Source organism: Akebia trifoliata, chromosome 15 (assembly GCF_017979445.1).
Source record: "Akebia trifoliata isolate Shusen 1 chromosome 15, ASM1797944v1, whole genome shotgun sequence".
NCBI classification, from domain to species: domain Eukaryota; kingdom Viridiplantae; phylum Streptophyta; class Magnoliopsida; order Ranunculales; family Lardizabalaceae; genus Akebia; species Akebia trifoliata.
In genome coordinates, this window is record NC_141389.1 from 21,822,879 (window position 1) to 21,967,057 (window position 144,179).

Here is a 144,179-nt window from a genome sequence, read left to right on the forward strand (position 1 = left end):
AAGATGATGATTTCTATGTTTCTAGGGTCATATTTTCCTAGCGTAGCGTGGTTTCTAAGGTTTTGTCAGTTCGAGATACCTCATCCGGATTTCTGAAACATATCTAGTAATAAAATAAAGCATTGGCATAAACGTCCATCATTGGGAACCGTTGCAATCGGGTTGACAAGTTGATAATCAGGCGAGTGCAAAAATGGGGTGTCTAGAGATGCCCCTCTTTGACAGAGGGTTGAAGTAAACTAGATAGCAAATCTATTTTGGTAGATAGTGCGATATCCGAATGCCAAAGCTACTGATAGTTCATTTTGCAACCTGATTTAGCAATTCGTCAGGGTGTTCGGATCCTTGAGCTTAAAACTCTCCCCGAATTAAAAAATGTCAGGTCCTTGAGCGCGAGCTCTCACTGGTAGTGTCAAATCCTTGAATTTTAGAAAATTCTCTTTGACTGATGTAACAACTGTGCAAGTGTGTGCACTTAAAATCTGAGATAAAGTTCAAAGAGTTTAAGTTGGAATTGAGTAAAATCTGAGCATAAAATGAATATAAATTGAGCATAATTTGAGCATAAACTAAGCATCGACTGAGCATAATTTCGAGAACACCCTTGGCGGTAACTGAGCAAAATCCAAGTTAACCCTTGGCGGTAATTGAGCAAAATCCAAGATAACCCTTGTTGGCAACTAAGCAAAATCTGAGATAACCCTCGGCGGCAACTGGCTGAGCATAATCCGAGCAAACCCTCGGTGGCGTCTGACTGAGCATAATCCGAGCAAACCCTCGGTGACAACTAGTTGAGTATAATCCAAGCAAACCTTCGGCGGCAACTGGATGAGCAAAATCCAAGATAATCCTTGGCGGCAACTGAGCAAAATCTGAGATAACCCTAGGCGGTAACTGGCTGAGCATAATTCGAGCAAACCCACGGCGGCATCTGGCTGAGCATAATCCGAACAAACCCTCGGCGGCATCTGGCTGAGCATAATTCGAGCAAACCCTCGGTGGCAACTGGCTGAGCAAAATCCAAGATAACCCTTGGCGGCAACTAAGCAAAATCTGAGATAACCCTTGGCAGCAACTGGCTGAGCATAATCCGAGCAAATCCTCGGCGGTAACTGGCTGAGTAAAATCCAAGATAACCCTTGGCGGCAACTGACTGAGCAAAATCTAAGATAACCCTTGGCGGCAACTGAGCAAAATCCTAGATAACCCTCGGCGACAACTGGCTGAACATAATCCAGGCAAACCCTCGGTGACAACTGGCTGAGCAAAATCCAAGATAACCCTTGGCGGCAACTGAGTAAAATCCGAGATAACCCTCGGCAACAACTGGCTGAGCATAATCCGAGCAAACCCTCTACGGCAACTGGCTAAGTAAAATCCAAGATAACCCTTAGCGGCAACTGAGCAAAATCCGAGATAACCCTTGGTGGCAACTGGCTGAGCATAATCCGAGCAAACCCTTGGTGGCATCTGGCTGAGCATAATCTGAGAAAACCTTCGGTGGCAACTGGCTGAGCAAAATCCAAGATAACCCTTGGCGGCAACTGAGCAAAATCCAAGTTAACCCTTGGCGGCATCTGAGCAAAATGAATAAATCTAGGAGAGAGTGGATGAATTTTAGAAAAAATGAATAAATTTTGGAAAGAGAAAGTAAGGAAAAGAAAGATTGAATCTGGAAATGAACAGATCTGGGAAATAATGATGAATCTGGAAAAAAATGATTGAATCTAGGAATGAATAAATCTGAAAAATAATTAGTAAATTTGGAAAGAATCATGGAAATAATGAATGAATTTGAGAATAAATCTGGGAAATAAATTCGGGAAAGAATGAATGAATTTGGAAAAATTCTGAGTAGAATAAAACTTAAAGGTTGAGAAAATCTCTGGGAAAAGATCTGAGTTATCAACAAGTTTTACTATACTTTTATCCCCAAACAAAAAAAATTGAATAAACACTAATGGAAAGAAAGAAAAACCTTGAAAATTTCTACTCAAAACATATTAGGCATCTCATTCTCTTTAGGCACATGTTCTAAAACGATCTTTAAATAAGAATTTCTTTCTTTTTGATAAACCTGGTTTGACAATATCTAGATTTATTGAGATGGTTAATTTTTATTAGGTTGAGATTGCTCAACAGATAATTTGAACATATGAAACATAACAAGAACTTCTACGACTGAGATAAAAAAGAGTACCCTTATTTAAAGATGACAAAGAATAGACGAATATGCTTGACTCAAGTGACCTAATCCTTTGAAATTCTAAGACTCTTAAGAGCATCATATGTGCAACTTTGAATAGATGAACATTATTTGAAAAACTAAAAATTTGATAAATATTGAAAGTTTGGATTTTTCTTTCAAAGTTTGAATTAATCTGTCTTTCTCCCTTTCAGATCATTTAATCAGATGAACATTCCTTGAAAATCAAAGATGATTTCGATGTCTTCTGAGTTTTTCTCAACTTTGATTTTGATATTGTCCTTCGTCTGATCTTTCTACTGCGGCATGAGCCTTTAAGAAAGTTTCTCAGATTCTCCTCTCGGATTTTTCTTTGATGGTGCCTTAACTTTTGTCAGAATTGCCCTTCTGGGTTTTCAATTTAGCAGGTTAAGAATTTTATTTTTATTTTTTATATGATCTTCTTTTTGCTTATACCGTCCTTTCGGATTTTCAATCTAATGAGCTTTGATTTTTTTTTTTTGCCTTGACTTTTGCCTAGGTTGCCCTTACGGGTTTTCAACTTAGCAGGCTTTTACTTTTCTTCATTAAGAAATCCTTATTAGCGATAGCACGAACTTCCCTTGACCATTTTACATAATACCCAAGAGGACTTTTTAGGTGGGCTTAGGTGGTTTTAGAAAGAAAGGATATATGGTTCAAAATCCCAAAAAAATGCCCCTAGTCTAATGTATTCTCCATTTCTAAGTATATTTTTTCTTTCATTTTTTTTAAATGCCTCTAATTTGGCATTCTTGATTTTCTTTCTTCTATACTTTGGATGAAAGATCTTTCTTTGAAAAATACTTCATTCTTTATTCATTTTTTTTGTTGAATCGGGCCTGAAGTAACTTCTCAGGTTGCCTACGTACCCCAATTTAGTTTGGGATCAGGTCTAAACGTAGTTCGAAATACCCTCCCTTAGGTTGGTTGGTGTGGTTTAGAAAAAAAAATGGTTATCTTTTCATATTGGATAGAGGGACTAGCGAAGGAAAAAAAAAAAAAAAAATATATATATATATATATATATATATATATATATATATATATATATATATATATATATATATATATATATATATATATATATATATATACATTTTTTTTCTTTTTTGAAAAAGGGTGAGATTGGGAAAAGTGCATCGATCAAAGAAAGGCCTCCTTAAATGGGGTATCACATAATTTGATTGAGGTTAGTTAATGCTTTGCCTTGTACGGTCTCTTTGATGATAACTGATCTGCCCTAGTTGAGCTCAAACTTCTGAACAAGTGATTTTATTTTTAACATTGAGTACTTGAGCTGGTCTTCTCTTATAGTGTTGATTCTGGCTCTTAGAGATAGTATTTTTTCTAAAGGAAAAATTTTGCCCCTTACTTGATATCCCCTTTTTGGCATCCATTATATAATGTTCATTTCCTTGACACCCGGGATGGTAAATTCTGAACGCTGTGATCTTGAAGTGTTTAATAAAATTTGATGGATTACTTTGAGTATTTGAACTCATTGGTGACATTTGATTCTTCTGAGTGTAATTCATGCTCCAAATTTTCTATCTCTTGACCATGACTCCCTCGAGATGCGATATGTCTTCGAATTGTCAGAATAACCTCCGATTCTAGAGATATATGTTGTCCCTATTAGACCAAATATTCATTGTTGAAAAATATTAATGTTTACATTAGACGTATCCTCATAGGATCATGCGAAAACATCTCTGAACTCCTTAAGTAAGTCCATTATTTTTTCATGTTCCTCTAGGGATTGGACAGTTTTGATTCGCACTTTTCAAGAATTATCCTTAGATTCAATTTTTAATCAAATTCATTTTCAAAATTTGAAGACTTGTTGCACACATGATAATTGAAAGAATCTTTTTATTTCATTGGAATGGAAGGATTCCATTATTAACCTAAAACAATTACTCTTGTAAAAAAAAATATTCTTTGAAACTTGACACTACTTGAAAATTAACGAGATAAGAAATAATGAAAAAACTAGGACAACTAAATGGTATTTTATCCAGTAGATTCAACATTTCACTTAAAAGTTATTTTTCCTGCGTCGATGAGGTCTTGAATAGCACGGCGGAGAGATATACATTTGTCGGTGTAATGACTTGTAACTTGGTGAAACTCACAGAACTGGTGACTTTCATCATTACTTTAAGAAGCATTGGGTACGGATTTAGGCTGTAATAATCCTTTCTTTGTTAACATCCTCAAGGCGATACTCAAAGTCATCCTGAGATTATCAAACTTTGTTCTAGGCATGGATTGTTTAATAACATTAACTGTCGATTGTGTTAGATTTGAGTTAGCGACCTTCGGACTAAAATGCTTTATAAACTCCTCCATGATTTCTTCCCAAGTATGAAGTCGAGACTGTATCAATAATATAAACCATTCAAGAGCGGGTCCTTTGAGAGTGGTGCAAAATAATTGTGCCATTTGTTCACTTCCTAAACCTCGAAGATGTATGTCCCCAACATACGAGCATATGTGAGTTCTTGGACAAGAAGTTCCGTCGTATTTAGGCATGCTTAGTAATTCATATTTTTTTGAAGTATTGATTCTAGTCTTGAATCCTCTATATGTCTGTCTTCGTTATCTTGGCATATCTCTATTGGGTGGCATTGGCAAGCATGATTCATCTGGTTCACAAAATCTTGCATGATTTGACGTAGATTAACTGTGTTGAAGATTGATAATCCTTCGGAAACAAATTAGAGATCACGATCAATAAAGGCAAATGATTTGATCAAATAATAGAGATTATGCTTAGACGACCAGTTAGGTGACTTGAGAGAATGATCGGGGTAAAGATGTATTAAAAGAATAGACACAAAATAGGATGATGTAGAATGTCTTAGAGTAATTTCGACCAAATAAAATATTTCCTTCTTTGTTGAATCCAGACGCATCCTTTATCATTACCAGGTTTACCAAAATAAGAAATTAATAAAATGATTTACAATCCGATTGGCAAAGTGATGTGACCAATTTAATTCATTTGATTAGAAGCAAGCATAATAAAATAATAGGAACCTGTTGATTTGAAACTACGCGTCCAATCAAGTTGTTAGTTCTATTTAGACCAATCTAACCGAATGGACTAAATTAAACTTTTCTTTACTTGTAATCAATTGATCCATTTGATCATGTAAAAGTTGATCAAAAAACTTATTCCAAATAGGTCAATCGATTAGGTACGAACTAACTAGATCCATAGGTATTTTAGTACGTTTTCAAGGTCCATGTAAAATATCAATTACTATTCTTTTTATTTTCCTTTATAAAAATTTTTTTCTTTCGAAAAATCTTGTTTTATGGAAAATATTTTTTTCTTGGAAAATATTTTTTCTAGAGAACACTTTTTTTGGAAAACACTTTTTTTTAAAACATTCTTTTTTGGAAAATATTTCCTTTGTAACTATTTTCCTTCTTTGAAATTTGATTTCCATTTTGATTTAATGGCCTGGTCCATCATGATTGCTGGATCGAGATGGACTGGGTCATTATTGAATTTTGTAAGAAATGGATTCGTTATTGGGTTAGTACACCCATTTTAATTTCTAAAAATAAAATTTTTGATCATTGAGGACAATCATACACTCTAATCTCATCATCCACATCATTCACATCAATCACACAGTCTCATAAGGTTTCATTCAATAAACAACTCGGGAACACCCACGATAAGTTCGAGTTGTGACCTATAGGGAAGGTTTCTAGACTCTAAGCTTACTACGTGCAATGCATTTTTATCTAGCCACCCTTGCCCAAATACACCTATATACCTCTCGATACGTGGTGATTTGGTTTGATATACCGTATAGTGATAATTTAAAATCTCAACTCACTTCTCTGAAGCCAAAAACAGCCAGTTTGATCCCCAGTTGAGAGGTGACGCACAATACTGAGCAAGGGCCCACTTAAATACCTCTCGTCTAGAATAGACGTAATTTATCCCCCTCGTACAGTAAACATGTGACTGTGTGGCTCACAATAGGTCAAAGGTTCAGGTCGCTCAAGCCTGAGTGCATCAATATACCTCTCAGAATCACCTGATCAGACGGTATTGATGCCCCAGTTTGATATACCCTAAGGGACATGATTGGAGTTGTGGTTTTCATGAATGACGTCGCATCTCCGAAGAGACCGGGCTACGCACTAGTGCCACGTTGGCAATATGGGACGTGTAAGTGTGCAAAACAGTAAACGTGCATGTGGTGTGTGAAAAATAGGGTGGGATGTGCCCAAGGCCTTTTCAAACAAATGAGCCTATGAGCCAGATCAAATCATCACAACATAGGTACCACATGAATCAAAACATTTAAAATTCATAACATAGATCAAAGTAAGCACATCATAAATATATATCAACTAAGATTATGGCAAATCAATCAATGAATATGGCATAGAATAGTTGATCAATTCCAATCATTGCTATAGGCACAATTTTTAGAATTTTATGATCCGATCAAAGGTTGCTTTGGGTGACCCAAAACAATTCGAGATTTTAACGAGATTGAGTTAATGATAGCATGATAGTTGTTGAGATAAGGAGTGGTGAATCCCTTTTTTCTCTTAAAAAAAAAAAATTGGTACTCAACCAACTTCTCAATGAGCACACTAAGATTTCAAATTTTAAGCCAATGTGATCGATAATTCAATATCACGGCCTTCTAAATTTCAGGGAACAAGTTTTGATCCAAAATGATATTAAAAAATAATGAGCTTAGATCCAAGTTCTTGAAAATTTATAGCTATTAACTTTCAACCAAAGTCCTAATATTTTATATTGAAAGAGAAAAAAAAAATTCTTTCAAAATTCATCGAATCGGTGACATTGGATCATGCCATGTGAGAGCTTAACGACCCATAGCAAAAGTTTAATCTTACTAAGTGAGTTAGATTATACCGTTGTGGTGAAAAATCCTTAGTAAGGAATGTGATTTCCAAAATTTGGGGTGGAACCTGCAGTATTGTGAAGGATTAAATACTAATTAAAAATCATATTTGAAGGATTTTAATCTTAAAAAAAATCGGAAAAGCAAGTCCCATCCAAAGTTTGTTTGTTGTAACAAACTCTAAAACGCAAAATTATGTTGCTGCCACAAAAAAAACATTAGGGTATATTTGATTGCACTTGGAAAATAAGGTGGAAAATCAATTCCATGGAAATGACATTTTTCAAGTGTTTGATTGCACATGGAAATGGAATTCATTTTCCACCCCATTCAAAAGTCCACTAAATCATGGATTTCACTTTCCCCCCACCCATATGGGTGGGAAAATGAAATCCACCCATGTTTTTCCATCATCAATTATTCCCTACCACCACCACTACCACCACCACCATTACACTAACCTTGCCGCCGTCGCGTCATCGCCGTCGTCACCATCGTCGTCGGCTCCGTCTCCGACCACCTTCTCTCTCTCTCTTCTTATTTTTCTTCTTCTCCATTCCTCACCTCCTCCGCCACCACCTCCACCACCACCACAGTTCTCCCCCCATTTTCCTCACTTACCTTCATCGTCGCCGCGCCACCGTCGTCGTCACCACCACCCCCGCCACCGTCGTCTTCATCGCCACCGTCGTCGTCGTCGTCGTCGTCGCGGCCACCAGCCTCCACCATCGTCGTCGTAGCAGCCACTGCCACCGCCGCCGTCGTCGCCGCGCCACCGTCGCCCTCGTCGTCGCCACATCCTCCTTCTCCTCTTCTTATTTTTTCTCCATATTTTTTTCATGATTTTATCCAAGTGAAATCAAACAATGGAATTTGATTTTGATTTTCCAACCCTACTTATTTTCCACAACTAATTTTCCATGGATTTCAAATTCCATGGAAAGTGACTTTCCATGCAATCAAACATACCCTTAGTTTTTTGTTGTTTTTTTGTTTTTTTAGTCTTGCTGCCAGGACATTCAACAAAACACTCAAAACTCATTTTTTTTTTATTATATATACTGCCAGCACACATAACATTCAAACACCACAATCACAACTTTTTTTTTATGTATTTTTTATATTATTATGTTGTTGCCAGCAACATCTCCCTTTTTCTAAAATTTTATGTTAGGCTTCACAAACCCGGCGACCAATGCGCGAGGAAGCGCCTGAAGCCACTCTTCCCTACCAATGCGTTGAGGAAATTATTAAAGATCAACCGTGATCTTTTGGAAACTAATGCAGATTTTTCTAGGCGTCAATTTGTCTTTCAAATCAGACTCAGATCCATGTGATTCCACTAAGTGATGGACCAGATTTAAATGATCAGTGGATCCTCCATTTTTAAAATGTCTGTAACAACTATTAAAGATCATTGCTGTCCATTCTTGTTCCAAGTAAAGTGGCATGATGTTTCATGCTATCAAATCTTCCAAGTTTGACAAAACGAAACCATATCAAATTAAAGAGAAAAGAGAAGAGATACCGTATATCAGCAAATATACTTTCTTGGGTTAGGCTTTTCTCCACCGTTTAGATCCTTCAATATGGAAATCTGCGAATTCTTTCAGATCTATGAATCAATCTCCATCTGTATCGATCTCTTCCAACATCTTCTTCAGCTCCTCTGGAGATGTTTTGGATCAGAGAAACCTAAGAACATTGGAGAGTTAGATTTGAGAAGATCTTTCCATCTCCATTGGTTTTGTATTCCTGAATCCTTACCAATGGTATCTTGTTTTGCAAAGGCAACAATGGTTCCCTCGTCACAAGATTTGATTTCTCCCCCCAATTCTTCAACGTGGACTTGTTCTTCTCTGAGAGAGAGAGAGAGAGAGAGGGGGAGATCTTTATCTCTTTTTTTTTTTTTTTTTTTTTTTTTTTTTTTTTTGTTTTCTTCTTTTCTCTATGGAGAAGAAGATAGAAAAATAATAAATCCCGTTTTTGCTAATGGCACACCAGTTCGGTGTGCTGTTTTTTTTTGCGATTTTTTTTTTTCTTGGAATCCCCTCTTCATCACAAACAACTTTAAAAAAACAATTTTCCTTGTTTCTTAGCACATCACTTACAAATAATTTATCTTCTCAACTCGCCACTCATGCATACTACGTGTTAAAAAAATTTCATCCAACTTTTTTATTATTATTATTATTTTTTAAATAGGTAAAATCCATGACTCTCATCCCAATCACCATGATTCCATCCTCAATTTATATGTCAATTTAAATCTTTCATTATTTAGGGTCATCCCAAAATGACCCTAGATTGAATCATAAAAAGGGATACTCCAAAATGACATACCCAAAATCAATCCAAATAATGCCAAGAAAGGATAATACGACCCAAAAATATAAAATAAACCAAATAATGAAAATGGTTCAACAAACATTTTTTCCACACTATTATCCTTGCATTATTTAAGGTCATTCCGAATGATCATAGATTGAACCATGAAAATGTGCCAAAAACAAAGTATTCGAAATCCAAACAAATGATCCATAATTAACCCAAAAAAGAATGATTAAAAAAAATAAAACAAACAAATAAATAAATAATTAAAAATAAAATAAAAAGGTCCTACTGGCAATGCATCCCACACTTGGGACTTTTCAAGTCTGATCCTCAATGGTCTCTAGTGAGGTCGCCACTGAAAGTACCCTCGATCTGCGGGGTGCGCGGATCCACTTTTGACCTTTGAGGTTTGGGAGTCGTCACCTAGTTATTACGGTCTAAGAACCGAATATTGACTCTAAAAGCCAAAAGAAACTATTCTACGAAAAATAAGAAACTAAGTCCGAGGATCACGTTACAGAGTTGGAAGGTGTTAGGCACCAACCCCGCTCGGCAAACGCCAGTCTCTACTAATTCTCAAATATAACTACATTGCTAGAAAAACCTAATGAATAAAAAAGAAAAATACTTACCTTAGATCTGATAGAATAACTTCTTGTATAGTATTTCTTGCTTCGTTCTATCACCGGATCTAATTTCTGATCTTCAAGTTGAGATATCTCCTTCTTAAATCTGAATTCTTCATATTTATTTATGGGTTTCTGGGTGTTTTTGAAAGGCTTTTAGGTGTTTTTTTGAGCTAAAATTGATGTATGGGTGTTAGGTAAGGAGTTAGGATTTCAAAATTAGGGTTTATGGGAGGTTAGGAAAGCTTTTTGACTTACTTTTTCTAGGGTTTTTTATTTGATACGAAAATAGGGTATGGAGGCTCCTATTTATAAAGGTTTTAAGAAGAATTAGGGTTTGCTTAGGGTTTCTTTTAGGGTTTTAATTAGGATTTTGACTTTATTCTTATGAGATTGACTTAATTAGTTTAGATTAATGTTTTGACTTTAGTATTATGAGATTGACTTGATTAGTTTAGATTAGGGTTTTGACTTTAGTCTTATGAGATTGACTTTAATACTTTGACTTTAGTCTTTCTTGGTTGACTTTTAATATCTTCACTTTAGTCTTATTTGATTGACTTAAAAACTGACTTTAGTCTTACTTGATTGACTTTAATTTTTGGAGAACCCCCTTTTATTATATCTTTAATTCTTTGGGCCCCCAGATGGAGGGGTCCTTGAATAAATATTCTCGCAACCATCAACAATTTTGCCTAAAGGCCTGATTGATCGATTTTTTGGTTCAAAATTTTAAATTAATTTTATTAATGTTTCACTTTACATTATTTAATGGTTTATTTATTAATTTCAAAATTTTTAATTATTAAAATTGTAAAATTATCATTTTGCCCTTGGGAAGGATTTTTTGCGTTTTAAGTCATTTTTCAATGTTCTATGATGTTTTGGAATTGGTTTTTCATAAGGAGTTCAATGGGAATGTTGGTTTTTGTCATTTATGAAGTTTTTTGTATGAAATGGTCATGAACTTTATGAGGGGCATTTTTGTAATTTTATCGAATTTTGTGAAAATTGGCAAAATGATTTATTTGGTTTCGATTTGTTATTTTATGTGTTTGAATGAGTTTTCCTAATCGTAACGAAGGCTCTAGGATTATTTTAAAATTAGGGGTATTTTGGTAATTTAGTGATTTTTATCGTAAAACTTCTTTTTGTCTGCAAGATGATGATTTCTATGTTTCTAGGGTCATATTTTCCTAGCGTAGCGTGGTTTCTAAGGTTTTGTCAGTTCGAGATACCTCATCCGGATTTCTGAAATATATCTGGTAACAAAATAAAGCATTGGAATAAACGTCCATCATTGGGAACTGTTGCGATCGGGTTGACGAGTTGATTAATCTGGCGAGTGCAAAAATGGGGTGTCTACACTTGAACAAGGAAAACTCTCTGTGGTAGAGTATTTCCTTCGCATAAAGACAATGTGGAGGGAGTTGTCCTTATTGGATCTAGAGAATAAAATATTAAATGCCAATATAAGGAGACTTTTGATCAACGACCTATGATTAGAATATATGGTGAAGTCTTCTGTGGATGAATTAAAAGATTTGCTCATTAGCCACGAGATGGTGCTCGTCGAAATTGGTACCTTAAAGATTGAAAACAAAGAAGAAGCCATGTTCTCCAAAGATTCAAAGGAAAAGTGACGAGGCGAATTCAAATTGAAATGCAGTAAAGGTGATTCGAAAAACGGAAGAGTTACCAATGTCAACAGAAATAACGACAAAAAGACACATGAAAAGCATATTAAAAAGTAGGGATTGCTGTGAGACTTAACGAGAAGAGAAAGGCTAGAATGTCCTCGAGAGGGGAATCAAATTCTACAAAAGGTCAGGATGGAAGGGCTGCAAGAACCTAAGTGTAAACACCCCTTTTTTGCACTCGCCTGATTAATCAACTCGTCAACCCGATCGCAACGGTTTCCAATTATGGATGTTTATTCCAATGCTTTATTTTGTTACCAGATATGTTTCAAAAATTTGGATGAGGTATCTCGAACTAACAAAACCTTAGAAACCACGCTACGCTAGGAAAATATGACCCTAGAAACATAGAAATCATCATCTTGCAGACAAAAAGAAGTTTTACGATAAAAATCACTAAAAATGATCAAATTATCAAAATACCTCTAATATCAAAACATCCCTAGAGCCTACGTTACAATTAGGAAAATTCATTCAAACACATAAAATAACAAATCGAAATCAAATAAATCATTTCGCTAATTTTCACAGAATTTGACAAAATTATGAAAATGCCCCTCATAAAGTTTACGACCATTTCATATAAAATGTTTTATAAATGACAAAAACCAACATTCTCATTGAATCTCTTACGAAAAACTGATTCCAAAACATCTTGGAACATTGAAAAATAATTTAAAACGTAAAAAATCCTCTCCGAAGGTAAAACGGTAATTTAACAATTTTAATAATTAAAATTTTTGAAATTAATAAATAAATCATTGAATAATGTAAAGTAAAATATTAATAAAATTAATTTAAAATTTTGAATCAAAAAATCGATCAAACAGGCTTTTAGGCAAAATTGTTGATGGTTGTCAGGATATTTATTGAAGGACCCTTCCATTTGAAGGCCCAAAGAATTAAAGATATAATAAAATGAGGTTCTCTAAAAATTAAAATCAATCAAGTAAGACTAAAGTCAATCAAGTAAGGCTAAAGTCAAGATATTAAAAGCCAACCAAGAAGACTAAAGTCAAAGTATTAAAGTCAATCTTATAAGATTAAAGTCAAAACCCTAAATCAAAACCCTAATCTAAACTAATCAAGTCAATCTCATAAGACTAAAGTCAAAACCTTAAATCAAAACCCTAATCTAAACTAATCAAGTCAATCTCATAATACTAAAGTCAAAACCCTAAATTAAAATCCTAAAGATTAAGTCAATCTCATAAGACCAAAGTCAAAACCCTAATTAAAACCCTAAAAGAAACCCTAATCAAACCCTAATTCTTCTAAAAAACTTTATAAAAAAGAGCCTCCATACCCTATTTTGGTATCAAAGAAAAAACCCTAGAAAAAGTAGGTCAAGAAGCCTCCACAATCTCCCCAAAACCCTAATTTTGAAACCCCAACTCCTTACCTAACACCCATACTTCGATTTTAGCCTGAAAAATACCTAGAAGCCTTTCAAAAATACCCCAAAATCCATAAAAAATTTGAAGAATTCAGATCCAAGAAGGAGATATCTTACCTTAGAGATCAGAAATCAGATCCGGAGACAAAGCGAAGCAAGGAGTACGGTACAAGGAGTAGTTTCATCAGATCTGAGGGAATAGATCCTTTGCGTATCGAAGGTAAAATTTATGTTATTTTTTATCTAAGTTTTGTCATTAGCAATGTAGTTTTATTTGGGATAAGTAGAGACCAGTATTGGTCGGGCGGGGTTGGTGCCTAACACCTTTCAACCCCGTAATGTGATCCCCGGATTTAATTTTTCTGTAGTAGATTAGTTTTTTTTTATCCGTTTAGAGTCAGTATTCGATTCTTAGACCTTAATAACTAGGTGGCGACTCCCAAACCTCAAGGGTCAAAAGTGGATCCGTGCACCCCACGGATCGAGGGCGCTTTCAGTGACGACTCCACTGGGGACCTTCGAGGATCAGACTTGAAAAATCCCAAGTATGGGAACATTGCCAATGACCTAGTTTTCTTTGTTTAGTTTATTTTATTTATTTTTTAGTTAGTTTCCTTTTATTGTTTGTTTATTATTATTATTATTCTTGTTGGTACGTCATTAATTGTTTGACTCTACTTGGAGCACTTTGATTTAACATATCAGTCTCTATGGTTTAATTAAGGGCCATTCGGGATGATCCTAAATAATGCGATATTTCAATATGGATGATTTTATTGAGGACGGGATGTTGATAGTTCACCCCTAAATCTGATCGATTTTTTCTTATTACTTTGAGTGGAAGATTAAGTGATCAACCAAAAAAAAAATCCTTTGATTTGTTTCGGGCTTTTAGCGAAAATCTGATTGTGGGTTTTGAATCTAAATCTTGCCATGTTTCGATCGAAGAAGGGGGATTTTGTAATCGATGATAGAGATTGAAAACCGTGGGTTCCATTGAGTTTTTTGCGACAGTTTTGGGCTGCAACAGAACGGTAATGGCAGATGAAGGTTAAGAGATCACTAAAAAAAGAAAATCATTTTGGTTTGTTTCGGGTTCTTAACGAAAATCTGATTGTGGCTTTTGAATCTAAACCTTACCGTGTTTCTGAAAGAATCCTCGATCCGCGGGGTGCGCGGATCCGCTTTTGACCCTTGAGGTTTGGGAGTCGCCACCTAGTTATTATGGTCTAGGAACCAAACTGACTCTAACATAGATAAAAAGAACTAATCTACCATAAAAAATCTGAATTCGGGGATCATGTTACGGGGTTGGAAGGTGTTAGGCACCAACCCCGCCCGGCCAAAGCCGGTCTCTACTAACTTCCCAAATATATCACATTGCTAAAAATCTAGATAAAAATAAAAATAAAAAATTTCATACCTTTCCGATAGCAAGGATTTTGCTCCCTCAGATCTGACAAAAAGAGCTCCTTGTACTGTACTCCCTTACGTCGTTCTGTCTCCGGATTTGACTTCGGATCTCCTAGATCAAGGTATCTCCTTATTTTTTAATCTGAACTCTTCAAGTTTGTTGCGGATTTAGGGGTGTTTTTGGAGGAATTTTAGGGGTTTTCTAGACTAAAATTGAAGGGGGGATGTTAGGTAAGGAGTTGGGGCTCCAAAAACTAGGGTTTATGGGATGCTATGGGGGCTTCTAGACCTACTTCTCTTAGGATTTATGATTTGATATGAAAATAGGATGTGAGCACCTCTATTTATAGATGTTTTTAGGGGTTGATTTGGATAGAGTTAGTGTTTAATTAGAGATCTTTTAATTAGAGTTGTGTTTTAGTTTGACTTGTTTTAGGTAGAATTATTTTTAAGTTAGAACTCCATTAGATAGAGTTATTATTTAATTAGAGTTCTATTATGACTTTTGGTCTTATTTGATTGACTTTTAATGTTTTGACTTCAGTCTTAATTGATTGACTTTTAATATCTTGACTTCAGTCTTGCTTAATTGACTTTAATTTTGACTTCAGTCTCACTTGATTGACTTTAATACCTTGACTTCAGTCTTGCTTGATTTACTTTTAATTTTTGGAGAACCCCCCTCTAAAATATATTTAATTCTTTGGACCCCCAAATGGAGGGGTCCTTAAAGAAATATCCCACGAATCCTCAACAATTTTACCCAAAAGTTCGATTGATCGATTTTTTAGGTTCAGATTTTTAAATTAATTTCATTAATGTTTCACTTTAATTATTTAATGTTTTATTTATTAATTTTGAATTTTTTAATTATGAAAATTGTGAAATTACCGTTTTGCCCCTTGAGAGGACTTTTCACGTTTCAAATCAGTTTTTAATGTTCTAGGATGTTTTAGAATCGATTTTTTATAAGGGATTCAATGAAAATATTAGTTTGTGTCATTTATGAAGTTTTTTTGTGTGAAATGATTGTGAACTTTATGAGGGGCATTTTCGTAATTTTGTCAAATTCTGTTAAAATTGGTGAAATGATTTATTTGGTTCCGATTTGTTATTTTATGTGTTCGAAAGGGTTTTCCTAAGCGTAACGTAGGCTTTAGGGTCTTTTTGATGTTAGGTGTATTTTGGTAATTTGGTCATTTTTTGTGATTTTTATCGTAAAGCTTCTTTTTGGGTCTGCAAGATGATGATTTCTATGTTTCTGGAGTCGTATTTTCCTAGCGTAGCGTGGTTTCTAAGGTTTTGTCAGTTCGAGATACCTCATCCGGATTTCTGAAACATATCTAGTAACAAAATAAAGCAATAGAATACACATCCATCATTGGGAGTCATTGCGATTGGGTTGACGAGTTGATTAATAAGGCGGATGCAAAAATGGGGTGTCTACAGTTTCGATCGAAGAAGGGGGATCTTGTAGTCGATGTTAGAGATTGAACGAAAATCGTGGGTTCCATTGTGTTTTCTACATCGGTTTTGAGTTTTAAAAATCATTAATGGCAGCGGTTTTTCTTTAATCCGAGTTTGAAATCACAGGAGATCGGTGATAAACGAGGAGTTTTAAATCGATCAAACTGACCTCAATCGATCGGATTGAGAGTCTAGATCAGTTTTTGTAAAAAAAAAAAAAGCGTGAACATGGCTGAAAACAGATGGAGAAGATGGTGTGAGGGTTAAATAAAATCTTCATTTTACTAAGAACACACCCCCTTTTATTGAACACGATGGATAGTTGCTATTAGCACCTTACCAAATTGCCTCTTGTTTTATTTTTATTTTTTTGGTTTTTTTTTTCTACTATTTTTGCTTGTTGTCCTTTTAATAGTTTTTTTTTTAAAATGTGTTCTTTTAAGTTTGTTTATAAAAATATAAAATAAAAAAAAAAAATCGATTTATTTTCTAAAATGTCTCATTTTTTTTTAATTCTTTTTCTCTCTCTCAATTTGTTTAAAGATCATCATAACTTATTATCCCAACGACTGTCACTTCATTCTTAATCCAATATCCTCAGAAATATCAATTTGGTTAGGGTCACCCCAAAATGACCCTTGATTGGACTATAAAAATTACAACAATTGTGCTTATTGCAATGATTGGATCTAGTTGATTATCATATGCCAGATTCATTGATTAATTTGCCATGATTGATGTATGAAGGCGATGTGCAATTTTAAATAGGACTATATGAATATGTTTCTGATCGATTTATGCCTGTACCTGTATGGTTTAATACGTTTGCTTGTACGGTTTAATTAAACTCATGGACCTATGTGTTTGAAAAAGGCCCCGGGCACACCCCACCCTATTTTGCACACACCACATGCACGTTTACTGTTTTGCACACTTACACGTCCCATATAGCCAATGTGGCACTAGTGCGTGGCCCGGTCTCTTCGGAGATGCGACGTCATTCATGAAAATCACGACTCCAGTCACGTACCTAGGGGTATATCAAACCAGGACATCAATGTCGTCTGATCAGGTGATTCTGAGAGGTATATTGATGCACTCAGGCTGGAGCGACTTGAGCCTTTGACTTATTGTGAGCCACACAGTCACATGTCCCGATTGCCAACATAGTACTAGTACGTGGTCGATCCCCTCGTGGGATGCCAAACCATTTTGAAAGGTACAACTCTTGACTCGTACCTGTAGGTATAAAAGATAATCCAAGTATATCAATTACACTTTTTGGTCAAAATCGGCGCCTAAGCGAGATCCTGCCCCGCTCTACCCTACTGTACGAGGGGGATAGACTACGTCTATTCTAGACAAGAGGTATTTAAGTGGGCCCTTGCTCAACATTGTGTGCCACCTCTCAACTAGGGATCAAACTGGTTGTTTTTGACTTCAGAAAAGTGAGTTGAAGTTTTAGATTATCACCTATACGGTAAATCAAACCAAGTCACCACGTATCGAGAGGTATATAGGTGTGCTTGGGAAAGGGTGGCTAGATAAAAATGCATTGCATGTAGTAAGCTAAGAGTCTAGAAATCTTCCCTGTAGGTCACGACTCGAACTTATCATGGGTGTTCCCGGGTTGTTCATTGAATGGAATCTTATGAGACTTTGTGATTGATGTAAATGATGTGGAAGATGAGATCAAAATGTATGGCTGCCCTCAAGGATTAAAGTTTTTCTTTTAACTAATTAAAATGGGTGGACCGACCCAATAAAGAACCCATTCTTTTATAATAATGACCCAGTCCATCCCGATCCAACAATCATGATGGAACGGGCCATTTAAATCCAAATGGAAATCAAATTTTCAAAGAAAAAATAGTTTATAGAAAGAAAATATTTTCTAGAGAAGAATTTTTTCCAAAAGAAGTGTTCTTTAGAAAAAATGTTTTCCAAGAAAAAATATTTTCCAAAAAAATGTTTTTCGTAAGAACAAGATTTTTCGAAAGGAAAATATTTTCTAAAAGAAAATAAAGAGAAAATTGATATTTTACATGGACCTTGGAAGAGTACTAAAATACCCTTGTGTGTCAAACCAGGATGCTAGTCGCAGGTGATAACCCAATCGATTAGTTAGTCAAAACAACCGTCGTAGGGATGCACCCTATAGAGAAGATCAATTTTGGGAGATTCATGTTGAGGAGTGCTCTCTACTTCCACGAGTTTGAGATAGACTGGAACCTCTTACGTGCTATGGCTAAGCGATGGAACTCCTATCTTCATATATTCCATATGGGGTATATGCACTTGTGCCCCACTTACGAGGATTATTGTGGCATCATGGGGATATCCACTTCAGGACCTCTAGTCAGGTCCTCATTGAAGACTGGATATTCTGGTGACTTCGCCACAGGACTAAACATTTCCAAGGAAGAAGCCAAGGCCTTAGTCCATAACGGGAGATTGGACTTAGTACCTTTACTGGGCCCGTATCGCTCCCGCAGTCACCCTATCAATGTAAAACCCGAAGCTTGGCGAGCCACTAGAGATTATCGATTGTACCTAAGAATCCTATCCCAATACATACTGACCTCTAATAGTGATGGCCAAACTATCCCTAAGTCTTTCATAGATATAGTCTCTCAACTCTCAAAGAAAGCCAATCCAGTACCTCTCATCCTAGCTGAAACTTTCTCAAGTTTAGATGCCATAAAAAATGGTGAGCAGGAAAACTTCAAAGGAAGCCTCTACTTACTCTATATGTGGCTTTGTGATCGTCTCAGAATCGTAGATGTTCCTTCAAACCTCGAATATGGGCCAGATCACTTTTTCAAGAGAAATCTGTTAGTGTGTCACAACTCAGTCAAGGCTTGGAGCAAATGGTTAGACTCTTGCCTTGCCTGTCATATCGATTTTAAGTATCCTTGGTGGATGACTGATCCCCCTGTTCTAGGGACCAAAGGATCCTACTATGTCCCTCTGATCGGTTTAGAAGAAACATCTTTTTACCATCCTAATTTGATCCCAGAACAGTATGACGTACCCATAGAGTTATTTTTACCTCAGCACAAAGCTTTCTTTCCCCCCGAGCCTTTGACTGAAAAGTTAGTACACCTCATTGAGAAAGCTTGGAACAAGCGCACCTTAGGGTATCCAGACGGACCAGCAAAATTCAAAGAGCCAGTTGTTAGAGCCAAGAGGGTCAAGCCTGACAGCAATCCTGATAACCATCAAGACAAAGCCAAGCGTCCATGTAAAAATAGTTCAAGTCAAATTTGTTGAAAGATGTTTTTAATGAGAACATTTCTTTGTCAATCATTTTCAATAAAGCTATTTTTTTCTTTCAAATAAATATTTATTTCTTCTTTGAATGTTCATTGGGTGAATGGATTGGTGCACAAACCTCAATAAAATGATTCCTTAAAATGTTATCAAGAGGGTAATACCGAAATTGACTAAATTTACCTTTGATGGGGTCATATAGGATTATCATTGCGTCCAAACTCAAGCGTCCACCTCCTAGTTAGAGTCGTACGTCCAGTCGGTCAGAACGAGTTACAGTACCAAGTCAACAAGCAAAGATGGCTTCAGAATCTGAACTCACAAAGATCCGTAAGATCTTGGCAGCCTTTGCCAATGATATCAACAGTATAAAAAGCAAAGTAGAAGTGTTAGAACAGACCTCGGAATCAATGGGCAATCCCCTAGATGACCGAAAAGGAAAGAAGGCAGGAGAGAGACGTCCACGTGAAGTCTTCGAACTCGACGGAGACAAAGAGTATGTTGATGAAAATCTAGTGTTAGCTAATAGAATGTCTCAATTAGAGTCGGCTATGAAGAGTATAAAAGGTATCGATGAAATTATAGCAGGCATTGAAGCTCTAAATCACATCCGTATAATTCATTTGCCTGAGAAGTTTGTGATGCCAGAAATGGACAAGTTTAGTGGTATAGGGTGTGCAAAAACACATCTTAAGATGTATGTTACTAACATGCGCACCATGGGGCTCAACGATGAATATATGACGTTATTGTTTCAGAGAACTTTGTTAGGATCAACACTACGTTGGTTGATGTCTCAAGATCCAGTTACTGTAGGTACATGGGAGAACATGTCAAAGGCTTTCTGGCATCAGTATAAGTACAGTACCGAGATTGAGACCTCAAGAAGGAATTTGAAAGCAACTAAACAGAAAAATGGGGAGACATTCACTGATTTCATTGGTCGCTGGAGGGCCAAGGATGCCCAAATGTGGGATAGACCTTCAGAGAATGAACAAGTAGCGATTATCTTAAAGAACCTCTCATAAGGATATGCTCAACACCTAGTGGCCCAATATCTCCCTACTTTTGAGTCTTTGTTACAAGCCGAAAGCCAACTCGAGGACGTTTTTGCCTCTGGGGTTCTCTCTAACCCCTCGGATAACAAGCCTAAGAAATCCTATGTTTCTAAACCTAGCACTAACCATGTCTACAAAGCCAACACGTCAGCTATCCCAGCTCAACCCTCAGTCTGAACTAATAACCAGGCTCACCCAAGTCAACCTCGAATTCCACGTCAATTTACCAATCTAGGGATGAGTCTCACTATAGCTTTTCACAAATTGGTGAAAAATGACTTCTTACCCCTATCCAACCCCGACCTTTACCTAATCCGTTGCCAGCTGGACACAATTCTAACTTGTCCTGCGAGTTCCATTAAAACCCTGGCCATCACACGGATCGATGTATCACCTTGCGCCATGCCATTCAAAACCTTATTGACAACAAAAAAGTCACAATCCCTAGCGTACCAAATGTCACCACTAATCCACTACTTACCTATCAACCTTCACCAACCTTGAACATGGTTTCTCACACACCATTGCCATTTGACCCTGTCTCTCTTATCCATCTGATCCAAGTCAAACCGCCTAGTTACCCCCTTACTGGGATAGTCTTCACTGATGAGGTTTTCACCACAAACTATGAACCATTTGATTTAACCTCGGATGATACATATCGTTTATCCTCGTCTCGTTATAATAGTCCCGTATTCAGTAGTTACCTGTTGGCTCAGATGAACCCAAAAAGCCCAGTATCTTTGACAAATGAAGCCCCATACTTGTTAACTGAAGAAGATGAGCCTTACCCCTCTCTTGTGATGAAGTTAGACATATAACTCGATGAGGAAGAGTTTTTAAGTCACAAGAACTCTGTGTTGATAGTCCGGCAGCCCTGACAAGAAAAGAAATAGAAGATCCTATCAAATAAAATATCAAAGAAGATAACTCCGTGATCAAGCAATTGAAGAAATCAGGAGCTAATATCTCGGTTTGGGGTTTACTTATGGCTTCCACTGCCCATAGGGAAGCTATTCTCAAAGCATTAAGTACATCCCAAGTCTCCCATGATACTTCTCCAGATCAGCTGGCCAACATAGTAGGGACGACTTACGTGGAGAATATCTATCCTTCTCAGACTCAGATCACCCAAAAGAAGGAGCAAGCCACACTAAGCCATTACACATCACAGTTCACTATAACGGGATGAGGGTACCTCTGGTATTGATCGATAATGGGAGTGCATTGAATGTTTGCCCTTTGAAGACCGTCACTTGCCTTGGGTTTAAAACTGAAGATCTCAAGCCCACTAATCAAGGGGTTAGGGCCTATGATAACACCAAAAGGGATATATTGGGAATTTTGCACCTTCGATTGTCCACAGGCATAACTGAATTTCCTGTGAAATTTCAAGTTATCGACATCCAGTCTTCTTTCAATTTACTGTTAGGGAAGCCATGGTTACACTAGATCAAAGCTATCCCTTCCACGTTGCACTAGAAGGTCAAGTTTATTAAGGATGGGCTAGTGATTACTCTCCATGGAGATGCTGAAATTATAGGGATTATAAACAGTACTGAAACTAGGGATGAGCCATTGCTTGAGATTCAGCTAGAACAACAGGGAGTAGAGCTCAGTGGGTTCGAGTTTGAAAAGATATGCTCAGTCAAATGGGATCAAGCCATAAAAGAATATTTTTCAATGGAAAATACTTCTAACTGCTACATGGCCAATATATTCAAGAAAATGAGATTTTTTCCTCGTATGGGCTTAGGTCGCAAGCAGTAAGGTATTAAAGAGGCACCAGTGATTAAAGAAGTCATCGGCACATTCGGGCTAGGATATAAGCCTACTAAGGAAAATTGGGCCCAATACTGGAAGACAAAACGGGACAAGGCAATTGCAAAAAGGCAAAAACGCACTACGGATCTCATTAAAATAAAGCCTTATCGTAAGACCCTTAATGGCTATTTCGTGAAGGAAGGAGAAGATTTTCGTTATTGTGGGTTCCTAGAGCCATTCATTGACCACATCACAGGTACTCGTCTGCCGGGGTTTGAGATCTTCTTTGGTATGGATTGGCCTAAAAAGAAAGCAAGCACAGAAGCTGAAGAGCAGAAAATTGAAGACTGGCAGCTCAATCTAGACTCCCTCAACATTGACCAGTTATTCATTGAAGATCATAGTATCCTAGTTTGTCAATTGAGAAGGGGATCCCAAATCCTCAGTCTGCAATCAAACCCGTTGTAGGGTGTCTCTCTAACTATCATGTAATTAGTCTTGTGTTGCATGTCAAGATTGGGTCTGGCAGTCCCCTTAGTCCTGTTCAGTCTGACATGTCAGATGAATCATTTGTTTCTGCTAAGTCAAGTAAGTCCATTATTTTTACTAAGTCAAGTGAGTCTGTCAAGTCTGCAATGAGTCCTGTTACCCCATCTCTTTTGAATGAAATGAAAGAAATTTTTTATTACCCTGAGCACAATAATAATTTAACTAATAATCTGACTTCAGAGGGAGAATCTTCTGATGAAGAACCTCCCCCTGAAATAATCAAATTACTTGAACAAGAAAATGAATGTCGGGCTCAACCTCTAATGGAGGAAGTAGAGGTTATCAACCTTGGAACAAAATAAAGTCCTCAAGAGATTTGGATTGGGATCACATTATCCCCCGATGAACGCAAAGGGATAGTAGACTTGCTCAGAAAGTTCAAAGACATGTTCGCGTGGTCTTATAAGGATATGCCGGGAATATGCACAGACATTATTCAACATCGTATTCCGTTATATCTGAATGCTCGACCCATTAAACAGAAATTTCGACGTATGAAGCCGGAATGGACTATAAAAATTAAAGAAGAAGTTACGAAACAGATTAACGCTAGATATTTAGAAGTAGTAGAATACCCTGAGTGGATTACCAACGTCGTCCCAGTGCCTAAAAAAGATGGAAAAGTCAGAATGTGTGTGGACTTTAGAGATCTAAATAAGGCAAGCCCAAAAGACAGTTTTCCTTTACCACACATAGATGTTCTAGTAGATAGTACAGCAGGTCACGCTTTATTATCTTTCATGGATGACTTTTCGGGGTACAATTAGATAAAAATGGATCCTCGAGATATGCAAAAAACGTTGTTCATCATATAGTGGGGAACTTTTTGCTACAAGGTTATGCCTTTTGGTTTGAAGAACACTGGAACCACCTATCAAAGAGCAGCCACGACTCTACTTCATGACATGATACACAAGGAAATCGAAGTCTATGTAGATGATATGATAGTCAAATCCAAAAAATGACTGGGGTATGTTGCAGCGTTAGAAAATTTTCTCACAAGGATTCAAAAGTACAAACTTCGCCTCAACCCGCAGAAATGTGTATTTGGATAACTTCTGAAAAATTATTGGGATTTGTGGTCAGTCAAAAAGGGATTGAAGTAGACCCTGTGAAGATTAAAACTATCCAAGAGATGCCACCGCTAGAAACTGAAAAGCAAATTCGAGGTTTTTTAGACAGAATCCAGTATATCAACAGATTCATTGCTCAACTAAGCAACGTCTGCGAACATATTTTCAAGCTTTTCAAGAAGAATGAACCAACAGTTTGGAATGAGCAATGTCAAAAAGCCTTTGACCAAGTCAAGGAATATCTCTTGAACCCGCCTATTTTGGTTCCACCTATACTGGGTGAACCACTTCTTCTTTATTTGTAGATCACAGAAGAAGCTATGAGATGCATGCTTGCACAGTATGACAAAGATACTCGCAAAGAAAGGGTTATCTACTACATCAATAAGAAGATGTTAGAGTATGAACCAAAGTATTCAACCCTTGGTTCTTCCTGAATAATAGACTATTACGAGGTTGGATCAGTAATGGTCGGAATTGGTGTTACTAATAAATTAGAATTCATCCTTGGTTCTTCCTGAATAATAGTCTCATCAAATGGTGGATCAGTTTTCTTAGCCAAATTTGTATAATTGATTAGCCCATTAGGAATTTGAAACATTGGTTGGCTCTCATGGGTTATCTCATTTGAAAATTGACCATTTTCTCTTTCTTCTAAGGGCACAGTAAGCTGACCTAGTTGGACTTCCATCGTTGCTTCGATTGAAATTATAACCTCATTGGTTTGAATTTGAACTTCAATTGAGACAGGGTTATCAATTATTCATGAACAATCATCAAAATCTTCAAAAGAGTAGAACTGGTTACTAAGGTTATTTTGAAAGAATTGTGGATTTTCTGGGATTGAGATATCCTCATTTTCAAATTTATCAAATTTTCCTTCTTCTAAGGATAACGCTAGATGACTCAATTGAGTTCCTATGTTGACTAAGGCTTGACCCATATCCCATTGTTGTTGATGATTTAACAACTGTTGTTGATGATTTAACAACATTTGTTGATGGAGCTGTTGTTGTTGGATTAACTGTTGTTGTTAAATTAAGAAGACAGACACCATAAATTCTAATGACGACGATTGAGGAGAAGACAAACATGAGTGAGTGGATGTTGGCTCAGGCTCTATAGCTTTGTAATCGGAGAAATGTTGAGAATCATAGGATTGTTGGAAAATTATGGTTGGATTCATCATCGAGGTGTTATGCAAATTAAAATCCTCATTGTTACCAAAATAACTACCCTGAGTGAACTCGTTCTGACACGGTATGGAATTTTGGAGAAACAAATTATCTACGTGGTATGGTTGGTCGAACGAACTAGGTGTCGACATTCAATACGAGTTTTGAGAATGATGCATATTGGCATGTATAGCATGAAGCATGGGCAAACTCGGATAATGCTCGAGAGAATGACCATAATTATCACATAAGCCGCACGGGATCCAAGATCCTCTCCTAAACTCCATGATGATGTAAATCTGCTCGAGGTTCTATATCTACTATAACACACACTATGGACTTGCACACAAGAGAGGGAGGAATTCACACGTGATCACTGGGTTCCAAAGACTAGACAGCTCCTAACTGGTTCAAAAGATTAATCAAAGCCTCCAACCCAAATCTCTGAAATCGGAACAGCCAGTTTAATCTCCAGAGGAGAGGTGGCGTACAATGCTAAGCAAGGGCACTCTTACATCACCTCTCGTCTAGAATAGACGTGTGTCTATCCCCCGAATTCACATAGAATTACAGGACAAGATTGCGCTTAGGCAATGTTCACGATCAAGAAGTGCAATTGGTGCAACTTTTGATTAGCTTTGCTTAATGAGCTCGATGGAACCTAGAGTCTAGTCTAATTAATTTTAATTAATTAATTGGCTGTGAATTTGATTTTCCTAGAAGGACAAGATATCGGTAATGAAATCTGATTCTTATCTTATGGTGCCATCCTCGTAAGTGTGCCCTTATTACTAGGTGCAATCCAAGATGTACAGATTAGTCACTCAAAATCAATACAGAAACTCACTAGCGAGAGATGCGTGAGTGTTTCGAAAATTTACCTCCCGTTCTAGACGGGGGATGATCGAGTTGAGTCGACTCGGGCTACCAACACCAAATTTGATGTACGAACCCGAGGGGCTGAGATAGTTTCATCCCACTATCGTCCGTCTCTAATTCTATTACAATCCGAGCCCTCTCGGATGAAATTAAAATTTAATACAAATTCAAGTTCCTAATACAAGCTGGTTTCTAAGAAAAATAAAATGCAAAGAACATTCAAGGTTGCTGATCTTCTTGGTGAGAGAACCAATTCAGTGGATAAAATTTTCACGTGTCGCCTTCCGTCAATTTTTGTCAACTTCCGTCGAGTCTTTCACCTGAAAATAACAAAAATTATTCAAATCAGAATGCTAAGAAAAAAAATAATATGACCATTACAATGTCCATGATGTCAAAAACTTGTTCAACAAAAATCAGCAAAAAATATTATCACGTCACCGCGGAGCACCTAGGGTCAACCGTAGTACGGTGAAATTTCGATGAAAATTGATTTTTCAAATTGGAAATGGTTTCTGATATCCTGAGGATTGTAATAAAAAAACTTAAAATTTTTTTCTGTTCGTTTGGCTTCTGTTTCAAGCAAACCAAGTTTCGGTTCTGTTTCGGGAACTATTTCGGATATTTTTTGAATTGGAAAATGAATCAACTCACTGTCCCCGGCAGCGGCGCCATTTTGATCGATTGTAAAACTTGCTGTGTAAAATAGAGATTAAGAGATGTAAAACAAGACTTTGGGTAAGTCGAATTCGTTCCACAGGGACAGTTTGGATTCAAAATCTCATTCGGATAAAAACCAAAACAGAGTTTAAAACAGATTCTTTAAAAACAAAACATATTTGTTACAAATTAGAAAATGAAAATTAGCAATAGAAAAGAGAAATTGAAACTAGTGAGAAAGGGCTTAGAGTCAACAATAAATTTCTACGAATCTACCTCGAGATTCGTGAAATAAGAGAAGGGCCCATTTAGCTAGTCTTCCCGACAAGACTGGCCTTGTCATGATGTACTTGAGTGGATCAGCTCGCGCAGTGAGTCGAATTGTGTGCGATAACATGTAATGCCGAAGTTTCTTTATGGCAAAGATGAGCGCTAAACATGTCTTCTCGATGGGTAAATTGTTTACTTCTACTCCAACAAGAGTTCGACTCAAGTAGTAAAGTGCACCTTCTTTTCCTTCGGCATTTTCTTGAGCCAACAATGCTCCTAGTGACATTTCTTGTGCACTAATATAGAGAATTAGTAGCCTTTCAGGAATTGGTGCAGAAAGAACAGGAAGCTTGAGAAGATACTCCTTGATGCTTTTCAGAGCATTCTCACAAGCTTCATCCCATTCAAATGATATATCTTTCTTCATCAATCGACTGAAAGAATGACAATGCCCAGCTAAGTTTGAGATGAATCTACGAATGTAGGCAAGTCGACCTTGTAAACTTTTGAGTTCATGAATATTCTTTGGTGCTGGCATTTTTTGAATGGCTTTAATTTTATTTCGATCGATTTCAATACTGCGATGCCGAACCACGAATCCCAAAAATTTTTCCGAGATAACTCTAAAAGCATATTTTAATGGATTCATCTTGAGCTGATACCGCCGTAATCTGTCGAAGGTATCACGTAGATGTTGTAAGTGATCTTCCCTTTTCTTGGACTTTACTACGAGATTGTCAACGTAACATTCGACTTTATCATGTAGCATGTCATCAAAGATCTTTTGCATAGCTCGCTGGTAAGTAGCACCAGCATTTTCTAGTCCAAAAGGCATAATTTTGTAACAATATATACATTTTGGGGTACGAAAGACTGTAAGCTCTTCGTCTTTTGGTGACATTCGAATTTGATTGTAACTAGAAGATCCATCCATGAAGGACAAGGCTTCATGTCCTATAGTCGCATCAACCATAATTTCTATGATTAGGAGTGGAAAATCATCTTTTGGACATGCATTATTCAAGTCGCGAAAATCAACACATACTCGAATTTGTCCATTCTTCTTTCTTATCGAAACTATATTGAAAATCCAGGTTGGATATTTTACTTCTCGGATGAAGCTAGCTTCTATCAGCTTGTTGACCTCTGTCTCAATCTGTGGTATCAACTCTAGTCGAAAACGACGTTGTGGCTGTTTTATTGGGCGAACTCCGTGTTTAACTACGAGTTGATGAACAGCGATCTTCGGATCAAGTCCTGGCATTTCTTTGTAAGTCCAAGCAAATACATCTTTATACTCTTGTAGCAACTTGAGGTACTCGGATTCTTCATGCTGGTTTAGAAGAGTGCTGACGAAAGTGGGTCGCGGCTCTTCAATTGTCCCAAGATTTATTTCTTTTAAGTCGTCCACAATAGCTTGTCCGCCTTCTTCAAAGACCGGTGGAGCATCTTCGAGTTCTTCATCTGACGACGTGGAATCTTCTACAGGGAATTCCTCAATGGTAATATGATTTACCGAAATGACATTTTCAGAATTGTCTATTTCAACAGTTGAAGCTCTGTTGTTGCTCGTTTGGTTTGTGAGGATGATGGTGCGTCGCTTCACCACCAATGCATTTGATATCGAGACCTCTAAAGTCGTTTGTCGTTTCATGCAAGATGGAATAGTGCTATGCAAACCACTACTATTTTTATGTTCCACATGTTTATTCATTTGCTTAGGCCGACATCGCGATTCTCTTCGTATTTTTACTCCAACATTCTGACCAAGTCTAGATATAGCAGACGCACGAGGTTTATGAATTTGTACATCATGATGATCATCTAAATCACCCAATCGGTCAAATACCGACGTGATCGAGATGTGGTCACCAATTCAATCAAAGACCGATGTTCGTGGAATTGGTATTTCTTCTACAGACTCATCGATGACCTCTACTGTAGTATGTTGTGAAGAAGTCATCTTCAACTTAGAAATTTTGATTGGAGCCTCTGTCGTATAACCTAGCCCTGCTCGTGTGAATGAAACTTTTTCTTCAGCTCAAACGAGTTTGACTTGTGTTGCAGTTAAACTATGAATTTGATCAGTCTGGGGTAGTTCACCCAATCGCACAGGTTCACCTTTTCCATAACCGGCAATCTTGAATAACTTGAAAGTTTTAAGACCGAACCAACTTTTGGACTCTACTTTTGCGAGGTTGTCTTCATGGTTCTTCGCGATTGTCGTAGTTGGGACAACGTTTTCCACGGATGTCCTTACTATGTAAGATTTTTGGAGAGGTGTAATCGGAAAGGTTAACTCTTCTTTCAACTTCTCCAATTCAATTTTAGAGATAAAAGGCTTGGTCTTTGAAGAAATCTCTTCGAAAGGTGATTGTCCTGGCTTCCGTCTCGATTGCGGCACGTAACGAAGCATTGGGGTTGGCAACACAATTGTGGATGACGCGTCCACCATTGATTGACCCACCTTGATCTTTCGAGTTTCTGATTCTTACTTCTTATTTCGTTCTTTCTGAAGCGGAAGATCAGGAGAAATCTCCTCGGCATCATTCATAGTATGCTTTCCTTTGTCGGGTTTTTGCTTACTAGAATGAGGAAACGAAACTAGAAGTGCTTTTTGAATGACGTCCCCTCCAAAATAAAATTTTGCATCTGCAAAATACGTTTCTGCCTTGTCAAACGGTTGATCTTCAGCTATCACACGTTTCTGCACACCATCTTGGTAATATTTGAAGCATTGATGTAACGTGGATGGTACTACTCCAGTTTCATGTAGCCATGGTCGACTAAGAAGTAAGTGATATAAAGTTTTACAATCAATTATGTGGAAGAGCGCTGTTGACTCCAAATCTGTAATAGAGAGCTTGACTCTTATCATACCAATCGCTCTTTGACCTCCTAAGTTGAAGCCCTGAATCATCAACTTACTGCGAGTAAGTTGATCCGATGAGATGCCAACTTGTTTCATAGTACGAATTGGCATGATGTTGACCGTAGAACCGCAATCCAGGAGGATTCTTTGAATTTTAATTTCCCTCACATAACCTGTAACATAAAGAGGCCTATTGTGAGGTCGAGACCCCAATTGGAGATCCTCGTCAGTGAAGGTGATTGTGGCCATACACATACTATCTTGTTGTGGATCTATGTCAGGTTGAACTTCCTGTTTTAAATTAGTTGAGCTTTGCTTTGAAGTAAGCTGAACTTTTTGAAATTCATTGGACAAATCCACGTCGACTTGCGAATCTTTTATTTTTGAGGTGCTATTGTCTTTCTCAATTCGTTGATCTCCCTCACTAAAAGTAGTAAGATGTTCTTTGGCCCTATCACCGACATCATCTTCTAGCATTTCTGCTTCCACTTGATGACATGAGGCCGTGTAGACTTCCTTTAAGAGTTTTTTGGGTAAGAATTCTAGAAATGTGACCGGTAGACGAGGAGGTTGCTGAAGGATGTCTTCGGGGTCTGCGGGCGGAACTCGAAAAGCCTTCTTCTTTGTTGTCATCTTTCATTTTTTTAACCCTGTACTTGGTTTTGACTTTCTTCTATTTCTTTTTGGCTTTAAAATAAAAGGACTTGGCACATATGTAGGGCGTCTTTTTCGACGAGTGACAACTGTCCACCCTTCGTCATCAACTGAAGTAGACTGTGAGATATTCGACTTTGAATTTGAAGTCAGATGAGATTGTGATCCTTGTTGAAGTGAAGTGGGAAAGGTGATGATTTTTCTTTGATGTGGCTTTGCCCCCAGCATAGGATGGGCCTTTTTAACATCAAAATGTACGGATATGAGTTGTGATGGTTTAGGTAAAACTTTGGTGATCTGAGGAGATGAAATCTGCATAGCATACTGACTTGTCAAGAATATTGGATCAAAAGATCCAAAAGTGACAGAGGTCATATTGGAAGTAGCAACATTTTCGACACAGTCAAGTTCAATTTTCCCTTGACGTGCCAAATCCATAATCCTCTCTTTGAAGACGAAGCATTTTTCAATCGGGTGACTAATCACCCTGTGATAGTGATAATATTTCAGATCATTGTCGCGACCTGCTTCCTCGGGTCGTTTGAACACTAGAAGTTCAATGAGCTTTAATTTCAGCAACTCTTCGAACATGCCTAAGACATCAGCATCAGGAAAAGGGTACTCTTTTGCCTCAAGCTCTTTGAGAGTTTTCCAAGCTTTTCCTTTTTCTTGTGTTGAATCAGTTTTTGGCTGATCTTCTCTTCTCTTACCTGTGATCTTGACAGGTTTGATGGTGGTGGTAGATAAGACTTCTTTAGTTTTGAAGGACTTGCCATCCTTCTTTTCTTACCTTCGAGGCTCGCTTGGTCGTGGAGTCTGATGCACAGCTATACTTTGTTCCATATCGTGGGCTCGAGTAGTTAGCTCTTCAAAAGTGTGTGGCTTGGTTCCTTTCAAGATGTAAAGGAGTTGCCAGTGCATCCCTTGAATACACATTTCGATTGCAGAAGATTGAGAAAGTCGATCCATACAGTTGAGAGAAAGATTTCTCCATCGTTCGATGTACTCGGTAACCGGCTCATCCTTCCTTTGTTTGACAGCGACGAGCTCCACCATACTTACTATTCTTCTAGTGCTGTAGAAGTGACCGAGGAACACTCTTTCAAGTTGATCCCAACTGTCTATTTAGTTGGGTTCCAAGTTAGTGTACCAATCAAACGCATTGCCGCGAAGGGAGCGAATAAATTATTTCACCATGAAATCTCCGAATGTACCGGCGTTGTTGCAAGTTTCGATGAAGTGGGCAATATGCTGTTTTGGATTGCCTTTTCCTTCGAATTGTTGGAATTTTGGTGGTTGATATCCTGTCGGAAGATGCATTTGTTCGATGCGTTGAGTGTAAGGTTTGGAGTAGACCAATGAGAACTGTGGCATGCCTCCATACTGAGCACGAATGGTGTCAGTAATCATTGCTTATAGCTGTTGAACGGAAAGTAAGACAACAGACCCTTGTGGTGGGTCTCGTTTAGCTTTACGTGAGCCAGCATAGTCTTCTCGTTCTTCTTCACGCGGAGTCATGCACGCTTCGGGAGTGAATCCTAGAGGATGCGAAGGTCCAACACTCGATTCATTCTCCTTGTTTTTATGCTCCGAACGACTAACAAGAGTTGCAATCTAGATGTCTTTGTTTTCCATTGCCTTTGTTAATTTGTTGATGGTGTCTGCCATCTGGGCAACTTGTTCCTCCATCGTTAGCGCTCCAACTGTCATCACTGCTCTGATGGATGTGTGAGTTTGTGACGGAGGAGTGATCGATAAAGATCTAGATGATCCTTCCCTTGACTTCAAATCAGATCTAGAATCTGACGAGTCGTCTTCTACCACGTCCGCCCACGATTCCTTCATGGTTAGTATCGTTTTTGTGGCCCGTTTCTTGGAGTGATGCTGGAGAGGCTCCATTAGCTTGATTCCGCTAGTATTTGTCATTGTTCGTGTCACATGATGATCGCGACTAATAACCTGATTAGATTCAAGATTGAAAGAAAGGATTTTCTTGCCTTTCTCAGTAACAGCGAATGCGATAGCGTTGATGTTGCGAGATGCCATCGATGCTTTAGGTGATGTTCTTGCAGTTGATTGAAATATGAGAGGTTAAGATGGTCCCACCGGGCGTGTCAGAAATTTGTCAACAATAAATTTCTACAGATCTACCTCGAGATTCGTGAAATATGATTGCAAATGATTTTATTGATTTTTGATAAAAAGTAGATACAGATCTCAGTGTTTCCTCTGATTAACAATCAAGTACAAAAAAATAGTGACGATGACGTATGTAGCTTTTCTTCTCTCCGGGCTTCGCGCTTTATCGACTGAGAAGGATGCTTTGACGTTGGCTTTGCTTTGTACTTGATCTTCTGTAAATCTTCTTCTCTCCGGGCTTCGCGTTTTATCGGTTGAGAATGTTTTCTTGGCTTCCGGAGAAGGGCGTTATGCTTGATCTTCTCTTTAGTTGGAGTCCGGATCTCTGAAGAACCTTGCTTTATCTCTGGAGGAGGGCTTGAGAGCTTCTTCTTCTCTAGAGGAAAAGCTTTTGTCTTCTGAGAGAAAGTGATCTAGATCCCCTCTCAATGAGAGAGGCTCTTGTATTTATAGACTTAAAGGTAATTTAGCTTTCCAATTATACCCCAACTTAAAGAGGTTTAATTGATTTGTTTAAAAGGCTAAATTTGTCCAAATCCAATTTTAAGAATTTTATGAATTATTATTAGGCCAAACTTATTTATTTGGATATAAGGCCCAATACTTAATGTGTGGATCACTTGATTTTTATATAGATCATGGGCTTTATCTGCGAAAACCCAAAACCCAGGTTTGTAGGAGGCACGTTCCCATTTAATGGACTTAATTTGGATGTGAGGCCCATTTATAACTTTAGGGAGTTCATTTTTATTTGTAAAATTTGTAAAAGCCTCCTCAAAATTTTTGTGCCTACACTCAAGTCTACCATTGCAAATCATCCAAAATGCTAATTAATTCTAAATGTGACTCAATCCACGTAGCAAGTCATTGCTAATTATCAAAGTAGGGGCGTTTTGATTTTTAGCAATGTTGATCCTAAAAGATAACGAGAACCCCAAACTTAAGGTTACCCTCTTGATAACAGTTTTTTGGAAAAACCCTTGAGGTTCAAAAAGAAATAAAAACTCAGGTTTTAAATTCATAAAACTTTTGGGTAAAACAATAAGGGTCAAACAAAAGTATTTTGGATCTCACATTTGGTTTTGCCTAGAGATTAACTCATAACCATATCACATTTGGAATAGGAGATGGGGCATTCATTCTTTCCCAGATCTATCCATTCCCAAATTCGATCACTCTTTTCCAGATTCATTTTCAATCGTTTCTTTTTCAGATTTATTCCTTCATTCTCAGTTTTACTCAACCAGTTACCGCCGAGGATTTTCTCGGAACTATGCTCAGATGCTGCCGAGAGTTTTCTAGGAATTATGCTCAGTTACCGCCGAGGGTTTTCTCAGAACTATGTTCAGATGTCGCCGAGGGTTTTCTCAGAACTATGCTCAGATGTTGTCGAGGATTTTCTCGGAATTATGCTCAGTTACCGTCGAGGATTTTCTAGGAATTATGCTCAGATGCCGCCGAGGGTTTTCTCATAATTATGCTCAGATGCCGCCAAGAGTTTTCTCGAAACTATACTCAGATGCCGCCGAGGATTTTCTCGGAATTATGCTCAGATACCGCCGAGGGTTTCTCGGAATTATGCTCTGTTTATGCTTAGTTTAACTCAATTTATATTCATTTTGTGCTCAGATTTTACTCAAACTCTTTGAAATTTATCTCAAATTTTAAGTCCACACACTTGCACAGTTGTTACATCAGTAAAGGAGAATTTTCTAAAATTTAGGGATCTGATACTGCTAGTGAGAGCTCGCGCTCAAGGACCTGACATTTTTTTAGTTCGGGGAGAGCTTTACCCTCAAAGATCCGAACACCCCGACGAATTGTTAAATCAGGTTGCAAAATGAACTGTCACTAGTTTTGGTATTCGGATATCGTACTATCTACTAAAATAGCTTTACTATCTAGTTTGCTTCAACCCTCTACCAAAGAAGGGCATCTATAGACACCCCATGTTTGCACTCGCCTGATTAATCAACTCGTCAACCCGATCACAACGATTCCCAATGATGGATGTTTATTCCAATACTTTATTTTGTTACTAGATATGTTTCAAAAATCCGGATGAGGTATCTCGAACTAACAAAATCTTAGAAACCACATTACGCTAGGAAAATACAACTCCAAAAATATAGAAATCATCATCTTGTAGACCAAAAAGAAGCTTCACGATAAAAATCACTAAAAATGACCAAATTACCAAAATACCCCTAATATCAAAAAAATAATAGAGCCTACGTTACGATTAGGAAAACTCATTAAAACACATAAAATAACAAATCGAAATCAAATAAATTATTTCGCCAATTTTCACATAATTTGATAAAATTACGAAAATGCCCCTCATAAAGTTCACGACCATTTCATACAAAAAATTTCATAAATGACAAAAACCAATATTCTCATTGAATTCCTTATGAAAAACTGATTCCAAAGCATCTTAGAACATTGAAAAATGATTTAAAACGTAAAAAATCATCTCCGAGGATAAAACGGTAATTTTACAATTTTAATAATTAAAAATTTTGAAATTAATAAATAAATCATTAAATAATGTAAAGTGAAATATTAATAAAATTAATTTAAAATTTTGAACCAAAAAATCGATCAAACAGGCTTTCAGGCAAAATTGTTGATGGTTGTCAAGATATTTATTCAAGGACCCCTCCATTTGGAGGTCCAAAGAATTAAAGATATAGTACAAAGGAGGTACTCTAAAAATTAAAGTCAATCAAGTAAGACTAAAGTCAATCTTAAAGTCAATCAAGTAAGGCTAAAGTCAAGATATTAAAAGCCAACCAAGAAAGACTAAAGTCAAAGTATTAAAGTCAATTTCATAAGACTAAAGTCAAAATCCTAAATCAAAACCCTAATCCAAACTAATCAAGTCAATCTCATAAGACTAAATTCAAAATCCTAAATCAAAACCCTAATCTAAACTAATCAAGTCAATCTCATAAGACTAAAGTCAAAATCCTAAATTAAAACTCTAAAGACTAAGTCAATCTCATAAGACCAAAGTCAAAATCCTAATTAAATCCTAAATGAAATCCTAATCAAACCCTAATTCTTCTAAAAAACTTTATATATAGGAGCCTCCACACCCTATTTTGGTATCAAAGAAAAAATCCTAGAAAAAGTAGGTCAAGAAGCCTCCACAACCTCCCCAAAACCCTAATTTTGAAGTCCCAACTCCTTACCTAATACCCATACTTCGATTTTAACCTGAAAAACACCTAGAAGCCTTTCAAAAATACCCCAAAATCTATAACAAATTCGAAGAATCCAGATCCAAGAAGGAGATACCTTACCTCGGAGATCAGAAATCAGATTCGGAGACAGAACGAAGTAAGGAGTACGGTACAAGGAGCAGTTTCATCAGATTTGAGGGAATAGAACCTTTGCGTATCGAAGGTAAAATTTCTATTATTTTTTATCTAGGTTTTGTTATTAGCAATGTAGTCTTATTTGTGATAAGTAGAGACCGGCATTAGCCGGGCGGGATTAGTGCCTAACACCTTCCAACCCCGTAATGTGATTCCCGGATTCAGTTTTTTTGTAGTAGATTAGTTTTTTTTATCCGTTTAGAGTCAGTATTCAGTTCCTAGACCGTAATAACTAGGTGGCGACTCCCAAACCTCAAGGGTCAAAAGTGGATCCGCGCACCCCACGGATCGAGGGTGCTTTCACCTAAGAAGTTGGGGCAAGACAAGAATGACAAGAGAGTAAAGAGGATGCGGGTGAACATTTCATGTACTTTACATGACTAGGAATGGACAAACTAAGTAGAATGAGACATATGGCTACTAGACATTACTTTCACTTAAAATGACTTAGAGGGTGTGGTAAAGCCATGTTATGATGCTCTAGTGGTAATCTTTTAGGTTGACACCTTTATTTTTAAAAAAGTATTGATTGATAATGACAGCTCAATTTGTATTTTGTATGCCTCAGTCTTCCAGAAAATGAGGTTGAACAGGAGTGTACTAACCCAAGCAGAAGCTTCTTTGATTGGATTTGATGAAAGGTCAAGCCAGTCCTGGGGAGAGATAATTTTTCTTGCGTAGATAAGACTTGTGACTTTAATGATCAGGTTTAATAGTCTTTGAAGCAAACTCTCCATACAATGCAATGCTTAGTCGATGGTGGACACATAAGATGAGGGTTGTCCCATTGACGTACTACTAGGTCTTAAGGTTTCCAATCTCGCAGGGGATGTGGGAAATTAGGGGAGATCAAATGGTAGTCTAGGTGTGCACATTGGGCCAAGAGAAGTGAGTAGGAAGTAAAGGCCAGTAATAGTAATTACATGAAGGGGAGGTGAGCAGAATATACCACTGCACCTAAGGGAAGTGGTAAATGAAGAGGTAAATAAGTTGGTCATAGTAGGATACATTAAAGAAGTGCAGTTTCCCAACTGGATAGCCAACATTGTAGCAGTACTAAAATAAAATGGGAAGGTCAAGGTGTGTATCGATTTTACAAATTTCTATAAAGCTTACGTAAAGGACAGCTTCCCAATACTTAGGATTGACCAACTAGTGGATGTTATGACTGGCCATGAGAGATTGTCCTTCATGGATAACTATTCTAGTCATAATCAGATTCAACTCTACACTGAGGATCAAGAGAAGACTACCTTTATCACCGAATATGGACTCTATTGCTATAAAGTCATGTCCTTCAAGTTGAAAAATGCAGGAGTGATCTACCAAAGGTTAGTGACAGAGCCTTTTGGGGATCTCTTGGAAAAAACTACAAAATTCTACATCGACGATTTGTTGGTGAAGAGCAAAAAGAAGGAAGACCACATCGTAGACCTGAAGGAAGTATTCTCATGGGTAAGGAAGGTTAGGATGAAGCTTAACCAAAAGAACAACACTTTTGCATTAATCTCAAGGAAATTTTTAGGTAACTTGATCACAAAGAAATGGACAAAAGCTAACTCAGACTAGATCAGAGCACTACTTGAGATGCCTTCTCTAAAAATTAAAAAGTAGGTCCAAAAGCTTATTGGAAGTATAGTAACTCTGAATAGTTTCATATCCAGATTTTTAGACAAGTGCAGACCTTTGTACTAGTTGTTGCGGAAAAACATGAAATTTAAATTGATAGAGGAATGCAAACAGACTTTTACTAAGCTAAAGAAATATTTAGCACGACCACCAATTCTTTCAAGCTAGAAATAGGGAAAGAACTTGGATTGTATCTCACCATTCAAGAATATGCACTCAGCTCAGTCCTAGTTAGAACAAGGATAGTAGAGGAGTAGCCCATCTACTTCTTTAACAATACTTTCACAAATGCGAAAACTAGGTACTCAAAAATTGAAAAGATGGGCATGACCTTAATCTACACAGCTCATCAACTGAGGCCTTATTTTCAGGCACATAAAGTTTAGGTAATTACTGAGTACCCATTGAAGTTGGTATTGGGAAAGACAAAAAAACTGGTAGAATGACAAAATGGACGGTTCAATTGGTTGAGTTCAGGCTTTAGTATAAGCCAAGGGTGTCCTTGAAGGGTCAAGCAGTTGCTGATTTCTTGGATGATTTCCTAATAAAAGAAAATGCAGATCTACAGATAGAAGAGTTGGAGAAGTCGAAGAAATGGAAAGAGTTAGGCAACCAGCCAAGATGGAAGGTTTAAGTGGATGGTCCTCAAACTTGGAAGGCGTTGAAATTGGAATAGTGGTACTCACCCCATACGGTACTAGACTAGAAAAGATAATCAGGCTAGGGTTTAAGGTGTCAAATAATGAAATAAAGTATAAGATAATGTTGTTTGGTCTGAATATGTTAATGGGGTTGGGAGTCAAAAAAGCCACAGTCTATAGTGACTCATAGCTAGTGGTCAACCATGTCAATAGAACATTTGAGACACGAGATCCTAAAATGCAACTCTACCTTGAGAAGATCAGGTCTGTCATACTTCAAGTAGGGAAAGTAAGGATAAAGCACATAGCTAAAACAGATAATAGGCATGCATACATATGATCCTAAGTAGTATTGATACTAGTAGGATAGGATAAGAAATAATTCTTATTCGGTTATTAGGAAAGACCATTGATCGACAAGTCTAAACAATTCAGTTTAGTGGTCGTAGCAAGTGATCATGAGTGGATGAATCCAATCATCGCCTGAATCCAATCATGATAGCTTCCTGATGATCCTAAGGAGGTAAAAGGCTAGAGCAAAATACTATACCTTTTTGGATGAGCAGTTGTACAGAAAATCCGTGCCTAACCTTAGAAGAGGTAGAAGAAGTGTTGAGTGAAATTCATGAAGAAGACTATAGGAATCATTCATGTGTAAAGTTGTTGGCTTATAAAGTACCCTCCTAAGGGTATTTCTGACGGTATTTATAGAAAGATGATGCCCTGCATGTTGACGTTGTGATAACTACTAGAGACATGAGAGGATCATCCATTAACCAGTTGTTCAACTCAACTTGATAGTCAGCCCATGGCCCTTTGTATAGTGGGGGATAGACTTGATTGGTTCATTGCCTAGGATACCAGGAAACTTAACTTTTTTGCTAGTGGCGACAAATTACTTCACTAAGTAGGCAGAAGCACTCCTTCTATCTAGGATACGCTAATAGGAAGCTTAGAAGTTCATCTAAGAGAACATAATCGATTGGTTTGGTCTGTTTCGTACAATAGTATTAGAAAATGGGAGGTAGTTTTCAGGTGAATAGATCAAGTCTTTTGGTAAGGACCATTGGATAATGCAACTATTCTCTTCACCGTAATATCCGCAATGCAATGGTCAAATTAAAGTCACAAATAAGGTATTCATTGACATCCTAAAGAAAGGGCAAGAAAAGGCAAAAGGTAGGTGGACAACAGTATTGTATGGAATGCTATAGGCCTATAGGAAAATTGTTAGAACATCTACTAGGTCATCTCCATTCGATATGGCCTATATAATGGAGGTGGTGATTCTTACAGAAAATAGCTTCCCTACATCACGTTCGAAAGTGGTTCATACTGACCAAACAACAAACAGATAGTAATAGAGTTGGACTTGCTTGAAGAGAAGTGAGAAGCAGCGTTGGTAAGGCTAGAAAGCTACCATCAAAAGTTGTAGAAATACTTCAACAAGAAAGTCCGTCAAAAGCAGTTCAAAGAAGGAATTCTTGTATTGCGCACGATTTTTAAGAATACAGAAAAGCTGAATAACAGGAAGTTAGGTCTAAATTAGGAAGGGCATTATATAGTGATAAAAATTAGTAAAAAATACATTTATTACTTGTCCACTATGTCAGGTCAAGAGTTGTCTAGACCTTGGAATACTTGTAATCTCAAAAAGTATTATTAATAAAAGAAAACTCTTTTGATTGTGTGTGTCATAGCTTAACCCATCGTGGCTCAGGGTCACAAGGGACCTCTATTGTCTGGAGTGGCAGTGTACTCTACATGCTTGAGAAAAGAGTTGGGCCCTTTCGGGGGTTAGGGTATTTGTGACCTTACTTTATTTTGAGTGATAGAGCATTGAGTTAGGCCCTTTTAGGGGTCAGGGTCTTAGTGACCTTGTTCTGTCCTAAGTGGCAGAGCACTGAGTTGGGCCCTTTTGAGGGTCAGGGTCTTTGTGACCTTGCTCTGTTTTGAGTGGCATAGCATTGAGTTGGACTCTTTCAGAGGTCAAAATTTTTGTGACTTTACTCTATCTTAAGTGGTAGAGTACTGAGTTGGGCCCTTTCGGGGGTCAATGTTTTAGTGATCTTGTTCTGTCTTGAGTGGCAAAGTGTTGAGTTGGACCTTTTTGGGGGTTAGGGTCTTAGTGACCTTACTCTGTCTTGAGTGGCAAAAAACTGAGTTGGGCCATTTTGAGAGTCAGGGTCTTAGTGACCTTGCTTTGTCGTGGCAAAGCACTGAGTTGGGCCTTTTTGGGGGTCAAGATCTTAGTGACCTTGCTTTATCCTGAGTGGCAAAGTATTAAATTGAGATTTTTTTTGGAGGTCAAGTCTTAGTGATCTTACTCTGTCCTAAGTGGCAAAGTACTGAGTTTGGCTCTTTTGGGGGCCAGGGTCTTAATGACCTTGTTTTATCCGGAGTGGCAGAGCACTGAGCTAAGCCCTTTTTGGGGGTTAGATTCTTACTAACCTTGTTCTATCTGTAGTGGTAAAGCATAGAGTTCAGTTCTATGTGGTTTAAGGACCTAAGCAATCTTTGTTACTCGAAACAGCATTATGGAGCACAATTTGATAATATAATGCACTTATCCTCACAAAAAGATGCTACCTTAGGTAGAAAAAGAAACTTGAGATAGCACCTAGGGAAAGAAGTAGGGTGCAAAGATCAGAACAAATATCGTTCGAATAAAAGCATGGCAATGGCTAAGTATAAAGGAAGAGCAAGATTTTTCATATGATTTTTTTAATTAATTGAACTACAATGGTTTAGTTAAGTGTAAGTTAGAATGATGTGCAACATTTTTTATATGGAAGAATTTTCATTAACTACAATGGTTCAATTAAGTATAAGTTGAAAAGAAGAACAAGATTGTTCATATGCAAAAGTTTTCATTAAGAAAGTTAATTACATAGTGAAGATTCAGATGAATATTTTTTTTTTCATTAGTAATGGAGATTGATTATGAAATTGGTGATTACATAAGAAAAGGAAAACATAACAAGAGTATAAAAAATGCATTTAGTCTTCAACAAGAGGGGTCTGATGAGTAGAAGGTGGCAAATCTTCAGCAGGGTTGGATTAGTCGACCAACTCAGCTTGATCAGGAGCATGAACTTGATTAAAAACGTTGGTTTGGCTAGGGACTGCCAAACCTTCCTCATCCAATTCAAATGGAGCTGCTCGTCCGTATCTACCCATCTATTTTGGGTAATCAACGTAAGTAGAACGAACACGAACATCATCAAACTCCTCTTTTTCTTCATCATCCCCATACTGCAATCGAGCAACCTTGAAGCCTTCATGGTAGGCCTTGGTGGATGCTTCCTCCGTGACCTGGGAGTAACAAGCTTGTAGTTGAGCCAACAGCTTCTTGGTCTCTGCCTCATTTTCTTTGGCCTGTTTTGTCTTGGCTCATGCCCAAGCTGAGTCAAGTCGAGTCTCCAGAACAGAACTAAGGGTAGCTTCCAAGCGCTGCTCAAAGTCGACCTTGAGAGAGCCCAGCTCGAGATTCCATTGCTTCACCTTTTCCTGGAGGTTTATTAGCTCTACGTCTTTCCTTTCTATTATCTCCCTTTAGCTAGCGAGCGCCAGTTGGAGATGTCTCCGAGCTCACAAGCTTGTTATTCTTAGCCTCCAAGGCGTCGTTTGCCTTGGTGAATTAAGCCAAGGTCACCTCCATGGTATTCTTAGTGATGTGATTAGAAGAGTCGGCTTCTCCTCATACTCCCTGGTTAGGGTAGTTGCATGGTTCTAAGCTTCATGCCATTTAAAAAAGGCCAATGACCCGTACATGTTGGCCTGTAAAGAAAGAAAGCAATCAGAGTAACTAATAAGATGTAAAACGAGACCTATGTGGAAAGAACAATATATTACTTGGTAGAGGCCTTGGGAAAATTTCCCAAAAGCTAGATCAAGGTTGGCCCATTCAACAAACTCCGTGTCCAAGGGAAAGATGGAATAGGAGGTGAGTGAGGTAGCAACCATAGAGCCTCTCATTCTATTTTCCTTGTTGTTGACCAGGCCAACACCCATAATGAGTCAGGCCATTAGTATTGATTCTCGTGCCCTTCCACGAGGTATCCTTCATTGCCTAGCAAAGGAAAGGCTAGATCCTCTAGGGGGTCTTGTAGTTATTAGGGCCCTCCAATTCTTGTTCTTTTAGGAGAGAAGAAGGGTTCTTCCTCTTGAGCCTGTGCCTCTTACGTTGTTGGAGCTCAAGAGCAGGGTTGACCTCCCTAATGGTGTCGGAGCCCTACCCCTCCTGGGAAGGGGCCCCTTGAAGCAAATCAACAATTGTAGCTTGATTGCTGTGAACCAATACTAGCTGCTCATCCCCTACAACCCACGTGGTGTCATAAGGAACTAGATTCTTTTTTTTTCTTCTTCTTGTTTTACTTTCCAAAGGGTAGGTTAGACCTGGCGGAACGAGGGAGGGAGAGAGATAAGTCCGAGAGGTTAATATTTATGACGTCAAAAGAAGGGCTTGGTGCAGGGGAAAGGGCTAAGTTGGTAGAAAATATGAGCATGGGGTGAGGGGGTGCTCTTGGTAATCTACTTAAAAGATTGAGCAAGTGCACATTGTGCAGGTGGTCGAGGCAAGAGAAAAGTGAAATGATAAATCCACTCTTCTTCAATCTCCTTCGTTTGGATTTCCCTGGTTTCACCTTTCTTTTCTTTAGTGGTTTTGCGCTGCTTTTTCCTAGCCTTTGCAGCAGAATGGGCAGAAGAATATGCAAAAGAGCAAAAATTATATCAGACTGACTTATGCAACTAAAGTGTAATAGAATAAACAAACATTATCAGGAGCTAAAGGCATGACTTACCCTGAAAGGTCTGAGGAACCTTAAATGCCTCACGAGAGACACTTAAGCCAAATTCACAGTCCCAAGAAATGATCAAGGGATCCTTGTACCACCCTTTGTCAACACTGGGAAGATATTGTACCTTAGCGATAACTACACTTTTAGAGGACAACGAGTAGTACCTAGGGCGACGAGGGATGGCTTTCAAGTTGTATTTGGAGAGGAAGTCGTTGGGGGTTATCCCCAATTCCTCCACCCTCTCCACTAGGCAATAGAAGTTGTCTGACATCTGGCTAGGAGCTCGATTGATTTTGCTCAACACCTCCATGATGAAGGGAGAGAGGGTGAAGCTTAGGCCCCCTTTAATTTGGTTGGCGTAGACTAAAATTTCTCCCTGATGACATTTGTCATGGTTTTGGCACTAATAGACATAAAGGTGGGGATCAAAAAATCCCTACGGAGTCGTGCAATGTTAATGGCCATTGAAGAACTGGAAATTATAGAGGAGTAAAAAGTAAAATGGGAAGAAAATTATCTCAGAACAAGAGAGGTAAAAGTGGCTAGAGGTTTGAAAAACTTTAGAGGCACAAGAAGACGAATGCACAAAGGTAGATGGTCGATAAAAAGGAAAAGTAATTGGGGATCCCTTATTTATAATTGGGCAAGAAGGAGTACATGTGCCTACAGGGGGTAACTTTTCTAGCCAAACCGTCACTGCCTTTTGGTTAAGCGAGGACGTTAGTAGGGCACGTGTACTATTACAGATGATAGACAATTCGTCTCAACCGTTTAAAAGAATCGGAACGATGCTACATTTAATGCGTCGATACGTTATCGACAAAAGTAATGATGGGAGATAATGACAACCAATCAGAAGAGAAACACATGTCTTGAGAAGATGGCGAGACTTCACGCCTTCTTGAGAGGGGATAAATGTAGAGGGTAATAACGATATGTTATCTAGATCGTACGTGTGTCCTAGCAGCGTAAATGGTACTTGGAATAAGGTAGTTCTGCCCAGCAGCAGGGCAGACCAAGTTAATAACGCCAGATCTGACTGATGGGACATGATAGTTTACTGAGAAATCTGGTCTGTGTAGTAGGGCAGGCCTAGTTTGAATATTTGCGTCATTTTGGGATACGCATATCAACTCCAGAGATCTCGGAGGAGATATCCCAGGAATCCTAGACTCAATTTTAGAGATTCCAATTCCATTTAGGATCTTTACAATCAGGGGATTCATCGTGATCACATCCCGATTAAGGGGGAAACATTGATTTGAAGGAAAACCCTATAAATAAAGAATTAACAAAAGCAAGATGATCTTTTTGGCCGAGAGGACAAAGGCTGAAACTATTGTTATTCTTAACTAATGTTTTCTCTGCAACTTTAACTTGAGTGTCAGAGGATTACTAACAGGTACCACACCAGTGCTTACAAGAGGGACTGAGGAGCTACTTCGGTGCAGTAAAGTAGAACAGAGTCGATCAAGGTAAAATTTGATTCTACCTCTACGTTGACAATCTCTAAACTTTATAAAAAAAATGTTATATAGACCTAGAGCTATACCAAAAACAAGTTCTAAAGATCTACTCCCGCTTTTAGAAGGAAGTTTTTTATTATTTATACTTTTAGTAAAAAGAAGGAATTGGCGGCGAAAAGTTAAAAATGATTTACTATAATTAAACATTAGAGTACCAACTACCAAAAGAAGTTCTCTCAAAGTATATAGGCTCTTAAAATGATTTTATATCTTAGTTACCATAGTAGAAGATTAAGGATATATAGAGACAATCTTGATTAGAATAAGTATGTGGGTCCTATCCTGCATTTATTTTCTAATCGAGTACATGGTAAAACATCAGTCGGTTCGTTCACATATGTATATGCCAGTGAATTATACGATGATACTTCATGCATTAAGTCTTCTAAACAATAATGACGATTAAACCCGTACAAGACAAAAAAAAAAAAAATTGGCTATGGTGTGGATTGCCCTTATTAATTCGTGGGGTGCTTTTATAATTACACATCCTTCATTTCCATAAAAAATTATTCATCCAAAATTAAGTTTTTTTAATGTTGATTTCAAATTTTGGTGACTTGTATTACATTATTGTTTTTAATTTCAAATTTGTTGGGTTTTAGAAATAAAAATTATTATTTAGAAATTAAAAACTTGAGTATTACTTATTATTTAAAAATGAATTGTATTTTAATTTTAGAAAAAATAATATATTTTATTGTATTTGATAAGAAATAGGCATTTAAAACATGCAAACAATGTATAATATAATTATAAGGGTAAAAAAGATAATTTATCAATTTAAAAAATGTATAACAAACATGATGTTGCTAATTTAGTATTTAATTTTAATGAACTCAACACTATTTTAACATCTAAAAAAATAATTTTTTTAGCACTTAAATTTAGAGCTTATAAGTTACAGTACCTAATGCTATTCAGCATTTATTTATTTTTCAGTTTGACAAATAATATCTTAGTAAAAAGAAAAAATTAATGTCCGAAAAGTACAAAATTATTTACTATAATTAAACATTAGAGTAGAAACTACCAAAAGAAGTTTTCTAGCAGAATGTGGGCTCTTAAAAGGATTCTATATCTTAGTTACCATATAGTAGAAAATAAAGGACCAAACCATATACTCTACATGGAGACAATCTTGATAAGAGTAAGTAAGTGCGTGGACCTATCCTGCATTTACTTTCCAAAAAGTCAGTCCGTACGTTCACATGTGAATCACGTGATGATACTTGATACATTAGGTCTTCTAACCAGTAATGACGATTAAACCCTCGTGCTCTCTTTAGCTTCATCTATATAAGAAGCAAATCCCTCTCCAGTATTCCCACAGTTGAGTATCGTGTTGTAATTCTAATAAAATCCTCTATTCTCTCACTCTACAATGGCCCTTCTCTTTCCACAGTGTACTTCTTCTTTTGCTCACTTGGCTTACCCAAACAAGGGAAACCATTTTCTTGTTTGTGGAGGACAGATAAGATTAGGAAATTTTAGTAAGAAAGGAAATAATCTTATAAGATGCGATTCTACTCCCACTAAATCTGTGAATCTTAAAGCTTCCAATAATTTCAATGATGATTATGAAATGAAAAGGCAAGACTTTCCAGCTGACTTCAAGTTCGGGGCATCTACTTCTGCCCTCCAGGTTTGCATTCTTGAAGGATAAATTATCATTGCGTGTGTTAAATATGATGAAATTCCTATTCATGCTTAGTATTCATTTTAATTCCCAAAACATGAAGAGCGAGATGGTAGGTATTTCAAAGTGACGATCTCGCTCATGTGATCTAGCTCTTCATGTTTTGAAAATTAAAATAAATAGTGAGCTAGAATTAGAAATTCGTCAAAAGTTGAGGACCTTTTAAGAAATTTCCCTCTATTGGATTTTGGAAAAAAAAGTGTTTGCATAAATTTTTTAATATATATTTAGAGTTCAATATCGAAATTTTGGAGGAACCCTCCAAGTTATATGACACATTGCTTTTCATTTTTATTTCACACCCTTATTATTTTATTAATATTTGAGATACCTCCTTGAACACACCACGTGTCATCTAAGGGAGAGGGTTCTACCAAAATTTTGAAGCGGGATGGGTGCTTCAAATTTTTTTCTTATATATTGCTAATATTAATAAAAGAAAAAATTGGGCCAACCAAATTACAAGCTTATTAAAGATGGGACACATTTGGTACACAACAAGGCTGACATAATTGTTTCATTTTTCTCCAAAGTTATGGGACCATCCTACTTTAGCCCTACTTGGGACTGGTATGTTGTATTGTGGAAACTAAATATGGGCTGCTTTGGACAAATTTGAATAGAGGAACTTGAGTAATTTAGCCATTCTTAAAGATCAAAATTTAAGGATAATGAAATTAGTTGTGGTGCGCGCAAGTTGGCCCGGACATTTGGTTAGCAAAAAAAAAAATGAATATCTACTAGCACTGAGTGAGGATTTTTTTTTTTTTTTTTTTTTTCTTTTTGCAAGATAAATGAAATTTTACAAATAAGATGCCAAAAAATATTCAATGAAAATAATAATTTTGCCAAAATGTAACGTAGGCATGCCCTACAAGATGCAAAGCACTTGACATCTAATTTAAATGTTGAGGGAGAGAAAAATGTCAGTAGAAGTGTTGTGTTCTACTTTGAAAAATACATAGTTGTTTGGTATTCATTTAACGGTTTATTCCCCATTACCATTCAAAAAGAAGAAAAAAAATATTTATATTTAAGTCTGGATCATATACGAGTCAGGTTTTGAAGAGGCCAACCCGCTTCAAAATTTTGAAGGAACCCTCCCCACTAAATTTCTTCAATATTTAGAATACCTCCTTAGAAACACCACGTGTAATCCAAAGGAGAGGGCTCATTTAAAATTTTGAAGTGGGATCACCGCTTCAAAGTTTTTTCCGATCATATATATACATCCAGAGAGGATGCGAATCTCATTGTTCAATAATTTTGTTAAAAAAATGATATTTTATTTGAGGTTCACAAAAGTGTTAAAATACATATGTGATCTGTACGCGGTTGATTTGGCAAGTGCTCAGAACCGTAGATCGTATCGCGAAGAAAAAGATCTATGGTTCTGTCCACTTTCCACGTTAACCGTGTAAGTGATAGCGTATCATTTTATCACGATTCAAAATATAGACATTTTATGGAATCACACATGAACTTTGTGGAATTTTTCTTATGTTTAAATCATCCAATCATACATTAACCTATTATTCATTTCTTGCAGTCTGAAGGACCACCAACTCTAGCAGGGAGAGGACCAGCCGGCTGGGATTCTATTTTAGAAGACAAAGCAGCCGCTCTTTCATACTACAAATATAAAGTAAATATGTTATGCAAAGATAAGATATAGTTGGCACTTTTTAGCAATTTTTTTTTTTTTTTTTTTTTTTAACGTTTTGATATTGTTGTTGTCGTACTGGTGCTTAAATACCATTATATAAGAAACCAGAGTTTGCCAAATAGGCATCCGGATCCTCTTTGGAGTTAAGGGGGTAGAAGAGGAAAATAAATAAAATTTGAGGGTATTATTAGAAAGAGAGGAGAAGAGGAAAGATGATATATAAAGTTGAGAGGATATTTTTCGGAAAAATGTAAAAGAAAAAATGCAATAAAGTTGGAGGGATATTATTGAAAAGAGAGAGAAGATAAAAATAATAAAATAAAAACTTATCCTCGATATGCATGGTTTACTAAATCTGAATTCTTATTCGTGAAGGGTAGGGGATAAACATTGGGAAGACAATCATTGTGTTTTATTATATATAAGATACTTAGTAAATAGTAAAAATGACTTGTTATTGAACTCATTAAAAACAGGCTTACCGTAAGAAAAAAAAATGATTTGTAATGGGGACACCAAGATTTTTCAAAACTTTAATTAATATAATGATGGTCACTACTGAGGAATGATTTACTTTGATTATTTTTATCATAATTTAAGTAACCATTCAAATATATTACAAATCTACCATGAATCATATTATTAAGATCTCTACTTGGTAATGAAAAGGAAATAAGAACCACTTGGTGGTTGGCCGAGTGGTAGCACTTTGGGATCAAGGGGTGTGTTCCCCCTGTGGTCTCAAGTTCGATTCTCACCAGCTACTAATATCAGTGGTCATGGATTACAGGATTAAAAATCATGTTTCGCAAGCCTTGATTGGGGAGGAAGGAATAGTTGGTGCGCGCAAGCTGGACCAAATACCCTTCTTATCAAAAGAAAAAAAGGAAATAAGGGATCATATATATACTATTTCAGAAGAAAAATGGTCATCAATGCCACAAGGACAACGTTCTTGTATATATAGTAGAGATAGATTGTATCTAATACCAAAATTGATCACTTTATTACAATTACAGGATGATGTGAAGTTGCTGGAGGACATGGGAATGAATGTGTACAGGTTCTCAATCTCTTGGAGTAGAATCCTGCCTAGTATGTTCTTTATCATTGAATACCCTTATGGGAAATGTTCAGCAACAAACATTTTGGCAAAACATTTTTCAAAACATGGGTTAGAGGTTTTGGAATAGGCTGATTTTTGGTGAGGATGATCTCTACGGTGAGGAGATCATCATCACCAAAAATCAGCCCATTCCAAAACTTCTAACCCCATCAAAAATGATTTACAAAAAATGGACGGCCCACGATTTTTCAACTTGTAAACTGGGGCTAGAAGTTTTGGAATGGACTGAATTTTGGTGAGGATGATCTCCTCACCGTAGAGATCAACCTCACCACAAATCAGCCCATTCCAAAACCTCTAACCCATGTTTTGAAAAATGTTTTGCCAAAATGTTTATTGCTGAACGGGACCCTATATATATGGGTAGCATTCAATGGCAAACTTTTTGGCAAAACATTTTTCTACACATGAGTTAGAAGTTTTGGAATGGGCTGATTTTTGGTGAGGCGTAGAGATCATCCTCACAAAAAATCAGCCCATTCCAAAACTTCTAACCCATGTTTACAAGCTGAAAAATTGTGGACCGTCCATTTTTTGTAAACTGTTTTTGATGGGGTTAGAAGTTTTGGAATGGGCTGATTTTTGGTGATGATGATCTCCTCACCGTTGAGATCATCCTCACCAAAAATCAGCCCATTCCAAAACCTCTAACTCATGTTTTGAAAAATGTTTTGCCAAAAAATTTGCCATTGAACGGGCCCCCTATATATATATATATATATATATTATATATCTATGACTTGAAATAATTTGATTAAAACAGTGGATTTTTGTTCATCAACCAGTTTGGTCAACTTACAAACCAACCAAGCATTTTCCCTTCGACTTATGGTTAATGTAACATTTAAAGCTCTCTGTGAGGGAATTCCACGATTGTCTATAACCTTAATATCATAAAATGTCAGACATATTCTCCATCAATTTGACTTTGGGACCTTGCAGATGGTAAGGGGTCTATAAATGAAGAGGGTATCAAATTCTACCACCGTCTCATAGATGATTTGCTGTCAAAGGGTATAAGAACAAGTTTTTTCTTCTTATGACAGTAATTTTATATGCATTTTTTCTTATATTGTTTTCATTAATTATTATTATTTTTTTTTAATTTTTCAGGAATAGAGCCCTTTGTGACTTTGCTCCATTTTGACGTACCAGAAGCTTTACAACAAGAATATAAGGGTTTTGTGAGTAGCAATATCGTGTAAGTATCCCGTTTTCTTATTTATTTGAGAAATGATTTTTTTGACTAAAAAAGACTCACTTGGTCTTTTCAGGTCAGAATATCATGACTATTTACTTTTCTTAGAGCATTTATTTCAGGAATTATTATTATTTTTAATTCAAAATTTGTGCTTTTTATTCCTTTTTCCGATTCTAGGGAAGATTTCAAAAACTACTGCGAAATATGCTTCCAACGCTTCGGAGATAGAGTCAAATATTGGACAACAATCAATGAGCCAGATGTATTCACGCAATTTGGATATTACAGGGGATTTGTTGCAGAGGACGAAGTTATACATGATAATCCCACAACGAATCCTTACATCGTTGCTTATAACATCATAATGGCTCATGCTACTGTTTATAGACTTTACGAAGAAAAATATAAGGTAATACATTAAAACTAGTAGAAGAAAAAAATTGCACTCATCATTTTGATTGAAATTAAAGATATTTATAGATAACTATAGATACAATTCCAAACTTGAGATTAACTCTAAACAGATTACTCTAACCACAGACGCATTATAATAACTAATCGCATCCAATACTCATTTTAAGATGATGATCATGTATCTAAATTTCGACCTTATTACAATGCTTCTTTTGTTATATTCAAATAAAATCTTTTACTCTATTTATTCAACTTTTCCATTCTTCCCTTGTCTTTAGAGTAACTTTAAAGATGTTGTAGTTGCATGAAGTGATATTAATAGGTATATCCTTGAAAATCATACACTGTTTTTAATAGGGGTGCACATTGGATTGGGTAAATTCGATAACTGAACCAATCCGAAACCTTTTGGTTTGGATTGGTTCAGATTGAGTATGGTTTGGTTCAGGTACAGATTGTATATAAAAATATTCAATTGATTTGGTTCGGTTCCGGATTGTATATATATATAGGTTATGAAGAGGTAACTCATCAAAGTCTTCAACTTTATCTCCTCTATTTTTTAATTCAACTTTATGAGAACCTTTATGCTATGTTTGTTAGATGAAATATACTATACAGGCTTAAGCTTGAATTCGTTAATCTACTATTTATGGATTAGTTTCCTCACTAATCCATCAAAAATACCAATTTTAAAATTTTTGTTTTAGTCTCATTGAGCTTCCTCTAATATTCAATTTATACAGATTTCAGTCAGAATTTAATTATAAAATCATTTTCATTTTAAAAGTAGGCATTATTTTGATCTGATCCAAATGATTCCTCTTTTGAAAGAAAAAATACTAGTTTTTTCTATTTTTAAAGTATGAGAACCAAGAACCGATCTGAACTGGTTTGGATTGGTTCGGTTCTATAGGGTAACTGGATTGGTTCGGTTCCAAATTTGTAGAACCGATCATGTTTGATTCAATTTCAATTTTACCAAAATCCGAACCATGTGCACCCCTAGTATTTGTTATGTTATGTGTCATTTGCAATAGTAAATTTCTTCTTTCTTTCTTTTTTGTAAATGAATTTTTTTCCCCTACTAGTCTTTCTATAACCAATTAATTTTCAGGCCACCCAAAATGGAAAAATTGGCGTGTCAGTGAGCCTTATATGGTTTGTGCCATTCTCCCACTCGCCCGACGATAAAGCAGCAGCAGAAAGAGGCCTTGCTTTCCATACGGGATTGTTAGTTTCTGATCTCTAATCAAACTTCTAGCCGAATATTTTGGATTATAACATTTGATGCTTGGTCTAATGTATATTTTTCTTAATAATAATATCAAATCTAATTACTTTTGTAATCATAACAATGCTAATCAGGTTTCTGGAGCCATTTGTCAAGGGAGATTACCCATCTGTCATTAAAGAATCGCGAGGGGCAGACTTATACCATTCTCGGAAGCTGAGAAAAAAATAATTAAAGGAGCATTTGATTTTGTTGGTGCCAATTACTATACTTCACAATATGCCAGAGACTTACCACCAACAGATCTAAAAGATGTACCTATTAGCTTTTCTAGGGACCAATGTTTGGAAGCAACAGGTGATTTTGACTAATTTGCAAACGTATATTTAAAATTTTTTCATTTTAAACATGTAGATATATTCTTATATGTTTTTTTTTTTTTTCTTTATTATGTGTGTGTTTATGTGTTTCTCTCAGCTGCTAGGGCCGGAGTACCCCTTGGTGATAATGTAAGATTTTTCACTGTATCATAACATTTTAAAAGTTTTTTATTTCTTTACTAGAATAGCCTTCAGTATGAAATTTATTTTTAATAATTTACCAAAACATGCACCACATTTTGATTATTTATCAAAATGGTAAACTGTAGCAATTAATTCCGAAAACGATAATTTTATCATTTTCAGAATTAATATTTTTTATCAAAAATGGTAAAAACAGTAAAATGTAATTTTTTTTATACCAAAAATACCCTTTTTTATTTTTTGATTAAAATTACAAAAAAAATCCTCTCCTCTTTCATATTTCTATTTAGTGTTGGAAAGATTAAAAAGAAGAGAAATATTTAGTTGGATTTTAATTTATTTCTGAGGTTAAAATGGTAAATACATATGTAAAACAAAAAAATGTATTTTCGGTATTTAAAAAAAATTACATTTGACTGTTTTTACCGTTTTGGTAAAAAATATTAATTCCGAAAATGGTAAAATTACCGTTTTCGGAATTAGTTGCTACAGTTTACTATTTTGATAATTAATTATAAAAACTGTACCATTATGGTAAATTGCTCTTTATTTTTAATAATTTGAGTAATTATTTTAATGTGTAGCTTGTGGACAACATTTACATGGTACCGGAGGGGCTTAAAAAAGGACTGATGTATTTGAAGGAAAACTACGACAACGACAAAAACAACCCTCTTCTGATTTACATCACTGAGAATGGTTGGTATCATGATTCCTTGATGATCTAGCATATAAACAGCTTGGATTAGAACTACCTTTATGTTTCTGACTAGAGAATTTTCAATGCTAAATGCAGGTGTTGCTGATGATTCTGAATCAACATCAGTAACATTCGATAATTACCGAACTGTTTTCATTATTCACCATCTCAAGGCAATTCTTGAAGCAATGAAGTAAGCCCCAGACCCTTAAATGAAATTCTTTTGTACCATCTGAGCCATTCAATTAGTAGACTGATTGATTAGTCAAGCATACAGTAGACGGATGCATTAATGGATCAAGAACATAGAAATAATGAATTATTTTACAGATGTTGAAGATAGAATTATGGGAAATGTTCGGCACCCAACTATTTATCCAACAATTTGCCCAACATGTTTTGTCCTACGTGGGTTAGAAGTTTTGGAATGGGCTTATTTTTTGTGAGGAAGATTTCTACGGTTACAAGATCATCATCACCAAAAATCAGCCCATTCTAAGTTGAAAAATCATGGATCATCCATTTTTTGTAAACCATTTGTGATGGGGTTAGAAGTTTTGGAATGGGATGATTTTTGGTGAGGATGATCTCCTCACCATGGAGATCATCCTCATCAAAAATCAGCATATTCCAAAACTTCTAACCCAAGTAGGACAAAACATGTTGGGCAAATTGATAGGTAAATGGTTGGGTGCCGAACGGGACCTAGAATTATTAATCTAAGGTGTTTTATTTTTTTAATTTTTATTTTTTGGGTGTAACAGGGAGGGTGTGCAAGTGAAAGGGTACATCTATTGGTCTCTACTGGATGTTGTGGAAATGGGAGGCGGCTATAATACCCGGATGGGGCTTAACCACACGAATTATGATAACTGGGACAGAATCCCCAAAAATTCGGCTATATGGTTCTCAACGTTCTTGAAACCAACCGTTCCCCCTGTGAAAACCACGCCCTTAACAGCTAGGACTGTGCAAGTGTGAATCACTAGAGGCAGTTCGTTGTTCTTTGTTTGCTACTATACTTATTTAGAATAAAGCTGGTTTCAGTTATTAGCATATATGGCACATATTTAAATTAGAAACTTCCCATAAAATGCATTTTGGAGCATTGTTTAAAATCTCATCCGCAACTGAGAGGCATGTTCACTTACAAGACGGATTTAGATCGAGTGTCAAGCTTCACACTATCTCACGCGACAAAATCAATTTAGACTAAACTTAAACTAGTAGATGTTAATCTGACAATAATTTGATAACATAAAGGCTGTGGTGTCTTTTACAAATAAATGGGTTCAATGCTGGCTTGATTGTGGGCTCGATCATTGCTAATGGCCATTATTAGGCCTTAACATAAAGGATATGATCTCTGTTAGGCTAGAAGGGAGCTTTTCACTTTTGATTCCAGGGCTCTTTGAATAAAAATTTGATTAGGCAAAGCTTAGTAGACTTGAAGCAATGATTTATGCATTTTTTTTAAATCTTTTTTTTTAAATCGGTAAGTTGGGGCTGTAAGGACCCCACCCTTTTTATTAAGAAAACTAACGAGAGTACAAATAAATTTGATATTCTACTACAATTCTCACAAGTTCATGAGGTTCTAGCGACACATCCTCAATTACAATAAATTCCCCAGAATGAGTGCCAAGTCTCGCTAGATAATCTGCTTCTCTATTCGCCTTCCTCCACCAAAATTCAAAATTGCATCTTGTAACTATTGCCACTAGACTCATGCACTAGATTGGACTCACGTTTTGGCCTAAGGATAGGGAATAACCCTATAAATTTACAAGTCTAAATTGAGGTAAGTGGAGCTCATCTCCTTTAAGGGACTTCCTGTTGTAAAAATCTGATCATTCAATCATTCAACATGACTTTCATTGTCCCAATAGAAACTAATCGACACATATCTCACACATACATATTCATGTTAAATCAAAACCGGGTATGGTTACTTACCTTGTGCCATCACAATTTAATCTTTGATTCCATGTGTTTGGAGGTGCGAACTTCAATCCATGTTTCTCATAGCCTTCGAAATCCTAATCGAATTTGATCCCCTTTATTGCTAGACTTACCTTCCCCTTCTTTCTATGTGGATCGGTTAAGTTAGTTATTGATGGATATCACTTCTCTTATTTTGTTGTTTCTTCACAAATCTTTATAAGTTCAACGCACTCAATATGGGTTAGCTGATCCCCTCTTATAGATGAAGGTTGAGGGCCTAGAATTATTCTTTTAGTAGATTTCCTATCCATCAAGGTCTCTTACTAATCTTTAAAAAATATAGAACTCTAATTATATTAGGTTTCCAATAATATTGATATTCTATTATTTTATAGAATCCTTGTGCGATTTGGAAACAAAATCGTGGAGGTCAATATGACTAAGGTCAATGAGGCCACACGTTACATGGGTCTAACATTGTCCCATTTGACCCATTAGAATGATTGTACTAATAGTGAGTTTCAAAAATAATTTTGAAAAATGACTCAACTTTAAGATTCTATAATTGAAAACATTTTATACATGATTATGACTTTTAAAATCATCAATATTCCTAATATGTAATTAGATTCCTTAATGTCATATTTCGATTAAATATTAATGTGAATCATGACGGTTGTATATCATCTACATCATACTTCCTTTCATGTATCATGCCATCAATACCTTATCTGATATAGCCTTAATCGTGTCCTTTTTATTGGTCTTGTGGAATGTCAAGAGGAAGAGCGTCAAACGAATGTTGAGGAAACCAACTCAATAAATCTTGGGTCCAAAGATGACCTAAAAAGAGTCAAAATTGGATCTCTTCTAACCCTAACCTAGCAGACAAAAATGATTGAATTCCTTCGATAGTACCAAGATGTGTTCGCATGGTCCTATCAGGATATACTAAGGCTTGACACTAATTTTACAGTACATTGTCTACTTATTCTTCCCAATGCAAGGTCGATCAAATAGAAATTCAAAATATTAAAATCAGAATGGACTCTCAAAGTCAAATATGAGGTGACGAAACAGATTCAAGTAGAATTTTTAACAGTATCAACTTATCCAGAATGGCTTGCAAACATAGTACCAGTGCCAAAGAAAGATGGCAAAGTGAAGATGGGTGTAGATTACCGAGACTTGAACAAAGTTAGTCCGAAAAATGATTTTCCACTTTCACATATTGATACGCTTGTCGATAACACAACAGGACATATCATGTTCTCGTTTATGGACGATTTCTCCGATCACAATCAAATCAAGATGGTAAAAGAAGACCAAAAGAAAACCACATTTATCACGCCTTAGGGTACTTTTTCACTACATAGTTGTATTTTTTGGCCTAAAAAATATCGGGACAACCTATTAATGAGCCATAACTGCTCTCTTTCATGATATGATTCATAAAGAGATGAAGGTCTATGTAGATAATATGATTGATAAGTCTGATTTAGAAGAAAATCACCTTATCAATCTACACAAAATATTTGATCATCTGAGGAAGTTTTGTTTCAAGTTTAATCCTTCAAAATGTGTATTTGGGACAACTTTAGGGAAGTTACTAGGTTTCATCATAAGTCGAAGAGGTATTGAAATAAATCCTGCTAAAGCAATTATTGAAATGCCAACACCAAAGATAGAAGTAGAAATACGAGGTTTCTTAGGAAAGATTTAGTACATCAACAAGTTTATCACACAAATCACATTAATCTATAAACCTATTTTCAAACTCTTAAGGAAAAATGACTCTTTAAAATGGAACAACTACTGTTAAAAAGCATTTAACAAAATTAAGCAGTATTTATTGAATCCTTCCCCTACCGCAGGGAAACCTCTGTTAATGTACATGTTAGTTCTTGAAACATCCATGGGATGTATACTCGGGGCAGCATGACGAAACAGGTCACAAGGAAAAGGCTATATACTACCTCAACAAAAAATTTACGTATTACGAGTCAAGGTATTCTCCGCTTGAGAAAACATGTTGCGTCCTAGTTTAGATATCTTAAAGACTGTGCCACTATTTTTTAAGCTATAAAGTACAATTTATTACTATGATAGATTCGTTAAAGTACTTGTTTGAGAAACCTGCATTTACTGATCGCACCGCTAAGTGGCAACTATTACTATTAGAGTTCGACATCGAGTATGTCACACAGAAGGCAATCAAGGGGCAGGCTAACATAAACCATCTAGCATAGCACTTTCTTCCAAATTACAAACTGTTGAAGACCAATTTTCTAGATGAAGTCATTCTTTTTATAGAAATAGAGAAAGATGAAGACGAAGCATGTTGGAAACTGTACTTTGATGGTGCAGTCAATCAGAAGGATAATGAGATTGGGGCTGTTTTAGTGAAGCCTAATGAATCGCATGTGCCTATAGTGGTTAGGTTACGTTTCCAGTGCACAAACAATCAAGCAGAATATGAGGCATGCATAATGGGTCTCAAGGTAGCAGTATAGATGGAAGTCAACGAGATGAATTAACCGAATTGTAGAAGAAAAAAAATCTGTTAGAGCCCGTAGGAGGGAGAGATTACTTTGAATAAGGATCCATCTTTTGAGGATAACTTCCCAATAATTGTAGAGGACAAGAATTCAACGTTTAAGGATGTGAAGGTTGGTACTCTCGTGGCGACCAGATCCCCATGTTCCTAGAATTCTAGATGAAGTAGCCCATTTAGTTGGTGTCCCTATATTTTTCCAGCCCATTAATGTCAACCCTTCAGATAATGACAAAGATGAAGGCCATCTGAGTAGCTAGCAGCAATGAAGATCCTCACAAAGATTTCAATTTAGAGAGGAAGATAACAAATGGGCACTAAGGAAGTCTAGAAGGAAATCAAGGTCTAGAGTGACCTCAAGCTAAAACCTCATATCACACTTGTTGACGTGAAAGTGGATAGGAATTATAGATGCTTTTTCACTCGTATCTCACTGAAAAGCATTTATGGTTCCCATACACTTTCACGTCAAGAAGTGCAATATGAGGTTCCAGCTTGAGGTAACTTCAGCATTATTCTTCTTTTATTTCTTCGGATGGCAATATGGTAAAAGAATAATTCAAAAGACACCTTTTATAACCTAAAAAACATTTTAGCAAATTTTGAGATACGTTAAAACCAACGTGAAATATAATATCGATTTTAGCATATGCTATATGTGAGAGTCAATTTGAGACTTGCGTTGGAGTGCATTTATGGGAGGCCGTTTCAAAATTTGGAATTGCCATCGCAATTTCAGACATGGTTGGAGATGCTCTTAGTATCATGAATGCCTCTTCTTGATGCCTTAATAACATTGAAAAAGGTTAAAAGAAGAATATTCCATTATTCAGTGCAATTCTTGAGCATACGTCAAAGAAATCGAGTATCGTTTAGACGTAAAGAAATCTGATCCTATCAAAGCTTTCGATTTGAGATAGAGTTGAAGTAAGGATGTTAAAATGCCTGAGGACTGACGTCTAGCTAGGCCCTAATTAACCTAGCTCGTTCAAAGCCCAAATGTCAGTGGGTTAGGTATATATGGGCCAATGTTTTGAAGTCCAAACCTGATTGTTTGTTAAAACTCAATCCCCTCTATTGGTCATTTTCAAAAGAAAAATTAAATAACAAAGAAATCTTTTTTTTTTTTTTTCCAAAAATTATAGCTTTAAGTCTTTTAATTAAAGGTCTTAAGACTTAAAAGTATTTGTCCAAGTCTTTTAACTAAAACTCTTTAACTTTTAGAAAAGTAGACGTAGAGTGATAATTTATTTAAATTTTTTAAATTAAAAGCTTATTTTTAATGTAATACCCAGGCCTTCTCGATAGGCCAAATCCAAATCCCTAATTTAATTGGGCTTCAGGTTTGGCTAAAGTCCCAAATTTCTTCCTTAAAAGCCCAACCAGATTACTATAGAGGAAGGTTATTATGGGGTGAAGCAAACGACTAGCAATCAATGCGAATGAACAAACAAGAGAAAAATAAATAAAGAATCCAGCTAAAACTAATGACAAAACAATTAATTGAAAGCTAAGATTATAAAAGAAATTTTCACATAATCCCACCTAAAAAAATATGGGTTTCGTTAACGTGTGCCCTGGGGTAGACATTAAGATGGATTAAATACACCTCTAAACTTTATTTTCGTACCAAAAATGCCCTCAAAATTTAAAAGGATATATAACTTTATTCAATTCAACATAAATATATCCCTTTTGAAGGTCCCTACTTCCTACTCCTTACATTTATTATTTCGACTTTAGAACATAAAACCACTAAGAGTGGTGATGAATGCACGCGATTTTGGTCTGCAATTGGGTATGTGGTGAATGTGGTTAACGTATAGATCGATAGATTTTTTTCATCAGTATACATAAAAAAAGATGTGCGGTTATGTGCCCTTGCCATGTCGACCGGGTACCAAAACCGTGTGCATTCATCATTATTCAACTACTAATTACCAAAATCTTCTTGTAAAACCTAAGTAAACTATATTCCTATGACAAAGCAATAATTTAAGAAATTACCCATACAAAAAAAAAAAAAAAAAAAAAAAAAACAACCTGCAATAAATGGCATTCTTTCACTCAATTAAATAGCTGGCCCAAAACCCTCAATGTTGATTACAATTTCAATAAGTTGAATGTTGACCATAGTTTTGAGTAATTTTCCACCTTTTAATTTTGGCTACAAAGTAAGTGGAGCCTAGAAGTCGTGTGTGTGAAGAAGTCCAAAAGATGGAAATCATGGTCTACTTTTTTTTTTCTTGGGGAAATTATAATAATTAAAAAAACCTATTTAAAATAGTATTTATTAAAAAGTAACAATTTTTTAAAAAATTTCAAAAGAAACCAAATTCGACTGTTGAAGGGGGCGAATTTTTTTTTTTATATTTGGAATTTGGCACTTTTAAGTGTCGAACTTTTTTAAAATAATTTTTTAATGCAATTTTTGACACTCTAAGTGTCGAAAATGTATTTCCTTCAATTTTATTGACCTTCTCTTCCTCCACCCTCTTCTTCTCTTCTCTGGTTTTTCTCCATTCTTCTTCTTCTTCGTCATGTTTTTTCTCCATTTTTGAACCTTCTCTTCTTCCTCTTCTTGTCTTGGATCAAGATCTACAAAGGTAATGACCTTTTTTTATTTTTTTTATTTTGAACTGTTGATAGTAGTTTATTTCATTTATTTAAGGATCTATCTGTTATATCCTGTTATGTTTGGATTGACGTTATTTTTGCATTTTTGTATTATTCTCTTAGTAAATTTGTAAGGAACAAGGAGAAGTAGCTATTGAGATTTATGAGATGTACACCGTTATTACAAGTATGAGCACACCAATGATTACTTATAGGTAAAACCATACTTACGAGTGACAATCTTTCATTCTCTCGAGCATGTAGATAGACGACGCATAATAGGACATATATTGGTAATCCGTATCATAGTGTATTACCATACCAAATTGAATTGGTTTTTTTCTTTTTTTCTTTCTATGGTAAATTTAAACACTTTTAATTTATAAGTTTAATTAAAATTTTATTATGAAATTTTCTCTTATTTATTTATTTAATTTTTTAGGTTTTATGGACCCCAGATCTTCATATTGCAAATGAAGATACAAAGATTATGCATACAGCCTGTAATCTAAGCCTAAATCAATTTTGTGTAGTATTTTTATACACTGTATTATATCATCTCACGAATTAATATATGAATTAGTTCGATTTATAGTAGTTTATCCTGGGTTTTGTCCAACGGTGGACTATATTAAAAATAAAAAGAACAATACAACTTACAATAATGATAGATTAGGATAAAAGATTTGTTAGATTTCTCGTACATGATCAATTATGTCAGGACTTGAAAAGTAATTTTAAAAATTAAAATTTAGTTATGTCAATTATATTAATTATGTTAAAATTTAAATGTAATTTTTAAAAATTTCAATTGATTGCCCATCCAAAGAATTTCGGAGATGGTATAGTCATGCTTAGATGCATAATCTAACGCGACATTTTCTTGAGCCACGATATATGCCTCGTGGTTATGTGAATGATTTGTATGCATTATTCAGATAGGGATGTTATAATGTAGTAAGTTATAACATTTATTTTAATAATTTGATTTTTTAAATAAAAATATATATCTAACATATCAATTTATTTTTCAGACCAGTATTTTTAATTTTTGGACTCCTCAGATCTGTGAGACAAATGTCCATAAACGAGTCATAGATTAGTTGGAAGTTGCTGTCACGACTTTGACATTACTATCACCTTTACCTCTTTAGATACCTAAACTGGGTGAACTAGTTTATATAGTTTCACAACTTCGACGTGAACCTGAGCCTAAGCTTGAGCCTAAAGATAAGGAGGAAGGGGATGATAAGGAGTTTAGAGAGTAGCAAGATAAGGAATCTAGAGAGTAGTATGATGATGGGACTGGATATCACACGCATATCAGTCAAGGTGATTATATTCCAGTACATATTGATCAGGATGAGGAAATGATTAGTGCAAATCTCATGACAAATTATTTTTCATCTTTATTAGGTCTTACTTATGATATTTTATACACAGTTGGATCATGACATAGCCATCACGTGCAGTACTCACAGACTCCCCATTATGACATGCACTCACCATTTTCATCTTTAGAGCTATATCACACACAATGCTCACAAACTCAACATTTTCAATCATCTTAGCTTGCACATGAATATCAAAGGTAGTATCCACAGATTCCACATTATGAGTCATCTCAATCTCCATCTACTAAAGATTTAGGTATCTTTTACCTAGGCATAATCTAGGAATAAACGTGCTTAAAAAATATGCTCAAAAATTATTGAAAAGTGATTGAAGTCGGGGCAAGCGCTGTCGTTACTAGTCATTTATTACGTTATATATTATGATTTATTGTTTGTTTGCCATGTGATTAAGTTTAAATCCGAAAAACAAATTCAAAATTTTTATCACATGAGCCACATTTTTAGATTCGAAATATTTGGCACGTGATTAAGATCAAATTTGAAAGAAAAATTCAAATTATTTGTTATGTTATTAAGTTTAGATTTGAAAAAAAATTCACAAACCAATTATTTATCACATTATTTATTTTGTTAAATAAAATAACATAATTAAATTAAAAAATATTTAATATTTTTTTATGAAGTTCGTTGCATAATCTAACAATTACATCCCCGAACTCTTATGAATCAATCCACTATTTTTATACATACATATTACATCACAACTTACAAACTGATATACAAAATTAAATATAAGTATTAAAAAAAATTACAATTATTTTCAAATTGAATTCCTATATGTGGATCGATTGTGTCCAATATTTCTACAACGACTACAATGTAATGGTCGGACATTTTGAACGTCAGTCTTCCTTCTGTTTACCTTCGGACGATCAGGTTAGCGTCGAGTCATATGCAATAAAATTTGTTCTTCTTGTTATAAGAGACTTTTTAACTCATATGAATCTGTAATACCTTCTATAAAAGTTGCATGACATTATTTATATCTTTCAACACAAAATTCGTTAAAACAAAATTGATATTTATCTTATCTTTTCATGTCACATATTTTTATTGCATGTTGGTGTTGGATAAGTGTTGGAGTCCATTTGTTATAAATTCAATATCTATTATCCATTTGAAGTATTTTTATTTTTATTTTTTGTGATTATATACTTCAAATCTCATATCATTTATAGTTAAAAATTCATAATTAATAGTCTTTTGTATTCTTTTTTGAATTTTATTTTCTATCCTTAAAAAAAATTGAAAATCATAAGACTCTTTAATCTACGTCCATTATGTAATTCAATTATTTTACACATAATACATTCTAATAATTCGGTTATTAGTTTTAAACGTAATTTTATTATCTATAAATTAAAATTTTTATTTGCATTTGATTTTATTATTCTAAAATGAGGTATTGGAGAATGACTTATTGTTTAATAGACTAATACATATGTTGGATCTTCCTTTGATATTATTCAATTATATATTTAAATATTTTCTATCTTAATTAATTATAATTTTATTTTACAATCAATTTTAGTATAAGCTTTAACTATTTTTTCTAAAAATTTATAAAATAAATCTGATTTATAAATTCTTTTTAAATTTATTAGAAAATGTTGAATACAAAAAAATGAAATGATGAAGGAAAATATTTATCAATTACAAATATTATTTCTTTTTATTTATTTGAAATAAATAAAATTTTGGTAAAATCATAAGATTTAAGTGACATTTTAAAATAATTTAAAAATCATTACAATATAAAAATATGTTAAAAATAATTATTTGGACTAATTTTAAGAAAACAAAAGCTTCTCGGATTTGTTTTTAAAATAATTTGACAATAGTATTTAATATTTTTATATGTCTCAACTTCACAATCATATATTTCATGATTGACTTTTTTTCTTACTTTCTAAGATTTTATATATATGATAGATATATTATATTCATCTCTAATATCTGTCACTATAGATTGAGGAGAATAAAATTGATTTATTCTTTACGCGAGTAAATATTTTAACATTTATCGAGTTACTATTAGCTTGAGGATGAGGTTGTAAGTCAATTATACCCATACATGTGTAGGTTGTGTTAAATTTACGTATAATAAATAAATCAACATTTACAATTTTTTGGCATAAATATATGGGAGCGGTTCAGCAGCCCTAAAGTTTGCCAAACATTTTTCAAAACATGGGTTAGAAGCTTTGGAATGAGCTGATTTTTTGTGAGGATGATCTCAATGGTGAAGAGATCATACTCTCCAAAAATCAGCTCATTTTGAAATTTCTAACCTTAGTTTACAAATTGAAGAATTGTGGACCGTCCAATTTTTGTAAATTCACTTTTGATGGGGTTAGAAGTTTTGGAATAGGCTGATTTTTGGTGAAGATGATCTCATCATCATAGATATCATCCTCACAAAAAATCAGCTCATTCCAAAGCTTCTAACCCATGTTTTAAAAAATGTTTGGCATACTGTTTGGCAAACTTTGGGCTGCTGAACCGCTTCTTATACATATATATATATGGGTCGCGTTCCTACGACCCCCATTTCGACCCTCATCGCGACACACGAAATCAGCCGTCGGATTTTGCGCAGATCAGCGGTCCAGATCGGGTGTAGCGGTACAATCGATTGTAAAATAACGAATTTTCGTTATTTGCAAACGCCTCCCCGTACCAAAAAAAAAAAAAAAAAACCAGATCTGAGTTCGATCTTCGTCTGCTTCTTCACTCTCTGCCCTGCGTTCGAACGGCTGAGATTTCCATCTTCGTCTTCTTCTTCACTCTCTTCCTCTTCGACAGATCGAGATCGATCTTCGTCTTCTTCTTCACTCTCTTCCTCTTCGACAGAGAGTGAACCATCTTCGTCTTCTTCTTCCTCTTCTTCGTTTCTAACCGATCTCCATCTTCGTCGTCTTCTTCCTCTTCAAACTCACATCACCGTCTTCCTCATCTCTCTCTCTCTCTCATTCGTTGCGAAGAAACGAAGAGCTAGGCCGAACCCCAGCTCGACAGAAACCCAACTCGTCCATCCCTCCCTCCATTATCTCACTCTAACATGTAATTTACCAAGAAATTGTTTAAAATCAGTTAAGTAATGAATAATTTTGATTAGTTGTTTGCATGATTCTAGTTCTATAAATTTCCCTTTTTCCATATAATTCTATTAGAATTGGAGCATTTAAGATTTTAACATTTGGATACAGGTTGGAAAAGCATATTTTGAGCTGGTAGATTACTTAGAAGCTGATCACGCTTTTAGTCTTGCACGACGGGTATCACCTTATAGTTTAGAAGCTGTTCTTTTTGTAAGTTCCTCTCCCTCTCTCTAATCTTGGAGTTTTGTACTGTCCTAGTCCCTTAATAATGGAAATCCAAGGTGATGAAAGCAAGTTATCTTTGATTTATTTTCTTTTAGTAGAATATATATCTTAAATGGAAATAGGATTTTGTTGTTATTAAATAATTTTAGGAAGTTGTTCATTTGCATTTGGATCTTCCTTATTTTGATTTTCTTAGAATTAGGAAATCTAGTATTAGAGAAGTTTATAAATTGGGATGTAATTGTGAGAGGGAGTTGACGAATACAATTTTGGGGTTTTCTTGGGTGAGATATCCAAGTTTTTAAAATGGATGACTTTGTCTCGGCTGAGGGATTCCAATTCCCCTTATCATAGTTATGTCGATTTCATCAAGGCCACACCATGATGTGGAATCGGCTCCACCGTCTTGATTTTGATTTCAGAGCAAGTTCATTCTTTTCGTAAGGTTTGAATTACCATTATGATGATGAAATATCATAATGAGAACATCAATCACCCCCCACTGCCACTGCTACATCCATTGTTGCTACCAACTTCAACCTTTGTTTGCACTGCTGATGGATGTTCTCTAGATGAAGCAAGACCTTTTCTAGATAGAAATTTCATAGATGGAGATCAATGGCTACAACTTTAATTCTTTTTTCAATTTGTATTCTTCCCTTTTTTATGTATACTTGGTGTAAGAAATAGTGATGTGGCGTTTCTCTTGTTTCTGAGTCAATATTCTTTGTTGGTGATCTTTATCTCTTATATGTTCTTTCGATGTTTGAAAATCGCAGAGAAAAGTCGCAATAGAAGACTCTCTATGACGACCAAAAGCCCTTCAAGTTGGAACACCCCCTTGGTTTGTTCTCTCTCTCATTTAGATTTTTTTTTCCTGATTTTATTTATGGAATTGGGATCGTTCTTGAGGCACCCCCTTTAGTTCTGTATTTGAGAATTAAAAGGGTTATTTATAAATTGGTTTTACTTTAACTATAATTCAATTCTGCTAGATGAGCATGTATTTTGTGAAAAAATTTCCCTAAAATTATCAAAAGTTCATATTTTTTATTTGGGTATGTGTTGAAATTGTGTTCTTGGTTCGAATTCACTTAATTCATGTCTCATTGTAGAGTTTAGTGGGGATTTTTGGGAGAATTAGGATTTTATTTAGGGGAAAATGGCTTACTTGAAGCATCTGTTCCTAAACATGTGAAGAGGAAGTTTATTCCTTAAAAGATATGGAAATATGTTGTAGCTTGCAAGAGAAAAAGTGTGTGGATTTGATATTGCCTTCAGTGAGGGAAAGCATGAAAGCGGGATGAGGAGTTGGGTCTTTTGACCCGTGACAACATTATCACCACCACCAATAAGAGTTACCAGGTAATTTAGTTAATTGAACATCATTATACGGTTATCATTTTCTTAAGTTTGCATGTATTGGTAAATTTGTATGTCCGTTACTACAGAATCACAGGGTAATAAGGCCTCGATGTAGCCTAAAGCTTACTAAAGTTTACTAATTTTTGTTCTTAAAGTATAACAGATTGTTATTGACAAAGAGAGGAGATTAGCTAGGAAAACAGTATAAGTGTGATTCAATTGTTACCATAGTTGTGTTTTTTTTAATATTAAGGCCTGACAAGTGTTTGTGTGACTGAATTTTGTATATTGTTACAAATCAAATACTAAAATAAAATAGTTCATGTTTGCCTCCCTCATTGGTTTGTTCATTAGTGATTATAAGAGAGAGTGTTGGGAAAGATGAAAGCTGTGCTTGTGGCTATTGACGTTGCAATTGGTAATTTTTTGCAAGGATAGGATAATGTTGAATTACAAATAACATCTAAATTGTGTACCAATATCTTTATTTGGTGTTTTAGTATTGAAATGGTAGATCTCTTGCAGTTGGATGGTACCATCATTGCTCCAACAAGCTTCAAAGCTTGGGGTTCAGAATTGTTTCAATGGCTTGAATTCACAAAGCTGAGAGGGATTACAATTCAAGGTGAAGGTATCATCAACGGCCGCGGCTCAAACTGGTGGAAGGATTCACTGTTGTACAAACATATTGTAAATCTTTGTAATAATTTGAAATAAAAATTAGATAAATTAGAAATTGAGGACTAGAATAGACATTTGTAATTTGTATTTTCTGTATGGATCCATCTAAGGAATCTTGTAATATCACCAAAATTTTCAATAATTTTCTTATGAGATCCCAAATTATGGTTAAATGAATCACATTCCTTCATTCCATTATATAATTATGTGTTATGTAATTTATTTATAAAATTGTTGTTGGTTAAATGATATATTACCTCTTTAACTTGGATGATATTTTCTCCTGATTGTTGTACCATTTGAATTTATTTTGGGAAACTCCAACTACTGATGTAAAATTTCAATTTTGTGTGGAGCGATGCATTGTTTATTATCTTCAGCTCTATTTTGAACAATATATTATAAGACTGATACACTTTAGAGTGGAACTTCACCACTTTTGCTAATGCATTCTACTTCTAAATAGTATAGTCGAGGATGATTTGTTACCATTATGACTTTTTAATAGCTTGGAGATGATTATCAGTTTCCAATCTTCATGTATGACCACATTCATGGTCTAGGAACCTTAGTACCGCCAAAGCTTATTTCATTTTTACTCCAAGTTTCATAATTTCTATCTGTAAAGAGTTCAATACGCTCATTTTGTTTTTTATGAGTTGCACTTGTGGTGATGATATGAGTTGAACCAAATCCAATTAGAGATAAAAAAAAAATATTTATTGTTGTCTAGATGAATGGCTGCACTCGTTCTCACCAAATGCTCATACTTCTCCATGCCAAATTGCTGCTTCAAGTCCTGTAAATCTTTCCATGTCTGAATAAGGGATAAACTAAGAATTTTGCAAGGTTTTCTCAACTGTGGAAGGCAAGGTAAGATGGTCCTACTTCTCGTGCCACCTCAGTACCCCACAACTTTCCTATAATTCCAAATACCCATTTTCTTCAAGCAAAATGTCAACAACAACAATACATCAGAGCCCAATTTCTGGTACCATTTTTTTTTTTTTACACAAGTCTTAGGAGAGTACTTGAATTTGAAATTAAGTGAATAGTAATAGTAACTGAATTACAAAAAAAATCACTTTTCCTTAGTATCCTAATTCCAAACTATAACAGAGAAGAGTAACCATCAACAACAATATAAGGGACTTCTTGAAGTATATTATACGCACAAAATGACACAGGATCTTTCTTCGTGAATGTTTGATACCACGGATTTACCACCACATGAGCACTAGTGTTAGTGTGTGGTTCGAATGGAGGACAAAATTTACAGTGAGATTGCAAGCTTGTTTAAAGAAAGTTAGATCAGTGAGGAAGCTGATTCATGGCTTTTATCTCTGCAACACAACTGAGTTCAGGCTGCAAGTATTTCTCATAACTAACTTTCAAAGGCCCAGTTTTGACAGATTTCTGGAAGCTCAAGATCATATTCGCACACGCCCTGCATTTGAAACAACGATCAAATACATCTTAATGTAAATTAATTGCAATATCAACAACTATGGCTTCATTGCGGGGATTCACAATTTAAGAAGTTTAATAGGATTTAAGTGGCTGGACTGGAGGAGTCCATAGGTAAATTAGAGTGTGTTGAGGATCACAAGTTTGTCCTACTAGAAAGAACAAGAAGATGAATAAAAAAAAACACATTATTTATTAATTTATTAAGGTTAATGAGCATACTTATTGCCCAGGAAGGTTTTATGTACTTGGGCTTTTCTTCATAGCATGTGGGGGTGTCAAAAATGACAAAGGGATCATGCCAACAGTTTAAAATACAGGGGGTTTCTCTAATATTATCCAAAGACCTAATGGGGTGGAACTTTGAACTTCATCCAAAAAATTGAACTCTGTGATTTGAATTGAAAATCTAAGTACTTAGTTTTTGTTTGTCCTAGCTCAATATCTCGAATGTTTAATGCTCTTAAACTATGAGAAGACAAGGAGTTTGTTGGTTCACGTAAGCTACTGGGTTTCTCACCTAACCTCACCAACTTCTACCCATCCAATCCTCAATGCTCAGCATTTTTGGACATTTTCTTAAGGATAGCCTTATCCCGGGATAGTGAGATCGAATCAGGGATAGCAAATTAATCTAGTTGAAGTATGTTGACATATAAGGTATGATGATAAATCGAAAAACAATTAGGAAATGAAGTACATGCCTGAGTTGAGATTCTTCATAGCGTGTGTGTTTGCAAAGCAGTGGGGTCCAAGTTGGAGTCATCTTCAGGGTACATCTCGCAACATAGATTGCCAATGCACATAGCAAGGACGGTTTGAACTTCAAAGCCTCATATTCAACCAAGCACAACTCAATGAGGTAGAAAGATAGATGTTCAAGCTGGTAGAAAATCCCACAAAGAGAAGAAATATTAAGATTGTTAGTGATTGGAAATCTTATTCATTTTGAAAGCATTACACATATATACCTTTGTGTCAGATTGAGCAGCCTTGAGAAACCTTAGCATGAACACATATGGGGTTGGTGAGTTCAATCGGAACATCAACTTCTTAAGAATTAGCTTATCCTGAAAAGGGATGCCAGTTTATTTCATCATTAAGAAAAAAATAATGGTAATAAAACGGAAAATCTGAAGATGCAGACCATTGCAAGCATTTGATCTCTTGTATATGATGGGTTTGTGCTTGCATAAAACTTCGATGCAGAATTCATTTCCATCTATTTGGGTTACTTTTACTTGTATCTACAAATTATCAGTAATCTTGTAAGGAAACATTACAACAAACTCACACCCATTTAAATTTTCGTCAAAGGAAAGATAATGGGGTACCTTGTACATCACATTTGACTGAAGAAATGGAAGCCGACGCTGCTTCATCAAACATGTATGATTAAGTCCATCCTTTGAAAAAGGAGGAAGGGAATTGCTGCTGCCCCCCTAATGTACTAATGTACCCATACACCTTGATTCTAATCATGTTAGCAACAGGGCGCCCTTAGAATGGCTCTTCATTGAAATAATGTCTGAATTCGTTGGGAGAAATCAACGCCTTGACGGCTGCTGTGTTATATAAACAGCATAGAAAAAAAGCAAAAAAACCTTATCATTACAACAAATAATTTTGAAAAAAAACTGGGATCAATTCCATAATGACAGATTTCTGAATTTTGGAATCAATTAAATAGAATCAAGGCATTTCAATTTCTACTACATAAGAAACTTGATGCAAACAAACATGAATGCAAATGAAGTTAAGAAAATCTCTTTTTGAAACCTAACAATATCTCTGAAAAGCAAAGAATTTATCAGAAAAAAAATGTAGCCAAGTTGATGGGATAAAATGTTAAACCTGTGTTTCAATCATGCAATGTATAATCGATTGTGGATGAATCACAATCTCAATATCATCATATTCAGCCCCAAACAAATAATGGGCTTCAATAACTTCTAGACCCTGTTAAGGGGGAAAAAAGAGATCAGGAACTCGATAATGTCTAAACAAATGAAGAAGATTATGTGAATCATGGCACAACTTAGAAGATAATGAGGTTAAAATACCATGCCTTATTGAATAGGGTAGCAGAGCCCACTGTTATCTTCTTCCCCATATTCCAGTTGGGATGCTTTAAGGGTAGTTCAAAGGAATAAATCAGATATCATCTAACTGTAATTCAAAGGGTAGTTGTTATAGTCTTACTCACATCAACTAAAGAAAGAAAGAAATCAGAATATTTGTTCAGTGAAGTTGTTATAGTCTTACTCACACTTGTCAACGTCAATTGTATCCATGAAGAATTATCTAAAACAAATTAACAAATTAATAAATTAATTATTTTCGATGATTCGTCATAATCACCTGCAATCTTGTTTATAACAAATAAGATTATTTAGACTCTTCAACTATGCACACAAACAAACAAACACGAAAATTTCCAAGCCAACAAACCAAACTTATTGGGGTATAACCACCTCAAAAATAAAAATATAAATTGTATGTCAACAAACTGAGATATGGTTTCTAAAGCTTGTTGAAATCAGGATTTTTTTTACCCCCATGTGTCAGCTTTCCCTCTTGAAAAGCTCATGCAGCTTAACATTACTGAACATCAGATCTAAATCTTTTTCAAAATATGAAATGTGTAATTTTTATGTGTAATTTTTATAAGCATCAGAGTTCTATTTCCATAAGAAAACGTTAGTCAATAAGAAAGCATGAGATGTTGTCACATAGATACATGAAGGTGCTGACAGTAATAAATATCCACATCCGTCAATGCAACTACATATATAAGAATGATAGCTATAGTAGGAGGAAATACCAGTCAAAAGTCTGACAAGAAACAAGCTACTAGCATTCATTGTGGATTGCAACATTGGCCCGATGATAAGGGATGGACAAACTGTTACGACATTGAGCTCACTTCTCTTTGCATACTCAAAAGCCTGACTTTCTGCTTCCAATTTTCATTGTCAATGTCATATCTGAAAACCTTGTCAAACTCTGTTTTCTTCATTTTCAAGGAATCCAGCTTCTGTGATTCAATCCAAACAGAATCCATACCATCTTCTCCATAAATAAATTGAATAACATCCCCTAAAGAGCTCCTAACAGTCCCATCGTATTTGACCATAATATCCTCCATAGCCTTCACAAGACGCCTTTGTATATATCCAGTCTCAGAAGTTTTCACGGCAGTATCAATAAGACCTTCCCTACCACCCATAGCATGAAAGAAGAACTCTTGTGGAGTCAACCCACGTAGATATGAGTTCTCCACAAAACCACGACTTTCGGGCCCATAGTCATCTTTAGTAAAATGTGGCAATGTTCGATCAATGAAACCATAGGGGATTCGTTTACCCTCAACATTCTGTTGTCCAACACAAGCAGTCATCTGCGAAATGTTGATAAAACTACCTTTTGAACCTGCTGTCACCATTGCTTTGAGATTGTTACTTTCAGATAAACTCTTCTGGGCACTACTTCCAGCATCATCACGAGCCTTATTTAACACCTGGATGTAGTTCCTAAGTTAGAAAAATTAACACATACAAGCTAAAAGTCAAGGTAGGTCTAAAACAATCAGAATATAGTAATTGCAAACCTGGTTCACTCTGTTCTCAAATGACTCCATCATAGTTCGTCCAGGTTCAGCCTCAATTCTTTTCTTGGGCAGCCCTAATAAGTCCTTTCACTTCATTCTTTGCTTTAGAAATTGTTTCATTAATTTTTTCCATGGTTGCCACATCAGCAATCATGTCCTCAATTCCAATACTAAAACTATTCTGTAAAAGCCAATAATTAACAAGCCACTGTGTGTGACCTAAAAACTTACGGGCTGCATCTGGACCAACCTCTTCACTGTGCATATGAACATGCATTTTAGCAATAACAAGCGAATCTGAAAATCAGTGTGTTCATACAATGCATACCAGATGACATGAATAAGAGTGCCTGAAAGGACCTCCCTTCTCTCTATTCGAACTTGTGTATCTCCCGGGGTTAGAAAACCTGTTTCAGATTCCAAGTGCCATGCCGAGGTTCTAAAGAGATTTATCTGCTTAGGAATGATAAGATTAAACACTTGTTTTCCCGTCCAAACAGGTCTAGGCTTCAAAATTGCTGGAGTAGGTATTTTCCCGTCAAAATCTTCCCACCACATCAAAATATTCATAAAGACATCCTATGACAATTCAAGAGTAAATTAGAATCTCAAAATTCCTAGAAGGAAACAACTATATTACGATGATACAACAAAGGAAAACAATGTAGTAAGATTATGGATGACATCACCTTCTCAATGAATGTATCTCTTTTGGTGATTTTACGACATCCTAACAGTGTATCCTGCACAATACCCATAACAGGCCGATTTGATTGAGGTGAAACTATGCATTTTGGTACCATCATGAGCTCCAAGACTTCCACTCTGGTTTCAAATGACTGAGGAACATGCATGTTCATTTCATCTCCGTCAAAATCAGTATTGCATGGGGAAGTGACAGACAAATTCAAACGGAAAGTTGAGTACGGCATAATTTTGATTCTATGCTCCATAATAGACATCTTATGAAGACTAGGTTGCCGGTTAAAGAGGACATAGTCCCCATCATTCAAGAGTCCCTCCACCTGCAACCAATATGGAAAAAGTTCAGACATAGTAAATGTGTGAAGACTGAATCAAGAGTTGCAAACTTGAGGGAAACCAGCCTTGTATCCGAACTCCAAATGGTGATCACTGCTTTTCTTCAAGTACCGAAGATCAAGCCTCTGACCATCTTCCCTTATGATGTACTTGGCACCAGTTTTTCCAGGGGGAGGATGAGGCCCATATTCAACAAGCTCCTTCAACCTGACAGATACGGAGGATCAATTAAGAAGAGCTAAAAATAAAAATAAATAAATCAAATGTAATACCTTTCAATGTTATATGGTGTCACAGTTTCTGGCTAAGTTAAGTTTAAAGCAATACTCCATGGCACTCCAAGTTCGTCAATGTTTATAGTTGGATCTGGTGTGATGACGGTTCGAGCTGAAAAATCCACCCGCTTCCCCATCAAGTTACCTCTAATCCGACCTTCCTTAGCCTTAAGCCTACTGCATATGGATTTGATGGGTCGCCCTGAACGTTGAGTAGCCTGCACAGTAAAAACCCCTCTTAGTTGACCTCCAAAAGCAAACATCAAGATTTTATTGGATGCTCTTAGTCATGCACACTTACCCTTGGCTGACCCGGCAACTCATTATCAAAATAAGTAGCTATATGGAACTGCAGTAACTGAATGAATTCTGAAATAATATGTGCAGGAGCTCCATTTCTCTCCTATTTCTTAAGGTTCTCCATTTGAGAAGAGCTGCTAAACAGAAGACAGGGCAATGAGTAATTAAGGCAAGCAAAGAAAATTGCTTCAGTAGCATTAATATTTTTACCTTATAGAAGAATGGACTTTTCGCAGCTAGGATGTGTGCATCTGTTTAGCAGGTATTATGAGATTGTTCCAGTTTCATTTTCACTGGACAGTCAGGATGTGTGCATCTGTTGTACCCATCTCCACAAAATCTCTCAGTTACTAATGAAAGACTACCCTTATGATTGTATCGAGTTGCTTTAACCCGACTGTCTGAGTCCTGTCTTTGCTGCAACTCATCACAGTCAACTTCAACAGACCCTGTAACCTTGTAAACTGGTGGGGTTTGGAACAGTTACAGATAGAGTCAATTCTTGTAAGTAGTCTAAAGCATTATCATTTTTAATTGAAGATTTGCATATACAAATGTTTGAGTTACACACTGACCTTGTTCTTTCGTAGAAGCATTGTTGGGGGTCTCGGTATTCAACTGAAGTAATCTACGTTTAGAATCTAGATCATCGTGATCCTCAACCTCATCGCGAATCCTTTTCAACTTTGAACTTGGACCTTCGATATCATCTCCACTTGCTGCAACAGGAGAAAGTTCGGGGGTACCATTTGGCTTGGTATGATTAGATGTTTCAATTGCCATTTGACTGCTAAGCTGAGGTCTAGCATGATCATGCTTTCCCTTGTAGATAATCTCTGTGACATGCCCATTGAGGTCTAACAGGAGAAAGTGTTGCTTGAATGCCACTATCCGAGGACTTTCTCTGCTGCAACTCATCAGAAGCAGTATCGACATGTACACTAGATACTGAATTAATGTCATCAATAGGTTAATTTGGATCAATCACAGATGGAGTTAATTCTTGTGAAACTGCTTCGATATTCTCATTTTCAACTGTAGGTGAGGGTATAATCTCCCTATAAATCAACACCAAATAGTTAACAGTAGTAAGAAACTATACTCTGTGATCAAAGTGAAGGAAAACTACATCAGATTCCAACTCACAAGAAAACAAAAATGTAAATTCAAAGGAAAACATAACATACCCTCATTCTAAATGAAAGGCCTCGTGATCGCTCTCCATGTCTTTGCCCAATTCTTGTATATCATCAATTTCTGAGAAAAAATTCATAAATAAATAAATAAGACATTACTTAAAATTTATTCAATTAAATGCATTAAATGAAGTCATTAGTTTATAAAGATACTTATAATTACCTTGAATACAATCTTTTTTCTTTCTATTTGGATTCACAGGACATATTCGCTTATCGTGTCCAAGTTTATGACAGAATGCACATTTTCTTTTCTTCTTTTGTTGGCTCAACTCAATATTGCTTTTCAACCGACCCGTAGTATCAACTTTTTCTTTTCCCTTGTCATCCTTCTTTCTACCCTTTGTTTGCGTGACATTCGGGTCTAAAAGTAATTGAGATAGGTTACATTTTCCTTTTTCATGTGCCTCTTCATTCGGTTGAGCAACAATTTCTGTCATTTCTTCCATTTTAATTGCATAAATTTGTTTCGACAAATCATTTACGGCATTCGTGAAAAATGCGTATGCTTTCATTGAAGATGATGCATAACTGGCTAATGTAGTTGCCTGTTTACACATATTGCCATATCTTAATGCTTCGGAAGGTTCATAACCATCGATTGTTACTTGTACATCCATCACCCTAAATTTATTGGCCCCTTGTCTCCATCTCTCAATAATAAAGTGTGATGGTATAACATCAATGTCAAGATGTGTGAACACCTTTAAAAAATGCCGACAAACAATTCCAAGAAACTCAAATTTTTTACACCCGCATGTACCCTCGTAGGTATCCACATTTATTTTCAAAATAAAGTCATCAGGCTCGCCAAACTTTGTTTTTACAAAAAACGTCTGAATTCCTTCTTCCATCTCCCTTCTTTCAACTTTATATCGGAAAACTTGGACCCATTCTTCCTTTAATTTTTCAAATATACTTCTCGTATAAACTGTTGCTGCATGTTTCAAAAGCAAGTCGTTGTCATTGACACATCGAAACTTGTGCTCTGTCTCATAATCTTCATCACTTTCCTTTTTCAAAATATTCTTCAAAGCTTCTTCATACTTCACAACAAATTCTCTGAGATTTGTTGTCGAATTAACAAATCCATCAAAAAATGCATTGATGCTTTCGCTACGCCCAGTGGTATTCATACCAGCAAAAAAAGTTGTTCGATTATAAGTAGGCACCCAAGATTCCCGTATTTCAAACAGGTGTTGCAACCATTCATTTTCTTCTAATCCATTTTCCTGAATCACGTTATGCCACTGTTTTTCGAACTCTTCCCCAGAATATGTCGACCAAATACATTTTTCTATCCTACTTCTGAAAGTAGAATTTTCAAAGTATTTATGGGACAATTTCTCCGCAAATTTCTTCCGAATGTGCCAAATACATAGACGATGACGACTGTTGGGAAAAACTTTGGCAATTGCATTCCTCATTGCCAAGTCCTGGTCTGTGATTATTGAAATTGGATGTTTTCCCCTCATAGCTTTAAGCCACATCTCGAACAACCATACAAAAGTAGTCTCTGTCTCATCTCCTAGAAGAGCGCATCCAAATTGGATAGATTGAAAATGATGATTGACTCCAGTAAACGGGGCGAACGGCATCTTGTACTTATTTGTCTTATAAGTTGTGTCAAATGTAACCACATCACCGAAATATTCATATGACAATCTTGACCTCGCATCCACCCAAAAAAAATTAACTGCTCTCCCATCTTCATCACATTGTATCCCATAGAAAAATTGTGGATTTTCATTCTGTTTTTCAATAAAGTACTCAAGTACACATTGTGCATCGCCTCTTTCTAAATCCTGTCGCCTAACATTTCGAAGGTGATTGTAACAGTCTCTAACATCAAAACCGATCATATCTCCACGAAGAATTGATGGAACTTTATTAATTTGAATGTTTTGATTATGAAATGTTTCTGTTAGATCCTTAGCTACGCTCGGCATATTTCGATTCAACTTCATTTTCATTCTCCTCGATGGCGTGACAACCTTGTGATTATGATCATCGTTGAAAACCGACACTCTCCATTTTACTGCACGTTGGTCGAATACAATGCGCATGTTTGCTTCACATCCACATTTAAAAGTAGAACAACTTCTTACAATTCTCTTCTTCCCCTTTTCATTCTCATCTGTTATCGCATCTTCTTTTATCCTCGATGTATATTTGCCTTCATGTATGCAAACATATCTTATCCCAGTCACCGCATTTGAACCTCTTATCGTCCTAGAACTACTTCGTACACGAATGCAAAACCCTTCTTGACATCCGTATTCTTCATAGTATTTTTTTGCTTCCTCAGTTGAATCAAAAACCATCCCAACATATGGTGCATTTAACTTTCGAACATCTTTGTTAGGACTGAGGCAATCAACACGTTCCCCAATATCTACTTCCATAATCGAAGATGATCCCACATTTTCATTCACATGTACACTCCCACACTTGTCAACGTCAATCGTATCCATGAAGAATTATCTAAAACAAATTAACAAAGTCCCAGTTAAGGTTAACTAAAATATATTGAAATTTCTATTTATTCAACATCTAAATAATAATACAAAAGTAGTTGCCAACTCATGTTTCTTACATTCAAATCAATAATACTCGAAGCTATCTAAAAGAATAAATGGAAAGCCATTTCTAAAATCCTCAAAAGGATTAGTGGCATGTGTGTCAAATAGCTAGTTAACTTACCCCGAAAAGTCTTAGAAAATATGACCAAATCTCTAAGGCTACTTGTAATGAATGAGTAAGTGATCTACATTTACTTATTACATCCCCAATATCATAAATAATTTATCACACCCTAGTTAAATATTAAAACACACAATCCAAACATTACAAAAGCTTGGTTCAACTAATTATTTCAACATTACAAAGCGTCATAACACATTGAAACAACTTTAGCAGTCATTTACAATTAGGATTAGGCTTATATAAAATCCTAAATCTAATAAATAGAAATCTTTATAAATAAATAAATAAAACAAAATAATGAGAGAGTGTGTTTCTATTGGCACCCCAACTTTTACCTATTCTCAACATTACAAAGTGTTATAACACATTGAAACAACTTCAACAGTTAATTACAATTAGGCTTAGGCCCATATAAAATCTTAAATCTAACAAATAGAAATCTAAAACAAAACAAAAAATTTGAGAGTGTGTTTCTATTGGCACCTCAATTTTCACTTATTCTCAATGATGACTTTTTTTTTAAGGGGTGAATCTCCATTTCGTACCCTGAATATGACAAAATTTCGGATTCGGTACAGTGTTCATTTTAACTCCCAAAACATGTTTTTATAGTTAATTCGTCACTTTTATAATGTACGAATTCATGAATGCTGTCAGTTTTATAGTCTATGAATTCATTGATAAAATACCAGCAATTTTGCCTTACCAGCGATTTCACTGGTAATTTTTGAATGAATTAGTTAATACTAAACATGATGAATTTGCTGGAAAAACATGTTTTGGGATTTAAAATGAATAATGTACCAAAACCAAAACCCATTTGCAGTATCATACCATGTACAATGTAACAAAACCAAAACCCATATGTGTCGTAGGAACACATTTAAAATGAACAATGTACCACAACCAAAACCCATTAGATAGAGTATGGCTTTCTAGGAATATCACATGCTTAACAAGAAATCCCTTTGGGGATTTTCTTCAAACATCCAGTGAACAAGCTGATTTCGTGTGTCGCGATGAGGGTCGAAATGGGGGTCGTAGGAACGCGACCCTATATATATTTGTCATATTGTTTTATTTGACTTGTCTATGTAATTTCTCAATTTTTCAACTCCAACCCACTTGTTGATATTTAAGTTGAATTTTAAAATTATGAATGATAAAATCATGGTTTCAAGTATATTTACAATCAACTTGGTATCATTCAAAATTGAGTAGAATATTCAATGTGAGTTGAATACATAGACAACTTGGTGGGTTTGCTAGAGTTGGCACATTAACACTTAGGAATTTTATGGACTATGGGATAGGTGAAAGCAATGAGCCTATGTAGTGACAATCAGACATATTTTGTGGACTTGGGCAATCACACTAGAGGATGCATAGACCCCCATTCCACAAATATCTACGTAGACCCAACAAGTAGTGCACCTACACACACACATATCAGGCCAAACAAATAAATAGGGGGACAACAAAGTATGGCTTTCTAGGAATATCACATGCTTAACAAGAAATCCCTTTGGGGATTTTCTTCAAACATCCAGTGAACAAGCCTATTTATTTTATTGGGTCGTAAGCAACAGATGCTTAACATGTAACACCTTTGAGCTTTTTCTTCAAACACAAAGTGAATAAATTTCTGCATAATAAATCTGTTTTTCCTTCTTCAAATAAACATAAATAAAATCGTAAACATTAATAAAAAGGCATAGAAAATACATCAAAAATATAAACTATGATGGAAAAAAAAAAAAAAGAAGAAATGTTTAAAGGTGATAATTTCATAGCTATAAAATTTAAAATTAAAAAAATTAAAAAAAAAAGAAAAAGAAAAGTAATTAAGGGTTGCTGATTTCTTACCTGAGAGAGAGAGAGAGAGAGAGTGAAGATGAAGATCGAAGTCTGTCGAGGAAGACGTGTGTTTGTGTGTCGTCCGAACGCAGAGGGCAGAAGAAGAAGATGAAGGAAGAAGACGAAAGAGGGTTTCGTCGCCGTTGTCGAAGAGGAAGAGAGTGAAGAAGAAGACGAAGATCGATCTCGATCTGTCGAAGAGGAAGAGAGTGAAGAAGAAGACGAAGATGGAAATCTCAGCCGTTCGAACGCAGGGCAGAGAGTGAAGAAGCAGACGAAGATCGAACTCAGATCTGGTTTTTTTTTTTTTTTGGTACGGGGAGGCGTTTGCAAATAACGAAAATTCGTTATTTTACAATCGATTGTACCGCTACACCCGATCTGGACCGCTGATCTGCGCAAAATCCGACGGCTGATTTCGTGTGTCGCGATGAGGGTCGAAATGGGGGTCGTAGGAACGCGACCCTATATATATATATATGGGAAATGTTCAGCAACAAACATTTTGGCAAAACATTTTTCAAAACATGGGTTAGAGGTTTTGGAATGGGCTGATTTTTGGTGAGGATGATCTCTACGGTGAGGAGATCATCATCACCAAAAATCAGCCCATTCCAAAACTTCTAACCCCATCAAAAATGATTTACAAAAAATGGACGGTCCACGATTTTTCAACTTGTAAACTGGGGCTAGAAGTTTTGGAATGGGCTGATTTTTGGTGAGGATGATCTCTATGGTGAGGAGATCATCCTCACAAAAAATCAGCCCATTCCAAAACCTATAACCCATGTTTTGAAAAATGTTTTGCCAAAATGTTTGTTGCTGAACGGGACCCTATATATATATGGGTCCCGTTCAGCAACAAACATTTTGACAAACATTTTGGCAAAACATTTTTCAAAACATGGGTTATAGGTTTTGGAATGGGCTGATTTTTGGTGAGGATTATCTCTACACCGAGGAGATCATCCTCACCAAAAATCAGCCCATTCCAAAACTTCTAGCCCCAGTTTACATGTTGAAAAATCGTTGACCGTCCATTTTTTGTAAATCATTTTTGATGGGGTTAGAAGTTTTAGAATGGGCTGATTTTTTGTGATGATGATCTCCTCACTGTAGAGATCATCCTCACCAAAAATCAGCCCATTCCAAAACCTCTAACCCATGTTTTGAAAAATGTTTTGCCAAAATGTTTGTTGCTGAACATTTCCCCATATATATATATATATATATATATATATATGGGTCCCTATCCGTGGCCAACAGTTTGGCAAACATTTTGGCAAACACTTTTTCAAAACATGGGTTAGAGGTGTTGGAATGGGCTGATTTTTGGTGAGGATGATCTCTACGGTGAGGAGATCATCCTCACCAAAAATCAGCTCATTCCAAAACTTCTAGCCCCATTTTACAAGTTGAAAAATTGTGAACCGTCCATTTTTTGTAACCCATTTTTGATGAGGTTAGAAGTTTTGGAATGGGCTGATTTTTGGTGATGATGATCTCCTCACCATAGAGATCATCCTCACCAAAAATCAGCCCATTCCAAGACCTCTAACCCATGTTTTGAAAAATGTGTTTGCCAAAATGTTTGCCAAACTGTTGGCCATTGATCGCTACCCTATATATATATATATATGGGTGGGGTTCCTTCGACACACATTGCGACAACGTTTTTGTCTTATATGGGCAAAAAGATTTGGAATGGGCTGATTTTTTGTGAGGATGATCTCTGTGATGAGGAGATCATCCTTGCAAAAAATTATCCCATTCCAAAACTTCTAACCCCATCAAAATTGATTTACAAAAATTGGACTGTCTATAATTTTTCAACTTGTAAACATGGGGCTAGAAGTTTCATAATGAGCTGATTTTTGGCAAGGATGATCTCCTTACCATAGAGATCATCCTCACAAAAAATCAGCCCATTCCAAACATTTTTGCCCATATAAGACAAAACACGTTGTCGCAATGTGTGTCTACGGAACCCGACCCTATATATATATGGGGGGTGTTCAATAGCCAACTTTTTGGCAAAACATTTTTCAAAACATGAGTTAGAGGTTTGGGATTGGGCTGATTTGTTGTGAGGATGATCTCTACGGTGAGGAGATCATCCTCACCAAAAATCAGCCCATTCCAAAACTTCTAACCCATGTTTACAAGCTGAAAAATCATGGACCGTCCATTTTTTGTAAACTGTTTTTGATGGGGTTAGAAGTTTTGGAATGGGCTGATTTTTGGTGAGGATGATCTCCTCACCGTAGAGATCATCCTCACCAAAAATCAGCCCATTCCAAAACCTCTAACTCATGTTTTGAAAAATGTTTTGCCAAAAAGTTTGCCATTGAACACTACCCTATATATATATATATATATATATGGGGGTGGTTCAACGACCATATGAGAAAACATATGAAAAAACTTTCGTTTTTAAAATAAGAGTTAGAGGTTTTGGATTGAGCTGATTTTTTGCAAGGATGGTCACTATGATGAAAAGATCATCCTCACAAAAAATCAGCTCAATCAGAAACTTCTAAATCCATCAAAAGTGATTTACAAATTAGTGATAAAAAATTGGTAAAAAATCGACGGTCCACATTCTAAATCACTTTTAATGGGGTTAGAAGTTTCATATTGGGCTGATTTTTTTTTTGGATGATCTTCCCATCATAGAGATCATCCTCACAAAAAATCAGCTCAATCCAAAATTTCTAACCCATATTTTAAAATTTTATTAAAAACGAAAGTTTTTACATATGTTTTCTCATATGGCCCTTGAACCTGACCCTATATATATATATATATATAATATATATATATGTTAGTCACAGTTTGAAACATCACATTTAACTATAACTTTTTTTTATTATTAATAACATATTTTTATAGAAAAATTATTTTTTCTCTTAATTCAATTACATTATTGAAAGTTTTACCAATATAAATATCTAATATATTTTCATCATCGTCGGATGACGAATTCAAATTGTATCAACAAATCCATCTACATCACTATCGGAATCATTTTGTGTTACAACATTAGGTTGAGTTGTACCGTACGCAACATTATGATCTATATCAGCATTTTGATATTGATTCGAAAAAACCTAGGCCCACCTTGACCATAATTTGATTAATATGTTACAAAATTTTCATGTTACAGATTGAAAAAATAAGAGCTTTTAACTTTGCATATGTAATTTCTGATGAAGTAGATAAAATTCGTATATTTCCACTAATATACGTGATACCTTCAACGTAATTTTTATATCGACAAATAATTACTCTTGAAGACATTTTCAATGTAATTGTGAGAGAATGAAAAGTATGAGAGAATTAATATATATATACACATAGTCTAACAATAAAATAACGGTTGAAAAACAACAGCTAAATAACTATCGAAAAACAACAATTAAATAACGGTCGGAAAAAAAAATAATATAAATTTATTTTTAATTTTTTAATAAAAATTTGGCACTTGATACACATAGTCCAAAAGTTAAATTGCGGTCGAAAAACAATAGCCAAATAACTGTCGAAAAACAACGACTAATAACAATCGAAAAAATTAAAAAAATAATATAAATTTATTTTTAATTTTTTTAATCAAAATTCGGCACTTTAAGTGCCAAAAATTATATTAAAAAATTTTGGCACTTAAAGTGTCGAATTTCGATTAAAATTTTAAAAAAGAAAAATTCCGCCCTTTAACAACCAAAATTTTGATATATAAAAAAAATCGGTGCTTTATCAATCATTCTGATTTATAAAAAAAAAAAAAAAAGAAATAGTGCCATAGATGAATCAAATTATAAAATCCAAAAACAAGTTTGAATGGCCCATCCTTTAATCCATTTTCCTCCGACACATTTTTATAGAAGATCAATGATTCTCCCCTTGTAATAACATAGTCCTAAAGTTAATTGAGTTGACTCAAAATTGGATTTTGAGGTGACTTGAACAAAATTGGATAGAACCAACTCACCAAGTCAACCAAGAAAATCATCAAAATCAACTTGTCCATGAGTCAACTAATAGATTCACCAATTCGAGTTAAATCTACATAATGTTTTTAGAGAGATTATATTGCCACACAAACTGTAATTAATGCCACCCCAATTCAAATCACTAGAGATGAAGCACACATCTTGGGGAGGTGTTAGCAAAAGTTGGTGTGGCAATAGAAGTTCCCTATTTTAATGATGAAAAAGGAGATATTTCCAACAATGTGCACAACTTTTGACAAAATTCCAACTCCAATAAATTGTCCATTTTAATTCAAGCATGTTTTTCCAGTGAATTCATCATTTTCATAATCAACAAATTCATTGATAAATTACTAGCGAGATCACTGATATTTCACCAACGAATTCGTTGATTGTAAAAGTGACGAATTCATTGTTTTGAGAATTAAAATGAATAGAGTACCGGGCTTGGAATTTCATCATATTTAGTGCACCAAATGAAGATTCACCCAACAAAACAATTCATTTATTTAATATATTTTTATATTTGTATTATAAAAATAAATATAATTTTATTCTGACTCATTTCAATTGACTCGTAAATTATTAAGTCGGCTCGTATTAATAAACATTAAAGTTTTAAAACTATTGAGGTAAACCCGTGATACTAAAACTTAAGAATGCTAAAATGTAGCTTGAATCCAATAACTAGAAATTAACTAACCAGACTTAATTTGGTGAGTATATTGAACCTACCTATTGCAATTTTATTACAAAAACTCCCTTGCTTTATCAAGTTTGTCACGTGAGTAAACCTTAATTACTTTATGAATCAGACTAGCATAACTAACTTGGTTAGATTTCAATTTTTAAGGGTTGTTTGCTCCATATAGATTATTAAATTAGAAATCCAATGCCACAGTCATATAGATTTCATGGAACAAATCAGATTTAAAATAAAACATTTAAAAGAAAAAACCTTTTTGAACTTGATCGCACTTATTGAAAATGGATGGCTATCGAATTCCCAAATTTAAAATTAAAATTCAATGGTGAAAATTTATTCTTTTTTTAAATTTTTTAAAAACTCTTAAAATTTTGTCCTTTATAACCCTATGCCATGAAATCATGTTTTTAGATGTCACAAATTGATGAGGTTAGAATCCACTTCAAAATATGTTAAATAACAAATTTATCCCATAAATTTGACTTTTATGAGGTGGATCCTCACTCCAAGTTCTGGTGAGTAACAAAATTGATAAAGTGAGGTTTTATGGGTAACAAACTTCATAAAGTTAGGTTTTTATAATAAACATGTAATAGTTAGGTCTGCCGGGTAAATCTCTTTTGTTTTAAATTAGAGAGATCAATGGTTCAAATTGTCAAGATCGATAATACAAATCATTGAGATTAATTTTTAATCAAATTGTTGATCTTGATTTTTTATGAACATTGAGATTCATGAGTATAAAATATTGATCACAACATTAGAACATGAATCATTGTAATCAACAATTCGATTCATCAATCTCCATGATATGTAGGTGATGATGTAACACTAACAAGGGTAGATGGTTTGACCGTGTTTCGTGGAAGAATAACACGGATGTATCATTGAAAGTCAAAGTTGGTGGCTTAAGTTAACTTAAGAGAAAAGGATGGGCATGGGAATGGGGATCGGCTCTTGCTGCAGTAGTGATTCGTCACCATTTGCAATTAATTGAAATGGAAATTGGCCGTAGGATAAACAGACTAATCATCATCAAGTCAAAGTGACTCAGATGTGACAACACCGTACATTGAAATGAGGATAAAGAGGCCATTAATGTTGGAAAAACGAGTGATGATTTTCTAACTATAAAGTCTACACTCGGTTGTCGTGACATCGATATGGAGATATGTAGTTGTGTATCCCGAGGAAAAAGATTTATGGTTCTATGTCTGTGTCACAACAGGTGTGTATTGATCCAGAGAAGATTTTCTAGTTAGAAAATCATTATTCTTGAAAAGAATCAAATCCATAATTGAACCAAATTTTTTGCTTAATTGATCGGATAAGATCTGATTGGAATTTAATTATGTCAGACTGATTTTTATTATTAAATAATAATTAATTTAATTAATAAAATAAATTGAGTTGGAACAGTTGTATATGTGTGACAAATGTTCAATCAACTATTGTGTTGTGGGAGACAAATTCAACTACGAAAAACCTCTCATCATTTATGGTTTTATGGGTTACACCTCTCATCAAGTTATAGTGTCACATGATTCACTATATTTCTTTTATTTTTCATCTCCTCTAATTTTATTATATTTTTTTTCTATTCCTTTAATTCACTTTATTATTTTTCATTCTTATCCCTTTAATCTCAAAAAAAATTTCAATTTTATTTTCTTAACTTGAAAGAGGATGCCCCTCTAATTATATTATATATTTTTTTCAATTTTACTCTTTACCCCTTTAATTTATTTTATTATTTTTCATTTCTTACCCTTTTGGTCTCAAATTTTTTTAATAATATCCCTCCCATCAAAAATATTTTCACTATAGTAAATAAGAGATTTAGGGACGGCCACAGTCATCATTGTAGGCTAAAAAATGGTCACTATTACCTATAACGATGGTTAGTGTTCTCGTTGCCTAACGTCGAAGTTACATCAATGACTGTTTGTATCAAACGGCCATAAAAATATTAGTTAGGGGTGCAACTTAATTCAGTTCAAACTGAGAACCAAACCAATCCGTGAATTTTAGATTTGGTTGGTTCGATTTTAACTAAGTAACGGTTTGGTTTCGAGTTAAAAAAATAAGAACTGATGAGTTCGGTTTGGTTTTCGGTTCAGAGTTTGTAAATAACCAAACCAAACCGAGAACCGAACCAAAATTAAAATAAAATGTAAATTTTTTTCAAACCTTCCTCTATTATTTCTCTCTCTCGTCTCTACGACTGCAAGTTGCCTCTTAACTCCGTCAACGACGGTTCATCTCTCTTTCTCTTAAGTTGCAAAACATACCAAGTAACAATAGAAAGAGATGAGGGAAGTTCTCTTCAATCAGAAATGATGGCAACCCATGGAACCGAACTGAACCAAACCAAATTAAGGTTGGTTTGGGTTGGTTCGGTTCTAGACCAATTCGATTCGGTTCTAGTTCTCATATAATGGAACCGATCTAAATTGGTTCGGTTCTGATTTTGCTCTAAATCGAACCAACCCGAACCAAATTAGCTGTCGTCGTATGTGTTTTTTCCTGAAAGTATTTGGCGTAGAAAAGTTTTTTTGGGACACGATAGAGACGGGTCATTATGGCCGTCATATTAGGTAATTTTCTTTTAAAATAACTTTTTTAGAGAACCTGCTTCATGTTCAACGATGCATAACAAAACTTGCTTCATTTTGCTTGAGTTTCTCTACACATGATTGAGTCTTTCTCTTTCTTTGGCCGAGCTTCTTTGCAACTAATTAGTAGTGTTTGATGTCAATTCTTCCACTTCAATTTATCTTTGGCTTTCTTAGCTAGAGATTCAAAATGATGAGTTATCTTTAGAACTCTTGGTTCAAGGTACTGAGTATCTTCTTCGTGTTCTTCCTCCACCTCCATGTTTGAGTCTATCCAAACATGGAGTTTCAAACCAATGTAGAAAATGAAAATTTACGCGGTGGAAAATCTTATAGAGGAAATTAACATTATACATAGAGATAATTGTCATACCAACTTTTGGTGATATCACCCCAATACGTATGAAATAAGAATTTGCACACATATTGGTGTGCTCTTAGTAAAAGTTGATAGAACATCATCTCTTCTTCCCTTTCTTCTCTTATCCTCTTCTATCGTCTATGAAAAAAAATATAGAAAGTTTTACAAAAAAGAAAATTTGATGAAAAAAAAAAAAAAAATATATATATATATATATATATATATATATATATATATATATATGGATGGGAGCGGTTCGACAGTCCTAAAGTTTGCCAAGTTTTGTACCAAACATTTTTTATAAATCACTTTTGATGGGTTAGAAGTTTTGGAATAGGCTGATTTTTTGTGAGGATGATCTCTACGGTGAAGAGATCATCCTCACAAAAAATCAGCTCATTTTGAAACTTCTAAGCCTAGTTTACATGTTGAAGAATCGTGGACCGTCCAATTTTTGTAAATCACTTTTGATAGGGTTAGAAGTTTTGGAATAGGTTGATTTTTGGTGAGGATGATCTCCTCATCATAGAGATCATCCTCACAAAAAATCAGCTCATTCCAAAGCTTCTAATCCATATTTTGAAAAATGTTTGGCACCAAACTTGGCAAACTTTAGGGCTGCTGAACCGTCCCCTATATATATACATATATAAGGTTTTTTTGAAAAAGGGAAATTTATTGATGATACCAGTTGGTTCAATGTATAATACAAATAAACAAAACATATTTTTGAAAAAAAGATTTGTTTAATTTGAGAATATTAAAAAAATCTTATAATATTAAATATCATATCTTTGTTATAAGTAAATGTAATTAATTTTTTTTTTTTTTCATATAAACACCACCATTGTAACATGTTGCATGACCAGTTCAAAGTTTTATTCGCCTTTTCCACAAAAATAAAGGCTACATTCTCAATTTGGCTTTTTTTAGTAATCATTGTTCAAGGCATTTCATGCTTTTGATATATGATAGAAACGAAAATCGAGATCAACACATAGCTTTCTATGTCTGGTTTGGTTCACCAAAGTTGTTACATTTTGTCGGGGTTAATTCAGATCGTCGAAGAGAGATGAAGATGTTGGAAATTCTGACCTTTAAAATCGGGAGTAATTCAATGAAGGAAGAATAATAACTTATAGGCTCGAATCTGATTCGATTTCTTTTAGACAAATATTCTCCCCTACAGGTTTAACCACAGTACACAAGGGGCCAAGGAACAAATGCCTTCAGAATACAAAGAAGTTTACACTCAAGTTACTAAATTGGATTATGTATGGTCTGATTTAGTATAGAACACTTGGGAATAATAAAAAACTAAATATGCCAAGAGCTTAAGCTTAGAAAGAGAATAACACAAAAAATTTCAGTGAAGAAATTTGATTTTTGGTTGGCTTTTTATAATAATTTTTGTGACTATTGATAAAAAGCCATGATTTAATAGTCGTTAGATTGTGTCTGATCTGAGATCTAATGATTCAGATCGCATCCTATCGAAGGTATGTGTCTCATGCTTTTTAATCAATACATATTAGTTGAATCTGTACGATCTGATGGTTCTAATCGCATCCGATCAGTTTCCATTTGATCTAACGGATCCGATCATCCTCGATCGGATACGAATACAGACATTAAATCAAACATCTGAAGAACATTTATTAATATCACATACCTCACATCAACCATCAAATAAAATGCAGCAAAAACTAGTTAATTAAATATCAAAGAAAAGAGTGAGTGAATCAGAGATTTGTCAAAGAAATTAGGTATATTTTCGAACTAATTGAGAAATAACCAAATACAAATACTAAAATCTGTAGACTTGGAAAACTACGCAATCCAAACTAAATTGGGGATCTTCACAGAGGACTCGAACAAAAGCGAGAGAAGCATGCAAGACCCTAGATCTGACTGAAACAAATGATTAAATTGAAACTATGGTTCTTATAACCCTAAAACATTCCAGATTGAGATGGAAAAAACTAATCGAACTACCTATTTTTAACTTCAAATATTATCAATTTTTTTGATCTGGAGAAAAATAGTGCTTACGAAGAAAAGCTGGAGAAAAAGAGAGAAAATAGAGTCAAATTCTAGATTGAGATAGAGTATTTATTGTCGATTTCAAATATCATCGATTTTATCGATCTACGTGAGAAAATCAAGAGAGAGAGAGAGAGGGGTGAGGGTATTTTGATGGTGAGAGAGGTGGAGAAGAAGAGAAAACAAAAAGTTAAATTTGTGTAATAAAAAATTTGTCAAACTTATAATGACGGCCAGACAATATGACCATGGCTAAATGTGTTTATAGTAACATATAGGAAATGGCCGTCGCAAAAAATAAACAAATTCTATAATAGTTTTGTGTGTTAATCCTCCTATTAAACTATAGTTTCATGGGACCCACTTTATTTCTATTATTCTTCACATCTTCTAATTTTACTATATTTTTACTTTTATCCCTTAATCTACATTATTATTTTTCATCTTTTATCACTTTAATCTCAATTTTTTTTAATACCCTTCAAATTCTATTTTTTCCATTTTTTGGAAGACCCTTGAGAACAAAAGAGTCCAAATCTCCCCACGTGCAAAATGTTCCCAAGATACCTTCAAGAATGATCCCTTGTTTCCTTTCATACATTTCTTATTGATGGTCATTCTCATGCTTTTGGGTCTCACCAATTAAGACTGTCAAATGGCCAAAGAGTAAAAGTGCATGAAATTCTAGAGAATTCTCTTTAGGGGGTAAAAGGGTCAAAGTCTATTGGTTTTGGTTAATTTACCTTGAACTTGTGAGAAAAGGGCTTTAAAATGTGAAAATGGTGAGGGGTTGGTCCTATTTATAAAGATTAATAGGGTTTAGTAATATTCAAAAACTAAACCCAAATTAGTTGCACATGTTTTTACGTAACCAACATGTCGACGCAAGATCATCATAGAATTCACAGCCTTAGTGGGCTAGATGGGCATGGTTCTTTGTGAAGAGCTCTGGAGTGTAATGAATCTTCACAACTGTTCTATATATGTCCCTTTATGTCTCGTACTTTTATAAAAAATAAATAATTTAATTAGACCCAAATCTTAATTGTAGACATGAAATGTTCGTTATGAACCTCAATACAACATTGTTTGGAGTCAGCACCATTCTTTTTTGGAAATAGGTGTGAATGGGCACCCGAATCGATTTTTTGAAAATAATTTTTTCCATGGCATTGTAGTGACTCTCATTTGTTGGAAAGGACAAGGTCTACCTAAGATCTAGGTAAGGAGGTCCGGTTAGAAGAAGAGAAAGGTGTTAGGCACCCCATCCTCTCCACCAAAGGTGGTTACCTTGCTTGGCCATTTTATCTTGTGAAAACTTAAGAAAATAAATACAAAAATACGTGAGAATGTATGATAAGGGTGGTGTGTGCATTTGAGTGAAATGTCCCCTTAACAAAGGGTTTTGATTTCAAAGTGACATTAAGGGCATTCTATGAAAAAAAATAATCCATGTAGTCACATTACATTTATGAATATGAATGTAGGTTTGAGCTTTTAGAGAGACTCCATAAGGCCACAACCTTGATGCATGTATGCATGACTAAAAACTTGGTGTTTCACCCCATCAAGAGGGTGACACATTTCTTCATCATTGTCATGCATAAGTGAGTGTGTGCATTGTGTACAATATGATGCATGAAATTAAGGTAAAAAATGCTTCAACCCCCATCCTTTCGATTGAACCTTAGTCCAATCTACCGGGGATGTGAGAGGGTATGCATTACATCATAAGAGATTTCTAAAAAGAAAATAAAGTAGAGGGTTAGAAGAAGAAGATACAAGTTAAAAATAAATAAACTACATCTTAACCCCACCTTGTCCCTTGGTGGTCTTGAACCTTGAGAGATAGACTTGAGAGTTGAGTTAAATGGTTGAGGGTTGAGTGAGTTGAAATTATAAGATGAGAGGATGAGAGGATGAGTATGGATTTTGGTAAAATTTTAAGTTAAGAGATGAGGGCTTGAGAGCATAAATTGTTCATAGAAAATGAAGGTATTTATAGAGTTTTTGAAGAACTTTTGGGGATAAAGTGGTCCAACCCTAAGAATAAAGAATATGGACATGAGGCTTAGGTTATTTCTTTTTGGATTTTACATTTTTATGAGGGTAAAGATGACATTTGTGAAGAAAACTTAAAAGCATTCTTTGATCTTTGATTTTTTGGTAAATAAATGTGAGAGAACAAAAAGTACTTTTGGGAAGGTGAATAAGGGAGTGACATGTGTAAAGGTGGAGTGATAGGTAAAAAGTAAATCTTGGTTCATTTGTAAATAACACATAAAGTAAGGGTAGAAGTATATTTTTGAAATGGATCAATAGGAGAACAAAAGTACTTTTGAGAAGGTGAATAAGGGAGTGACATGTGTAAAGGTGGAGTAGTAGGTAAAAAGTAGACATTGGTTCATTTGTAAATAACACATAAAGCAAGGGTAGAAGTATATTTTTGAAATAGACTAATGAGAGAACAAAAGCACTTTTGGGAGGATAAGTAGGAGAATGACATGTGTAAAGGTGAAATGATAGGTGAAAAGTATACCTTAGCTCATTTATAAATAACACATAAATCAAGGGTGGAAGTATAATTTTGAAATTGACTAATAGGAGAACTCCATGTATGTATTTGAAGATCCTCACCTTTTGAGGGTATGATTGAAAGTTCTCTCAACCTTATGAATTATTACCAAAGACTAAAGTATCTTTTTGGTTTGACCACATCTTTTGAAAAGGGCATTTTTGAGTTTTTACAAAGGAGGAGTTGACATTCCAATTAGATAATGCATTGGGTATTGAGAGCTTATGAGAGATCAACATGTGTCATCTTTTGAGGGGGTGTGAGAGAATAGGCTTAGAATGAACTTAGTATTGGACTTAAGTGATGGACTTGAGTTATGAACTATGGACTTTAAGAATGGGCTAAAAGAATGGACTTGAATTTGGGTTAGAAGGTAAACTTTGTCTTGGGCTTAGGTTGGATTAGGAAATGGACCTTGGTTATGGTATGGGTGATGGATCGGTTAATGAGGAAGGGATATGGATCTGGGTTGGTTCATGATAGGGGGTAGGAAATTAGAGTGGATTAGGGACAAGGTTGAGCATACAAAATTATATGACATGATGCATGTATGCATGAATAATGATGCCAAGTGGCAATGCAGGCCCGTTGAAAGGCTTTAGTCCTAAATTGAAATCAATTTGAAGAAACATGAATTTTCTTAATGGGTTCGTGCAAATTGGGGTGTCTACATTAATAAATACGAAAATAATGAATAAATGAGAAATATGCATGCATCGTGTCAATTTAGGGAAATAACCATATATTTATCCTTAAATTCTTTGTAAATCGGGCTTTAGTAACAACTTTTTAGGCCCTGATCAGGACATCTGTAGAGACCCCATTTTTGTACTCGCTTAATTAATCAACTGTTTAACTTGATTGTTGATATTTCTGATGATGGGCGAATATTGTAAGGTTTTTATTTGTCACTAGATATGAAATTATTATTTTAAGACAAAAAAAATTTTATGAAAAAATTATCCAAATGACCAAAATACCCATAACGCCAAAATACCCTTAAAAACTACATAAGCTTATAAAAACCCTTTTGAATACATAAATTGACAGTCTAGAATTAAATAAACTATTTTACCAATTTTTATAAAATTTGACAAAATTCTCAAAATGCCTATCGTAGGGCCTACACTCATTTCACATAAATTTTTTTATAAATGACACAAACTAACATTTTCAATGATTTCTTTACAAAAAATTGATTTAGAAACATCTCAAGATATTAAAAAAACAACCTTCCAAAGAAAAAGTCCTCTTTGAGGGCAAATCGATAATTTTTTAATTTTAAAATTTTAAATTTTAAATTTTAAATCAATAATTTAAAATTTTAATAAATCAAATTAAATTTTTGAACAAATAAATCAAATTAATTAAGTCTATGGGCCTAATTTCAAGTGGCGGTCCACTTAATATTTAAAGAACCCTCTATGGCGAGATTCCTAAAATTTAAAAAGTGTATTCGCCATAAGTCAAATAATTGAATCAAAACTAGAACCACTTGAAATCTTATTAAAAATCACCTGGAGATAAATTTGAGATGGACTCTATTTAATAGAGACCTAATCTAACTCAACACTATCAATAACTTCTTTAAAAAGTAACTCTACCACCAAATCTTGTATGTCTTCATAAACCCTAAAAAAATGTCAAAAACTCCTCAAAACTCTTCAAAAAACTTAAATTTGAAGTCCCAATTTAATACCTACTTAATTTCCAACCCAAAAAACATCCAAAAAACATAAAAAATGCCCAAAAGAGTTAGAAAAATATTCTGATATTGCAAAAGAAATTATCATCTTGGAGTTGGAAAGCAGATTTTGAAGCGGATACAGACTGAGGGAATTTGCACAAAGAATACTCACTACAAGTCTCTGAGGGAACCAATCGTTGCAATCACTCAAGTAAATATATGTAATCTTTTTTATCTTTATTCTAGATTTAGGTTTTTTTTTTTTTGCAATGTAAATCTTTTAGAATAATAAAGACCAATTTTTGTCAGTCGGGATTGGTGCCTAACACCTTCCAATTTCATAACTCGATCCTTGTATCCATAATCTCTTCATAGATTTTTTTATTATTTGTTTATAGTTAAATTTTGATATTGTAAAATTAGGTGACAACTCCATAAATCTCTCAAATATATATATATATTTAAATACCTTAAAGCAGAGTAACAACTCCACTGGGGATATTTGAGGATCAAACTCGAAATTCTCAAAAATTATATTTGCAAAATTTATCCTAAATTTGTGACCTAGTTGGTATGTGACATTCTCCATGGTTGAAAATGACATGATATTGTCTTTTTTTGTTTGTGAAAGTGCTTGATATTTTAGTTTCCTATAATTTTTGGCATGTTAGTGGAGCCCATTTATTGAGTATTTAGAATTTAGTTTTTCATTTTTTGAGTTAAAAAAAGAGGCTTTGGATCATTTTTTATTCTATTTTTATGTTTTAAGGGCTTGTGTATCTTTGGTTTGTTATTTTGTCTCAATGATCTAAGATTTGAGATTTAAAAGAAAGGACAAGTTTTGTTTTTGTTTTTTTCCTTTAACCCAAGTATATTTTTTCTGAAGTGAGAGAGAACTTGATCACCTTAATGATGGGGAGTCGTGCGATTGTGGTTGGTGCAAAACAAGAAAAAAAAAATCCTGATAATATGACTCGCCAGGTGGCATACTCAATAGACTCCATGACATGGACAAGTTTGGGAACCATAGATATGTATGTCTCGGGATACACAATTCCCTCGGGGTACACTTTTTTATGGGGAAGTGCAATCGTGTATCACGAGACATACAAATCTACGGTTCCTGAACTTGTCAAGTCATGGAGTCGATTGAGTATGCCAGCTGGCGAGTCATATTATCAAGACACAAAAATAGAATCATGATAATCTAACTACCCCACGTGGCACACTCAATCGACTCTTGTGATGTGACAAGGTTTGGAGTCGCAAATACATATGCCTCGGGATACACAACTGCACTTTCCCATAAATATGTGTATCCCGAGGCGTACAGATCTATGACTCCCAAACTTATCTCATCAGGAGAGTCGATTGAATGTGCCACGTGGGGTAATCAGATTATCACAATTCAAAAAAAAAAAAGAGGGACTTGTATAGAGTCGAATGAAAGGTGAAAAGTTAAGGAGTTGCTATGCTTGGGAAAGAACGAGATAGAGTTAGGGAGTTGAGAAGTAAAAAATCCGAAGGAGAATAAGTTCTTTAGATAAGTTGCTGCTGCGTGAGTGGTGGGATGAAACAGGAGAGAGTTAGAGATCCATTGGTTGTTTTGGGGTTGCTGGAGTGCACTTAAAGTTTAAAAAAAAAATTAGAAGGGTGATAGAGGTCGTGCAACTCAGGGAGTGAGAAAGGAAAGGAGAAAAGGAAGGTGAGGTTCAGTTGTGCGCCAACAAGGAACAAAAAAAGAGTAGAGAAAGTGTGGGCATTGTCATCGGGCAGCAGATAAGAGAAAGAGTCCTTTCGGACTCTCTCACCTCTATGAGTGTTAGAACAGAGAGCTGACACAAAAACTAGAGAAAACATTTGTTATCCCCTCTCAATCTTGACCATTTGTATACAAATATCTCTCTAAGATCTTCAAATAGGGAGAGATGTCTCCATCGAACTCTCTCTCATCTATCTCAGTTGGTGAGAGGGTAGGACGTGTGCTGGCACTAATTAGAGATGAGGAGAGAGGGCTAGCTTCATGTGAAGAGGAATGCACGCGGCTGATGTGGCAAGGGTATAGATCATTTTCATCGGGATACAAAAGAAAAAGATGGGCGGTTCTATACCCTTATCACATCAGCTGCATGTATATTAAAAAAAAATCGTGATAATTTGACTTTCCCACGTGACACACTTAATTGACTCTTTCGATGTGACAAGTTTGGAAAGAAGCTATAGATCTGTATGCCTCGAGATATAATTTTTCCAGAAAATCATTTATCTTGTTACGTCAGGAGCATCCATTGAGTGTACCATGCGGGGTAGTCAGCTTATCACGACTCTATAAAATAAAAAATTATCAGATCTATCTGTTACAATGTTAACCACACAAATCCCAACCTTTATAAAATTAAATCTTGAATTGGGCCCACATCCTGTAACTCTCATCTAAATATCTGTAAACTCTCATCTAAATATCTATTTGGAATAGATATTTTGATTATATAAAGTGGATGGGTCCCACTCCATGTTTTCTTAAGTAAGGGGGCGTTCAATGGCCAACTTTTTAGCAAACTTTTTGGCAAAACATTTTTCAAAACATAGGTTAGAGGTTTTGGAATGGGCTGATTTTTGGTGATGATGATCTACTCACCGTAAAGATCATCATCACCAAAAATCAGCACATTCCAAAACTTCTAACCCCATCAAAAACAGTTTACAAAAAATGGACGGTCCACGATTTTTCAGCTGGTAAACATAGGTTAGAAGTTTTGGAATGGGCTGATTTTTGGTGAGGATGATCTACTCACCGTAAAGATCATCCTCAGCAAAAATCAGCCCATTCCAAAACCTCTAACCCATGTTTTGAAAAATGTTTTGCCAAAAAGTTTGCTAAAAAATTTGCCCTTGAACGCTACCCCTTAAGTAAAATTCTCACTAACATATTTCTGACCGCGTCAATTTGTGACATCCATATGGTGAGGCTAGCTTTACAATACTGTGACACCCAAAAAACATGGTCCAATGCCACTGGTTTGTAGACGAAATTCAATGATTTTGAAAAAATTTTATTGGGGAATTTAATTCTCAATTTGGGAGTTTGGTAACCTTTCATTTTTCACAACCTTGGATCTAAAAAAAAGAATTATTTGCAAATTTTATATTTTTCAATTCAAGCTTTTTTCATGAAATTTAAAAGATTATGACATTGGATTGTCGATTTGATGAATCATGTTGTTCTAATGACCCTTAATAAAATTTGAAATCATATTGTGTTAGTCAAGTTAAACTTGGTTCTCGCCCCCAGATTTATTGGGTAACATAACATACATAATAAAGTAACAGAATTTTTGCAAGAAAAGTTCAACAAATGGGTTTGCTCGGTAAGTCCCTCATAAAAAAATTGAATTGACTTTCAACAATCGATCAATCATCTTCATTGATCGATTTTTTTTGTTGAGATTTTTTGAAAATTCTCTTGATTAATTAATCATCGATTGACATATATTCTAATGATTATTAATCTTGATAGGTGTTTGAGGCTTACATTGCTAATTAATTGCATATTTGAGGTGGATTTTATGATACCTTGATTGATTGTTCATCTTTGATGTCATTGCATTATCTTGATTGATTACTATCACATGACGCTTGATAACTAGGCAGATCGATCCACATCGACCAACTTAAACCTGCAATGCTAGTCCAACCCAATAAAATCAACCTAATTGATGGAATATACTAATCCAAGCTAAATCATTTAAACTAGTTTGCCCAATTGAGAAATGAATCTAATCAATCCCACAAAACCAACTGGAGCAATTGGTTTAATAATCCAATTGAATCCCACCGATCGAATTAGTTTGCACCTAATCAGTTAGCCCATTTGCATAATTGCATTCGTTCATTCTTGTTGAATTAAATGCACCAATTGATTAATTGATTTGAACCATTCAATTTGACCCATTGGGTTAGACCAACAAAAGGAATCAACCCAAGTGGATAACCACTTCAATCCATTGGATCAAACTAGTTAATTCAAACAATTAACTTAATGATGCACATGGATCAAGAATCCATATCGAATCAATTAGGGCAATTGGTTCTAATTTATTGATTCCAACCAGTCTAATTTAGTGAATCAATAAAGGGTGAAACAAGCAAATTTTTGGACCCAAATCAAGTTAATGAATGCATCAATCAGAAAAAGATTGAAATGACTTGACATACTTTATTAATTAACGGTCAAAATTTGTTAATCAATTATAGGAAGGTGTCTTCAAATTAGAAAGAGTCAAGCTAGCCTGACACAAGTTAGAAAGATTTCGTTGGACTCCCATGGGTTACCAAATTGGCAATCTAGCACCTTAGCCTTCTATATTTCATGGAAAAGTCGGTTTTATGAACACTATAAGGTTTGATCTTAGGTGTTGAAAATGGACAGCCATTGAAATCTCAAATTTAAAAATAAAATTCGAGGGTAAAAATGGTGGGGCCTCTTATTAAAAGATTTTCTTTTAAAGACTTTAGGAGGATCAATTAATAATGGAAACCCCTAGAGGATTATTGTTGAGTGGATTTTTTATTTTGATCCTATAAGATAGAGGATTGAAATGGTACTCCCACACCTCAATACATGTCAAGTAAATCCCAATCCAATGAAATTAAATCCTAAATTCTCTCATTTTCATAATTTCCTTGGATTATGGCTTACGTGGCATGTATTGAGGTGTGGGAGGAGGGTTTCAATCCACCACCCTAGGTGTACATGATTTGGACTCTTTTATTTTTTTCATTTTATATCTTTTCTCAATTTAAATTTTCAACACGTAATGATTAATGAATGTATTCAATGTGTAAGGAACACGTGTACATGTCACACACATGATGCACTTGTCACACAATGCCGTAGGCTAAGGCATCCTCCAGTATATATATATAAATGTTAGAAAGCCAACGTGGGAGTTGGGAGTCAGAATTTTTCTTACGTGGGTTAAAAGTTTCAGATTGGGTTGACTTTTTTTTAGGATGATCTCTATGATGAGATCATATTTAAAATAAATAAATAAATAAATAAAATAAAAAATAAAAAATAAGCTTAATCTAAAACTTCTAACCCCATCAAAAGTAGTTTACAAGTTGAAGAATTGTGGGCCATTGATTCTTGTCATTAATTTGTAAATAATTTTTTTATAAGATTAGAAGTTTCAGAATGAGCTGATTTTTTGTGAAGATGATCTCTATGGTGTAAAGATCATCTTTAGAAAAAATCAGTCCAATCCAAAACTTTTAACTCGTATAGGCCAAATTGTGGTTCCCATTGTTGGCTCCGTTATGTTGGTATATATATTTCTAGAAATACATACAACCTTTAAAAATGATAGCTGAATATGATTTAAAATCTCGTTTGAGTCAACTGGGATTTTATTAAAAAAAATATTTTTTTGATTAAAATATGAGAGTTGTTATTGGCACCCCAACTTTTACTTATTACACTCCATCTAGAAATAAAGAAAACAAGTGAATATTTGAGAGCAAGTAAAAGTTGGGGTGCCAATAGAAGTTCTCATTTTTTTTTTTCTAGATTTTTGTTTTTGGGGTTCAGGATTTTATATGAGACTAATCATAATTTTAAACTATTAAAATAATTTGAATGAGTGCTATAATGTTTTGTAATCTTGAGATTATAATTTGGGCCAAACCTTTGTAACGTAGACTATCTGTGATCATGCAAATATATTTTAAATACCTCCATATGGTATTATTAGTATTTCCTATAATTTTATTAGTAATAAATATTGTATCTATATGTATTTCTCAGTAGTATTGTATTCATTTTGATGTTGATAGATATTATTTGGTTGATATTACCTACACATACACACGAGGTTTCATGGCACCATATTGTAATGTGCGTCATTGGTTACTTGATTTTCATAATGGACAACCTAGAGACATGAAGGAAATTTTCAACCATACATACGTTTAATTGAGCGGGCTTTCAAAGTTTTGAAGGCATGATTCCTAATGTTAAAGAGTATGACATCATACTCTTTTCCAACTCAGAGAAATATAGTGATTGCTTGCACAACAATTCATAATTTTCTTTGTAGAATTTTGATAATTGATTAACTTTTTCATCAATATTAACAAAGATATTCTTCTAAAAACAATTAATGGTGAAGATACTCATCTCGACATGGAAAAGCTATTTAGACAATCTGAATAAGTATTTATGAATACCTTATGAGATTAGATTGCAAATCATCTTAATCGTGCAAATATATGAAATGATGTTATTTTGTTATGTATAACAATGTTTATTTATAACTTTGATGGATTATATGACAATATTGATTTCAAAATTTTGATGGATTAATAATAATGTTAATTTCAAATTTTAATGGCATGTATGACATTATTATTTTTAATTTTTAATTTGTGGGGTTTTAAAAATAAAGAATAATTATTTAAAATCTGAAAAAATAGAATATTATGTTTTTTTTTTAAATGAATTGTATGTTAATTTTGTAAGAAATAGTATATTTTATTGTGTTTGATAAGAAACATGTAAATAATGCATAATGTGATTGTAAGGGTAAAATAGATAATTTTTTAACTTTCAATAATATGTAACAAACATGATTATGTGAATTTAACACTTAATTTTAATGAATTTAACACTATTTTGACATCTAAACTAATAGCTTTTTCAACACTTAAATTTAGAGCTTATAAGTTTTAACGTTTAAAGTCTTTTAACACTTATTTTTTTCAATTTAATAAAAATCCTCTTAGTCTTTAATTAGGGTGTGAAGAATTTAAGAAATTAGGGAGTAATAAGTAAACATGGGGGGTGCCAATAGGAACTCTCTAAAATATTTATTATCCCATTAAAATAAAACATCAACCTATCTTATCTTATAAAAACCTACATTCATTTTCATATTGTAAAATGCACGTAAATTATTATAATATTTTAAAAATAATGACATTTGACTATTAGAATTACAAAAAATTTATCATTTGAAACGATAAATTATCCTTGAAATTTTCTCATTTGTTGTTTGTGGCATTTAATAAAGCATATATTTTTACATGGTGATATAACGTTACTTTAAGATTTTGGTAATTAGTTATGCCCTTGTAGTTGGATATGGAGGGTGTTTACAACTATGCGGCATTGGATTCTCGAATTAATAACTTTGCGACTTATAATCCTTAAAAACTAACAAAAAAAGGTCCAAATTAAAATATAAAAGGGTTAAAAGATAAATAAGAGCATTCTATTTTAATTGAATTGCAAAAAAAAAAAAAAAAGATTTTCTCTTGTATGAAATGAATGCTCTCATTTTGAACTTCTAGCCAAAAGATCATTATTTTTCTTCGAAGTATGTCGTCTTCGAGCTCTAAACTTCTATCGTGTTCTGCCAAGCAAATCACCTACCCAAATAATTAACCTTACCAGTTGATCATATTCATTACAATCCACTCCATGCATGCTTGGATGGTCAAAAGAATCGAATGGATAGTTAAGGAAATAAAATGAATGGCTAATCTCATCCATCGGTAAGATTTTTGCTAGATTACTGGGTATGACCAATTGAACAAGAATTTGGAAACCGTTTCACATGATAAGGAACAAGATTTATTATTATTTTTTAAATATTGAGTTCAAGGAGGAGTTTATGAACGAAAGGATATCCCAAATATTCTTCAAAACATGGAGGGGCATGCTTAAAATTAAAAAAAAAAAAGGGAAAAAATATGACATGTACAATTACAATTTTAGATAAATTTACCTGATAGATCTATATGTTGCATTTTTATTAGAAAAACTCCATTGGAGTTGTGACAACTCCAAAGGAACCTTACTTTATCAAATTTGTTACTCAACGAAACTTGCAAGGGACCCACAACATCTTAAAGGATAAATACATAGAAAAATGCTTTCTCTACTAATTTAGTACGAAAAGTTTTTTGCGTTATCTTGTGGCATTGAAAAATATAATCCAAAGACTCAGGGTTGTAGATGAAACTTAAAAAAAAAAATTAAAAAAAAATAAATTTTCAATGTTAAATATTAATTTTAAATTTAGGAGTTCAATAACTGTTCATTTTCAAAACCTTGAATCAAGTCCAAAATAATTGTTTTTTAATTTTTTTGTTTTTAATTTGAGTTTTTCCCAAGAGGATTGTGGTGTTGGATTGTCAATGTGGTGATCCATGTACTAAGGTTAGCTTGGCTCGAAGTTATAATATCCCCAATTCGTTAAATTAAGTACCTATACTATGTCTTGTCTGCTCTCAAAATCAATTCTCTCCCCCAAATCATTGTTAGGGTCACATGGTTACATTGACAATCCAACACCATTATCCTCTAGATTTGATGGTAAAACTCATATTTTAAGATAAAATAAAATAAATTTTTGAGTTGAACCATGATTATTGGAGAGATAGTAGATGTTGAGAGGAGAATGGATGCAATGATACTTGATTTTAAAGATTAAAAGTATCATAAGTATTCAAATCTTACTAAAGGTAATCGAGCTTAAATAGACAAACATCACGACACACTAGATTTTAGGGAAAAATTCAAATCCAAAAAATTAAAATTCAAAAAATCAATTTTCTAGACTTTAAATCCACAATTTTGAAAATGGATGGTTACCATACTCCCACCGAACTCATAAATTTAAAATTAAAATTCAAAGGCGAAAAATAAACTTTTTTTTCTTGAAACACAAGGAGAGCTCAACTACCCTTACTCAGATTTGAAAAGTTAGTAAGTTAACAAGGCTAGTCTTACTCTTTTGCAACTCCACGCCTCTAAGATACATGGGTAAGTGATATATTAAAAAAAAAGAAGATTATTTTAATTTAAAAATATAGTTTTGAGATGCCATAAGGTGAGCTCAATGATCCTTATAAGATTTGAAATCTTACTAAATTAGTAAGATTAGCCTTACTCTTTTACAAATCACACGCGCCTTGAAGGCGCCTCCAAGTCGTGGGTAGGTGGAGAATAAATAAATAATATAAATAGAGGGGTCCCTATCCGTGGCCAACAGTTTGGCAAACATTTTGGCAAACACTTTTTCAAAACATGGGTTAGAGGTCTTGGAATGGGCTGATTTTTGGTGAGGATGATCTCTACGGTGAGGAGATCATCCTCACAAAAAATCAGCTCATTCCAAAACTTCTAGCCCCATTTTACAAGTTGAAAAATCGTGAACCGTCCATTTTTTGTAAACCATTTTTGATGATGTTAGAAGTTTTGGAATGGGCTGATTTTTGGTGATGATGATCTCCTCACCATAGAGATCATCCTCACCAAAAATCATTCCAAAACTTCTAGCCCCATTTTACAAGTTGAAAAATCGTGAACCGTCCATTTTTTGTAAACCATTTTTGATGAGGTTAGAAGTTTTGGAATGGGCTGATTTTTGGTGATAATGATCTCCTCACCATAGAGATCATCCTCACCAAATATCAGCCCATTCCAAGACCTCTAACCCATGTTTTGAAAAATGTGTTTGCCAAAATGTTTGCCAAACTGTTGGCCATTGAACGCTACTCTAAATAGAGTTAAATGGTGTATCTCATCCGAGACGAGTTCGATCCAACCCGTCTCTCGTCCATGGCCGACACGAGACGGCAAACCGAGTTTCAAAACCGTGTCTGAAAAGATTCTAAATAATACAAGTTGATTAGATGTTTCCAGAACAGAAAGTAAAGACTTTCCACACCGTCCTAAACTTTTAGATCCAACGGTTGAGAAGCTCTAGTAGCTCATAGAACATTCTGGAAACTCGCTAATAAAACCCTATATAAACGTTGCTACGCCTCCTTCCTTACCAATTAGAAACCCTAAAGTTGCAGTTTTTCTTTCTTTTGTCTCAATTTTTTTCTTGTTTAGATTCAAACAAAGAATGGCTGGAAAAGGTGATGGTCCAGCGATTGGAATAGATCTTGGGACGACCTACTCATGTGTGGGAGTTTGGCAACACGATCGTGTTGAGATCATAGCGAACGATCAAGGAAACCGAACTACTCCTTCGTATGTCGCCTTCACTGATACAGAGCGTTTGATTGGTGATGCAGCGAAGAATCAGGTCGCCATGAACCCAATCAACACTGTTTTTGGTAAGTTTTAAGCTTTCGATTCAAATCTCGTGCTTTGTGGTTCAATAATTCAACATTAGATTGGTTTTTATGCGATTCAAGTGTTTTAAAAGATCATAGTAGCTTTAGTTGTTGTTGAATATCTCAGATCTATGTTATCATGGTAGATCTGAAGCTTAAAAGGTCTTATCTTATCTGATTCGCTTATTTTGAATCAGATCTGAACTTATCCTAGTTTTTAGTATTATTTTACAATTTAAAGCCTTTTTTCCTTAGCTCGTATTCGAGATCTGTATTATACTTCGTATTTACGATGTTTTGATATGAAGCTTACGTGATGCTGTTCCTTGTTTTCTCTTTGAACTTTCGAGCCTTTTTTGACATTCTTCTTGCATATTAATCAGATCTGTCTTTTTCTACTTAGTTGTTTTCTGATGGTTTTAAATCTTGTCCGGTGCGGACATACAAGTCAATGTATCGGACGAGGTTTAAAACCCAGTTTCATTCTTCTCATTGTTGAACGAGACATCTCAAACGTATTGGAAAACTCGTTCGAGACGGCTCGGTCTTGATTCACGGAAGAGAGTTTTAAAACCATGTTTCTGAAGCAATCTCCACCAATACCGAGTTGACTCGGTTTAAAATTGCTTATGTATATTTATGTTTCAAATTTTATAATAAAAAAATAAATTACAAACCTGGTTGACTTGGCTAAGTTTTTATTGACTACTGGCATATTTGATATTTTGTAAATTAAATATTGGCCGAGTCAATGTGAAGTATAATTGTGATGTCAAAATCACGCTCGACCACTAACAATAATGTTTTTTTTAAATTGGGGTGCAACAACTTTTCCTTGTTGCACCCCAATTAAAAAAAAAAAAAATCAATTGAACTCCTTTTTTTTTTTAGATTTTTATTTACTAGATTTAGGATTATATGAGCTTAATCCTAAAGCTTCGTAACTTTGAGGAGGTAATCTTGAACCAAACCTTTGTAATGTTGTTGTAATCAATAAAATGCTTTTATTGATAGCTAAATGATGTTTTGTAATATTGAGATTATAATTTGTGGCAGACCTTTGTAATGTTTGAGGAGTGTGTTTCAATCTTTTAATTAGGGTGTGATAAATAATTTAAGAAATTTGGGTGTAATAAGTAAAATTTGGGATGCCGATAGCAGATCTCTTTTTTAAAACCATGTTCTATATAATGTTTATTTATTTTATATTTTGGATTGTTTTCTAAATGTTAATGCATTTTTTCAGATGCGAAGCGTTTGATTGGTAGGAGGTTCAGTGATACCACTGTACAGGGTGACATGAAGTTATGGCCTTTCAAGGTCATTCCAGGCCCTGGTGATAAGCCCATGATTGTGGTCAATTACAAGGGTGAGGAGAAGCAATTTGCGGCAGAGGAGATCTCTTCCATGGTTCTCATAAAAATGCGTGAAATTGCCGAGGCTTATCTTGGTTCTACTATAAAGAATGCTGTTGTCACTGTCCCAGCATATTTCAATGACTCTCAACGACAAGCTACAAAGGATGCTGGTGTCATTGCTGGCCTCAACGTAATGCGAATAATCAATGAACCCACGGCCGCTGCCATTGCCTATGGTCTTGATAAGAAGGCAACGAGCGTTGGTGAGAAGAATGTTCTCATCTTCGATCTTGGTGGTGGTACTTTTGATGTCTCTCTCTTGACAATCGAAGAGGGTATCTTTGAGGTGAAGGCTACTGCAGGAGACACCCATCTTGGAGGGGAGGATTTTGATAATCGGATGGTGAACCACTTTGTGCAAGAGTTCAAGAGGAAACACAAGAAGGACATTAGTGGGAACCCTAGAGCTCTCAGGAGGCTGAGGACATCTTGTGAGAGAGCGAAGAGGACACTGTCGTCCACTGCTCAGACCACTATTGAGATTGATTCTTTGTATGAGGGTATCGACTTCTACACCACCATTACCCGTGCAAGATTCGAAGAGCTCAACATGGATCTTTTTAGGAAATGTATGGAACCCGTTGAGAAGTGTTTGAGAGATGCTAAGATGGACAAGAGTAGTGTTCATGATGTTGTTCTTGTTGGTGGATCAACTAGAATTCCCAAAGTCCAGCAGTTGTTGCAGGATTTCTTCAATGGGAAGGAACTTTGTAAGAGCATAAATCCCGACGAGGCCATTGCCTACGGAGCTGCCGTCCAGGCTGCAATTTTGAGTGGTGAAGGCAATGAGAAAGTTCAGGATCTTTTGCTCTTGGATGTCACTCCTCTCTCCCTTGGTTTGGAGACAGCTGGTGGTGTGATGACCGTGTTGATCCCAAGAAACACCACAATTCCCACAAAGAAAGAGCAAGTCTTCTCTACCTACTCGGACAATCAACCTGGTGTGTTGATTCAGGTTTACGAGGGTGAGAGAACGAGAACAAGAGATAACAACTTGTTGGGCAAATTCGAACTCTCTGGCATTCCTCCTGCTCCACGAGGTGTTCCACAGATCACGGTTTGCTTCGATATCGACGCCAATGGTATCTTGAATGTGTCGGCAGAGGACAAGACCACGGGGCAGAAGAACAAGATTACGATCACTAATGACAAGGGAAGGTTGTCAAAGGAAGAGATTGAGAAGATGGTAGAGGAGGCTGAGAAGTATAAGTCAGAGGATGAGGAGCACAAGAAGAAGGTGGAGTCCAAAAATGCTTTGGAGAATTACTCATACAACATGAGGAACACTATTAAAGATGAGAAGATTGGGGCCAAGCTTGACCCAGCGGACAAGAAGAAGATTGAGGATGCTATTGAGCAGGCGATTCAGTGGTTGGATAGTAATCAGCTTGCGGAAGCTGATGAGTTTGATGATAAGATGAAGGAATTGGAGAGTATCTGCAACCCAATTATCGCGAAGATGTATCAGGGAGCTGGTGCTGACATGGGTGGTGGCATGGAGGAGGATGGTCCTCCAGTTGGTGGTAGTAGTGGTGCTGGTGCTGGTCCCAAGATTGAGGAGGTCGACTAAGTAAGTGGGTATGGGGATGATGATGATGGCTCGGTGGTAATTTCATCTGTCTTAGTTATAATCTACTCCCCCAACACGTTTTAAGTTGGGATTTTGATTTTTGATGATGGCCTTTATTATTAGTTTGCCATCGAATTTGGTTATGTTAATTGCATTCTGTTTTGTTGCTTTAATTGTATTTTATATCTATTGAACCGCTTTTGGCGGTAAAACGTACTATTTCGACTTCTGTATTATGCTGTGCTTTTTGCTGCCCTTGGCTACTACTATTGTTTGTTTCAACTCCCTAGATTTAAAACAAAAATGTGTTTGTGAGTTATATTAGTGTTTAGCTCTCCTCCATGTGCAAAATTCTGAAGGGTATTGAGAGGCAGCTGGCTGTGCCATGTGCATCCTATAACCAAAAAGAATGCCATATAAATTGCATTTTGATAGGAATTTACAAAAATTAGTTTCTTAAACAAATTCACTACTTAATTATTTAATGAATCCCCTCCCTACCTAGTTCCTCCCTTTTTAGCGGAGTGCATTGAATACCCTTGTACTTGGAGAGATGTTTTTCAGTCCGGGGTGTGGAAGAGTCTCAAGTGAGTGATGCGAGCCAGTCATTGCCTCCTTCTCTAGTTCAATGTTCTATATGAGGGAGGGAGGCGACGAAACAATCAGTGGGTGGGATAAAGGGATCTCGATTCAATCCCATACTTCCATCGATCTATTTATCTATCTGGTGGTTGGAGAATGCACAGAATGGTAAGCTTATTAAGAGTGTTTTAATCCAGTCACTCATATGTTTTTCCCAACACAACACTTATTTTTAAAATCATTCCCCCTCATGTTTTTCCCAACACAACACAACACTTATTTTCGAAACCATTCCCACTGTTTACAAGGGAAATAACTACCTTTTCTCACGTAACCCATACATTCTAAAACAACTCGTGAGTTGTGATCCTATGTTCCTTACCTACCAAAGCTACAATACTCCTTTTTCAACATATTGGCATGTAACAAATGTGGAGGAGTCTTTACCATCCTCCATCCTCCATATATGACAATCAAAATGACATGGAGTACTGTTGCTTTCCTTGTCATGAATCACAATGGCAAGGAATGAAATGCAATTGGTCGAAGAAGATAATTAAATTCTTTTTATTTTTAGAAAGAGGAGTGCAAAGTAGTGGAAGAAGAAGAAGAAGAAGAAGGTGCTCTGGATTAAAAGAAAAACTATAATCAAGTTAAGGAAGACGTGGAGAATTAAAAGAAAATGGTTGATGGTGATGGAGTGCAATATTTTTGTTTTTATCTTGTTTTTAAGTGTAATTGGATGTTATGAGCTGTAAGGAGGATTTTTGTAAGTAATGGTTGATCCCTTTAAAATTACAAGTATAAAAAGGACAAAAAAAAAGTGAAACATATAAGAATATAAATCAATATGGATTCATGTACAAATTTTAATTAAACCAATCCTTTTGGCTTCATTGACCTCTCTAACAGAGGTTTAGCCCAGAAGCATCACAACAATATTAAAATAAAAAATAAATAAAAAAATAAGAAAGATGAGAGAGAGAAAAATCATCTTTTTTTATATTAATCTTGATCTGAAACTGACAATTTCTCATTACAATCTTGAAACTAAGAAATAAAGAGAAAATATGAAAACCTAAAACTAAAAGAAGTGAAGAAGAAGAGGTTGATGGCTCTTATCTGGTCTCTTGTTTATAGAGATCAGATTAGGGTTTCTAGGTTTCAAAAATTTTCCATAAACAAAATAACCTCCAAACCCTACTTCAATATGAAGTATTTGTAGCCACCAAGCTCTTGCACAAATCTTGAGAAATTATTAACTGACACTACCGCACCGTGGTTGGTCCCCACTACGCCGTGGTCTATGTGGGCCCAATGGGCCAGTATTTTGGTCCTTTATCTTGTTTCGGATCTTCGATCGTAGTCAATGCTTCAGATTCTTCTGATTCATTTTCGAAAATTTATGACTTTTTCCTATTACATATAAATAATCGCAATTAAGTCAAAAATACATAATTTAATTAAAAATAATAATTATTATGGACTAACAATGAATTATATATTATTAGAGGATTTAGTGTATAATTTACTTATAAAGTCTATGTAATTAAGACTCTAGATATCACTTTTTAGACCCTAATCACCCTTAAACCTATATTTTGCTAGTCCCAAGTAAAACTTAAGTAAAAACTAAATTACAAACTACTTTCGTAGGTTACACGATTGCATTTAGCGAATGCAGCAAGCTCTCAAATCCTTGGGTTATCCTTAATGGACAAATTTGACTCGTGAGCCTCCAACCCAGTTTTCTGAAATCAAAGCTAGTCAGTTTAATCCCCAGATGGGAAGTGTCACACAATGCTTGAGTAATGACACTTTTAATTCACTTCTTTGTTTAGAATTGATGTAGTCTATCCCCTTAGTACAATAGGGTACAACGGGACAAGATCTTGCTTAGGGGTAATTCAAATTAGCTTTGCCTATTGAGTTCAATGAGACCTTAGGTCAAGTCCAACCGGATTTTAATTAATTTTGACTTATTGTGAATTCAATTTTCTAATAGGACAAGAATTTGGTGATGAAATCCGATTCTTATCTTACTGTACCATCTTTGTAAGGGTGCCCTTTTTTACTATATGCAATTATTTTATTCCAAAGCCAATACAGAAACTTATTCGAGCTGTAGATGATGATAAAATAAAGAACAAAAGAAAATCTTGACAAGTAATGGTTGAATTATAGAGACAATGTTAATCTAAAGTTATTTTTTTTCTATTTCCAATCCAATTCAATTTTAACAAGTGATTTAAAAACAGTTTGTAAGAGATAATTAATCTAAAATAAACTATTAAAATAAAAACTTAAGAATATGAGAGAGAGGTGACGATCAATTGGATCTACCTTCACAAATTTTATCAGTGAATTCTGGTTCTCTATTTATCTCGATCAAAAGTATGTAATAGTTTAGGCCGAGATTATTAGGTAAACATTAACTATTCTTTGTGGAACATGGTTTTTCTTGAACTTATCAAAGAAAGGGATCATCAAAACTTTTGAAACAATTAATATTCAACCTAATAATAAATACATATGCTATTACAATAAAACTATTAAATCATTACGAGAATAGTAAAACACTGACAAATCTTGCTCAGGTTTCCTCAACCGATCTACCGGAGGTTTAGTCAATAGTCATCGCAAGAACAATAAAGCTAAAATAAAATAAAGAAAACATTGAAAGAAAAAAGAGATGAGAGAAAGAAGTTATCTTTATTGCTTGACTTGAAATTGATAGAGCCTCCTTACAACTTTCATAAAACTCAGAAAGAAAGAAAATAAAAATCTAAATTAAAAATAAGAAGAGAAGTTGACCTCTGGGGGAAATTGAAATTTTTTTGAAAGATAATATGCCCATTAGTCTAGTCTTCTATTTATAGAGAGACTAGATTAGGGTTTCTTGTAGAAATTAGGGTTTCGGAGACATTCCATGTTTACAAAAAATACTAAAAATAGTCTATTACGAATAGTATTCAGCCGCCAAGCTTCAGTATGAATTCGAGGTTAGATTTTCTTTGTTGACTACGCCGCCACCGTTGACTATGGCGTCGTGGTAAAGTTTTAGTTAATTGACTTGAATTTTGGTCCACGACTTATTTTGGATCATAGATCATAGTGGTAATTTCGAATTTTCCTGATTCGTCTTGAAATTTCGTGAATAATTCCTATTACACGTAAATAACAGTAATTAATTCTGAATTACATAATTTAATTGAAATCAAAGATAAATATGGACTAACTATGCATTATGTCTAATGAGGGGATTTAATGTGTAATTTATTGATAAAGTCTATGTAATTAGGACTACAGAATCGACTTTCTAGACCGTAATCAAAATCCACTTGTACGAGTTACGTGGGAGGTTCGAGTCTTACCTCCCATTTTAAAAAGGGGATGAGTTGGTTGAGTCAACTTGGGCCACCGACACCAATTTCGTTGTGTACGAAATCGAGGGTCCGAGATAATTATATTCTATTATCGTCATTCCCTAAATCTATTACAGTCTGAGCCTTTTCGGATTAATCAATTAAAATTTATATTCTAAAAATCTTAAATTTTATAAAAAAATCCGACTACAAATCTAATATGAACATAAAAGAATAGAAAATAAATTGTTGTTTCTTCATCAGAGAATCAGATCCGGATGGTGGAATAAAAATTTTCAATCACGTTGCCCCTTGTTGAATCCTTTGGCTGAAAACAGAAGATAAAACAAAATTAGAATTCTAGAAAAATTATGTGTTCATTCAGTTCCTACAGTCTGAAATAAGATTCTGTTAAAATTCAAAACACAAATATATAACAGCAACTTATATCTATATATATATATATTGTGGATGGATAAAATCGTCTCCTATCTGATCGTCCATTCTTACCATCAATGCGCATCTCGAGGTGGATACGTGACGCCATTTAAAGAGAGTTCTATTTTATTAGAAAAGATTCCTAATTTAAGTAGAATATTCTCCTTGTTATGTAATCGTTAATTTGGATAAGGGGCAATGTGGTCAATTGTAACTTGATTAGGGTTAAAGATTCTAATTAAGGTTTTTCTATAGAATGGCTGAGAGGTCATTGTAAATAAAGGGGGAGAGAGGGAAAAAAGAGAGAAGAAGGTAGGAAAAGGGAGAGGAGGCTATGTAACCGTAAGATCTATAGTGAAATGGCTCCTCGAGTCCATGGACGTAGGCATGTTTATCGAACTACATAAAAAATCTTTTTGTGTTCTTTCTCTTTTTCGTTATTTTTTTTTTATTTCTATGATTTATTGGTGAATGATCTTGCTAAAAATCAAATCTCGAGGTCAATAACAAAAATGACTTCGACATATATATATACACACATTCAAAGTGATATTTCACGTTGGTTCCTAAACTATAGTCTTCATAAAAGTCTTGTGTTTAGTGGCCTTGAACATAGATGCAAACATTTCCAAACAGAAAAATGACAATTACTTCCAAATGTCTTTGCTATGTTGCTGGTTGGTTGGAATCTACTTAATCTGTCCATCTCGGAGATCGTTACAATTTGATACACTAAAGGATTCTTACTTGGTTTTCATTTTTCTACAGGCACCAAATAGGTCTATTGCAGCGGCTGTGAGAAATCTTGTTTGTAATCTTGGATTGATGGCTGACACATCTGATATCCCTGATTGGTGTTATGTGGGGGCCTATGGTAGTGACGGAAATCTCTACTTACAGAGGCACCTTCAGTAGAACACCTTCACCACTTTTACAACAAGTCACCTATTTCACACATCTTAAAGGTGCAGTATAACATTCTAACTTAGCTAAGCTGGCAAATTCATCTTTACATATGTAGGCCCTTGAAAGTGCCCTCGCTCCGCGGGGTGTGCGGATTCGCTTTTGAATTTCAAGGTTTTGGAGTTGCCACCTAGTTATTACGGTCTAGGAACCGAGCATTGACTCAAGATGGATAAAAACAACTAATCTACAAAAAGAAACTAAATCCGGGGATCACGTTACGGGGTTTGAAGGTGTTAGGCATCAACCCCGCCCGACAAACGCCGGTTTCTACTATTTTTCTAAGAAGATTATATTGCTAAAAAATCTAAAATAAATAAAAAAGTACAAAAAAATACCTAGATGATCACAACAATTTGTTCCCTCAGTACTAGCGGGGAGCGTCCTTGCTTTTCCTCCGTTATTGGATTTGCTTTGGATCTCCAAGATGAAGTACCTCTTTTTTATATCTGAGTATTTCCTAAATTTTTTGATGGATTTCTAGGCGTTTTTGAAGGTTTTTTGGTGTTTTTTGAGTAAAAGCTAGGGTTTGGATGATAAGTAGAGAGTTAAGACTTTAAAATCAGGGTTTGGGGAAGGCTAGGGAGACTTTTTGACCTATTTTTTCTATGATTTATTTTGACCTACGAAATTAGGTTGTGGAGGCTCTCTATTTATAGAGTTTTTTGGGTAGAATTAGTGTTTGATTAGGTTTCTTTTAGGGTTTTAATTAGGATTTTGACTTTAGTCTTATGAGGTTGACTTGGTCTTTTTAGATTAGGGTTTTGACTTAAGTCTAATGAGATTGACTTGGTTCTTTTAGATTAGGATTTTGACTTAAGTCCTAAGAGATTGACTTGGTTAGGGTTTTAATTATTGTTTTGACTTAAGTCTTATGAGATTGACTTGGTTTATTTAGATTAGGATTTTGATTTAAGTTTTATGAGATTGACTTGGTTTATTTAGATTAGGATTTTGACTTAAGTCTTATGAGATTGACTTGGTTTAGATTTTTAACTTAATTTTGTTAAGATTTTACTTTACGTTAATTAATATTTTATTTATTAATTTCGAAATTAAAAATTTTAAAAATTGAAAAATTATCGTTTTGCCCCTGAAGCGAACTTTTGCGTTTCAAGTCAGTTTTCGATGTTCTGGAATGTTATGGAATCAATTTTTTGTAAGGAATACAATGGGCTTATTGATTTGTGTTACTTATGATATTTTTTGGTGTGAAATGATTGTCAACCCTTATGAGAGCTATTTTAGTAAATTTATCGAATTTGGTGAAAATTGACAAAATGGTTTATTTGATTTGATTTTATTATTTTATGTGTTCGAATGAATTTTCCTAAGCGTAAGGGGGCTCTAAGGATGTTTTGATATTAAGGGTATTTTGGCAATTTGATAATTTTTTAGTGATTTTTATCTTAAAGCTTCTTTTTGTCTGCAAGATGATGATTTCTACGTTTTTGGGGTTATATTTTTCTAGCGTAGTGAGATTTTTACAGTTTTGTTAGTTTGAGATACCTCATCCGAATTTCTGAAACATATCTAGATCATTGTTTATGTCATTTCATCCATCTCGACATTTGTTACAAAATTGATGAAGTGCCATGAACACGATCCATTCATAGTGATTAATTCCCTGGAGTGTTCTAAAACAATAAGATGAAATCTTCATCTCAGGAAGTCAGGACAATAGAATGGGTAAAACCTTAGAAATTTGGTAAAGAGGGTGGTTTCCTATTGATCATTTATATAGGCACTCATGAGCACATATATGGAAGGATAATAAATGTATTTCCATAAAAAGATATTATATATCTTTTTCTATTAACTAAATATTTCTAAATCTATCATAGTATCCCAAGGTAGATTTCAAATGTTGATAGCTTAAAAAGGAAATTTGAGGTGTTGGTTACTAGAAATTAGATCCAAGCTTTGGCTAAACTTGTTAATACATGAACAAATCATCAAGTTTTACATTTGCTTATTTGCATTTTTGTGGCACATCTCCTATGTAATTTGCACGTGTACCGCGAAGTGTACCCCATTACACAAACCTCCTTTGTTCCAACAAAAATATCACACCCCGGATGCAAGTAACCTCCCATCCCAAAATCACTTACTTTGGGGGACGGAAACGAAACCATCTACCTCATCACCAATCAATGAAGTGCTTGCTTCTGTTTGCATGGAGGTTGATGGTGAGTTTCCTATATATCCCATTTATTATCTAATGTGGTACCTTGCGATAGAGATCTTTAGGACACAGAAAAAAATTAAAATAAAATAAAAAATAAAAAATTGAGAGTGCCTTGAGTTTGTAAGTGAGTCGATCCATGAAGATCAAGTTGTAAACGTACTGGAGCGTTGTTTTAGAATAGGATACCTACCCTTGGTATGGGTTGGGTTTTACTTTTAAGATTTTCAAGTATTTTTCCTTTGTTGAACATTTTTCAAAGTTGGTTTCCAAGCCACAAATCAAAAATGAAGAAAACTTGCTTGAAAACCAATGTTGAAAAAATACTCTTGGAAACATTTTACCTAGCCGTACCCCCCATAGAGGGCATCACATTTTTGCCTTGGCCAGACCACAAGTTACGGCCAGGGTAATTTTTTCTTGGCCGTACCAAGGTGTGTACCAGAAGGCATTTTTGCCTTGGCCACGAGAACCATACAGCCATGCAAAATTTAGCAAGGACTAACCCCTATTACGGCCAAAGGTGGTTTTTGGTACTATCCGCCCTTCTTTTGATTTCATAGACCTAAGGTTTCACTCGACTCTCAACACCTTACCATCTTTAACACAATCGGGATTTTCTTCCCACTAGTGTTTAAGGTCGAAATTGAACCTAGAATTAGTGGTCATATTTGAACCTAAGAATGTATGTCCAACCCAAGACCTAACAGTAGTGTTCCAAGTCTACTCAACTTCTTAGGTTTAGGTGTTAGATCCCGTCAAGGGCATCCAAATTCAAGTTGGGCTCTTCAAATCATTCAATTTTTTGGTTCAAGGAAGGTGGAAAGTTTTCCACCCCATCAATTCATATTTATCCCTCAAAGATCATTTAATTCTTCCTTAGATTTCTTAGAAAATCCTATACAACCTAGATCAACAAATCCTAATCAATTTTAGGTTTGTTAGAACCTCTTAAAATCGACCCTACTCGTGGGTCACATTATTCTTTATCGGCAAGAGCCGTACATTATGATCAATTCCTATCCATTTTAGGTTTGCTAAGAACCTTCAAGCTCGACCCCACCTGTGGGTCACCCCAATCATTTTTCACCAACAAGGGTAGTGCATAGAACCAATCCTCATCTGTTATAGGTTTGTTAGAACCTTTGGGCTTGATCCCACTCGTGGATCACCATGATCTTCATCGGCAAAAGCCATGCAATCATTTCAAAATTTCATGGGTTCAAATCTCATACAGTTAAGATACCCACTTCCAAAGTTCAAGGGCAAAACGACCCTATATAACAAACCTATTTCAAGATCTTTGGGATTCAAATCTCATACAGACAAGATACCCATTTTCAAAGTTCAAGGTCTACGCAACCCTATACAATGAACCTATTTTAACACCTTTCGGGTTCAAATCTCATACATCTGAGATACCCATTTTCTTGGTTCAAGGGAAAAGTGAATCTATACCACGACCCTTTTTAAGGTCTTTTCTAGTTTTGCCTCATACAGTCGAGGCACCCAATTAAAATGTCTGGGCATAACACCCATACAAGGGACATTTTCCTTTGTGTCTCCTACATTCAAGACTTTTATTGATTGGATTTCTTAAAGACCTTTAAGCCTCTTAAAGGTCAATTTAATGCATTTTATTTCGTAGATCAGATCTCTCAAAGACCTTTGTACTTTTTAAAGGTCACCTTAGATCGAGCCTTAATGTTAGAAGGTTTGGGCAGGGACCTGGCTTCATTTCTATGGCACAAATTCTCCCAATTCACAACCTCGCATTTTTCTTTTGTATATTAGGTCTTTTAAAGACCTTTCAACCTTTTAAAGGTCAATTTAATGCATTTTTCCTTTCGTAGATCGAGTCTTTCAAAGATCTTTTGGACCTCTTAAAGGTCAAATTAGTGTGCTTTAATTTCTTTTCATATATCGGGTCTCTCAAAGACCTTTAGGCCTCTTAAAGGTTAACTTAGTACACTTTCTTTTCGTAGATCGGGTCTCTCACAAGTCAACTTAGACTTGTTTTCATTTAATAGTTTCAGATCTCTTAAAGATCTTTGGACCTCTTAAAGGTCAACTTAGAAAGCTTTCATTTTATAAAATCAAATCTCTTAAAGATCTTTTTACCTCTTAAAGGTCACTTTAGTTCCCTTTTCATCCTTGTAGCCCGATTCTCTTAAATACCCCCCTATATTGACCTCATAAAGGTTTCTCCTAAGTGTCTTTCGCTTTTATTTTCAAAAAAAAAAAAAAAACATCTTTGGGGTTGTACATCATTCATTCAATATTGCAGGGTTACCAAAATGGAACTTACTTAGATTAGATTCAAAAATAAGAATAAAAATATAAATGCATAATAAAGTCAAATCAGAATGCGCCCCTTTGTGGTGAGAATCCACTACCAATTGAGAACCCTCTCTTGGAAGTGCCTGTTACTCAAGTTGTTACACCGGCTATTACTCCAGAAGCTTTCAACAAGATGAACGAGCAAGTAATTGTTATAGGTAATATGCTCTCGACTTTATTTAGTATACCAAGTGTAGCGCAAACTCTTCACAAAAACAAGTTTCAGGGTCAGGGTAGAATATTCCAAGTGCCGCTAATCCTATAGTTGTTCCACCAGTCATATTGAAACCCCACCCCTACCACAGCACAATTTCAGAACAACGTTTCAATCCCAGTTGTGAACTCACCAACTAACCCACCTCCTTTCTATATCCCTTATCAACCCTCTGTCCAAAACGATGTCACTTATTAAGATGGGTCTAACTAGGTGAGGCCTCTAGAAAGGAACCATGTGGAGGAATGGCTGGGTAGCCGCATTGATGCCCTAATAGAGGAACTGGACCGTTTGAAGGGGATTGACATACAAAAAGGATTAAGATTTGAAGACTTGTGATTTTACCCCGACTTTACACCACCATCAAACTTCAAGTGCTTGGAACTAAAAAAAATACAACGGCATTAGATGCCGTCTTGCTCGCCTAAGGCTTTACTGTGGTGCCATGTGCCAATTTGAAAGGAATGATAAGTTGTTAGTATAGATGTTTCAGAGAAGCTTGACGGGAGTAGCATTGAATTGGTTCACCTAGCTCGATCATAGCAGGATCCGAAACTGGCAAGGCTTGGCAAACATCTTCATGAAAAAACTATCGATTCAACATTGATATAGCTATGGACATAAAGGGAGTGGCAAAGACGGTAAGGAAGTTGAAGGCTTTGAACCAGTCAATGTAAAATATTAACTAATCTCACTATATATATCATGTATTTATTGAGGTCAATTAGTAGAAGAGCAAAATGTGAAATTTTTCTATCTTTTTTCTAGGTAAGCAAGAAATTAATCAGCCACCCTGTTTGCTTCTCGACAATAAAACTCAAAATTGCATGAGTTAAAAAGTCTACCCCAAGTTCCCTAATATGCTGAACGAAGACGACATAAATCCATGCAACATTAATCTCCTCATTAATTCTAGTAATGACATACGAAGAGTCCGGATCACAATCCAATCAGTAGTACGTACTTTCCTTTAACTAGCAGAGTTAAGAGCTTCTACAATAGCTTGCAATTCTGTGGTGATGATACCATTAGAGGAAACACCTCTTCCAATCTCAAATGTAAAACAGTCTAATAAAGCCAAAACCAACAGTCCCTAAGATAGCGAGCCATATATATTTATTTTGACATCTTCGCTCTCTGACACTCTCCAAGAGATAGACCTCAATGGAGTTTGAAAATCCTATAAGTGGCACCCCCATTTCTCAAACAAAATCCAGCTTCTGCCTGAAACAACATCCTTGATAATGGCCCTATAAGATATGCCTCAAAATCTTCCGGGATGAATTTCAACGACACTGATTTGTGGGACATTTTATTGTCAAAGTTATGTCTATTTCACTCACTCCATATATGATACAAAGCAATAGAAGATGCCACAGACAATAAATCTTGGACAAACATGCTAGGAAAATGAAGATTGCTTGGTTTTCAGATCCAATAGATATATGGGAATCTAAAAAAATATGGCCATTATCGTCCAATCCATGCCAACACAAGACACGTCAAGATTTTCAAAGGATCCCTTTTCTTCCGTAGATTCTCTATCGTAAGAAGCTTTATTAATCGCCATCAAGGCTATGAAGGAATGATGAGGTAGGAACCCTCAACCACTCCCAAATGATGTTTTTCCAATCCACAAATCCCAGCCATCAGAGACTCCCATGCACTCTTTGTACTAAAATCACCTTTGGAATTAATACATCACTATATAAATCTGTCTTCCACATCTTGAACTGGCAATGAATGAGACTGCACAAGATCATAAATCCTCCACATTGTCTCATTAAGGGGTCTTACAAGCACCCATCCATCCTCATTCCCCTGATCGGATACTCTCGCATCCACGACTCCCAAATTGAACAATTGCCCTCCTCCCAAACTGAACTACAATGAACACCAGCCCCGTCAAGCCAAGGGACTCATCCAAGAGAGCCTTAGTTGATGTGCCACACCCTCATCACTCCAAAAGATAGATGGCATGCACGTGGAGGATGCGTATTGATTGCTAGAAAATCGACACAATAATGACGAAATATTGTTCCTTGATTGTAGGCAAACTTATAACTGGACATATTTCTCCTCCATTTCCGGATCTGCCACCACCCTTTTGAGCCCAAGGAACTTGATTAAAGCCTAATTCTTTTGACATAAAGATTGTACTATTTTTCATACCACCTTTGTTATTCTTGTTCTCATTTAGATGTTCTTGAGCAACAAAAGCATGGAATTTTCTAGGTTAATAATCCTTCATGATTTCATGTTAGAGTTGCTATCCACGTTTAAAGCTTAAGAGTGCCGAAACAAAACGAGGAAAAGTAGGCAAGGGCAGTAACAGCATTAAGTCTTTCACAAAGCTGCCATATATACAATTATCCTAAACCATTAGTAGCCTAAAAAAGCCTATTTGGATTGATGCTAGTTCTTTACAAAGCTGCAATATATACAATTTTTCTAAACCATTAGGCTTACATTTTCCAGATTAAAAGGCTTTTTAAGGGGTACTGTTCCTCCTTTGCATTTGGTGAGATTATCACATATATGGACAGTGATACGGTTGTGGAGATTGATCAACTCTATCAATTAAACGAAGAATTTGGTCCTTCCAGATTAAGTTGTTTATACTTTATAGTCATCATTGACACCATAGAGGCAATTTTAGCAATTGCGATATACTCAGTGGTAAGACTGATGATATCATAGAGATAAAGAGATTAGAAGAGACCACCACTTACATTGTGAAGCTTTACTACAAAAGTGAGCTTCTCTAAATCTGTATAAGAGCTTTCCTTTAAATAGATTACAGGTTAATCAACAATTTTTTTTTCATTTGTAAAGAAAGCGAAGAAATATACAAATATAACAAGAATTACATGTAAACAATAGACAGGGACGTATCCCTGCAAAACTCAAAATGTACTCCAAAAAAAAATCTAGCAATCCAAAAAGATCAACCTATACTAGCTGTACAACATTGAAAGAAATCAAAATCTAACAATGAACTGCCTCAAAAGCTTCTAGAAATAGCATTTGACACTTTGTTCTAAAGCAACAATATTCATCTTCATATGATCAGAGGATTAGGTAGGATCACGACTTTTCGTGCTTGATTGTCCTTTTTGTTTCTTCATACCCTTAGTGATTCAATCTCCTCGTTCATCATTTCTTCGATGCATGCCAATCCTTCGATATCGCTTTTTGATTTCTCTTCCAATGAGTGGTTTTCCTTTTATTTGTGTCTAACTCTCATTGATATTCAGAATTCCTCTGCTCCTCACCATTGAAATTTTTGAAGTGGTCTATCTTCGGAACTTTTTGGAGAGGCCTGATTTCAGCCATATCTTCATCTGTCTCCAAAACAAGGAATTGGTTTCCTTTATGGAATAGAAAACTAAATAAATAATAGAAACAATAATGAAATATCAAACTAACCAGAAGATTAAGGACTTTTCTAGGCTCATACCCATGTTTATGAGGTCTCCAATTGACAGAAGGATGAGACAAGATGAAAAAAAAAAAAAAAAAATCAGATATCAGTAGTTGTTTTCTAGGTAGTAGTACAAAAGCATAGTGATTTCTTGGGACTAAAAACATATTTAGAAGATAAGAAATAAAGAGAATTGTTGGAAAGAATTAGGATAATCATTCCTACAAATAGATCGATGTTCATGACATTTCATCCATCTCATCTTTATTTACAAAATTGATGAAGTGCCATGAACACGATCTGTTTGTAGTGACGTGGATAGAGTTGTTGGAAAGAATTAGGATATATAATCATTACTACAAATAGATCATTGTTCATGGCATTTCATCCATCTCATCTTCACTTAAGAAATTGATGAAGTGCCATGAACACGATCTTTTTATAGCGATATGGATAGAGTTGCTAGAAAGAATTAGGATAATCATTCCTACAAATAGATCATTGTTCATGTCATTTCATCCATCTCGACATTAGTTACAAAATTGATGAAGTGCCATGAACACGATCCATTCATAGTGATTAATTCCACGGAGTGTTTTAAAATAATAAGATGAAATCTTCATCTCAGGAAGTCAGGACAATAGAATGGGTAAAACCTTAGAAATTTGGTGAAGAGGGTGGTTTCCTATTGGTCATTTATATAGGCGCTCAAGAGCACATATATGGAATGATAATAAATGTATTTCCATAAAAAGATATTGCATATCTTTTTCTATTAACTAAATATTTCTAAATCTGTCACAGTATCCCAATGTAGATTTCAAATGTTGATAGCTTAAAAAAGGAAACTTGAGGCGGGGTTGGTTACTGAAAACTTGATCCAAGTTTTGGCAAAACTTGATCCAAGTTTTGGCTAAACTTGTTAATCCATGAGCATGTTGAAAAAATCTACAGTTTTTTCCAGATTTATGTGACTGAGTGGGTCTTTTTGAGCTAAGATTTAAGTGGGTCCCATAATTTATTTCAGGTGGGACCATTTGGAAACTTATTCTTCTCATTGAAGAGAATAGTTTCATGTATTTAGTTGTCAAAAATCCATTTTGGGTGAATGAGAAATCGACTCCAAACAACCCTACTGACCATGGTTTGTTGGATGTGGTTGTAGAATTATTGAGTTTATGTGTAAAACTTTTTAGTCCCACATCGGATAGGAATAGGAAACTTGTCTAGTTCTTATATAGAACTTCTCATATCACTTAAGTGAATATGAGAGAGACTTGGATAAGCCCACGCATGGCACAAGGGGCCCATGGGTTCAAGAAGGTTTTGCACCATTGGTCCAAAAAACCCTTAATGCGTGTGCGGACGCACGATGTGACGACTGGCCCTTTTGCTAATTTTCGTGTTGGGCTTGGACTTGGGCTTTTGTTAATTTTCGTGTTGGGCTTGGACTGGGGCTTAAATTCAGATTTTCTTTCGAAGGGGCACACCCCTTAATTCCTATAACTGTCTAGTAAGGACATCTATCTTTTTCTAAGAGACATTATGTTTCTTAGAACCTTCCTTTTCCTAAGAGACACATTGTCTCTTTATATTTTATTAATAGGTCATTTCGACCTTAGTTTTTCTCATTAAAAATATTTCTCTTCTTATTTGCTGTTTTAACGTGCTTGCATTCTGATTTCTCGTCTGTATTCTTTGAGAGTACAATCTTAGCGTTTGGTTCGCTAGATTGTAGTGCTGCCTCTGCACATGTGATCGTTGTATCCTGGGAGACAATTGTTCATATGGACATTATGTTCAACACAAGCTTCGGTCAATTTTATTTTGTTTGATTCTTGGGTATCTACCAAATAACAATCTTAAGACAATTTTGTCAGATTTTTTATTATTATGTTTTCACAGATTTAAAAAATGAATCACCAAGAAAAACTTGAGAAATTTAATTGCTCGGATTTCAAGCGTTGGCAACAGAAAATGTTTTTTTATTTAACAACATTAAATTTAGCCATATTCCTTCAACAAGATGCGCCTACTATTCTTAAGGAAAATGAATCAGATAGTACAACTATTGTTGTTATCGAAGCATGAAAACATTTTGATTTCCTATGCAGAAATTATATCCTCAATGGATTGGATAATACACTGTATAATATATACAGTCCAATCACCACTGCAAAAGAACCGTGGGAATCCTTAGACAAGAAATATAAGATAGAAGATGCCAGACAAAAGAAATTTGTACTCAGTAGATTCTTAGATTATAAAATGTTGGATTCCAAAATAGTTATAAATCAAGTCTAAGAACTTCAGATTATCCTGTATGAAATTCATGCAAAAGGCATGTTTATTAGTGAATTCTTTTAAGTGGCATCGGTAATTGAAAAATTATCACCAACTTTGAGAGACTTCAAAAATTATTTGAAATACAAATGCAAGGAGATGCAGCTCAAAGACTTGATAGTGAGGTTGAGGATTGAAGAAGACAACAAAATGAGTGAGAAAGGGACGAAGAATAACTACTTCGAATCCAAGACTAATGTTGTGGAAGTTAAAAGGCCTAAGTCGAACTCTCACAACAAAATAGGAAAATCTCTACTCTGGGTCCTAAAGGCAAAGACTTTAAAAAATTCAAGGGAACTTGTTTTATTTGCAACAAACCTGGACATCGAGTCAAGGATTGCCACAAACATAAGAACCTGAATTCATTGAAGAATAAATTTGTTCAAGCCCAGCTATCTGAATTCAATTATTTCTGATATCAACCTCTCTACAGTTATCTCTAAAGTAAATTTAGTAAAAAATACTAAAGGATGGTGGGTAAACACAGAGGCTACTCGACACATATGTTCTGACAAAAATTTATTTTTAGAATAAAACATAAAAGGATGAACAACTCTTTATGGGCAACTCTTCAATTTCAAGAATTGAAGGTCAAGGGAAGGTGGTGTTGAAATTTACTTCGGGGAAAAGTCTTACATTAAATGATGTCTTGTACATGCTAGACATTCAGAAAAATCTAGTATCCAGATCTTTACTTAGTAAGAAGGGTTTCATATTAGTATTTGAGTCTGATAAATTTGTGCTTACTAAAAATGGGATGTATGTGGGCAAAGGGTATTTGACCGATGGTTTGTTCAAACTAAATGTAATGGCAATTGTACCAAAAAATTCAACTATGAATAAAGAGAATTCTTCTGTTTATATGCTTGAGTCTTTCAATGTGTGGCATGATAGATTAGGTCATGTGAATTTTAATATCTTGCAAAGGTTAATGAATTTAGATTTATTGCATAAATTTCTTATTGACTAAAATCATAAATGTGAAACATGTATGGAGGCTAAATTAACCAAAACACCCTTTCATTTTGTGGAAATGAGTTCTAAATCTCTAGAATTAATTCATAGTGATATCCGTGATTTAAAATTTATGCAAACAAAAGGTGGAAAGAAGTATTTCATTACTTTTATTGATGATTGCATAAGATATTATTATGTGTATTTGCTAAAGAGTAAAGGCGAAGCCTTAGAAATGTTTAAACATTACAAAGATGAAATTGAAAATCAACTTAGTTAAAAAATAAAGGTAGTAAGAAATGATAGAAAAGGTGAATATGAAGACCCATTGGTGAGTTCTATTAGAATATGGTATTATTCACCAAACTACCGCTCTTTATTCACCACAATCTAATGGTGTTGCTGAACGCAAAAATCAAACTTTAAAGAAAAAATGAATGCTATGTTGATAAGTTCTGGTTTACCCCAGAATTTGTGGGGTAAGCAATCCTTTTAGCAAATCATATTCTTAACAAAATACCTCACAAGAAATTAGACCAAACTCCATATGAGTTATGAAAAGGTCGAAGACCATTTTATAAATATTTAAAAGTGTGGGGGTATTTGGCTAAGGTAATGATTCCTAACCCTAAAAAGGTTCAAATAGGACAAAAAATCATTGATTGTATATTCATTGGTTATGCACATAATAGTAGTACATATTGATTCCTTGTGCACAAATCGGAGAATCCAAATGATTATGTTCTAGAAAGTCATTTTCTAAAGTCCTAATTACATATATTTTATCAATAAATTGCACATTAAATCCTCTCATTAGACATAATGCATGGTTAGTCTATAATAATTCTTATTTTTAATTTAATTATGTAATTCGGAATTAATTACCATTATTTACGTGTAACAGGATTTATTCGCAAAGTTTCAAGGCGAATCAAGAAAATCAGAAGTTACCACTTTGATCTAGGATCCAAAACAAGACTGTGGACCAAAATTCAAGTCAATTAACTAAAACTTTACCATGGCGTCATGGTCAACGGCGACGGTGCAGTCAACTAAGAAGGTCAAGCCTCAAATTTCTTACTAAAACTTTGCGGTTGAATACCATTCGTAATAGAATATTTTTTGTAAACACGAAATGTCTCTGAAACCCTAATTTTTACAAGAAATCCTAATCTGGTCTCTCTATAAATAGAAGACCAGATCAAAGGGTATATCATCTTTTGAGGAATCTCTAATTTTCCCTGGAAGTCAACTTCTCTTCTTATTTTAATTTAGGTTTTTATTTTCTTTCTTTATGAATTTTATGAAAGTTGTAAGAAGGCTCCACTGATTTCAAGTCAAACAATAAAGATAACTTCTTTCTCTCATCTCTCTTCTCTTTCAATGTTTTTTTTATTTTATTTTTTGCTTTATTGTTCTTGCGATAACCATTGGTTAAACCTCCGTTAGATCGATTGAGGAAGTCTGAATAAGATTTGTCACTGTGTTAATGTTCTCATAATGATTTGATAGTTTTATTGTGATAGTATATGTATTTATTATTAAGTTGAATATTAATTGTTTTCAAAGTTTTGATGGTCTCTTTCTTTGATAAGTTCAAGAAGAACCATGCTCTACAGAGAATAGTTAATATTTACCTAGTAATCTTGACTTAAACTATTGCATACTTTTGATCTTGTTTATATTATAACTGCTAGATTTTTTCATTCACAAACATTAGCTTTATTTAATAGATCGAGATAAAAAGAAAACTAGAATTCACTGATAAAGCTTGTGATGGTGGATCTAATTAATCTACACTCCTCTATCATATTTCTAAGATTATTTTAGATAAATCATCTATTTTTAAATTGTTTCCATAAACCTGAATTGGATTGGAAGTAAAAAAATTATTTGAATTAACGCTGTCTCTGTGGTTCGACCCTTGCTTGTTAAGGTTTTCTTTTGTTTTTTATTTTATCATCATCTATACCATTGAGCATCTGACTTCATGAAAATACTATTATTAAGTCAAGGAATGCTTTAATTTTTGAGAATATTTTTATTTGTAAAAATATACAAGTAATAAGTTCTAATAAAAGAACTTATGATACTGCAATTACTAGTTTAGAAGGCAATATAGACCAAAAATCTATAGAAAATGAGGATAAACCTAGACGTAATAAGAGAGCTAAAGTGACTAAGTCATTTGGTCTGGATTTTTTAACTTTTTTGTTAGAAAATGAATCTCAAACTTTTAAAGAAGCCATGTCTACACCTGAAGCAACTTATTAGACAGAGGCTGTGAATAGCGAATTGATTCAATTTTGCAAAATCATACTTGGGAATTGGTGGATCTTCCACCAGGCAGCAAACCTATAGGTTGCAAATGGGTCTTCAAAAGAAGATGAAACCTGATGGTTCCACAGACAAGTACAAGGTAAGACTTGTTGCCAAAGGGTTCAAATAAAAAGAAAGTTTGGATTATTTTGACACCTATTCCCCAGCTACAAAAATAACTTACATTCGCATGTTGATAGCTATTATAGCGTTGCATAAGCTAGAAATACATCAAATGGATGTGAAAATAGCTTTTTTATATAGTGACTTAAATGAGAAAATTTATATGGCACAACCAAAACGTTTTACTGTCAAAGGATAGGAAAGGAAAGTGTGTAGACTTGTTAAATCATGTTATGGATTAAAACAAGCACCTAAACAATGACATGAAAAATTTGACAGTTGTAGACATGAGAATGTTCACGTTTGAACCTCAATGCTACGTGATTTGGAGTCGCCACCATTCTTTTTTGAAAATAGGTGTGAATGGGCACCCGAATCGATTCTTTTGAAAATAATTTTTTCATGCCATTGTAGTGACTCTCAATCATGGAAAAGGTATGGTCTACCTAAGATCTAGGTAAAGGGATTCGGTTAGAGAATGGGGAAGGTGTTAAGCACCCCATTCTCTCCACCTATGGTGGTTACCTTTAGATTTGGCTATTTTTTAAAAGAATAATATAACAAGTAAAGTGCATGGGATGTATAAAGTGGGTGGGTGCACATAGTGTGTATGTACCTCTTTAGAAGAGGATTTGATGTTGGTGTTGACATAAGAAATATCTTATGGAAGAAGACATTCTATAGAGTCAACACACTTTTGCATGAGTTGAGATGTTGGTTTAGGATTTTAGAGAAATTCCATGGATGGAATACCCTTAGATCCATAACCTTAATGCATGCATGTTTAGCTAGAAACTTAGTGTTTTAACCCCATCAAGAGAGTTACACATTTCTTCATCATAGCCAAACATGTGTGAGGTGTGTGCATAGTATACATTATGATGCATGATATGAGAATGGGTTATAATAAGGCTTCAACCTCCATCCTTTCGACCAAACCGCCTCAAGCATTCCATGCCCAAGGTTGAGGTTCAATCTACTCGGGATGAAGGAGGGTTCTCCATTACATCCTAAAAGCTTCTAAAAAAGAAAAGAGAGGATTAGAAGAAGAAGATGCAAGATAAAAGAAAATAAATAAATAACTACTATCCCACCTTGTCCCCTTGGAAGTCTTGAATGAACTTGAGCTTGAGAAGTGAACTTGAGAGTTGAAGGATGTAGTTAAGGGTGGGTTGAGAGAGTTGAAGGTTGAGAGATGAGAGATGAGTAGAGAATTTGGTAGAGTTTTAGGTTGAGAGATGGGGGTTTGAGAGCATGAATTGTTCTTAGAAAATGAGGGTATTTATAGAGTTTTTGGAGAATTTTTGGGGATAAAGTGGTCCAACCCTAAAAATAATGAGAATGGACATAAGGTTTAGGTTATTTCTTTTTGGATTTTTTATTTGTATAGGGGTAAAGATGACATTTGTGAAGAAATCCTAAAAACATTCTTTGGTCCTTGGTTTTTTGGTAAATAGAGGTGAGAGAACAAAAGCATTTTTGGAAGGGTGAATAAGGGAGTGACATGTGTAAAGGTGGAGTGGTAGGTAAAAAGTAGACCTTGGTTCATTTGTAAATAACTCATAAAGCAAGGGTGGAAGTGTATTTTTGAAATGGACCAATAGGAGAACAAAAGTGCTTTTGGGAGGGTGAATGGGAGCATGACATGTGTAAAGGTGATGTAGTAGGTAAAAAGTAGATCTTGATTCATTTGTAAATAACAAATAAAGTAAGGGTAGAAGTATATTTTTGAAATGGACCAATGGGAGAACTTCATGTATGTACTTGAAGATTCCCACCTTTTGAGGGCATAATGGAAAGTTCTCTCACCTTTATGGATTATTACCAAAGACCAAATAACCTTTTTGGTTTGACTAAACTTTTGAGAAGGGTATTCTTGAGTTTTCACAAAAGAAAAGTTGACCCTCCAATTAGATGATGCATTGGGCATTGGGGGCTTATGAGGTATCGACATGTGTCATCTTATGAAGGGGTGAGAGAATGGACTTGGAGTGGGTTTGGTATTGGGCTTAGAGAATGGATTTTGTCTTGGGCTTAGGTTGGACTTGCTTTGGATTTAGGATATGGACTTGGGTTTTGGGCTTAGGATGGATTTAGGAAATGGATTTAGGTTATGGGTTTAAAATGGCATTGGGTTTTGAGCTTAGGTTGGGCTAGGTAATGGATTTGGGTAATTGGGTTTAGGGTTAAGAGAATGGGCTTGAATTTAGGTTAAAAGGTAGGTTTTGTCTTAGACTTAGGTTGGATTAGGAAATGGACCTTGGTTGTGGTATAGGTGATGGAGCGGTAAATGGAAAATGGTTACAAGTTAGGGACAAGGTTGAGCATGCGAACTATATGACATGATGTATGTATGTATGTATGCATGAATAATGATGCTAAGTGGCAATGCGGGTCCGTGATAGGCTTGAGTTCTTAGTTGGAATCAATTCGAGAAAATTTGAATTTTCCTACGGGTTCGTGCAAATTGGGGTGTCTACAACAGTGTAATGTTGTCAAATGATTTCAAAATAAATGAGTGTGACAAATGTGTATACGTTAAAAGCATGGAAAATGCTTATGTAAGTGTTTGCCTTTATATTGATGATATGTTAATTTTAGGAACTAATAAAAATATCATCAAGTCAAGAAAGAAAATGTTGACTAATAAGTTTGAAATGAAAAACTTAGGTGTTGCGGATGTTATACTAGGGATAAAAATTAATAGAACATCAGAAAGACTTGTATTATCTCAATCACATTATATTGAGAAAATGCTTAAGAAATTTAATTAATTTGATTGTAGTCCAGTTAAAACACTAATAGAAGTTAATTTTCATTTAAAGAAAAATACTTGTGAGAGTATCTTTCAATTAGAGTATTCTCGTATAATTGACAGTTTAATGTATCTTATGAACTGCACAAGGCCAAACATTGCTTACTCAGTTGGCAAACTGAATAGATATATAAGTAATCCAAGATTAGATCACTGGAAGGAAATAGTTAGAGTTTTAAGATACTTAAAATTTACTCTGGACTATGGGTTGCATTACACTAGGTATCCAACGGTACTTGAAGGATATTGTGATGCCAATTGGATATCAGATTCTGAAGAAGCAAAATCCACAAGTGGATATAGTTTTACACTTGAAAGTGCAGCCGTTTTTTAGAAATCTTCTAAGCAGACGTATATAGCCCGATCCACTATGGAATCAGAATTTATAGCACTAGATAAAAAATGATAAGAAACTGAGTGGCTTCAACATTTTTAGAAGATATTCCTTTATGGCCAAAACCCGTGCCTGCAATCTGTGTACATTGTGATAATTAAGCAACGATATCAAGGGCACAAAATAATATTTATAATGGTAAGTCTTGACATATTCGTCGTAGACACAATACTGTTAAGCAATTACTCCCAAATGAAGTTATTTACATTGATTATATAAACTCTATAATTAATCTTGCGGATCCACTTACCAAAGGTTTAACAAGAGAGCAAATATACTGCACATCGAGGGGAATAGGATTAAAGCCTACACAATGACAACCCAACCTAGTTGATTGGAGATCCCAAGATTTAGGTTCAATGGGACAACTACTTGTGTGTAACTCACCAATAGCATTGAGGAGATAAATCCTCCTACCTACTCTTATGATGTAACGATGTTGTTTGTAACGATTTTTTAGGATAAGCTTTGCTTTTAATGATGCCTATAACTTGATTATCAAGTGGGGTACAATAGGGTACTCTTAACAGGAATCACCTATGTGAGTGTGAAGTTGGGCCACTTCCATGAGAATTTATAAAAACTAAAATTCTTTATAACACTCATGAATCCAGGAACGTTCACGGCCAAAATGAACACAACCGTGAGAATCGATTATGTCAGGAAAGAAACTATGTGAATTCCATTGTCTTGATTTACACTTAAGTTTGAACAGTTCAAGACATCGTGTTCACTATTGTTTTGTTTTATCGTCATTTTAGCTGTCACCATTTTCATTCATGTGAGGGATTGTTAAAAAAATCTTCAATTTTTTTTTCAGATTTATGTGACTAAGGTCTTTTTGAACTACGATTTAAATGGGTCCCATAATTTATTTGAGGCGGGACCACTTGGAAACTTATTCTTCTCATTGAAGAGAATAATATTATGTATTTAGTTGTCAAAAATCCATTTTGGATGAATGAGAAATCGACTCCAAACAACCCCTATTGGCCATGATTTGTTGGATGTGGTTGTAGAACTATTGAGTTTATGTGTAAAACTTTTTACTCCCACATCGGATAGAAATAAGAAACTTGTCCAGTTCTTATATAGAACTTCTCATATCACTTAAGCGAATATGAGAGAGAGACTTGGACAAGCTCACACATGCGCACAAGGGGCCCATGGGCTCAAGAAAGATTTGAACCATTGGTCCAAAAAAATCCTTAATGCAAGCGCAGGGGGGGCACAAATTTCGACAATTTGACTTCATGTGGGTACGTGCGACGGGCCCTTTTGCTTATTTTCGTGTTGGGTTTGGACTTTCTTTGAGAGTACAACATTAGTGTTCGGTTCGCTAAACATGTAGATTGTAGTGCTGTCTCTGCACGTGTTATCATTGTATCCTGAGAGACAATTATTCATTGATCCGTGTGCACCAAGTTGCGGGAACAAAATTGTCTTAAGGACATAACACCCATACAAGGGATATTTTCCTTTGTGTCTCCTACATTTGAGAGACTTTCATAAATCGAGTCTCTTAAAAATCTTTGACCTCTTAAAGGTCAATTTAATACATTTTCAATCCGTAAATCGGGTCTCTCAAAGACCTTTGGACCTTTTAGGTCACCTTAGATTGAACCTTAATGTTAGAAGGTATAGGTAGGGACCTGTCTTTATATTACAAATTCTCTCAATTCACAACTTCGCATTTTCCTTTCTTAAATGGGTCTCTAAAAGACATTTCAACCTTTTAAAAGTCAACTTAGTGTGTTGTTCTTTTCATAGATCGGGTCTTTAAAAAATCTTTGGACCTATTAATGGTCAACTTAGTGCACCTTCCTTTCGCAGAGCGGGTCTCTCAAAGACCTTTGGATCTCTTAAAGGTCAACTTATATTGGTTTTTATTTAATAGTTTCGAATCTCTTAAAGATCTTTGCACCTTTTAAAGGTCAACTTAAAAAGCTTTCATTTCATAAAATTAGATCTCTTAAAGGTCACCTTAGTTCCCTTTTCATTTTTATAGCCCAGTTATCTTAAAGACCTCCTTATACGAACCTCATAAAGGTTTCTCCTAAGTGTCTTCCACATTCATTTTCAAAAAAAAAAAAAACCTTGGGTTGTACCTCATTCATTCAGTATTGCAAGGTTACCAAAACAGGGCTTATTTAGATTAGACTAAAAAATTAAAATACATAATAAAGTCAAATCCTTTTCAAAGTTGCTAACTTCACACCTTGTTGTCATTTTCTCTTACTAAGGCACTAATGTCATCGAATTCAAAGACACAAACCTTGACCAAATATTGGGCGAGCAAAGAAGTCATTACCAAGAAGAACTCGGACATAGTGTAATTATTTTCTATGATCTAACAGGAACATAATGGAGTCTATAGAACAAAACATGCCCGTTGGTGGTGGAAATCCACTACCGATTGAGAACCCTCTCCTGAAAGTGCCTGTTACACAAGCTATTACACCAGCTATTACTCCGGAAGAATTCAACAAGATGAACGAGCAAGTAACTGTTCTAGGTAATATGCTCTCTGCTTTAGTCAGTATACCATGTGTAGCACAAGTTCTTCACAACCAAGTTTCAAGGTCAAGGCAGAATATTCTGAGTGCCGCTAATCCTATAGTTTTTCTGCCATTCATACTGAAATCCCACCCCTACGACGGCACAGTTTCATAACAACGTTCCAATCTCAGTTGTGAACCCACCTCCTTTCTATATCCCTTATAAACCTCCTGTCCAAAACGATGTCACTTATGAAGATTAGTCAAACAGGGTGAGACCACCAAAAAGGTACCTTGTGGAAGAAAGGCTAGGTAGCCGCATTGATGCTCTGACAGAGGAACTGAACCATATGAAGGGGACAAACGTACAAAAAGGAGTAAGATTTGAAGACTTGTGTTTTTACCCCGACTTTACACCACCATCAAACTTCAAGTGCTCAGAACTGGAAAAATACAACGGCATCAGATGCCCTCTTGCTCACCTAAGGCTTTACAATGGCGCCATGTGCCTATTTGGAAGGAATGAAAAGTTGTTAGTACAGATGTTTTAGAGAACCTTGATGGGAAAAGCATTGAACTAGTTCACCCAACTCGATCATAGTAGGTTCCGAAACTGGCAAGACTTGGCAAACATCTTCATGACAAACTATCAATTCAATATCAATATAGCTATGGACATGCAGGGAGTGGCCAAGATGGTAAGGAAGCCGAAGGCTTTGAACCAGTCAGTGTAAAATATTAACTAATCTCACTATATATATCATGTATTTATTGTGGTAGATAAGCAGAAGAGCGAAATCTGGAATTTTTCTATTTTTTTCTAGGTAAGCAAGAAATTAGTTTGCCACCCTGTTTGCTTCTCGCCAATAAAACTCAAAATTGGATGAGTTAAAATGTCTACCCCAAGTTCTCTAATATGCTGAACGAAGACAACATAAATCCATGCAGGATTAAGCTCCCCATTAATGCTAGTAACAACATACAAAGAGTCCAGATCACAATCCGATCAGTAGTACAAACTTTCCTTTAAGTAGCAACATTAAGAGCTTCTACAATAGCATTCAATTCTGTGGTGATGATATCATTAGAGGAAACACCTCTTCCAACCACAAAAGTAAAACAGTCTAATAAAGCCAAAACCAACACTCCCAAAGATAGTGAGCCATATATATTTATTTTGACATCTTCGCTCTTCGACACTCTCCAAGAGATAGACCTTAGTGGAGTTTGAAAATCCAATAAGTGGCACCCCCGTTTCTCAAAAAAAAAAAAAAAAAAAAAAAAAAATCCGGCTTCTTCCTGAAACAACATCCTTCATAACAGCCCTATAAGATATGCTTCAAAATCCTCCGAGATGAATTTTAACGACACTGATTTGTCGGACATGCACATGGAGGATGTGTTCTGATTGCTAGAAAATTGACACGATAAGGACAAAATATTGTTCCTTGATTGTAGGCAAACTTATGCCTGGCAATATTTCTCCTCCATTTCCGGATCTGCCACCACCCCTTTGAGTCCAAGAAACTTGATTAAAGCCTAATTCTCATGATGTAAAGATTGTACTATTTTTCATACCACCTTTGTTATTCTTGTTCTCATTTAGATGTTCTTGAGAAACAAAAGCATGGAGTTCTCTAGGTTAATAATCCTTCACAATTCTCACGTTAGAGTAGCTATCCATGTTCAAAGCTTAAGAGTGCCGAAACAAAATGAGGAAAAGTAGGCAAGCGCAGTTTCAGCATTAAGTATTTCACAAAGCTGCCATATATACAATTTTCCTAAACCATTAGCAGCCTAAAAATGCCTATTTTGATTGATGCTAGTTCTTCACATTAACTTTGAAAAGCATCCATACATGTTCCAGATTAAGAGGCTTTTTAAGGGGTACTGCTCCTCCTTTATGTCTGGTGAGATTATCACTTATATGGACAGTGATACAATTGTGGAGATTGATCAACTCTATCAATTAAACGAAGAATTTGATCCTTCCAGATTGAGCAATTGTGAAATACTCAGTGGTAAGACTGATGATATCATACGGATAAAGATATTAGAAAAGGCCACCACTTACATTGTGGAAGCTTTAGTACAAAAGTGAGCTTCTCTAAATCTGGATAAAAGCTTTCCTTTGAATAGATTACAGGTAAATCGACAATTTTTTTCATTTCTAAAGAAAGCAAAGAAATATATAAATATATGTAGACAATAGATACAGATGTATCCCTGCAAAACTCAAAATGTACTCCAAAATAAAAATCAAGCAATCCAAAAAGATCAACCTATACTAGTTGTACAACATTGAAAGAAATCAAAATCTAACAATGAATTGCCTCAAAAGCTTCTAGACATAGCATTTGACACATTGTTCTAAAGCAACAACATATCTGTAATCATCTTCGTATGATCGGGGGGTTAGGTAGGATCACAACTTTTCATCCTTGATTTTCCTTTTTGTTTCTTGATACCCATAGTGATTCAATCTCCTCGTTCATCCATTTCTTCAATGCATGCCAATCCTTCGATATCGCTCTTTGATTCCTCTTCCAATGAGTGGTCTTCTTTTTGTTTGTGCCTAACTCTCATTGATAGTTAGAATTCCTCTGCTCCTCACCAAAGAAATTTTTAAAGTTGTCTATCTTTGGAACTTGTTGGAGCGGCCTGATTTCAGCCATATCTTCATCTGTCACCAAAACAAAGAATTGGTTTCCTTTATGGAATAGAAAACTAAATAAAGAATAGAAACAATAATGAAATATCAAACTAACCAGAAAATTAAGGACTTTTCTAGCCTCAACCCATGTTTGAGAGGCTCTCCAATAGACAGAAGGCTGAGACAAGATGAAAAAAAAAAAAAAAAATCAGATATCAGTAATTGTTTTCTAGGGATTAGGACAAAAACATAGTGATTTCTTGGGACTAAAAACATATTTAGAACATAAGAAATAAAGAGAGATTGTTTAGAATTCACACCAGTAGTACGACTGCGATTTTCTGCTTCCAAGAAAATGATGAAATGCCAAAATAGGATCTCTTTCAAGCAAGTAACCCCTTAGGAAGAAGGGAATAAATTAATAAATGTACTCCTTAATTAGCCAAAAGGCCCACAAAGGTAAGTAAATAAATGCGCTTACACAGAAAATTAAATCTCCGATGTGTTGATTTATCGGGCGTCCCACAAAATTGCATGTTGTCAATGGAGAGATTTCTGGAAAGAATTAGGATAATCATTCCTACAAATAGATCGATGTTCATAACATTTCATCAATCTCATCTTCATTTACAAAATTGATGAAGTGCCATGAACACGATCTGTTTACAGTGACGTGGATGTAGTTGTGGGAGAGAATTAGGATATATAATCGTTCCTACAAATAGATCATTGTTCATGGCATTTCATCCATCTCATCTTCACTTAAGAAATTGATGAAGTGCCATGAACACGATCTTTTTATAGGGATATGGATAGAGCTGCTGGAAAGAATTAGGATAATCTTTCCTACAAATAGATCATTGTTCATGGCATTTCATCCATCTCAACTTCAGTTACAAAATGGATGAAGTGCCATGAACACGATCCATTCATAGTGATTAATTCCATTGAGTGTTTTAAAACAATGAGATGAAATCTTCATCTCAGGAAGTGAAACCTTAGAAATTTGGTGAAGAGGGCGGTTTCCTATTGGTCATTTATATAGGCACTCATGAGCACATATATGGAAGGAAAATAAATGTATTTCCATAAAAAGATATTGCATATCTTTTTCTATTAACTAATTATTTCTAAATCTGTCACAGTATCCCAATGTAGATTTCAATATTGATAGCTTAAAATAGGAAACTTGAGGCGGGGTTGGTTACTGAAAACTTGATCCAAGTTCTGGCTAAACTCGTTAATCCATGAATAAATCATCGCAGAATAAACATTGGGCTTTATGTCATCGAGTCGAATATCTGAGATCATTTATTTGATAGATTCATTGTATACGTTCACCAAAAGGTATCAGCTAGCTAAGTTGGTTAAACTTTGTGACAGTTGATATCACTAACATAACTTTCTTCACCTACTAATTACTGACAAATAATCTCAAATGCCCCACAAAAAGAGATAATAGTGGTGGATTAGCGGAAGAGTGAAAATGTGGAATTTATTTATTTTTGTTAGGTAAGCAAGGTGATTAGTAGTTAACGAGAAGGTGAATCCAAAAAATGAATCAGCCGCCCTGTTTGCATATCGTTAATAAAACTCAAAATTCTACGCCCTAGTTCTCTAATATGCCGAACTAAGACAACACAACTTCATGTAGGATTAATCTCCCCATTAATGATCTTTACAGCACACGAAGAGTCCAAACCACAATTCGACACTCTCCAAGAGATAGACTTCGATGGAGTTTGAAATAACTATAGGTGGCACCCACATTTCTCAAAGAAAATCCTGTTTTTAACTGAAACATCATCCTTCATAACTGCCTTATAAGATACACCTCGAAATCCACCGATATGAATTAAACCACGCTGATTTTTGGGGCTTTATTATTTTTAAAGTTTCGTGTATTTAGTTCACACCATATATGGTCATTATTCTCCGATCAATGCTAGCACAATGCACATCTTGATGAGGAAGAAACCCTTAATAACCTTTTTACAATCGATAAATCCCAGCCAGCGTCAGAGATTCTCTCATGCACTCTTTGTATTAAAATCGCCTATGGAATTAATGCATCACTAAATAAATCGGTCTTCCACATCTTAAACCGGCAATGAATGAGACTACACAAGATCATAAATCCTTCTCATTGTCTAATTATACCGTCTTGCTAGCACCCATCCATCCTCATTCCCATGATATATCAGATATCTAGTATCCACGACTCCCAAGTTGAACATCTCCCTCCTTCCACTATGTGAAAAAAGGGGTACATTTAATGCCAAGATTAGTCAAATTTAGCCAAATGTGATAGACTCGGGCGTTGAATTTACCCTTTTTGCACGTAGTGTCCCAAACTGAACTACAATGGACCCCGGCCTTGTCAAGACAAGAGTCTCCCTTCAAGCAAAGGGACTTATCCAATAGAGTCTTAATCCATGCACTGCACCCTCCTCATTCCAAAAGAAAGATGGCATGCATATGGAGGATGTTTATTGATTGCTAAAACAACAACAAAATCAGGATGAAATATTGCTCCTCGATTGTTTACATGATTACTCGCTTAATATGCTTCATTGATGTTGAAACAAAAATTAATAAAGGAAAAAAAAGAAAAAAAGAATGGGAGTTGGCTGAATTTGAACCATTGTTAGGCCTTTTTTTTTTTTACAAGCAACCTTTGTAGGAACGGATCGCCCATATTTTTCCTCCATTTATTGGTTGGCCACCACCGCCTTGAATCCAAGTAGCTTGATTAAAGCCTAATCCTCGTGACATAAAGTGTGTACTATTTTTTATAACCACCTTGGTTGTTCTTGAGTACAAAAGCATGGAATTCTCTATGTTAAGAATCCTTCATTAATTCTCACGTTAGAGTTGTTATCCACATTTAAAGCTTATGGGAGTGCCAACACAATTTGAGGAAAAGTAGGCAAGGTAAATTTCACCATGAGGTCCTTAACAAAGATGTCATACTCACTTCAATTTTGAAAAAAGCATGTCTAATTTTCACAGATTGATGAGGCTTTTCAAGGGTTACCTTTACGTCTGGTGAGATTATGGCTTGTTTGGGTTGTGATATGAATGTGGAGATCAATCAACTCTATCAATTAAACTAAGAAATTGATCCTTCAAGATCAAGTAGTTTATAGAGGCAATTTGAGTAATTTTTAATTACTCAGATATCACAAGACATATGCCTCCTAGATTTTTTAGAATATAGAGATACGAAAATACCACCACTTACATTGTGGATCAATTTGAGTCTTTAGTACAAATTTGAGCTTCTCTAAATCTAAAGATTGTTGAGTATTGTGTTATCCACCTCCGCTCTCGGGTGTCACGTGCTCGTGTATCGTGCCCCAGTCAACCCATGACCCTCTTATATTCATAGTTGTGCCTTCCCCATCAAATCAATCTTTTGGGATAAATGGTTATCAACATAGTATCAAAACGCCAAGTTCATATAGGTCACGATTCAAGTCTCCTTGAGGAAAATTTTCACCTTTATGGGTGAGGGGGAGTGTTGAGTGTTGTGTTATCTACCTCCACTCCTGGGTTTCAGGTGCTCGCGTATGGTTCCCAAGTGGACCAGTGACCCTCTTGTATTTATAGTTGTGCCATTTCTTTCAGATCGGTCTTTACAAGTTAACAATTTTGTTTTTTTATTTTTATTTTTGTTTTGACAGAAAAAAAAAAAAAAAAAAAAAAAAAAATATATATATATATATATATATATATATATATATATAATGTAATAATAAAAAAATATTCAAAATATGGGTTAGAGGTTTTGGGTTGATCTTCACCTACTAATTACTGACAAATAATCTCAAATGCCCCACAAAAAGAGATAATAGTGGTGGATTAGCGGAAGAGTGAAAATGTGGAATTTATTTATTTTTGTTAGGTAAGCAAGGTGATTAGTAGTTAACGAGAAGGTGAATCCAAAAAATGAATCAGCCGCCCTGTTTGCATATCGTTAATAAAACTCAAAATTCTACCCCCAAGTTCTCTAATATGCTGAACTAAGACAACACAACTTCACGTAGGATTAATCTCCCCATTAATGATCTTTATAGCACACGAAGAGTCCAAACCACAATCCAACACTCTCCAAGAGATAGACTTCGATGGAGTTTGAAATAACTATAGGTGGCACCCACATTTCTCAAAGAAAATCCTGCTTTTACCTGAAACATCATCCTTCATAACTGCCCTATAAGATACACCTCGAAATCCACCGATATGAATTTAAACCACGCTGATTTTTGGGGCTTTATTATTTTCAAAGTTTCGTGTATTTAGTTCCCACCATATATGGTCATTATCCTCCGATCAATGCTAGCACAATGCACATCTTGATGAGGAAGAAACCCTTAATAACATTTTTACAATCGATAAATCCCAGCCAGCGTCAGAGATTCTCTCATGCACTCTTTGTATTAAAATCGCCTATGGAATTAATGCATCACTAAATAAATCGGTCTTCCACATCTTAAACCGGCAATGAATGAGACTACACAAGATCATAAATCCTTCTCATTGTCTAATTATACCGTCTTGCTAGCACCCATCCATCCTCATTCCCATGATATATCAGATATCTAGTATCCACGACTCCCAAGTTGAACATCTCCCTCCTTCCACTATGTGAAAAAAGGGGTACATTCAATGCCAAGATTAGTCAAATTTAGCCAAATGTGACAGACTTGGGCGTTGAATTTACCCTTTTTGCACGTAGTGTCCCAAACTGAACTACAATGGACCCTGGCCTTGTTAAGACAAGGGTCTCCCTTCAAGCCAAGGGACTCATCTAATAGAGTCTTAGTCCATGCACTGTACACTCCTCATTACAAAAGAAAGATGGCATGCATATGGAGAGTGTTTATTGATTGCAAAAAAAAACAACAAAATAACGATGGAATATTGTTCCTCGATTGTTTACATGATGACTTGCTTGATATGCTTCATTGATGTTGGACAAAAATTAAAAAAGGAAAAAAAATATGGGAGTAGGCTGAATTTGAACCATTCTTAGGCCTTTTTTATTTTTTACAAGCATCCGTTGTAGGTGATCAGGTCCCAAAAAGTAATTTCTAGGACCGTAATTGCAGAGAATTTAACCTCACTTCATTTACTATTTTCCCTAAATAAAGACAATTTACCTAAAAGTCCAAAATTATTGATAATTAAAGAATTTTTATTTTAATTTGCAGTCAGGAAAGCAAAAATTCTGAGACAAAAATAGAAAAAACGAAGCCAATACTACAATGCTGAAGCAAAGCCAAATCAGCAGTCTAAAATTGAGGCTGGGTGTCTCCACCCAGACCGCACCACAGTGGTCCTAGGGGAGACAGCCTTAAGCTTTGCGCTGGAAACTTTTGGCTGCATTGTCTTAGAATTGATTTAGTTGTCTTAAAACAACTTGAGCGGGAGTGATCCAGAAACTCGGGAGAAACTCTATAAATTGAGAAGTTGTCTAAGGGTATGTTTGGTAACACTTCTGAAGAGTTGCTGGAAAAAATTAGGATAATCTTTCCTACAAATAGATCATTGTTCATGGTATTTCATCCATCTCAACTTCAGTTACAAAATTGATGAAGTGCCATGAACACGATCCATTCATAGTGATTAATTCTGTAGTGTTTTAAAACAATGAGATGAAATCTTCATCTCAGGAAGTGAAACCTTAGAAATTTGGTGAAGAGGGCGGTTTCCTATTGGTCATTTATATAGGCACTCATGAGCACATATATGGAAGGATAATAAATGTATTTCCATAAAAAGATATTGCATATCTTTTTCTATTAACTAAATATTTCTAAATCTGTCATAGTATCCCAATGTAGATTTCAAATATTGATAGCTTAAAATAGGAAACTTGAGGCGGAGTTGGTTACTAAAACTTGATCCAAGTTTTGGCTAAACTTGTTAATCCATGAACAAATCATCACGGAATAAACATTGGGTTTTAAGTTCTAGAACAAAATAATTATCGGGTCGAATAGCTGAGATCATTTATCTGATAGATTCATTGTACGTATACGTTCATCGAAAGGTATGCGCTAACTAAGTTGGTTAAACTTTGTGACCATTGAGACCACTAACATAACCGTCTTCACCTACTAATTACTGGCAAACAATCTCAAATGCCTCGCAAAAAGAGATAATAGTGGTTGATTAGCGGAAGAGTGAAAATGTGGAATTTATTTATTTTTGTTAGGTAAGCTAGGTGATTAGTAGTTAATGAGAACGTGAATCCAAAGAATTAATCTGCCGCCCTGTTTGCTTATCGTCAATAAAACTAAAAAGTCTGCCCCCAAGTTCTCTAACATGCTGAACGAAGACAAGCCAACTTTCGTAGGATTAATCTACCCATTAATGATCTTTACAACACAGAAAGAGTCCAAATCTTAATCCAACACTCTCCTAGAGATAGACCTCGATGGAGTTTGAAATAACCATAGGTGGCACCCACTTTTTTCAAAGAAAAACCTGCTTTTACCTGAAACATCATCCTTCACAACAGCCCTATAAGATACACCTAGAAATCCACCTATATGAATTTAAACCACGTTGATTTGAGGGACTTTATTATTTTCAAAGTTTCGTGTATTTAGTTCACACCATATATGGTCTTTATCCTCCGATCAATACCAGCACAATGCACATCTTGATGAGGAAGAAACCCTAACCCTAAATGACATTTTTACAATCCACAAATCCCAGCCAGCCTCAGAGAATCTCTCATGCACTCTTTGTATTAAAATCTCCTTTAGAATTAATGCATCACTAAATAAATTGGTCTACCACATAACCGGCACGGAATGAGACTGAACAAGATCATAAATCCTTCTCATTGTCTAATTCTACCGTCTTGCTAGCACCCATCCATCCTCATTCCCATGATATATCAGATAGTCTAGTATCCACGACTCCCGAATTGAACATCTCCTTCCTACCACTATGTGAAAAAAGGGGAACACTTGATGCCAAGATCCGTCGAATTTAGCCAAATGTGGCGGACCTTGGTGTCAAATTTTCCCTTTTTGCACGTAGTGTCCCAAACTGAACTACAATGGACTCCAGCCCTATCAAGACAAGGGTCTCCATTCAAACCAAGGGACTCATCCAATAGAGTCTTAGTCCATGCACTGCACCCTCCTCATTCCAAAAGAAAGATGGCATGCATATGGAGGATGTTTATTGATTGCTAAAAAAACAACAAAATAACGATGGAATATTGTTCCTTGATTGTTTACATGATGACTTGCTTTCATTGATGTAGAACAAAAATTAAAAAAGGAAAAAAAAATGGGAGTAGGCTAAATTTGAACCATTTTTAGGCAAATTTTTTAATTTTTATAAGCACCCTTTGCAGACAAAATTATACATGCATCGCCCATATTTGTACTCCATTTACAGGCTGGCCACCACTGCCTTGATTCCAAGTATCTTGATGCTCATCCAAATGCCGATGGTAGTCGTCGTCCTACATATGAACGATGTCTTATTTGTGGCATCATTGGCCATTCTGCTATCGCTTGCCTGTGACGTTATGCAAACTCTGATCAAGAGGACACACTTCCTAGTGGTATTGCCGCCTTGTCTCTTTGTCAAGATTATGATCCTGATTAGTATCCAGACACCGTTGCTACAAGTCATATGACAAATGACTCTTCCTTGCTTCAACAAACAAGTGAGTATCATGGATAGTTGATACCACTACCATAACTATCTTCACCTATTAATTACTGGCAAATAATCTCAAATGCTCCGCAAAAAGAGAAAATAGTGGTCAATTAGCGAAAGAGTGAAAATGTGGAATTTATTTATTTTTGTTAGGTAAGTTGGGTGATTAATAGTTAACGAGAACGTGAATCCAAGAAATTAATCAGCCGCCCTGTTTGCTTATCGTCAATAAAACACAAAATTCTTCTCCCAAGTTCTCTAATATTCCGAATGAAGACAACACAATTTCACGTTGGATTAATCTCCTTAGAGACACCCTATTTACACCTTGATCAAGCCCGAGAGATCAAAAAAGCATGTGGTAGAAGGATATGGTCCAAATGAACAACCACAAGAAGCCCAAGTCCAATTCCTAAGCCCAAGTCCAAAACCCCCTCAAAGCCTATTTCAAAACCCAAAGCCATGACTCAACCCAATGCCATGCCCATGCTAGACCAATGCCAATACTTAAATCTCATGACCTTACACCTCTCCCCAAAAGAGGACAAATGGTGGTCTTTCATAACCTTTAACACCCAAGAAGGATCCTCATTGGTGGGTTAATGCTCCAACCTCATTGGAGAGTCAATTCCCTTAAGAAATCCCAAAAATGCCCCTCTCAAAAAGTAAGGTCAAACTAAAAAGGTGTTTTGGTCTTTGGTAAAAATCTCTAAAGCTAATAGAAGTTCCAACTCTACCCTCAAAAGATAGAAGCTTCAAGTACATACATGAAGCTATTCAAAAATATGTATCCAACCTTACTTTATTAGATATTTACAGAAAGCCCAAATCTCAAGTTTACACATGGCATTCTCCTATTAATCCTCCAAAAAGAATTTTGGCCTCCTACCCTTTATCCTTTACCCTTACTTTTGAGGATAATTACATGAAACCCAATCACCCACCATTCCACATAGCCTTCCCTCAATGTTCTCCCAAATTCACTTTCCACCTAGCACTCCATAACCACCAAATTTGTGCCACATGGCCTAGCCAAATGGCTTCATCTAAGAGGTCTCATGCCAAATTCCACTTTTTACCTCAAGAAAATAGCAAAATCCAAAAGGTTTCCTACACATTTCTCATGTTATTTCCTAAAGTCCTTAGAGTTGGACATTTTTACCCCCAAGAGGTCTCCTAAAACTCTATAAATAGAAGACTCCTTACGGTAAATAGGGGAAGAGAATTTTGGAGTAAGAAAATTCAGCCAAATCTCTACTTAACCCTTTTGAACCCTCAAATCTAAAAAGAAGAAGTTAGAAAGCAAGAAGAAACTAAGGTGGGGTGGGAGATCTAGGTGCTGAAATTTTTTTACCTACCTAAGTCCATTTGCTTATCTCTTTCTTACCTACCTCCTCTATGTTATTTTGTTTAAGTTTTTAGCAATGTAGTCTTCTTCCTTTCCTTCAAGGGCATAGGATTGAAGAAACTAAGGCCCTGTTCTTTTGAGCTTCAGTAGCCAGTTTCTTTTGCTTTTTCTACTTTTAAACTAAAAGTGTTAGACAAATCATGTTTATTTGGATTTTTTTGGCTCTTGTGGATTTCAATTGAAGCCCAAAAATGGCTCCTAAAAGAAGTCGTCCAAGAGGGACTTCTTCAAATGACTTTTGCAAGGACCCAAAAATGTAAAATGGTTCAAGTGCAGTTACTAAAATACCTTTCATCTTTAATTAAATTTCCAACCAAATTTAATTTTGAAAATTGAAATGAGATTACTAAAGTACCCTTCATTTTCCAAAATACCCTTCATCTTTAATCAAATTTTCAACCAAACTTAACCATAAAAAATAAAATGGAATTACCAAAATACCCTTCATCTTTAATCAAATTTTCAATCAAACTTAACTATAAAATATAAAAAGGAATTATCAAAATACCCTTCATCGTTACCAATTATCAAAATACCCTTCATCTTTAATCAAATTTTCAACTAAACTTAACCTTAAAAAATAGAATGAAATTACCAAAATACCCTTCATCTTTCAATATACCCTTCCTTTTTACCAAAATACCCTTCATCTTTACAAATTCATCTTTAATCAAATTTTTAACTAAACTTAACCTTCAAAAATAAAAAGGAATTACTAAAATACCCTTCATCTTTAATCAAATTTCTAATCAAAATTAACCTTAAAAAATAAAATGAAATTACCAAAATCAAAAGTAATTCATCATCACTACTTTATTACCAAAACACCCTTCATTTTTATGTGGATGTTATATTGTGTATTATGCAGGTATTTTTTTTCTCATATGTTCAATTTTAAGAGGAGATACTGTCGAAATTTTGATAGAATTATAAAATTTAGAAATTTATTTAAATTGAAAATAATTATTTTTATAATTTTTTAATATAAATTTATTATATATATATATATATATATATATATATATATATATATATAT

General features: G+C 35.1%; 5 protein-coding genes, 1 long non-coding RNA gene and 1 pseudogene across 9 annotated transcripts; 4 read left to right on the forward strand and 3 right to left on the reverse strand.

Annotated features, from left to right (window-relative positions):
- The first annotated feature begins 45,757 nt into the window (after positions 1–45,757).
- LOC147384601 (beta-glucosidase 24-like) lies at positions 45,758–52,270 on the forward strand. The gene is made up of 9 exons (XM_086426424.1): positions 45,758–46,062; positions 47,666–47,761; positions 48,802–48,877; positions 49,851–49,922; positions 50,022–50,109; positions 50,287–50,518; positions 51,641–51,756; positions 51,892–52,114; positions 52,235–52,270. Exons 1-8 carry the CDS (start codon positions 45,802–45,804, stop codon positions 51,986–51,988), a joined length of 1,038 nt encoding a protein of 345 aa, XP_086282550.1. The 5' UTR covers positions 45,758–45,801; the 3' UTR covers positions 51,989–52,114; positions 52,235–52,270.
- LOC147384602 (beta-glucosidase 10-like) lies at positions 52,070–53,962 on the forward strand. Its single transcript, XM_086424960.1, has 4 exons — positions 52,070–52,114; positions 52,866–52,980; positions 53,078–53,174; positions 53,746–53,962. The coding sequence occupies exons 1-4, from the start codon at positions 52,070–52,072 to the stop codon at positions 53,960–53,962; spliced, it is 474 nt and encodes a 157-aa protein (XP_086281086.1).
- A 10,211-nt stretch (positions 53,963–64,173) lies between these two features.
- LOC147384603 (uncharacterized) lies at positions 64,174–67,050 on the forward strand. 3 transcript variants are annotated; one of them, XR_015172426.1, is made up of 5 exons: positions 64,174–64,602; positions 64,720–64,821; positions 65,616–65,680; positions 66,077–66,619; positions 66,727–67,050. It is a non-coding gene; the product is annotated as an uncharacterized LOC147384603 (long non-coding RNA). The 3 variants fall into 3 exon arrangements; XR_015172424.1 differs by having other exon boundaries at positions 65,616–66,619; XR_015172425.1 differs by having other exon boundaries at positions 64,175–64,602; positions 65,616–66,201.
- Positions 67,051–67,961: 911 nt separating this feature from the next.
- On the reverse strand, positions 67,962–70,525 carry LOC147384604 (putative cyclin-B3-1). Of its 2 annotated transcripts, XM_086426272.1 has the most exons (5): positions 70,204–70,525; positions 69,684–69,914; positions 69,321–69,419; positions 69,054–69,232; positions 67,962–68,329 (listed from the first exon to the last, which is right to left on the reverse strand). In XM_086426272.1, exons 2-5 carry the CDS (start codon positions 69,729–69,731, stop codon positions 68,194–68,196), a joined length of 462 nt encoding a protein of 153 aa, XP_086282398.1. In that variant the 5' UTR covers positions 69,732–69,914; positions 70,204–70,525; the 3' UTR covers positions 67,962–68,193. The 2 variants fall into 2 exon arrangements, with proteins under 2 accessions (XP_086282398.1, XP_086282397.1); XM_086426271.1 differs by lacking the exons at positions 69,684–69,914; positions 70,204–70,525 and adding an exon at positions 69,497–69,623.
- A 732-nt stretch (positions 70,526–71,257) lies between these two features.
- Positions 71,258–73,699, reverse strand: LOC147384605 (DNA-directed RNA polymerase II subunit RPB1-like; annotated as a pseudogene).
- Positions 73,700–74,764: 1,065 nt separating this feature from the next.
- On the reverse strand, positions 74,765–77,245 carry LOC147384606 (protein FAR1-RELATED SEQUENCE 5-like). Its single transcript, XM_086424962.1, has 2 exons — positions 74,935–77,245; positions 74,765–74,832 (listed from the first exon to the last, which is right to left on the reverse strand). The coding sequence occupies exons 1-2, from the start codon at positions 77,243–77,245 to the stop codon at positions 74,765–74,767; spliced, it is 2,379 nt and encodes a 792-aa protein (XP_086281088.1).
- A 25,900-nt stretch (positions 77,246–103,145) lies between these two features.
- Positions 103,146–106,655, forward strand: LOC147384607 (heat shock cognate 70 kDa protein 2-like). Its single transcript, XM_086425318.1, has 2 exons — positions 103,146–103,444; positions 104,691–106,655. The coding sequence occupies exons 1-2, from the start codon at positions 103,231–103,233 to the stop codon at positions 106,430–106,432; spliced, it is 1,956 nt and encodes a 651-aa protein (XP_086281444.1). The 5' UTR covers positions 103,146–103,230; the 3' UTR covers positions 106,433–106,655.
- The last annotated feature ends 37,524 nt before the right edge of the window (positions 106,656–144,179 follow it).

Bases quoted from the DNA above. Each gene is read 5' to 3' on its own strand.
- LOC147384601 (XM_086426424.1), top strand. From the start codon at position 45,802: ATGGCCCTTCTCTTTCCACAGTGTACTTCTTCTTTTGCTCACTTGGCT. The intron at 47,762-48,801 runs GTAAATATGTTA...TTACAATTACAG, and splicing joins TTTCATACTACAAATATAAA to GATGATGTGAAGTTGCTGGA. The intron at 49,923-50,021 runs GTATAAGAACAA...TTAATTTTTCAG, and splicing joins AGATGATTTGCTGTCAAAGG to GAATAGAGCCCTTTGTGACT.
- LOC147384602 (XM_086424960.1), top strand. From the start codon at position 52,070: ATGTACCTATTAGCTTTTCTAGGGACCAATGTTTGGAAGCAACAG. The intron at 52,115-52,865 runs GTGATTTTGACT...TTTAATGTGTAG, and splicing joins CCAATGTTTGGAAGCAACAG to CTTGTGGACAACATTTACAT. The intron at 52,981-53,077 runs GTTGGTATCATG...TGCTAAATGCAG, and splicing joins GATTTACATCACTGAGAATG to GTGTTGCTGATGATTCTGAA.
- LOC147384604 (XM_086426271.1), bottom strand. From the start codon at position 69,571: ATGGAAATGAATTCTGCATCGAAGTTTTATGCAAGCACAAACCCATCA. The intron at 69,420-69,496 runs GTCTGCATCTTC...ATCCCTTTTCAG, and splicing joins GAGATCAAATGCTTGCAATG to GATAAGCTAATTCTTAAGAA. The intron at 68,330-69,053 runs GCATGTACTTCA...TTTCAAATGCAG, and splicing joins TATGAAGAATCTCAACTCAG to GGCGTGTGCGAATATGATCT.
- LOC147384606 (XM_086424962.1), bottom strand. From the start codon at position 77,245: ATGGATACGATTGACGTTGACAAGTGTGGGAGTGTACATGTGAATGAA. The intron at 74,833-74,934 runs GTAATTATAAGT...ATTTTTTCTCAG, and splicing joins GAAAAAAGATTGTATTCAAG to AAATTGATGATATACAAGAA.
- LOC147384607 (XM_086425318.1), top strand. From the start codon at position 103,231: ATGGCTGGAAAAGGTGATGGTCCAGCGATTGGAATAGATCTTGGGACG. The intron at 103,445-104,690 runs GTAAGTTTTAAG...GCATTTTTTCAG, and splicing joins CCCAATCAACACTGTTTTTG to ATGCGAAGCGTTTGATTGGT.